The sequence below is a fragment of the Pongo pygmaeus genome, chromosome 10, assembly GCF_028885625.2.
Source record: "Pongo pygmaeus isolate AG05252 chromosome 10, NHGRI_mPonPyg2-v2.0_pri, whole genome shotgun sequence".
Classification (NCBI taxonomy): domain Eukaryota; kingdom Metazoa; phylum Chordata; class Mammalia; order Primates; family Hominidae; genus Pongo; species Pongo pygmaeus.
Genome location: NC_072383.2, coordinates 132,046,615 through 132,172,500, shown reverse-complemented (window position 1 = coordinate 132,172,500; position 125,886 = coordinate 132,046,615). Strand labels below are relative to the sequence as shown.

At 43.5% G+C, this 125,886-nt stretch overlaps 2 protein-coding genes, 1 non-coding gene and 1 pseudogene across 19 annotated transcripts; 2 read left to right on the top strand and 2 right to left on the bottom strand.

Moving 5' to 3' along the window:
* Positions 1-4,432: 4,432 nt before the first annotated feature.
* On the bottom strand, positions 4,433-4,922 carry LOC129010455 (large ribosomal subunit protein uL23-like; annotated as a pseudogene).
* A 44,511-nt stretch (positions 4,923-49,433) lies between these two features.
* On the top strand, positions 49,434-49,536 carry LOC129011030 (U6 spliceosomal RNA). The gene has a single exon (XR_008493166.1). It is a non-coding gene; the product is annotated as a U6 spliceosomal RNA (small nuclear RNA).
* A 2,092-nt stretch (positions 49,537-51,628) lies between these two features.
* On the top strand, positions 51,629-69,549 carry ANHX (anomalous homeobox). Of its 4 annotated transcripts, none has more exons than XM_054443401.2 (10): positions 51,629-52,079; positions 53,407-53,677; positions 56,146-56,273; positions 59,850-59,973; positions 60,645-60,861; positions 61,360-61,528; positions 62,030-62,322; positions 66,501-66,648; positions 68,492-68,576; positions 68,889-69,549. In XM_054443401.2, exons 2-10 carry the CDS (start codon positions 53,429-53,431, stop codon positions 68,973-68,975), a joined length of 1,500 nt encoding a protein of 499 aa, XP_054299376.1. In that variant the 5' UTR covers positions 51,629-52,079; positions 53,407-53,428; the 3' UTR covers positions 68,976-69,549. The 4 variants fall into 4 exon arrangements, with proteins under 4 accessions (XP_054299376.1, XP_054299377.1, XP_054299375.1 ...); XM_054443402.2 differs by having other exon boundaries at positions 51,998-52,079; positions 68,492-68,643; XM_054443400.2 differs by lacking the exon at positions 51,629-52,079 and adding an exon at positions 52,189-52,280.
* Positions 69,550-77,850: 8,301 nt separating this feature from the next.
* ZNF268 (zinc finger protein 268) lies at positions 77,851-104,247 on the bottom strand. 14 transcript variants are annotated; one of them, XR_010122723.1, is made up of 7 exons: positions 103,938-104,226; positions 103,703-103,787; positions 97,812-98,012; positions 94,249-94,375; positions 93,862-93,957; positions 84,707-87,360; positions 77,851-77,870 (listed from the first exon to the last, which is right to left on the bottom strand). XR_010122723.1 is itself a non-coding variant. In XM_054444932.2 (7 exons), the coding sequence occupies exons 2-7, from the start codon at positions 103,733-103,735 to the stop codon at positions 87,342-87,344; spliced, it is 582 nt and encodes a 193-aa protein (XP_054300907.1). In that variant the 5' UTR covers positions 103,736-103,787; positions 104,106-104,245; the 3' UTR covers positions 83,906-87,341. The 14 variants fall into 14 exon arrangements, 13 of the variants coding, with proteins under 13 accessions (XP_054300899.1, XP_054300897.1, XP_054300902.1 ...); XM_054444932.2 differs by lacking the exon at positions 77,851-77,870 and adding an exon at positions 92,310-92,415 and having other exon boundaries at positions 83,906-87,360; positions 104,106-104,245; XM_054444931.2 differs by lacking the exon at positions 77,851-77,870 and adding an exon at positions 92,310-92,415 and having other exon boundaries at positions 83,906-87,360; positions 103,938-104,238.
* Between the last annotated feature and the right edge of the window lie 21,639 nt (positions 104,248-125,886).

Sequence of the window (125,886 nt, the reverse complement as noted above, 5' to 3'; positions counted from 1 at the left end):
ACAGTATAGTGGCGGCACGCCGCCTGCTGGCAGCTGGGGACACTGCCCGGCCCTCTTGCTCCAAGTGTAGTGGCGGCTGGCTCCCCTGCTGGCAGCTGGGGACACTGCCGGGCCCTCTTGCTTGCAGTGTAGTGGGGCACGCTCTCTTCTGGCAGCTGGGGGCACTGCAGGATCCTCTTGCTGACAGTGTAGTGGCAGCACGCCCCCTGCTGGCAAGCAGGGCACTGCAGGGTCCTCTTGCTCATGGTGTGGTGCCCGTGCGCCACCTGCTGGCAGCTAAACACACTGCAGGGCCCTGTTGCTCACAGAGTACTCGTCGTACGCCCCCTGCTGGCAGCTGGGGACACTGCAGGGCCCTCTTGCTGTCAGTGTTGTGACAGCACGCCACCTGTAGGCAGATGGGGACTATGCAGGGCCCTCTTGCTCGTGGTGTGACGGCTGGCGTCCCCTACTGGCCACCTCCTGCACCACTTAAAGTCGGAGCACCAGTTATTAAGCCCCATCAGTTCTGTAAATTTTAACAAGTGACACAAAAGGTTGATATACACAGAAGAAATGACAATGTGGATTTCTTAATATTTAAAGTTTATACTCTGGAAGAGACCTTGTTAAGAGAACAAAAAGACAAGCCACATATTGAAGAAAATATTTGCAAAATACAGTTCTGAGAAAGAATTTGTATTCAAAATATATTTTAAAATTCTTACAACTAAACAATAAGTTAAACAACCCAATTAAAAATGCACACAGATCTGAACAGACACCTCACCAAAGATGTACAGTTGGCAAGTAACCATACAAAAAGGTGCTCAACATACTAGAGAACTGAAAACAAAAATGAGATAGCACAGCTGGTCTATATCTCTTAGAACTGCTAAACTCTTTAAAAAATGACAAATTGCTGGAGGAAAAACAAGAACTCTTTTCATTGCAGGTGGAACACAGTATATAAGACCAAAATATGCCACCCCAAAATATAATGGTAGGAAACCAGAATATGCCGTCCCAAAATATGTCCCTTTGGCTTAAGAATTATTCCAAGCTGATTATTTTGGGAAAAAAAATGATAACAAAGGAAGTTCTGAACACAGAGTAGAAGTTACCCTTTTATAAGGAAAATTTACATCTATAAAGCAAATCCCCATTTAAAAGCTACCTCTCTCGACACCAAGAAGAAAAGGATAACTAAATCACTAAAGAGTCTTATCAATGGGGAATGCATGGACTTAAGTCTGTATAACAAACCTTACCCTTGTCTACTGTGCTTTTGCTGGTTAACTCCCCACTACTGCACCTCAAATCTTCTTTCTTTAAGTTGAAGATAGTATTTATGCTTGAATTGAAAGCCACCTGTTGGAGATTTACTCATTTTTCCCTGAGTATCTCCCATGTATCCATAAGGTATACATGTTTTTAAACTTTTCTTTTTTTCTCATTTTAATTTGTTAGTTTTTACAGAGGGTCCCATCTAACAATTCTGAAAACAGAAAATTATTTTCCCTCCCCTATTACAAGTTGGGCATTTTTTTCCAAAGCTGAACAAGTCTCACCTTACAATCCAAAAATCACATTCCTAAGTATTTTGACAACCCTTTATAGGAAATAAATCTCTCACTGGGTGCGGTGGCTCATGCCTGTAATCCTAGCACTTTGGGAGGCCGAGGCGGTTGGATCACCGGAGGTCAGGAGTTTCAGACCAGCCTGGCCAACATGATGAAACCCTGTCTCTACTAAAAATACAAAAAATTAGCCAGGTGTGGTGGTAGGCATCTGTAATCCCAGCTAATCAGGAGGCTGAGGTAGGAGAATCACTTGAATCCAGGAGGTGGAGGTTGCAGTGAGCCAATATCACGCCATTGCACTCCAGCATGGGCAACAAGAGTGAAACTCTGTCTCAAAAAAAATAAAAATAAACATAAAAATGAAGAAGTGTCTGCTTTCCAAATGTATGAACCTCATCATTCTTCCATTGACAGCATTAAAAGGTTCAAAAAGATCTTTCCATCCTCTCCCACAGAAGCCCTAGAAATTGTCATTTTGTTAATCATTTTGGATGCCTGAGAACTTGTAATCCAATGACTGGAAATGTTGGTACCCCATTTATGGCTGTCAACCTGCCAGTTCTCAGGAGTTTGTATAAGCCTAAATCTGAAAGGATCTCATCCCATTAGGACCCTTGTCTCCTTTTCTGTTGCCTTTTCCCACTGGCTCTGGCAACAGGGGTCTTTCTTTCTCCTTGGCTATCTTTGGATATGGGGGCTCCATCTTCTGTGCCACCTTAGGGAATGCCTTTTGCATGCATGGCTAAGTCATTAAAAAGGCTACAGTTTCAGTAACATTTTGAGTGAGTACTCTCTGAAGCTGGGTTGGAATCTCAGGCTTCTTTGTCTGGAAGGTAACTCTTGGGCTACAAGTTTCTTATCCTAGCTTTGGTTTTGAGACCTCTCTGTTCTCCTCTTAGGTTGGAAGTTATTCCTGGCTTTTTGTTTCAAGATGTCTCTGTGATCTTGATCTTGCTCCTTTCATGGGAACTTCTCAGTCGACTAAATTCTCCCTTCTCAAACCTCTGCTGACTCTGTGTTCCACCAATATGGAACTAATTCTACTTCCTTTCCTGTTTGCATGACTTTACTAAGAATTATTTAGAACTTTAATGGCTCCTTTGAGAAAATTTTTATCTTCCAAATTGCCTCCTTTTAGACCTTTCCTTTCCCAGTTGAGTCTCTCAACTCCCTATAATCACTGAAAGTTTAGGCACCCTGCTCCATGCCTTGGAGGCTTTCAGTGTGCTCAAGAATCTGCAAAAGCAAACACCTGGGGCTGAAAAATAAAATAGAAAAAAATTTATTTCTCAGCCTCCATAAGATTGTATGTCAAAACAAAAGAAAATCTTAAAAATCTCCAAAAATATTGGTGAGAAAAAAGCTTTAGCCCTCATATGAAGAAGAAAAAAACATGTTCCATTTTCCAGATAAACAGTTATAATACAAATATAAAACGGGGCAAAGACAGAAACCAAGTCTTCTATATAAACTAGTGAATTTTGTACTTATTGTAATCACATTAGGGTTCTCCAGAAAGGTAGAATCAATAGGATATATGTAGATGGATATGAGAGAAGATTCATTAGGGGAATTGGTTCACATAATTATGGAGGCTGAGAAGTTCCACAATAGCCTGTCTCCAAGTTGGAGAACCAGGAAAGCTGGTAGCACGGCTCACTCCAGATACAAAGGACTCAGAATCAGGGAAGCCAATGGTGGAACTCTGATTCTGAGGCCAAAGGTCTGAGACCCTGAAGTTCTGATGTCAAGGGCAGGAGAAGAAGGATGTTTCCGTTTCAGACGGAGATAATTCACCTTTCCTCTTCCTTGTTGTTCTTTCTGGGCTCTCAAACAATTGGATGGTGCCTGTATTCATCCATTTTTATACAGCTATGAAGAAATACATGAGTCTGAGCAATTTATAAGGAACAAAGAGGTTTAATGGGCTGGCAGTTCCACATGGCTGGAGGGGCCTCACAATCATGGCAGAAGGGGAAGCAAAGACGTCCTTCTTGTCCTTCTTCACATGGCAGCAACAAGGAGAAGTGCTGAGCCAAATGGGAAAAGCCCCTTATAAAACCATCAGATCATGAGAACTCACTCACTATCATGAGAACAGTATGGCAGTAACCACCACCATGATTCAATCACCTCCCATCAGGTCCGTCCCACGACATGTAGGGATTATAGGAACTACAATTCAAGATGAGATCTGGGTGGGGACACAGCCAAACTATATCAGTGCCCATCCACATTGGGTCAGGGTTATCTCAGTGTCTTCCAGAAACACCCTCACAGATATGCCCAGAAATTTTGTTTTACCAGCTATGTGTGTCTCTTAATCCAATCAAGTGGGTGTCTAAAATTAACAATCAGAATATTTATGCCTGATTCATGGCTGAAATTTCAGGATGAAAGCTATGAAATCTCTATTTGTGTTTGTATGTCTATTAATGTATGTTATGTATATGTGATATTTTCTTAACTACAGATAGCATTGCAAAATTCATTTATAAAATCCTCTAAAAGTGCTCTATTCTAACTTGGCTTGGAAAAAAATAAGCATTTATAAATAAATATTCACCAAACTCCTAGAAATATAGGAATTGATCAAATGTTTTTTAAGTTAACACGATTTGGATAAAACTTAGTTAAATAAGATTAATATAATATTTTTGGTGTAATAAAACAACTATGTCTTCAAAGTTATCACTATTGAATATAAAACAAACAAATTCCTATTCTGCTTGAGTTCTAGTCAAATAAGCTAATATTATACTTACTAGAAACGTAAAATCTTAAAGCTTATAGATTTGATTCTAATTAAGTTGTCATTCTTATGAAAAACATTACTTTTTTATGGTGAAAAGATACACATATATTTAAAGTTAGCCAACTGGACTCAGTTTAGATGATCCTAATTTTGTTGCAACATCCAAAGCATCATAATCAGGAGCCAGTCGAACATATGCCTTCTTGTCTTTATCAGGACAAATCAGGGTGGTGACCTTGGCCACATCACTGTCATAGAGCTTCTTCACAGCCTGTTTGATCTGGTGCTTGTTGGCTTTAACATCCACAATGAACACAAGTGTGTTGTTTTCTTCTATCTTCTTCATGGCCGACTCAGTGGTCAGCAGAAACTTGATGGTAGCATAGTGGTCAAGCTTGTTTCTCCTGGGGGTGCTCTTCTGAGGATATTTGGGCTGCCTCCGGAGTCGCAGTGTCTAGAGCCGCCTGAAGGTGGGTGACATGTGGATCTTCTTTTTGCATGTGGCTGTGGACACCTTTCAACACTGCCTTCTTGGCCTTTAAAGTCTTTGCTTTGGCTTCGGCTTTAGGAGGGGCAGGAGCTTCCTTCTTCACTTTCGGTGACATCTTGTGAAAAGTGAAAAACGTTATTTAAAAAATAATTTGTTTACAGTAAATCTGCCTAATAGTAGTCTCCAAAGTACTTTTGGTAATTTTTAACCTTAAAGTTAAGCTAAGTAAAAGATTTGCATTAAATATCTAGACCATTTATAAATGAGATACAATACTAAAACATTAATTACTGAACATAAATAATTCAAGTTTATATACTTTTGGCTTCCTATTTTTACAGAGAGACTAAAGATATTTTGGCCCGTTAATAAACATATTTTTTTCTGCCACACTGAGAAATTGTATTATGAGGAAACACATCCCTCTAGATGTTGGGAGATGGTATATTCATACATTTTCTAACCTACTATAGAATGCTAATATATGACAGTTTATAACTGTCTACCTCCTAGTTTTCTCTGGAAAATAAAAAATTACTAAGTATTAAAATTATAATCAATATATGTAAATAAAACTACTAGAAATAATAGAATAACTAGAAACAACTCTATGCAAAGCATGCAAGAGAAGTAGAGCATGTTTCACAAGTAAAGTAGGATGTATTTTTCATAAGGAAAACCATGCATAAGATACAAATAAAAAGAGATACCTAACCTTCCCTGTGTTACATTTGTATGGGTAAAATGTTATGTTTTCAGAAATTATATAAAATTCCTGGAAATTTGTCAATGTCCTCCTTATCCATGCTATGTGCCAGTATAGAGTAATGAGTCATAATTCCAATTATTATTTTAAATGTTGTGCCGGGCGCAGTGGCTCACACCTGTAATCCCAGCACTTTGGGAGGCTGAGGCAGGTGGATCACAAGGTCAGGAGATCCAGACCATCCTGGCTAATCCGGTGAATCCACATCTCTACTAAAAATACAAAAAATTAGCCAGGCGTGGTGGCAGGCACCTGTAGTCCCACTCGGGAGGCTGAGGCAGGAGAATGGCATGAACCCGGGAGACGGAGCTTGCAGTGAGCCGAGATCCCACCACTGCACTCCGGCCTCAGCGACAGAGTGAGACTCTGTCTCTAAATAACTAAATAAATGTTGTATGCCACAGAAAAAATTGAATATCCTTGTCAGTTGTGGTATAATGAACTCTCATCAGATCTTTCATCACAGCCATTTCATACTCTCTGTCATTTAGATATTATTTCCCCCGATCCTTTCCTGAAAGCTCCTGCAATCAGCTACAGCTCAGAATGTTTGTCTCCAACACAGGACTCCCTCTGAGACTCACAGAAAAGACTATGACAGGTACTCTGGTTATAGGCTTCTGATGATGTTGCTTAAATTACTTTAAGACCATACACTTGACTCAGTGAAGATCTCCAGAAATCTGGTTGAGAAATTGATGGGTTCATGACACTGCTAACCCAAGATCCAACAAGACTGGAATTGATTACATGGCACTGAATGAACTGATGAAAATTGATTATAATTTTACAGCTTTTTGGAGCATTGCTGGTTCTTTAATGTTCTAGTTTTTGGATTTAAGAAAACTCTTCCTCTTAATCTAACTGTAACTTACAACAATTTAGTAGATTATACTTTTGTAAACAGAAATGAAGCATTTATCTTTTTTCTCTGCCTGATTTTTCCAGAATTTTGAAATCCTTACTGAATACTCTTATTTTCACAATGATATAGTTGTAAGCAAAAGTCCAATAAGAATCTGTTCACCTTATAACAGGACATAATTGGAAATTTTGGTTATATTATCAAGGTTTTCACTGGAATATCATATTTAGGAAGTGTACCTAAGAGCAGTTATGACCAGCAATTTTAAGGAAGTAAGGTTGACTTTTATGGATACAATGCTTACAAAGCACTGTGAGAAATGGGAAAGTTCTTCAAAGATTATAAAAAGTCACAATTTCTTACTAAAAGATTGCTATCCACTATTTATCTGTGTGTGCATGTGTGTGTGTGTGTCTGTTCCAAATCACTTGTCCTAGCTTGCTCCAACATGCCTGGGCAGAACTAGACAAGCCCCAGCCCATACTGCATGCCATTCCTTATTTGGAGATGCTTTCTTAACTATCCCTGGGCAACTTCCTTTTCTTTCTTTATTCTATTTCCCTTACCTAATTAAGAAAGTTTTAAACAAATAGCCAATTGGGTAAAGTGTAAAATGTGAGGTCCTATTCCAGCCAATGGAAACTGGACAGAGCAGTAGGGTAGACACATCAGGTTATAAGTAACTCTGTCTCCTTTGTTTGGTGTGCTCTTGTGTCTGGACAGCTACTGAGTAGTGCCCTTTCTGCAGAAAGTAAAGCTCGCCTTGCTAAGAGATCATTTCTTCCCACATTAATTCTTTCTTTTTTTTTTTGGAACACCAAAAACTTCATTCCCAACAGCACTCTGAGAAAAGCTAGGCTGATACCTAGATTACAGGGTTCACAGCATTACAGGGTTCACAGGCTTACAGGTTAGTAAAGAAGGTCACTTCCTAGTAGGCCCAGGAATTTAGGGATATTTTGGGGGCCTCAAGAAGAGAGGAATTCACACAAAGCTATAAGGACTGCAGCTGAAATCTGATAGTATGTTCTTACCTTGGCTTTTAGCCTGAATAAGGCCTTTAAAAGTCAAATCTGAGATTCTGTATGAAAACTTCCAGCAAAGAAACTTGAAAGCACCTATGTGGTCATCTCCTGTTCTTGCTGCACTTACGTAAATAATCAAGCAAAATCTAACAAAACTAGACTTATTTTTAAAACATGAATAGTCTTACTTTATGATCAAAAATGATGGTTACTACAGAGAGAAATTTTATATTTCAATGGAAAACTATAACATGGCTGGGCATGATGGCACACACCTGTAATTCCAGCACTTTGGGAGGCCAGGAGTTCAAGACCAGCCTGGGCAACATGGTGAAATCCCATCTCTACCAAAAATACAAAAATTAGATGGGCATGATGGCATGTGCCTGTAGTCTTAGCTAATCAGGAGGCTGAGGAGGAAGGATCACTTGCACCCAGGAGGTAGAGTTTGCAGTGAGCTGAGATTGCACCTTTGCAACCCAGCCTGGGGGACAAAGACAGACCCTGTCTCAAAAAAAAATTTTTTTAAGGAAAACTATAGCTATTGTAGGTTATCAGATTCTAGTCTTCTTTCTTGTTTCTGGGCTATTTTTACCTCTTTGTAAACTGGATCCTGCCATCTGCTGAATTTTGTCCCACAATGATACTTGTGGAACAAGAAGCCATGTATTGTCTCTTCTACTAATGTATCTATTGTCAGTTAATTTGAAGGTCTCTAACCCTGGAACAAAGTTAGAAGAGGAAGGTTTTGCTCCCAAAAATGTACAACCAAATTGTGGTACATTCATGTAATGGAATGCTATTTAGTCCTAGAAAGGAACAAGCTATCAACTCACACAAAGACATGAGTGAATCTTGCATGCCCATTACTAAGTGGAAGAAAACAGTCTGAGGAGAATACATACAGTGTGATCTCGTTTAATGAGACACTGGAGAAGGCAAACTACACAGATAGGAAGTCATTGGCTCCATGGGGTGGGGGTTTGAAGCATTCCATATGATACTTTAATAGTGGGATACCTGCTGCAATGCATTTGTCAAAATATGCAGAATTTTACAGCCAAATGGTTAAATCAAACTCTATTCAAATTAAATAAAATTACTCAGGATATGGAGTATCCCAGGACAGAATACGTCATGTGAAAAAGAATTTAACTGTGCTACAAATTACTATGGTTTGGATGCGGTGTGTCCATGCAAAAACTCATGTTGAAATTTGACCCCCAAAGTGGCAGTGTTGGGCGGTGGGGCCTAGTGGAAGGTGTTTGGGTCATGGGGATGGATCCCTCATGAATAGATTAATGTCATCCGTGGGGGTGCGTGAGTTCTGCTCTCACAGGAATGGATTAATTCCTGCAGGAGTAGGTAGTTAAAAAGAGTCTGGCTTCCTTGGCTTCCCTCTTGCTTTCACTTTTGCTATGTGATCTCTGGTGTACCCCTTGCTTCCCTTCCACTGTCCACCATGAGATGAAAAAGACTGAGGCCCCACCAGATTCAACTGCCTAATCTCAGACATTCCAGTCACCAGTATTGTGAGCCAAATGAACCTTTTTTACTTACAAATTACACAGCATCAGGTATTCTGTTACAGAAGCACAAAATGGACTAAGACACAAATGTAGGTAAAAATTCACTAAAGGTATAGGGAAAATGGTGTTTATATAAATCACTTTGAAAATGAATAGAATCTGTAGGCTGAAGGCAAATGAACTATACTTCCTCATTGGATTCCATTTTGTAAAGTTCTTTCCAACATAAAGAAGCAGTTGTTAACAATTGTAAAACCACAGTATCTGTATCTGGAATAAAACAATGACTTACATAAGTCGCAGATGGTAGGAACCAGGTCTCTCACTGTTGAAGTGGGAGGTTACAAATTAGCAAGGTGAGAAGGCTAGAATGATTGATGTGATAATAGATCACAGGTGGAATCAAGGTTTAAGGGATCTAGGGCTGTGCAGGATGTGCCTTGCTAACAAAATGTTTACAAGCAGTATGCTTGCTAAAAGTCATCACCATTCTCTAGTCTCGATAAACCAGGGGCACAATGGAAAATCCTCAGAGATCTCTGCCCTGGAAAGCTGGGTAATGTCCAAGGTTTCTCCCCATGTGATAGTCTGAAATATGGCCTCGTGGGATGAGAAAGACCTGAATGTCCCCCAGCCCGACACTCATAAAGGGTCTGTGCCGACATGGGTTAGCAAAAGAGGAAAGCCTCTTGCAGTTGAGATAGAGGAAGGCCACTGTCTCCTGCCTGCCCCTGGGAACTGAATGTCTTGGTATAAAACCTGATTGTACATTTGTTCAATTCTGAGATAGGGGAGGTGAGACATGTTAGCAACAATGCTGCCTTGTTATTATTTACTCCACTGAGATGTTAGGGCAGAAACACAAATCTGGCCTACATGCACATCCAGGCATAGTACCTCCCCTTGAACTGAATTATGACACAGATTCTTTTGCTCACATGTTTGTTTGCTGACCTTTTCCTTATTATCACCCTGCTCTCCTTCTGCATTCCTCTTGCTGAGATAATGAAACTCTAACCCTAATCCTAATCCTAACCCTAACCCCAACACTAACCCTAACCCTAACCCAAATCCTAACCCGAAACCTAACCCCAACCCCAACCCCAACCCCAAACCTAACCCTAACCCCAACCCCAACCCTAACCCTAACCCCAACCCCAACACCAACCCCAGCCCTAACCCTAACCCCAACTCCAATCCTAACCCCAACACTAACCTTAACCCTAACCCCTAAGCCTAACCCCTAACGCTAACCCTAACCCTAACCCCTAACCCTGACCCAGACCCTAACCCTGACCTGAACCCTAACCCTGGCTCAAACCCCTAACCAGAACCCAAACCCTAACCCGAGCCCTAACCTTGGACCTAGTGTGAAGCCAAACCTGAACCCTAACCCTAACCTCTAACTGCTAATCCTGACCCTATACCCTAACCCTGACCTTGACCCTAAACCCTGATCCTGACCCTAACCCCTAACCCTGACCCTGACCCTGACCCTGAGGGGAGGCATAGAGGAAAGAGATTGAGAGGTTTGCGCATTCAGTGACACAATACATTTTCTTCATTAGTCAATGTTAGCAAGCAAAGAACTTTCTATCTGACCTAAAGAATGATATTCAATGAACTGTATTCAACAATTGATCAACACTTTCTAACAAGATGGAGTGAAAATATAAAGTGTAGGGATTGATACTAGTCCTCATACACTTATCTGTGATTAGGAAGGTTGATTTTTTTCTCTCAAAACTGAAGCAGCACGTGTCTTAGATTACTTTCCAAAATTAGAAAGCGCATGAAAAAGGCAACTCTAAATTGATTTTGTTTGACTAGGACTTATTGGGTTCTCTTGGGATGACCAGTTTAAATTTGTACTAAAAACATTCAGCATTTCCCATCAGAACTATAAACCAAGCATACATTTACAGCATAAATGGTTATACAACATCTCCAGGGCAGGAATGCGGAACATGAGGCATGCAGTGGCTCAAAACCTAACCATATTGTGTACTTCGGAGACACCTGCTCTCCTGTTCAATTTGGTCATTTGTGTAAATCCCTTTCCCTAACAAGTCCAAACAAAGGGTGGTCAGCTGGATCCTAGCACTTGCTCCTAATGCAAAATTTAGTTGTATTTGTTTTAATGGCATTTTCAAAAACACCATAGAATTTTAAACACGTCAAAAGAAATAAACATGACAAATTTATATCTAATTTGTGTAGACAAACAAGAATGGGTGTCTTAGGGAATGAGGTAAAACATTCCAGTTTGACTATGTTTGGAGAAAAAATAATTGCACTTGGTAAATTCAATTTCAAAATTACTAAATATACATCCTTTTTTACAGGTGAAGCTTTTGTTATCTCAAATAATAACTGTAACCAGAAATACATGAGGACTTTATAAATTGAGCCTTTTTGACTAATGCTGGTTATAACTTATAATAAAATTAGGGGCAGGCTCAACTTTTTCTGGACTGATGTCAAGGAATATTATTAATGCCTTTTGGCTCTACTCCAGTTTTCTTCTACATAGTTATATTTTTAATTAAAAAGTAATTTAAAGTGTCAGAGTACTGACGTTACATATTCAGAAAGTTGTTTTACTAGAATTCAGAATAGATCTCATATCATTGTATTACTCTTGACCATTAATATTTTGCATATATATATTGAATTAATGTTTATATGGCATTATTAACATTAACAAATATTACAAATTAATCAAAATGTTTTCAAGTCATAATCACATCTTACTCCATTTTTTGTGTAATTACTAACCGATTTGGGGAAGCCGTTGATTTTCAACTGTCAAGCCAACTAGAATGTTGCCTATAAAGTAATTAAAATGTATGGCCTTTCCTAAATTCATAAGATATAAAAACCTGAAGAAACATACAACATCTAGAGAATTTCTCTAATTATTAAAAAAAAGGAAACCAAAATCAGAGCTGTAAAATTATTTTCCCGGCATGGCAGAATTTACCCTATTCACTTATTTACTTAAACATTCACTGTCACCAACCATCAGAGAATAAGTGAATAGATGAATAAAAGATAAATGAGTTAATAAAAATTAGCTAATTACATGTAGACACTGCGCTAAACATGTTAAAGACAGAGAACAAAGGCAAACCCTCGCCCTCAAGTAATTCACTGTGTGCTGGGGACCAGGTGCGAGGATCCATTCAATGTGTTAAAGTGAGAGGCAATGGAGGCAGACTGCATGGAAATCTATGGAAGTGACACATTGTAGGTGACCTCAGGAGTTGTGAGAGTGCATTATGTGCCAGTGATAATTGCTATTATAGGAGAAACCTCAGCATCTATGAAAACACAGAGCCGGGGTTAAGGAGAAGAAGGAAAGAAGGATTCCTGAGAGATGATGTAAAGCTGACTTTTCAAAGGTGAATAATAATTAACTAGTTAATAGTCAATATCAGCATGGTCCATTGAAGATCAACAGAATCATCTGGAATTAAGCTCCAATTGGGTTTTTCTTCTCACTATTTGTATAACCTTATATATGTAATTAAGCTCCTTCCTCATCTTTAAAATGTAATGATGCCTACTTGCATAGTCACTGTGAGAACTAGAAAGAATAGATGTAAATTTCTTACTCCAGTGCAAGTATCAATAAGCATTCATAGCTATTAATGATTTAAAGATGATGGTGGACAGATACTAATTTAATGCATATTTTCAAATAGGTAGAACACGTTTAATGTTCCCAATATAAAGAAATGATAAATGTTTGAGGTGATTGATATACTACTCACCATCATTTGACCACTACACATCGTATATATGTGTGTGAATGTATGCATATACATATTTTAATATTATACTGTACCCCATAAATATGTATAATTGTTATGTCAATTAAAAATAATACAATAATTTTTAAAGTACAAAAACAGAAAACATGCAAAGTGAAAGAAGCTGGTCACAAAGGAATATGTATTGTACGATTCCATTTTTATGACATAAGCAGAATAGGCAAATCTAGAGGGACAGAAAGTAGACTGGTGGTTACCTAGGCATGGGGGGACTGGGTGGAAATGGGAAGCAAATGCTAATTGGGGTCATGAAAATGTTCTACAATTGATTGTGGTGATAGTTACACAATGCTGTAAATATACCAAAAGTCATTAAATTGTATTCTTACATGGGTGAATTTTATGGTATGTGAATGATATCTCAATAAAGCTGTTTTTTTAAAAAAGATGATGTTGGAAGTGTCTGGGCAGAGAGAATAGCACACACTGAGGGTTGAATTCTAGGAGTGACTGGTCCCGGGAACTGACAGAGTTCAGTGCAGAGAGACTGGTGGGAGGCTGAGTGAGAAGAACGGGGCCAGGTAGCCCTAGGTCAGGACAATGAATTTGGAGTTAATCCTAAAGATGATGACACTTAAGGATTCTAAGCAGAGGTGTGTTAAGATCAGACTTTTACTTTAGGTTTATCTTTTTGGCCAAAGTTGTAAAGGATCAATGAGGGAATGCAGGATTAGAAGAAGAAAACCTGCAGGGAGGTAACATCCAAAGGAGAGATGATGAGGGCTGAACCAGAGAAGTAGTGATAGGGAAATGGGGAAGGGGACAGGCTAGGAAATACTCAGAAATAGAACTGTAGATGCTGGTGACTGATCAGGTGTTGGAGAGGGAGGCCCAGACCCTTAATCCAAACCTCATGGATTAAGTTTGAAGGGCCTGTGGATCATTCAGCTGGGGAAGTCCAGGTAAAGAAGATGATATAGGGGAGCTTAGAGCAGGGCCTGGGCCTCCAGCCTCTTCTGGACAACAGCCATGTAGAGCCAGTGAGCTGAGGGCTGTGAGGAGCAGGGTGGAAAGTAGGGAAGGGTTACATGAAGTTGCATAAGGGTTATTTTCTTTGTAGAATTTTTTTAAGATAGGAAAACATGACAATGTTTATAAATTGGAAGAAAAGTACAAGTTGTGAAAGGGAGAGGTTGAATCCAGAGAGGGGAGGAGTAATTTTGGAGAAGAAAGAGTGCTCAGGTGAAATGAGAGGTGAGTGGAGACAGCTGTGTAGGTGGAGGGGAGTTTGTGGGGAGGGGCAGGAAGGTGAGAAAGCCTCTTTCTTTCTTTGCAAAGCAGGACACTTCTTCAGGTCTCATTTTCAGGTTTGCTTCTTTTAAATTTTTATTCCTATTTTCAAAGCAAGCTGAAACTTCACTCATGAGATTGTTCTTTTCCCATTCATCATGTAGATCAGTATTTGGAAAAGTCTGTTCCGTAGAACAGCTCTTTCTTGAATGAAATACATAGCTCTCCATTGAAATTCCATGAAGGTCATATTCATATTGAAAGCTCTGAGATGTTCTATACTGGTAAAATCTCCTTCACTTTGTTTTAACAAGGGTTTCTCCAATGTGTTTAACCACAGAGCACTTTTTTTCCTTATGATGTTTGCCAACTCCTCAGGAGTAACCTCCCATGTTACACACTGAGGGCAAGGTTGTACTAGACTGTGAGCTCTTTAAGGGTTAGGAGCAGCTCTTTGCTGGATCTTGGATTCCTGGTGCCTCCCACAGTGCTGGCAAGTGGTAGGAACCTAATCAGTGTTTGCTGAGTGGATCTAGTTCAACACCTTTAGATCGTTAGTGAAGAAGGTCCACACAGGTAGCTGGCCAAGGTCACACAGGTCACAAGGGAAAGAATGACAAGAAGTCACTTAAATACCAAGGCAGAGAATAGCCTGATGAGGCCAATAGACAGAGTCCAGCTTTGTCACCAAAATGGAGAATGTGTAAGATGAGGCACAGAAGAGTGGTGGGGCCAGAGAAAACACAGCAGGATGTGGCTGACAGGATCTTAAGAAGACAAAGTTATGAGGTGCTAAGCAGAGACAGGCAGGAAGTAGCTGTGCAATAATTTTACTATCTGTTATTGGCTATTTGTTTAAGTGTACCTGAATTCAACAGAGTAGTCAAATCCATCCCTTTCATCACTAAACACTGAGATTCCTACTGACTTGTACCTACCATAACCAATTTTCCTGGAATTTGTCAAATATTCTTGAAAATCTACTGTAGTCAACATAAATTTGTAGAAAAAAGACGTTATTTTCTAATATACAAAAACTTCATATCTTAAAACGTATTTAAAAACTCCAAATATTTATAAACTCCTGTTCTGGGGTCATTTGTTTTCTATAATAAAAAACAGTGAAAAGAACACTGTGTAAGAGTGAATAAGCCCAGGTTCAAGTCCTGCTGCTATTAATTGGGGTGTTGGATAGAACACAGCTCTCCTTGTATCAGTTTGCTCATTTGTTAAAAAAAAAAAAATTCACAGCAGATGATTTCTAAGGTTCCACCCAACCTTAAAATGTTAAGATTCCAGGAAAAATTTATGTAATAACATTTCTTTACTGGAAAACAAAAATTTTGGCTTGCTCTTTTGACTGGGGATTTGGTTTAGCAAGAATATTATTGCTCATCCTTTGAGAATGTGAAGCTGTCAGGTAAACATCAGGAAAAATTTTAAAACAGAAAATTAATCGGGAAAGAAAATACTTGTCAGGTGTTTTAGAATCAGAGAAACCCTAGTTTACATAATAAAGCATCACATAAACTGGCAGCAAGACTGTTCCACAATCCACAAAGGAGAGAGCTTTAAGGATATAGCCATGAAAATTGCAAGCAAAATAAAAAATGAAACTTAGTTTTCCTGACGATATTCTTTCCAGTATCTCTAAGACAGTTCCTTAACCTCCAATTATGTTTATTAACAGTTACTGAGACTTTAAACTATCTGGCCTAAAGTTATTTGGTGACTTCCATTGATGTTACTGGATGGCCCAAACTTTTCAAGCCAATGGTTCATGGCCCATCATGAGCTTACCACTGTCTATCCTCCATCCTGGCATTGACTTTCCTCTTCTCAGCCTGGTCAAGTGCTTTGCACTTCTACCCAATCATTCCTTAAGTTTCCCTCTGTCTCTGTGCCCTCATACTTGTGACAGAATGCTTTCTCTCTCCTTAAGAAAAACAGCTAAGTGGGGAGAAGAGGGGACCAACACCCCCCTGAGCACACTCTTTAAAACAGGTCAAGTGTTGATTGGCAAGACTATGACAATAAGGTGTTGAAGGAGCTATGGGAAGACAAGATCACTTCTCTAAAATTGTGGCCATGTTGTAGGGGCTTTAATGCTCCACACTGCAGGAGTATTGTAGGTGCTCTTTCCTGTGTCCCCAGTGATGACAGAATCTGCTGGTGCCTCCACACTTCACAATCTCCTGGGGCAGGATATATTATTGGGCATCTTCAAGGGGATTTGGCCTTCATATCATTGGGGAAGGGCCTGGTCTCAACAGAGCTTAATCAATAAGCAACCATATTCTTTCTCAATATGCTATAGTATGCTATAGGTCCAACATTGTATACACATGTGTATGGTTACTTTTTATTTATTTATTTATTTTGAGATGGAGTCTCACTCTGTCACCCAGGCTGGAGTGCAGTGGTGTGATCACAGCTCACTGCAAGCTCTGCCTCCTGGGTTGAAGCAATTCTCCTGCCTCAGCCTCCTAAGTAGCTGGGACTACAGGCACCCACCACCATGCCCAGCTAATTTTCTGTATTTTTAGTAGAGATGGGGTTTCACTGTGTTAGACAGGATGGTCTCAATCTCCTGACCTCGTGATCCACCTGTCTTGGCCTCCAAAAGTGATGGGATTATAGGCATGAGCCACCATGCCAGGCCTGTGTATGGTTACTTTTTAAATAATTTATGAGTCTATAGGAGAAAAAGTATGCATTTATGTATTTTTTTAAATAATTACATAACTATCTTTACTGGTGTGTGTGTGTGTGGTGTGTGTGTATATGTGTATATTCAAATTACTATACAGAATCACTTGATTTCAGCCTGTAGAACTTCCTTTAGTATTTCTTATAAGGTGGGTCTGCAAGTAATAAATTGTCTATTTTTGTTTATCTTGGAAAACCTTTATTTTTTACTTCAGTTTTGAATAATACCTTTGCTAGATATAGGATCCTTAGTTGACAGATTTTTACTTTGAAAATTTTGAATATGCTATCCCATTGTCTTCTGGCCTCCATCTTTTGTTATGTGAAGTCAGCTGTCAATCTTACTAGGATTCCATTATAAGTAATGAGTCATTTTTCTTTGCTGTTTTCATAATTTTCTCCTTATCTTTGGCTTTCAGCGTTTTTACTATGATGCATTTGTTTGTGGATCTGTTTGAGTTTACCTTACTAGGAGTTTATTAAGCTTTTGGAATCTGTTGGTTATTGTTTTTCAATAAATTTGATATTTTTTTCCACCCTTATTTCTTCATATATTTTCTCTGGTCCCTTCTGTCTCTCCTGCCTTACTGGTAATCCTAATAAGCATATATGTGTGCCTGAGGGTGTTCCACATTTCACTGAGGCTCTGTTCATTTTTGTCTTCATTCTTTTCTCCTCTCTATTTTTCAGCTTGCATAACATCTATTAATCTTTTTTCAAGTTTGCTTCTTCTTTTTTTTTCTGCTAGTTCAAACCTGTTGAGTCACTACAATAAGGTTTTCATTTCAGTTGTTGAATTTCTCAAGAATTTCCATTTAGTTCTTTTTTTATAATTAATGTCTTTATTGATATTTTCAATTTGATGCAATATTATTATCATACCTTCATTTACTTCTTTTTTTTTTGAGACAGGATCTTGCTCTGTCATCCAGGCTAGAGTGCAATGGCACAATCATAGCTCACTGCAACCTCCACCTCTTGGGTTCAAACAATTCTCATGCTTGAGCCTCCTGAGTAGCTGGGACTACAGACAGGTACCACACTGGGCTTTTTTTGTATTTTTAGGAGAAATGGGGTTTCTTCATATTGACCAGGCTGGTCTCGAACTCATGGCCTCAAGAGATCCACCTGCTTTGGCATCCCAAAGTGCTGGGATTACAGGCATGAGCCACCGCACTGAGCCCATTTACTTCTTTAATCAAACTTTATGTCTAACTTAGAGTCTTTTTTATCCATTAAATTGTACAACTGGTCACTCTCAATGGCAGTTTCAGCTCACTCCTGCTCAACCCCCGCCCAGTATATGGGACATACTTTCCTGTTATTTGGCACACTTTATAATTATTGTTGTAACTGGACATTTTAGATAATATATTGTAGCAACTCTGTGTACTGATAATCCCCCTTGGAGTTTGTTACTGTTATTTAATTATTTGTTTAGTAATTGGCTGAATTATTTTAGTAAAGTCTATTCACTCCTGTAAGGTAGATGGATGTGCTTTGGTCAAGGAACAGGCTGAGGTGAATATCCAGGCATGCATGACTCAGTGAGTTTGGAACACAGGCGCACACCTCCACTTATTATACAACCTGCCTGTGTAAGTTCATTCTTGGCTCTGAGCCACTATTGTCTGATAAAGGTATAATTGCCCTGCTGACACTGTGTATAGAGCTCAACATGGCTCATGTGCAAACACTCACACCCAAAGAGAGGGGGAGAGCCAAAGCTGTCCATCTTGCAGATGGACAGGAGGGAGCAAGGACACAGCTCAGCTTGCTCATGCCCAGAGACAGAAAGAGTTCAGCTGCTGACCTTGAAGGCAGCAGGTTGGTAGGTTGGTTGGTTGGTTGGTCGGTTGGTTGGTCGGTTGGTTGGTAGGTTGGTTGGTCAGTTGGTTGGTAGGTTGGTTGATTGGTAGGTTGGTAGGCTAGTAATTACTGCTATTACTGTTACATCTGTCATTTTTTTTCTTTCCCTTGGCACACTTGATTTTTAAATGATGCAGACTTTGTGTCTTCCTGCAGCAGTAGACTTCCTGTCTCCTTTAAAACTTTTTCAAAGGGAAAAGGGGGAAGATGGGCTTGTGGCTCCCCAGAGAGAGAAGTCAGCTGTAGATGCTGCCTAATGCCAAACGCCAGCTCTCTTAGACTCAGTCACTGCAGACTCCCCTGCAGCACTTGGCGATGACTATTCCCTCTTTCAGAGTTGCCTCTTTTGGGATCCGGGACCCTGCACTCTCTGTTTTTCCTTCCACTTTCTGGCAATTCTTCTCTTTAAGCATCCTCTGTGGGCTCCTCTTTTTTTCTGTCTGGTCCTCTCTTTTTTTCTGTCTGGTCCTCTTCAATTTCCCTCCTGCCAAGACTTGGTGGTTCACAGCATCCTGCCCTCTGCTGTCTTCTCTTCTCTGCACAGTTCATCAGCCTCTAAGAGCCTCACAGTGCAGGTAAGCACTGAGGATAACATAAGTCATGCAGGTGTGTATGCTTTGTAAGGTATACAGGGGAGTCACATCATGCATGCATTTGACTGTTTATGCACAGCAAAACAAAATCTAAACAATGTGTATGTGCCTAGAAAGAACAAGATGAGAGGTGACATTCGGTCATGTGCCAGGTTATCTCAGGATGTGTTGGGCCCCCAGGAGGTACCATTTTTGACTGAATATAGTCAAGATAGGGGTGTGTCACACAGCCTACCCAAGCCAAACTACTGTTCAACTCATGAAGCAGCAAGCTCATTAGATGTGAGGGGGAAAATTGCCTGCATTGGCATTATTGAAAGAAATCTACCTCTGTGTCATCAGAACTTACAGGTGATATAAGGAACCCCACAGCCTGTAATTTTGGCTCTTTGAGATGACTTGAGACCTTAACCCAGAATAAGATGAAACACCTCCCACCTAGTCCCCTAGATGATCAGAAGTTGTGCTGATTGTACAGGAAAGATGAAAACAGCAAATCTGAAGGTTTGACTAAAAGAGTATGGGGAAGGGATCTTACTCAGAATCGAGGTTTCTTTTAAAAGATAGTCATGAGTTTATTATCCTGAGCTACTTATTCAGATCACTCCTATTTCCAGCCCTCAGGTGGAAATTCCTGTGGGTTTCCCAACATCCTACCCACAACCAAGAGCAACTGTGTTATTTCTGTGAGGTCCAGACATAAATGTACCTCTTCTCTCTGCATTTTTTCTTACCTTTGTGTTTATATTTTTAAGTTTGAAAATGCTCTATTACCTCAGGATGCACTAGGCCAAATTAATAGAACATGCAAGGCTGACAAAAAAAACAAACAAGGCAATCAACGAATGCTAAGTGAACCACAAAGATGGCTTTTCTCCTTAGGGGCATGTTGGCTTGAAAGAAAGTTGTACCACATTCTGGAAACAGGAAAAAATAACTCTTCAAAACTCCCAGACTAGAACTCAGGTGCTGAGAAAGAGGTTTATGCTTCGGGGAGAAACAAGAAACTAAGCTCCAGATATTTATACTAAGTAAGATTAGTGCAATATGGTTTCAAAAAAATACACGGATGGGAATAGAGTATGTCTAATACATTGGTAGTCTTCTGCTGTATGAGATGACTCCTCAAATCACTTTCATACCAGCCTTCAAAAAGGTAGACCAGAATCCCAGAGGTTCAAAAGTTAGTCTGTTTGAAAAAATAAAGGGGAAGGCAAAAGATCTGGGAACCAATAAAGCTGATGGTGTAACTCACAATTTGAAGCCAAAGGTCTGAGATATTGGAGGCCACTGATGTAAGTCCTAGAGTCTGAAAGGCCTAAGAACCCAGAGTCCTGAGGTCCAAGGGCAGAAGATGGTGCCCAGATCAAGGAGAGATAACAAATTTGCCTTTCCTGTGCCTTTTGGTTCTGTCTGGGTCTTGATGAACGGGATGGAGCCATCCACATTGTGGGAGGTTGGATCTTTACTCAGTCACTGATTCAAATGCCAGTCTCTGCCAGAAACATGCTCACAGACACACCCAGAAATAACACCTTACCAGCTATCTGGACATCCCTTAACCCAACCAAGTTGACACCTGAAATTAACTATCACATATAGTTCCACAGGTGAGAAGGGGTGAGAAAATTAAAGGCCAATGTTGTCTTCTTGATTCAAAGAAATGGCAGGCAAATCATAGAAATGAAAGACTGTGGCTAAAATAGAGTTATAGCTTAGTGTTTTTACAAGATTTGAATTTAAATACATTTGGGGTGTGAACCCCAAAAATTTGAGACAGGTCTCAGTTAATTTAGAAAGTTTATTTTGCCAAGGTTGAGAATACACATCAACTGACAGGTACTGACGACATGTGCCCAAGGTGGTCAGAGCACAGTTTGGTTTTACAGATTTTAGGGAGCTATAAGACATCAATCAGCATATGTAAGATGAACACTGGTTTGGTTTGGAAAGGTAGGACAACTTGAAGCAGAGTTGGGGGGACTCGAAGCAGGGAAGGGACTCCCAGGTCATAGGTAGATAAGAGACAAATGGTTGCATTCGCTTGAGTTTCTGATTAGCCTCTCCAAAGGAGGCAATCAGATATGTATTTATCTCAGTAAGCAGAGGGTGACTTTGAATAGAATGGGAGACAGGTTTGCCCTAAGCAGTTCCCAGCTTGACTTTTCCCTTTAGCTTAGTGATTTGGGGGCCCCAATATTTATTTTCCTTTCACAGATGGTAAAAAAACTAATGAAAATTAAATAACTCCTTCACTCCAAATTATCTTCTGTTCATTGTTGAACAATGAGTGCACAGATACAATTACTAATAATACTGTTTTCCTAATTTTTTGCTTAACGTTATCTCATATGGCATTTACACGACTATTATGATTGACTATTTAATTTTTTTTTTTTTCGAGACAGAGTCACTCTGTCACCCAGGATGGAGTGCAATGTTGCAATGTCGGCTCCCAGTAACCTTCGCCTCCTGGGTTCCAGAGATTCTTCTGCCTCAGCCTCTGAGTAGCTGGGATTACAAGTGCCTGCCACCACACCCAGAAAATTTTTGTATTTTCAGTAGAGACAGGGTTTTACCATGTTGGCCAGGCTGGTCTCGACCTCCTGACCTCAAGTGATCTGCCCACCTCAGCCTCCCAAAGTGTTGGAATTATAGGTATGAGCCACCGCGCCCAGCTAACGTTTCTTTAATATTGGACATTGCAGTTTTAATTTTTTCTTTAATAAGTTATACACAACTTTCTTCTGGGATTTTCTTTTATTTTTTTTGTACATGCAATACAGTTCAAATGACATAAACAGTTTTACTTTATATAGTGCTAGACTTCCTCTCAGAAACATTAATGTTACTGAGAATGTACAAACATGCCTCCATGTTTACAAACATGTTATTTTGTCATTCTTACTTACACGTGCTAGTTTAGGGAATAATTGTTTGTAATTTCTAGTTATTCTCATTTCTATTTCTTTATTCCTCCCTGGGAAGGCTGTGAGTCCGAGGTACTAGTTGGGAGTGCATCATTTTCTCCCCTTTGCAGAAAAGCCATTCTCCTGCAACTGGGGAGGCCATTGACCTGGAAGGAGTCCATGGCTTCAAGAATGAGTATGAGCCCATTTCAGCCCCTATCCCAAGTCTCCACACCCTTGTGAGTCTCACTGGTGCTGCTCCTCCATCTGGTGCTATTCCTGGACCAAACTGAGGATCGGGCCACTATTTCTGGTTGCCCAATAATAAGATGCAGATGAACTGTGGAGGAAGTGAGTTTTTATTTCTGTAACCAGTTACATGCAGAAGGCCTGGAAAATACCACCAGACCAACTCAAAATTACAAAGTCTTCCAGAGCTTATATATATTCTAAGCTATATGGCTATGAGTAAATGTGCATTCATCTAAAGACATAAGTGATTAACTACTTTAAATCTATAACTAAAATCCGAGTCTTGAAGACCTCCCCCGGAGCCTCAGTAAATTTACTTAATCTAAATGGATCCAGGTGCTGGGGTGATTACCTTTATTTTGTCTCCTGCCAAATTATGGAGGTTTGGGGAGTTCCTTCACAGGACCTGAACACAGCTCTGTTTGTTTGCTGATACTCACCACTATCCTGGAGACGGACAACAGAAGCACCTGGACGGGCTCTGTTCATTTGGTGATGCTCACTACCATCCAGGAGACTGAGAGCAGCAGAACAAGGACAGACTGGCCAGGGCCTGAGATCTTCCACAACCTGGTTCCCACCTTGTCACAACTTATAGGAGGAAAACAGGCCCCTTACAGCAGCACACTTATGACAGGGTAGACTTTTTACTTTCTGGAATTTTTTGTAAAGTTTCTGGAATAATCAGAGAATGTAGATTTGCCTGTTTCCTGAATTTTTTTTTGTTCTGTGGCACTCATATTATTTAAGGTGAAGAAAGCACAGAGTGGAGGCAAAGATAGGACACAAAAGACGTATTTGTTAGCAATACCCAATGCAGTTGTTTTCAGTTTAAATTCTTAGAGTTTTTAGACAAACTATTATTGAGAAGCCCAATGTATAAGACTTAAGAAAATATAAAAGGGCTGGGACCCTAGAGTCCTGCTACCTCACTCCTCTGAGCCCTGATGGTTTCTCAGGGCAGAGTTTGAAAACCACAATCCTGTTGTTTTCCTCTTTATCTTTCATTTTAAATATAATTGTTCAGAGTTATGTTAACCCATTTTATTTTGGTTGTGAAAAGACGATGAACTAATGACTAATAGTTGACTATCCAGTTCAACTATTTCACAGATAACTTTGCCAAATTCACAGGGTTTGTCAGTGATAAAACTGGACCTGGGACCCAGGTTCCCTGATGTGCAGCCACTTAATATCCCACAATTCCTGATGTCCATTAGCTTTGACTGAAAAAAAAAGCCACACAATTTGTTGGGGAAAAGACCATAGTAAACTCCAGTTTTAGTCATCTGTATTTCAAAATTTGTAATTGTGTCTTCACTGTAGTTATAAATTCATCTTAGTGGTTTGTTGGTTGTATTATACTTTTGTTGTGATATGCTTTTCTGATATTCATTAAGATGATGGCCAGTCATAGATTATTGTTTACAGCCAACACCATGATTGTCTATTTTAATAATGGTAAATAATGAAACCCAGTGCAAACCTGTCAAAGCACAGGCCATTTGACCCAGCCTTGCAACCCCCATTGCTACATTTTCAGTCACATGGACTGACAGGTGGTTACACTTCACACTGAATATACACAAATGCATGACTGACACTTCCCATTTGAGCCTCCCAGGGTGACTTGTTCTGGTTTTCACCTTCCCCACTTGATCTTATGTAGTAAGGAGGCAAGAAATGCCCAAGCAACTCAAATTCTGTTTTACCTGTTTGAAACGTAACTGTTGAGACAGACTGAAGTATTTGAAGGAATGACATAGAAGGTCTATGGATTTTTGGGTGGTGCATGTGATATCATCAAATTAGATTCCTCCCTTGTGTGTCCATAGACCTGTGCTTTAAAAGACCTTTCAAATGGAGGAAAACAAAAACCATGGATGTAGATGCTGAGAAACAGCTCTGCTCAAACAGGCTTCCATCCCTGCTGCACAGCTCTGCCAGCCTCTTCCCTGCTCTGTTCTCAAGGTCTTGGTCCTTGGCTCAACAACTCATTCTTGCAAGAGTCAGCTGAATAATTACCAATGCCCAACAGAGTGAGTCATGGGAGGTAGCTGCTTCTCAGGAATATCTGTGTTCTGACATATATATACGTGTGTATATATATATATATATATATATATATATACACACGTATATATACACACATATATACATGTATATATATATACGTATATATATACACATGTATATATATATACGTATATATATACACATGTATATATATATACGTATATATATACACATATATATACATATATATACACATATATATGTAGTTGAGATGGAGTCTCACTCTGTCACCCAGGCTGGAGTGCAGTGGCATGATCTCAGCTCACTGCAACCTCCGCCTCCCAGGCTCAAGAGATTCTCCAGCCTCAGCCTCCCAGGTAGATGGGATTACAGGTACCCACCACCATGCCTGGCTAATTTTTGTATTTTTAGTAGAGACAGGGTTTCACCATATTGGTCAGGCTGATCTCGAACTCCCGACCTCAGGTGACCCGCCTGCCTTGGTCTGCCACAGTGCTGGGATTACAGGCATGAGCCACCACGCCCAGCCTGATATGTTTTTAAATAGTGATAATACAAAGCTTTTAAATTCCATTATGCACATCTCTAACATGATGACAGGTGTAGAAATTGATATCTCAGTGCAGAGAGCCTCTGAAACATAGTAGTGCTAGCCCAAGTTCACTGCAAGTGAAGGTGGGGAAGTCATAACCCAGTACAGAAGAGTTAGACTATGGGTAATGAGGTTTCTGCAGGACCTCCAAGATAATACAGAGACATTCAGTTAAGAGCATTGGGCATTTACCTGTATACAGGTATATGCTGAGAGAGGTCCCAGTGAGGACAACCTCTCCACCATGGTCTCACACTCCTGAAAGCAAACCCATGAGGTATCATGAGGGAAAGTGGTTTGTTCAAATAAGTCTTTGGTTTGTCAGTTTAAGACTGGTTACCACAGAGTTCAGTGTGGGTCACCTGCTGGAACTTTAGTCTGTCTGTGGATTTTAGGGACTGGCTGAAACTTCACATTTAGAAAGTCAATCCAGATGATACAGTTGAGTCACAGACCACAAGCAGTCATGTCGGGCTGTTTCTCTGCTGACCCTGATCAGCTCTCTGAGTGTGGCTATTGTTCGCAGCCCTGACCACTTGGTTTGCGTAATTTCTTGCACACTCTGGATTAAAAATTCTGAGAATCCATAATTTCATTAAACTCAGGTTTTATCCTATCCAAGATTTGCTCCAAATGACAGCGTGCTGGAGTCATGCTATGACATGCTAGTCAATGCTATGGCTAGAGTGACTCACTGCTGCACTGTACTCCCCTCCTTCCTGTGTTGGGGGCTCCACTTTTACCCCTGTCCTGTTCCCAGATCCCAAACTCCCACCTGGCCCCTAACTGTTCAAGGGATCACAATCGTGGCACGTCTCCCACGTGGCTTCAGATGCAAAAAATTAACCCCCCTCCCCAAGTAAAAGCATACTGACCTCACATTTCATTTTCCAAGAGCTTAGTCTTTTGCTAAATAATTGGAGATCAAGTTTCTGGCTATTAACAAATACAAAGGCATTACTAATGGAAACTCTTAATATACGACCACCTCCTAAACTTCTTTACATTTTGAAAGAAAAATTCCTGGGACAAATGCCTAAGCCCCAAAGAAATAGCTCTCCTGAGTTTCATATTGAGGCACTCAGGCAGAACTGATAGAGGCATCATTGTTAATACAGTAACAACAGATACAAATCCCAGAGTACTAATTACATGTCAGGCCCTATACTAAGTGCTTCTTATGTAATATATCAGGAAATTTTCATGAGAAGCTTATGAGGCAGATATTATTATTCCTGTTTGCACAGATAGAAAAAAAGGTGCCGCACAATGTTAAGTAGACTGCCTGGGTCATACAGCTAACAAATGGCAGAATTGGGCCAAACATTTAACCTCCACATGTTAGTGTCTTTTAGCAAGAGATTTTCTACAGAGAAGTAAAATTACATCACAGGTATTTGCTTCTTGTGCTTAAACAGGCTCTTAGCAGGGCTAGCCTTTGGCTTTTTTCCATGAGAACATTTTACTGAGTTTATTTTGTTATCTTGATCTACAATGCCTAGGAACTCTAAGAACTGAGGTTGGAAAGAAAGTCCACTCCCTGAGATGATTTCTTGTCACTTTTTGGCTACTTCCTGGATCTCAGACCCAGGCCTGCTTTTCCTGGCTATACAAGGCAAATCCAACTGGGAAATTTAAATGTTTGTTTTATGTTTGAGAAACAGGACCTAATATGAATGTTTGTTCTAGTTGTGTTGACTTAATGCTGATAGAGTTAAATTTGAGCTCTCAGGATCTATTTTTGTACTCTTTGTCAAAGGTGTTCCTTCTCCATTGGTCCATGGCTTGCAGTAGTGGTGCTGCTCTGTGTCTATTTCACACCTTACAGCTCCATTTATTAATGCCTTCAGAATCTTCTTTATGTGCCTTCTATTTTCTTTGTGTGATGCATGGGGCAGAGTCAGCTCTGGCTAAAATGTCAAAATGAAGAATCCTTAGTGCAGCTTATGTATCCATGCTGAGTAAATGCCAAGAGTGGCTGTGAACCTTCCCTTGACTCTCCTCCACAGCTGCCACTCAACGAAGACCCCGCATTCTAAGGGTGGTCAGTCTGTTAGTCACATGGAACTAATGCACAAGAAGATTGGATGGATTGATGAGAAGCTAAACTTTCCCAAGAATATTTACATTTTTAAAGAGGGAATGTGTTACAATAAATGAGCTCCTGCCTGATAAACATCCTGCCTAAAACCCTTCCAACCTATTGTTGCTTTGCCTCAAGAATAATACAATGATTGGTGGAGCTTGAGGCAAAGCAACAAAGCTTCAGGAAAGGTTTTAGGCAAGATGTTTATACTTCTCATGTACTTCTCAAGTTAGTTATTGTACTTTTCAACTCTAGAATTTCTATTTCTTAATAATTTCAATTGAGTGATATTTTCTATTTGGTAAGACATTATTCTCATGTTTTCTTTCAGTTCTTTAAGAATTTTTTTAAATTTCTTTGAGTAGATTTGAAATATCTGGTTTAAAGACTTTTGTAAGTTCATCATGTGAGCTTCCACAGGGACACTTTCCATTAATTGCTTTTTTTCTCCTGCGTATGGGCTGTACTTTCTTGTTTCTTTTTGTGTCTTGCAATTTTTTCTTAAAAATTGACATTTTAAATATTATAGTGTAAAAATCCCCAGAATCAGATTTTGCAACCTCCCCAGGGTTTGTTATTGTTGCTGGGGCATTTTTTGGTAGCTTTTATTGTTTGTTTACTGACTTTAAAGGAATAATTCTGCCAAGTCTGTATTCTCTTTTGTATATGAGCACTGAAGTCTCTACTTGGCTAGCTTAAAGGTCAGATAATGAATGGATAGTGATTTCCTTAAGTGCTTGGAACCAATAAGTCTTTCACTATTTGCTGAGGGGTCTGTATGAGTGATGGGGCACACTTCAAACATTAGTAGGTAATGAACAATTCTGCCTTAGCCTTCCCTTGCTGTTTGCTCAACATATTAAGGTCAGCCCAAGATGAGAGTTGAGGCTTTCTCATGTCTTTCTGAGTATGCACATGTTAAAAGAAGAACCTTAGACAAATTTAATTTAACAAAATTTAATTGAGCAAAGAATGATTCATGAATCAGGCAGCCTCCCAAGCCAGAGCAGGCTCAGAGAGACTCCAGCACAGCCATGTGGCAGAAGAAGATTTATGGGCAGAAAACGGAAGGTGACAGACAGAAAACAGAAGTGAAGTACAACAACAGCCAGATTGATTACAGCTTAGAGTTTGCCTTATTTGAACACAATTTGAACAGTTGGCCCACTCCAATTGGCCAAAACTTGGTGATTGGCACAAGAATATGCTAGTCTGTTTATATATCCAGTTAGGTTTCAGTTTACTGTGTATAGAAACCTTAAGGGTGAACTTAAAATATATAAGGAGGCAGCTTTAGGCTAAGCTTACTTTAACAAATTCCCCCTTTTGATCATCCCCTTGATTTTGAGAGATTGACCAAAACATTAGTAATTGATGTCACTGTCATCAATGTAAATGTACTGATTTGGTCTTGAAATCCACTGAATAATAGCAGAACAGAGGGTTTTGTAAGGTAGGTACAAGGACATCAGGGTTTTTTTTTGGTAAGGGTTAGAGCAGAGGGCAGTTCCTTGTGCTGGACTCTCCTGTTTACAGGAGATAAACAAAACCTGGTCAGTTCTAGGACCTATCTCTTTCCTTAAAGTCTTAGTTAAATTATGCAGTTCTAGGACCTATCTCTTTCCTTAAAGTCTTAGTTAAATTATGTCATATGTAGTATGAGTGACTCCATTTTGGTTTGGTCTGGTCTGTTGGGGCCTAGTGTATGAGCTCAGTTCAAAACAATGGCCTCCCATAATTTTGTTTAAGAATTACACTCTTTTTGTCAGGTTCTCACTTAGGTGAGAGTATGACTGGTATGGTTTGGCTCTGTGTCCCCACCCAAATTTCATGTTGAATTATAATTCCCAATGTTAGGGGAAGGACCTGGTGGGAGGTGGGATTGGATCATGAGGATGGATTTTCCCCTCATTTTTCCTGTGATAGTGAGTGAGTTCTCATGAGACCTGATGGTTTAAAAGTGTATGTCACTTCCCCCTTTGCTCTCTCTCTCCTGTTGCCATGTGAAGATGTGTTTGCTTCCCCTTCACCTTGTGCCATGACTGTAAGTTTCCTAAAGCCTCCCCCACCATGCCTCCTGAACAGCCTGCAGAACTGTGAGTCAATTAAACCTCTTGTATTTATTATTTATTTATTTATTTATTATTTGAGACAGAGTCTCACTCTTTCACCCAGGCTGGAGTGCATTGGCACGATCTTGGCTCACTGCAACCTCCATCTCCCAGCTTCAAGCAATTCTCCTGCCTCAGCCTCCCAAGTAGCTGGGACTGTAGGCATGTGCCACCACACCCAACTAATTTTTGTATTTTTAGCAGAGATGGGGTTTTACCATGTTGACCAGGATTGTCTCAATCTCTTGACCTCATGATCTGCCTGCCTTGGCTTCTCAAAGTGCTGGGATTACAGGCATTATCCACTGCACCTGGCCAAACCTCTTTTCTTTATAAACTACCCAGTCTCAGGTAGTTTTTTGGTAGCAATGTGAGAACGGACTAATACAATGACCAAAACTTGAGGCTTTAGTGCCACTCTCAGTTACCATCATTTTGGATTTCTAGTCTCAACACATCATTCATACATCACAGTCCCCTCATGGTCACACATTTATCTGAGCTCTTGTCATCCCAGTGGAAGAGATACCATTTGACATTCTTGAGATGCCTGCATGCCTTTCACATTTTTCTTTTTTTTAATTATCTTTTAAGTTTTAGGGTACATGTGCACAATGTGCAGGTTAGTTACATATTATACATGTGCCATGCTGGTGTGCTGCACCCATTAACTCATCAGTTAACATTAGGTATATCTCCTAAAGCTATCCCTCCCCCTCCCCCAACCCCACAACAGTCCCCAGTGTGTGATGTTCCCCTTCCTGTGTCCATGTGTTCTCATTGTTCAGTTCCCACCTATGAGTGAGAACATGCGGTGTTTGATATTTTATCCTTGTGATAGTTTGCTGAGAATGATGGTTTCCAGCTTCATCCATGTCCCTACAAAGGACATGAACTCATTTATGGCTGCATAGTATTCCATGGTGTATATGTGCCACATTTTCTTAATCCAGTCTATCATTGTTGGACATTTGGGTTGGTTCCAAGTCTTTGCTATTGTGAATAGTGCCGCAATAAACATATGTGTGCATGTGTCTTCATAGCAGCATGATTTATAATCCTTTGGGTATATACCCATTAATGGGATGGCTGGGTCAAATGGTATTTCTAGTTCTAGATCCCTGAGGAATCGCCACACTGATTTCCACAATGGTTGAACTAGTTTACAGTCCCACCAACAGTGTAAAACTGTTCCTATTTCTCCACATCCTCTCCAGCACCTGTTGTTTCCTGACTTTTTAATGATTGCCATTCTAACTGGTGTGAGATGGTATCTCATTGTGGTTTTGATTTGCATTTCTCTGATGGCCAGTGATGGTGAGCATTTTTTCATGTGTCTTTTGGCTGCATAAATGTCTTCTTTTGAGAAGTGTCTGTTCATATCCTTTGCCCACTTTTTGATGGGGTTGTTTGTTTTTTTCTTGTAAATTTGTTTGAGTTCATTGTAGATTCTGGATATCAGCCCTTTGTCAGATGAGTAGATTGCAAAAATTTTCTCCCATTCTGTAGGTTGCCTGTTCACTCTGATGGTAGTTTCTTTTGCTGTGCAGAAGCTCTTTAGTTTAATTAGATCCCATTTGTCAATTTTGGCTTTTGTTGCCATTGCTTTTGGTGTTTTAGACATGAAGTCCTTGCCCATGCCTATGTCCTGAATGGTAATGCCTAGGTTTTCTTCTAGGATTTTTATGGTTTCAGGTCTAACATTTAAGTCTTTAATCCATCTTGAATCAATTTTTGTATAAGGTGTAAGGAAGGGATCCAGTTTCAGCTTTCTACATATGGCTAGCCAGTTTTCCCAGCACCATTTATTAAATAGGGAATCCTTTCCCCATTTCTTGTTTTTGTCAGGTTTGTCAAAGATCAGATGGTTGTAGATAGGTGGCATTACTTCTGAGGGCTCTGTTCTGTTCCATTGGTCTATATCTCTGTTTTGGTTCCAGTACCATGCTGTTTTGGTTACTGTAGCCTTGTAGTATAGTTTGAAGTCAGGTAGCATGATGCCTCCAGCTTTGTTCTTTTGGCTTAGGATTGTCTTGGCAATGCGGGCTCTTTTTTGGTTCCATATGAACTTTAAAGTGGTTTTTTCCAGTTCTATGAAGAAAGTCATTCGTAGCTTGATGGGGATTGCATTGAATCTATAAATTACCTTGGGCAGTATGGACATTTTTATGATACTGATTCTTCCTACCCATGAGCATGGAATGTTCTTCTATTTGTTTGTATCCTCTTTTATTTCATTGAGCAGTGGTTTGTAGTTCCTTGAAGAGGTCCTTCACGTCCCTTGTAAGTTGGATTCCTAGGTATTTTATTCTCTTTGAAGCAATTATGAATGGGAGTTCACTCATGATTTGGCTCTCTGTTTGTCTGTTATTGGTGTATAAGAATGCTTGCGATTTTTGCACATTGATTTTGTATCCTGAGACTTTGCTGAAGTTGCCAATCAGTTTGAGGAGATTTTGGGCTGAGACGATGGGGTTTTCTAGATATACAATCAAGTCATCTGCAAACAGAGGCAATTTTGACTTCCTCTTTTCCTAACTGAATGCTCTTTATTTCCTTCTCCTGCCTGATTGCCCTGGCCAGAACTTCCAACACTATGTTGAATAGGAGTGGTGAGAGAAGGCATCTCTGTCTTGTGCAAGTTTTCAAAGGGAATGCTTCCAGTTTTTGCCCATTCAGTATGATATTGGCTGTGGGTTTGTCATAGATAGCTCTTATTATTTTGAGATACATCCCATCAATACCTAATTTATTGAGAGTTTTTTGCATGAAGGGTTATTGAATGTTGTCAAAGGCCTTTTCTGCATCTATTGAGATAACCATATGGTTTTTGTCATTGGTTCTGTTTATATGCTGGATTACATTTATTGATCTTCGTATGTTGAACCAGCCTTGCATCCCAGGGATGAAGCCCACTTGATCATGGTGGATAAGATTTTTGATGTGCTGCTAGATTTGGTTTGCCAGTATTTTATTGAGGATTTTTGCATCGATGTTCATCAGGGATATTGGTCTAAAATTCTCTTTTTTTTTGTTGTGTCTCTGCCAGGCTTTGGTATCAGGATGATGCTGGCCTCATAAAATGAGTTAGAGAGGAGTCCCTCTTTTTCTATTGATTGGAATATTTTCAGAAGGAATGGTACCAGCTCCTCCTTGTACCTCTGGTAGAATTTGGCTGTGAATCCATCTGGTCCTGGACTTTTTTTGGTTGGTAAGCTATTAATTATTGCCTCAATTTCAGAGCCTGTTATTGGTCTATTCAGAGATTCAACTTCTTCCTGCTTTAGTCTTGGGAGGGTATATGTGTCGAGGAATTTCTCCATTTCTTCTAGATTTTCTAATTTATTTGCATAGAGGTGTTTATAGTATTCTCTGATGGTAGTTTGTATTTCTGTGGGATCGGTGGTGATATCCCCTTTATCATTTTTTATTGCATCTATTTGATTCTTCTCCCTTTTCTTCTTTATTAGTCTTGCTAAGGTCTATCAATTTTGTTGATCTTTTCAAAAAACCATCTCCTGGATCCATTGATTTTTTTAAGGGTTTTTTGTGTCTCTATTTCCTTCAGTTCTGCTCTGATCTTAGTTATTTCTTGCCTTCTGCTAGCTTTTGAATGTGTTTGCTCTTGCTTCCCTAGTTCTTTTAATTGTGATGTTAGGGTGTCAATTTTAGATCTTTCCTGCTTTCTTTTGAGGGCATTTAGTGCTATAAATTTCCATCTACACACTGCTCTTTGTTCTCATTGGTTTCAAAGAACATCTTTATTTCTGCCTTCATTTTGTTATGTACCCAGTAGTCATTCAGGAGCAGGTTGTTTAGTTTCCATGTAGTTGAGTGGTTTTCAGTGAATTTCTTAATCCTGAGTTCTAGTTTGATTGCACTTTGGTCTGAGAGACAGTTTGTTATAATTTCTGTTCTTTTACATTTGCTGAGGAGTTCTTTACTTCCAACTATGTGGTCAATTTTGGAATAAGTGTGGTGTGGTGCTGAGAAGAACGTATATTCTGTTGATTTGTGGTGGAGAGTTCTGTAGATGTCTATTAAGTCCACTTGGTGCAGAGCTGAGTTCAATTCCTGGATATCCTTTTTAACTTTCTGTCTCGTTGATCTGTCTAATGTTGCCAGTGGGGTGTTAAAGTCTCCCATTATTATTGTGTGGGAGTGTAAGTCTCTTTGTAGGTCTCTAAGGACTTGCTTTATGAATCTGGGTGCTCCTGTATTGGCTGCATATATATTTAGGATAGTTAGCTCTTCTTGTTGAATTGATCCCTTTACAATTATGTAATGGCCTTCTTTGTCTCTTTTGATCTTTGTTGGTTTAAAGTCTGTTTTATCAGAGACTAGGATTGCAACCCCTGCCTTTTTTTGTTTTCCATTTGCTTGGTAGATCTTCTTCCATCCCTTTATTTTGAGCCTGTGTGTGTCTCTGCAGGTGAGATGGGTTTCCTGAATACAGCACACTGATGGGTCTTGACTCTTTATCCAATTTGCCAGTCTTTGTCTTTTAATTGGAGCATTTATCCCATTTACATTTAAGGTTCATATTGTTATGTGTGAATTTGATCCTGTCATTATGATGTTAGCTGGTTATTTTGCTCATTAGTTGATGCTGTTTCTTCCTAGCCTTGATGGTCTTTACAATTTGGCATGTTTTTGCAGTGGCTGGTACCGGTTGTCCCTTTCCATGTTTAGTGCTTCCTTCAGGAGCTCTTTTAGGGCAGGCCTGGTGGTGACAAAATCTCCCAGCATTTGCTTCTCTGTAAAGGATTTTATTTCTCCTTCACTTATGAAGGTTAGTTTGGCTGGAAATGAAATTCTGGGTTGAAAATTCTTTTCTTTAAGAATGTTCAGTATTGGCCCCACTCTCTTCTGGCTTGTAGAGTTTCTGCTGAGAGATCAGCTGTTAGTCTGATGGGCTTCCCTTTGTGGGTAACCCAACCTTTCTCTCTGGCTGCCCTTAACATTTTTTCCTTCATTTCAACTTTGGTGAATCTGACAATTATGTGTCTTGGAGTTGCTCTTCTCAAGGAGTATCTTTGTGGCGTTCTCTGTATTTCCTGAATTTGAATGTTGGTCTGCCTTGCTAGATTGGGGAAGTTCTCCTGGATAATATCCTGCAGAGTGTTTTCCAACTTGGTTCCATTCTCCCCATCACTTTCAGGTACACCAATCAGACGTAGATTTGGTCTTAACACATAGTCCCATATTTCTTGGAGGCTTTGTTCATTTCTTTTTATTCTTTTTTCTCTAAACTTCTCGCTTCATTTCATTCATTTGATCTTCCATCACTGATACTCTTTCTTCCAGTTGATCGAATCAGCTACTGAGGCTTGTGCATTCATCACGTAGTTCTCGTGCCTTGGTTTTCAGCTCCATCAGGTCCTTTAAGGACTTCTCTGCATTGGTTATTCTAGTTAGCCATTCGTCTAATTTTTTTTCAAGGTTTTTAACTTCTTTGCCATGGGTTCAAACTTCCTGCTTTAGCTTGGAGTAGTTTGATCATCTGAAGCCACCTTCGCTCAATTTGTCATAGTCATTCTCCATCCAGCTTTGTTCCATTGCTGGTGAGGAGCTGCGTTCCTTTGGAGGAGGAGAGGCACTCTGATTTTTAGAGTTTCCAGTTTTTCTGTTCTGTTTTTTTCCCATCTTTGTGGTTTTATCTACCTTTGGTCTTTGATGATGGTGATGTATAGATGGGGTTTTGGTGTGGATGTCCTTTCTGTTTGTCAGTTTTTCTTCTAACAGTCAGGACCCTCAGCTGCAGGTCTGTTGGAGTTTGCTGGAGGTCCACCCCAGACCCTGTTCGCCTGGGTATCAGCAGTGGAGGCTGCAGAACAGCAAATATTGCTGAACAGAAAATGTTGCTGCCTGCTCGTTCCTCTGGAAGTTTTGTCTCAGAGGGGTACGTTGCTGTGTGAGGTGTCAGTCTGCCCCTACTGGGCAGTGCCTCCCAGTTAGGCTACTCGGGGGTCAGGGACCCACTTGAGGAGGCAGTCTGTACATTCTCAGATCTACAGCTGCATGCTGGGAGAACCACTACTCTCTTCAAAGCTGTCAGACAGGGACATTTAAGTCTGGAGAGGATTCTGCTGCCTTTTGTTTGGCTATTCCCTGCCCCCAGAGGTGGAGTCTACAGAGGCAGGCAGGCCTCCTTGAGCTGTAGTGGGCTCCCCCCAATTTGAGCTTCCCAGCCACTTCGTTTACCTACTGAAGCCTCAGCAATGGTGGGTGCCCCTCCCCCAGCCTCACTGCCCCTTGCAGTTTGATCTCAGACTGCTATGCTAGCAATGAGTGAGGCTCCTTGGGCATAGGACCCTCTGAGCCAGGCACGGGATATAATCTCCTGGTGCACCATTTGCTAAGACCATTGGAAAAGCGCAGTATTAGGGTGGGAGTCATCTGATTTTCCAGGTGCCATCTGTCACGTCTTTCTTTGACTAGGAAAGGGAATTCCCTGACCCCTTGCACTTCCCAGGTGAGGCGATGCCTCACCCTGCTTTGGCTCATGCTGGGTGCACTGCACCCACTGTCCTGCACCCACTTTCTGACACTCCCCAGTGAGATGAGCCTGGTACCTCAGTTGGAAATGCAGAAATCACCCATCTTCTGCCTCACACATGCTGGGAGCTCTAGAGTGGAGCTGTTCCTATTCAGCCATCTTGGCTCCACCCCTCACATTTTTCTTTAAGCTACCTTAAATTCATTTTTGTAAATGGTGTGAAGTTAGGACCCAGTTTTACTTTGCAAATGGATAAACAAATGGTCCTGGTACTATTTATTGAATGGTAAATACTTTCCATAGAAATATGCTATGCTGGCACTTTCATAATACCATTTTTCTATATTTTGAAATAAATCAAATATCTATATATGGCTACCTTTCTTTTTTCTTTTTTTTTTTTTTTGAGACAGAATCTCGCTCTGTCACCCAGGCTGGAGTGCAGTGGTGTGATCTCGGCTCACTGCAACCTCCACCTCTTGGGTTCAAGAAATTCTCCTGCCTCAGGCTTGTGAGTAGCTGGGAGAAAATTTTTGAAATATATCCATCTGACAAAGGTCTAATATCTGGCTTCCATAAGGAACTTAACAAATTTATGAGAAAAAAACAAACAACCCCATAAAAAAATGGGCAGAGGACATGAATAGGCACTTTTCAAAGGAAGACATACATGCAGCCAAAAAGCATAGAAAGGAAAGCTCAACATCACTGATCATTAGAGAAATGCAAATCAAAACCACTGTGAGACACCATCTCACACCAGGCAGGATGGCTATTATTAAAATGTCAAAAATTAACAGGTGCTGGCAAGGTGACAGGGAGATGGAATGCTTGCACACTGTTGGTGGGAGTTGAAATTAGTTCAACCATTGTGGAAAGCAATATGGTAATTCCTCAAAGAACTAAAAACAGATCTACCATTCAACTCTCAATTCCATTACTGAATATATCCCCAGAGGAATAGAAATCATTCTACGATAAAGACACATGCAGTTGAATGTTCATTGCAGCACTATGCACAATAGCAAAGACAGGAAATCAACATAAATGCCCATCAGTGGCAGACTGGATAAAGAAAATGTGGTGCATATAAACCATGGAATACTATGGAGCCATAAAACAAAATGAGGTCATGTCTTTTGTGGGAACGTGGATGGAGATGGAGGCCATTATCCTTAGCAAAACAGAAAACCAAATACCACATGTTCTGACTTATAAGTGGGAGCTAAATGATGAGAACACACAGACACACAGAGGGAAACAACAGACACTTGTGCTTATCAGAGGGTGGATGGTGGGAGGAGGGAGAGAATCAGGAAAAATAACCAATGAGTGCTAGGCTTAATACTTGGGTGATAAAATAATCTGTACAACACACCCTCACAACACAAGTTTACCTATAAAACAAACCTGCACATGTACCCTGGAACCTAAAAGTTAAAAAAAATCCATTTTCTAGGAGGAGAAAAATTAATTAATAAAAGCACAGTTATTAGATGCATGCTTTGTTTTCACTGAGAGCACTGCATGGTTGAAAATATTTGCAGATCCCAGATTTAACCAGCAGCCAGACCATTAAATGTTCTTAAGTATCCAAGTCTGTGGATGTAGAACCTAGGCCTGCACAAGGAGGGACAAGGCTTGGTTCTTCAGCTGTTTCCAGTTTTCACCAAGTGCCTGCCAGAGCCTGGGTCCTGTAGCCCCTAAAATGCTGGGAAAGTGGCAGAGCAACGGTTGTTGTGGACAGCCCACCAGGGTCAAGGGCCATATTTACTCTTCTCCTCCACCCCAGTGAGTATTCCATGTCAATTTCACGGTGAGCCATCATGCTATAGCTTTAGTGTTTTATCAAGATATTAGAACCAAAATATTTACAAATTCAATTCTGGTCACCATGTTTAAAACTCAGATAGTCATGAGTTCTTTTTCTAAAGCAAGATTGGTTGATGGTAATTTCTAAGATATGTTCTAACATGTAGGCATTTACCTGTAGGAAAAGGGCTGTGTTAGATCCCAGCAAATGGGAAAAAAAAAAAAAAAGGCAAACTCAAGGGTTCATTTACAGAGGTGTGGGCAAAGCCAAAAGAAACAATAAAAGCCTGTGAAATGCTCCCAGACTAGCAACAGCAGAAACCCTCTAATACCCTGGGGCCAAAGGGTGAGGACAGAATGGGCTGCTGGATCCTCCCAGGACTCTGGCAAGGCTGTTTCTCCATGGGGTCATTTTGCCTGACACTGTGGGCTCAGGTGGGTGTGCTGCAGGGCTGCTGCTTGACACCCTCCCATGTGCAGGGCAGCCCCAGCACAGAGAATGGTTGAGTAGAAATTCTAGTACAGCTGAAGTTGAGAAACACCAGAGAGAAACCCAGCCTTTGTGAAAACCCACTGCTGGAAGGAAGGAAGCAGAGGAAACCAAGGCCCTCCCCACCTCTGATGGCTGGTGCCTCCCTCTGGCTGAAATCCTGGAACGGGACCTGGGTGATGTTCCCAGAGACCAGCCTCTCAGGACCCAGAGCAGAGCTGGAGAAGTGGGAGGATGACTCAAGAGGCAGGTGGAGAAGACCCACAGCACCCTCCTCCCAGAGCCCAGACCGGGAACTCTTTCTTCATGCACAAATGAGAATGGTAAATCTTTTTAAAAGACAATTTTTTCCCATTGTCTTGCCTCCCCTGCTTGCTGTGGTTTGGATGGGGTTTGTTTGTCCTCCCTGAATCTCATGCTGAAATGTGGTCTGGGCATGGCGGTGTTGACAGGTGGGACCTACTGCGAGGTGTTTGAATCTAGAGTGGAACCTCATCATTAGCTTGCTGCTTTCTCATGGTAGTGAGTTCTTGCTCTGGCAATGCTAGATTAGTACCTGTGAGCATGGCTTGTTGTAAAGCTAGGATGTTCTTTCGTTTGCCTCTGTCTTTGCAGGTGTCCAATCCCCGTGGCCCTTCTCTGCCATGTTTTAACCCAGCACATGGCCCTCACCAGAAACCAAGCAGATGCTATGCCTGCTTCTCCCACTTCCCAGCCTCCAGAACTGTGAGCCAAGTAAATGTATACATCATGCAGTCTCAGGTACTAGGTTATAGCAACCCTTATCATACAAAGACACTGTTCCTCAGCTTCTCCAGTCTATAACCCTGACCCTAACCCAGGTTGCCCAGGTTGGTTTCCATCCTGGGCCCCTCCCAAACCCCACAGGTCTTGCTTGTCCATAGATCTTGGTGCATTGTTGCTGGAGGGTCAGAGAATTGCCCCGGGTGTCGGGTCAATTCACCCAAAAGGAGTAAAAGTGCCTGGGAGTTTACCCCGCAACTCAACCTAAGCCACACACTGTCTGAGGGAGGATAAAATACCCACTGTCTATGCCTGCAGTCAGGAAGAATTCTGATTCTATGCAACACTGAAGCACTATCATCCAAGCTCTGAGCCGCCCAAGCCCAGGCAGGGCTCTAGTGCTTCTCCCAACACCTTGCCCTGCTTGTTCCATCTGTTTTGGTTTCTCTCCTTTATTCAATGGATAATATGCAAATTATAGCTGAATAATAATTTCACCAATATCCTTGTCTCATAATCTGCATCCAGGGACAGCTTGCCAGAGGCCATATCACTTATCTCTGCCCTAATCATGAAAAGTATTAACCTGAACAGTAGTAACCCATGACCTCACCCTAACCCTCACCTTCACACTTACCCTCATTATAATGCAAACTGTAACCCTAACCCTCACCCTCATCCTCACCTTCACCCTAACCCTAACCATCACCCTAAACTTCAACCTCACCCTAATTCAAATTCTAATCTTAACTCTAATCCTCACCCTCACCCTAACCCTAACTCTAACCCCTAACTCCCAACCCTAACCATATCTCTAACCCTCACTTTATTTACAGCAATCTGTGCTCTAACTCAAAATGACATCAGAAAAATTTTAGTGTTGACTACCCTCACCCTAAACCCTGGAACCTACTTGTGGCCACTGGCCAACTGAACCTTGGGCTCTGAGCCCTGGGGCAGGCAAGGGAATCTGGATGACTCCAGCCTGCTGGAGAGAGGCAGCCAAGAGAAGCACATTGTTAGGAACATAATCAAATTAAATTAATGGGCTGACTGGCCCCAGCAGGTCCATCTAACAACACAGAAAAAACAACAGTAAGAAATGGATCATTTCTCCTGGTTTGAATGCTGGAAAACTTGCAGCCACTGAATAGATTTCAAATGAAATTCCCTACACTATTCTTGGAAATAACTGTTGTCTGCACTCAGCCTGGTGGCTACAAGGAAAAAAGTAAATATTGCAAATACACAAGATAATGTAGAGAAACTAAGGGACTATTTGGGAGTTTCCTGGTTCTGAAGGACCGGAGGAGAGAGAAATGCTATCAGGGCCTGGGGGAGCTCCTGGCCATGGCTCTATCTCTCTCTTCACCCTTACAAGGGCTGCAGAGAGACTGCAGCAGCCTGCTACTAGTGTACTTAAAATGAACTTGGAACTGTAAAATTCCTGGTATTTCTGAATTCTCAGGCAGACATCTATTATGCTAAAAGGCACATCTGAAGTTTTAAAACTACATACCTACCAAACATGTGGCCTGATACCTCTGAAAGGAAGTTAGTGTCTCCACAGAGTGGCAGAAGGACCATCATCTACTCCTTCATCTAGAGAATTAAAAGCAATTCAGAGCTTTGAAATGGCTCCTGGATAGAAGAAATAACCTAGTCTCTAGATAAGACATAGTGGCAGCTTTGCCAATGTTCAGATGCAGGAGCTGCTAGTGTGCTGTTAGTCTTCAACTCACTTTTAAAAAGTACAAGCCAGGTCCCTCCCAGTCTAGCCTCAACTCCCTCTTTGCCAGCAGGACAGCACTGCCAGGCCTCCTCTGTGCCCCACCAGGCCATCACCCTTGCTGTTCCTAAGAGAATTTTTTCTTCACTAGGACCCTGATGGTGGATGCTGTGGATTCCTCCAGCCTCTCTCTGCATGCCAGCCTGGAGGCTTCCAACTGCAAACACCTATGACATTTCCTGAAGCCTTTGACTGGCTCCTGGAATCCACCTGATGGTGTGCAGGGTGGGCTTGAGGTCCTGGGAGTAGCCCTTGGACCAGCTGGTGTGTGAGTCCACAGGTGGAGCCTCCAGCAGTCTACCCTTGTTCAGGATACTTTGAAGCCTGCTGTGCACCATCTCCCAAAGTTCCCCAGGAGATTTCAGTCCCATTAACTTAAAAAGAGTTTATCCTATGGGCTTCCTTTCCTTTCATGTCTCGCTGCCCACGGGCCTCCTGGGAACATCTCCCAACAGCATTGCCTGCACTCACTTCTCAGGTCAGCTTCTGGGAAACTCAACCTAAGACAATCCCCACGGATCTTACCATGGTGCTCACTCAGCATTCATTCATTAATGTTTTTCTGCTGTCTTCTAAATGTAGTATCTCATCAACGAGATCATGAACTACTTGAAGGAAGTAGGTTCTATCACCAGCTTTCCCCACAGTTTCTGGAATAGCATAGAGCTTTATATAGCTGGCACAGTGGGACTGAATTTTTCACTTCCAAAAGTTTGTTAACATACTGCAAGTTTTCATTTATGCCACCTACAGTTTAAGAAATAAGGTGTTTGTGAGCTTACTAAGATGCACAGAAATTATGTCAACAGTAAATATTACACCAACATGGAACGGCATCACTGGTGCCCAAACTCCTGGCTTGGGTTATACATAATTTTTCTTTACATATACAACAAAGGAAGTTATTTGGAAGCAAATAGCACATGCTATCAGGAGTCAGTGATTTTTTAATACAAGGCAAAGACCTATTTTTCCTCTCAAACTGAAAGGTGGAGGGGTGCTTGATTATTGCTATTTGGGGCAGTTGATAATATTGTACAGTCAGAGGGACTTTGGGGCCATCTGATAGCCAATGTTCTTCTATACAGTTGATCATTTGCAAGAAGGACAAGATAGTCTTAATATTTTAGTTATGAGAGAGCAAAAGCACCTTGGTGCACTGGAAAAAGAAAAAAAGAAATTAAAAGGCTCTCCGATCAGACACCCTTGCAATTCTCCCTGATCCTCCCTGTGTGAGGTTGTTAAGCTTTAGAGATAGGCTGGCCTGGGTCTTAGCTGTGTCACTAGTCGTTGATTTTAGCCATATCATTCCTTTTTAAAACATATCGTTCTTATCTATAAGTGGGGAAATAATAATGACTCTGACTTCATAGAACTGTTACAATTAAAGTACATGAAACAATGTGTTTAAAGTGCCCAGTACAGTGTTGGGCACCTAATAAACTATTAATAAGTGGTTCCTGCTATCACATCATCATCATCATGAGCATATTCAGAGGCCCTGCAGCATCCCTGCAACACGGTGGAGAGGCCAAGTCCCGGGTGCTGGTTTAACAGCAAATGGGCCCTTTCCACTTGATTCTTCCAGGATCACACACTGATCTGCCATCTGCTACATCACTTTGCTCTTGTCCATTCAGAAAATATGCTAATTCCAGAAATGACTTTTTTTGTCATTTTAGATCCTTAGAGATTTTGACAAAGTTTGGCTGCTGGATTGCTAACCTGTCTTCTCTGTGGGTGATTTTATAAACTTCTTTCATTAGGGTCCATCTCAAGCAAAACTCTAAAATCAGTGACATTTTCTCACCTTGGGGGATTTTTAAACAATTCCCTGGGGTCCCAGCATCAACTTTTTAAAAGCCACTCCAGGATGTCCCAACTGCAGCCAAGGCTGAGAATCACTGGACTTGGTTGTGGCCATAAACTAGGAACCTGGGGAGGGGTGGAGACAGGACTAATGGGATTGAGGGGCTCAGGGAACTGCCAGGCTCTGGGATGGATGTGTTTTGCACAGGGACGTTGAAAGGCAGGGGTCCTGGAGAGGGAAACAGAGATGAGCCAGGCCAGGAGACCTCCAGTGAGCAGGAAGCTGATAGCGTGAAGCTGATAGACGAGGGCAGGTGGAGGAGTCAGAGGGTGAGGACTGAAGGTGTGTCCTACTGAGAACAGGATATTTGAGAGGAGAAGGAAAAGAGCAAGGAGGCACCACCGTCCAGTTGAGGCCCTGTGCTGAGGGGCATTGAGGAGGAAAATGCAGCTACCAGTGTGAGAGAATCTAGAGCATCCTCAAGGGGGTATTTCTGTTTTAATTAGAGCAAGACTTTTTCACTCACTCAACAAGCATACTGAGTGAACAAAGCAGACTGACACCTTTCAACACTCACAGTGGAGAGCTATGAAGGGAACCATGAGGGAAGCTGCTGAGCATGTGGAGGTGCCATTTGTCTGAGCATGTGGAGATGCTATTGCTTTACTCTGAGTTCTGTGGGCTCACATTTTGGTGAGAGCTTGGGTACCAGTCAGATTAGTGTTAGATGGAGGCAAATACAGAGTCAAATCCCTGGTGACCTGTGGATAGTGTTGATAGCATGGCTCTGAAGACTGGTAAATGATTCCCCCTCATCTCTCTGAGCAAGGAAGTGGGTAATAAATTCTAATTGGAGATTCTTTGAGGGATGTGTCAGAAGCACTTGGGGAGAAGGCTGTGTCTTGTCCAGGAAAGAAAAGTTTTACAAGGAACACGTGGAGCTCTGTGAGGCCTCCTCTACATTTTACATTGGCAGGGTCAGGACAGGGAAGGACTGTGCTCCAGACCCAGGGAGAATCCTGGCTCTACCATTTAACTCTGGGACTTTAGGCAAGGCTTTTCTTGGCACCTCCTTTTCTCATCTGGAATAGGGAAATTATAATGATACTTGCTTGAAAGGTTTGTTGTAAATATGAGATGAAAATATTAGGCATAACAGCTGGTACCATTTTGGGGTACACAGGAACCACACTATACATGTTAGTTATTTTTTAAATTATACTTAAGTTCTGGGATACATGTGCAGAACGTGCAGGTTTGTTACATAGGTATACACATACCATGGTGGTTTGCTGCACCCATCAACCCATCATCTACATTAGGTATTTCTCCTAATGCTATCCCTCCCCTAGCCCCCACTCCCTAACAGGCCCCAGTATGTGATGTTCCTCTCCCTGTGTCCATGTGTTCTCATTGTTCAACTCTCACTTATGAGTGAGAACATGTGGTTTTTTGTTACTGTGTTAGTTTGCTGAGAATGATGGTTTCCAGCTTCATTCATGTCCCCACAAAGGACATGAGCGCATCATTTTTTATGGCTGCATAGTACTCCATGGTGTATATGTGCCACGTTTTCTTTATTCAGTCTATCACTGATGGGTATTTGGGTTAGTTCCAAGTCTTTGCTATTGTGAGCAGGGCTGCAGTAAACATATGTGTGCATGTATCTTTATAGTAGAATGATTTATAATCCCTTGGGTATATACCCAGTAATGGGAATTCTGGGTCAAATGGTATTTCTTGTTCTAGATCCTTGAGAAATTGCCACACTGTCTTCTACAATGGTTAAACTAATTTACACTTCCACCAACAGTGTAAAAGCATTCCTATTTTTCCACATCCTCTCCAGCATCTGTTGTTTCCTGACTTTTTAATAATTGCCATTCTGACTGGTGTGAGATGGTATCTCACTGTGGTTTTGATTTACATTTCTCTAATGATCAGTAATGTTGACCTTTTTTTCATGTTTGTTGGCTGCATAAATGTCTTCTTTTGAGAAGGGTCTGCTCATACCCTTTGCCCACCTTTTGTTGGGGTTGCTTGCTGTTGTTTGTAAATTTGTTTAAGTTCCTTGTAAATTCTGGATATTAAACCTTTGTCAGATGGGTAGATTGCAGAATTTCCTCCCATTCTGTATGCTGCCTGTTCACTCTAATGATAGTTTCTTTTGCTGTGCAGAAGCTCCTTAGCTTAATTAGAACCTATTTGTCAATCTTGGCTTTTGTTGCAATTGCTTTTGGCATTTTTGTCATGAAGTCTTTGCCCATGCCTATGTCCTGAATGGTATTGCCTAGGTTTTTTTCTAGGGTTTTTATGGTTTGGGGTTTTACATTTAAGCCTTTAACAAATCTTGAGTTAATTTTTGTATAAGGTGTAAGGAAGGGGTCCAGTCTCAGTTTTCTATATATGGCTAGCCAGTTTTCCCAGTACCATTTATTGAATAGGAGATCCTTCCCCCATTGCTTGTTTTTGTCAGGTTTGTTGAAGATCATATGGTTTTATATGTATGTTGTTATTTCTGAGGTCTCTGTTCTCTTCCATTGGTCTATATGTCTATTTTGGTACCAGTATCATGTTGTTTTGGTTACTGTAGCCTTGTAGCATAGTTTAAAGTCAGGTAGCATGATGTCTCCAGCTTTGCTTAGGATTGTCTTAACTATATGGGGTCTTCTTGGATTTCATATGAAATTTAAAGTAGTTTTTTTTCTAATTCTGTGAAGAATGTCAATGGTAGTTTGATGGGAATAACATTGAATCTATAAATTACTTTGGGCAATAGGCCATTTTCATAATATTGATTCTTCCTATCCATGAGGATGGAATATTTTCCATTTGTTTGTGTCCAGTTCTCCTTGAAGAGGTCTTTCACATCCCTTGCTAGCTGTATTCCTAGGTACTTTATTCTCTTTGTAGCAATTGTGAATGGGAGTTCATTCATGATTTGGCTCTCTGCTTGTGTATTGTTGGTGTAAAGGAATACTTGTAATTTTTGCACATTGATTTTGTATCCTGAGAGTTTGCTGAAGTTGCTTATCAGCTTAAGGAGTTTTGGGGCTGAGATGCTGCAGTTTTCTAAATAGAGAATCATGTCATCTGCAAACAGAGACAATTCAATTTTCTCTCTTCCTATTTGAATATCCTTTATTTCTTTCTCTTGCCTGATTGTCCTGGAGAGAACTTCGAATACTATGTTGAATAGGAGTGGTGAGAGAGGACATCCTTGTCTTGTATTAGTTTTTAAAGGGAATGTTTCCAGCTTTTGCCCATTCAATATGATATTGGCTGTGGATTTGTCAAAAATAGCTCTTACTATTTTGAGATAGTTCATCAATACCTAGTTTATTGAGAGTTTTTAACATGAAGGCTCACACATATCACCTATGGCTGCTTTTGCACTCCAACAGCAGAAAGGAGGGGTTAATGGAGATTGTATGCTTCAGATATCCTAAAATGTTTACTATCTGGCCCTTTGCAACGAATTTTTTCAAAAGCCTTTTCTGCATCCATTGAGGTAATAATGTGGTTTTTGTCTTTGGTTTTGTTTATGTGATGGATTATGTTTATTGATTTGCATACGTTGAACCAGCTTTGCATCTCAGGGATGAAGCCAACTTGATCATGGTGGATAAGTTTCTGGATGTGCTTCTGGATTTGGTTTGCTACTATTTTATTGAGGATTTTCACATTGATGTTCATCAGCTTTACTGGCCTGAAGCTTTCTTTTTTTTGTTGTGTCTCTGCCCAGTTTTGGTATCAGAATGATGCTGGCTTCATAAAATGAGTTAGGGAGGAATCCCTCCTTTTCAGTTGTTTGGAATAGTTTCAGAAGAAACTGCTTGTTCCATCTGTTTTGGTTTCTCTCCTTTATTCAATGGATAATATGCAAATTATAGCTGAATAACAATTTCACCAATATCCTTGTCTCATAATCTGCATCCAAGGACAGCTTACCAGAGGACATATCACTTATCTCTGCCCTAACCATGAAAAGTATTAACCTGAACAGTAGTAACCCATGACCTCACCCTAACCCTCACCTTCACACTTACCCTCATCATAATGCAAACTGTAACCCTAACCCTCACCCTCATCTTCACCCTAACCCTAACCATCACCCTAAACTGCAATGTCACCCTAATCCAAATTCTAATCTTAACCCTAACCCTAACCATAACCATAACCCTTAACCCTTAACCCTAACCCTAACCCCTAACCCCAACACCAACACTAACCCCTAACTCCTACCCTCACCCTAAACCCTAACCCTAAACCCTAACCCTAACCCGGCCTAACCTGTAATTCTTGACTATAACACCTAACTCCTAAACCATAACCTCTACTTCTCTGTAACACCGAACCCTCAACCAAAGCCTCATCCCTAAATTCTCACTCTAACACTAACCCTTTTTAGAAAGAATTATTATAGAAACATGCACATTTTTAAGAATCAGTTGTTTTGACTAATGTCTACTTCCATAGAGAAAATACAGATTTAAAAACCTTCATCATTCTGTCCTTTCACAATGTACTTTTATTTTCTTTGGCTTATACCTCTAAGCCACTGTTCACAGGAAATATTCTGCTAACTTACAATGCTTTGGTTTAATCAAACCACCCCTGTACCATTTCTGCGACTGCAGACCCATGACTCACCTCAGGTCGGCATTTTGTCATGAGGTGGGCAGTTGCCCACCTCAGAGTCATGGGAGCATTTGATGACCTGGCACATATGCTCCAAAAATATTTCTGAACTCTCCAACCCCACTTCCCGTCCTGTACCTGACTTACGAGGGAAAGAAGCAACTATTGCTTCTGTGGAGCTTCAGGTAAAGGAAAACTCAGTAATATACATTGTCTTATCCAAAAGTTTGATATTCTGTTAATCATAGATTCTTTGACATACATTTTGGTTTTTTAAAAACACTACATTGCAATATTATTTATCTTGATTACTGAGTTTTTTGATACTTCACTTGCTTTCATCTATTCTCAGCCTTATTTGGGAGAAAAATCATCTTGGACACCTGGGTGGTGCTTATAGATCCAGAATCCAGGGGGTGTCACGTTCCCCGCCCGCTGGGTCATTTCGCTGAGGGGTGAGATTACAACTCGGGTGATTGGAGCAGCCTGTCCCGGGGAAGGCCTCGACCATGACCCAGAGGAAGGAACTGCAGGGCTGCAGCCAGCCCCTTCTGAGCTTGTGAAATAACAGCCTCTGGTCCTCTGAGCAGGGGAGCCACACCAAAGAAGGGGTCATTCCTAATCCTCTCTGGGTCATATGTTGGGGGGTGCTTTAAATGGATGATCCTGTTTTCCTGCTCTCTGGCCGTGTCCACATCTGCTTTTTAAGGGCTCAAACTCCAAGAAGAAAGGAAAGGCTGAAGAATCACTCTCTGAAGCCCTAGGCTCCCTCTGTCCTTCTAAAAAATTCTACCCAGGACACCAGACACACCCTCCCTTTTCCTGCCCGTGTATCTCCCTTGGTGTTCCCCAGAAGACTGGCTCTCTATAATTCTGTGAGCCTACGTAAGGGGACCGAATGACAGATCCCCAACAGCTATGAGCCCCCTAATAAGCACACAGACGTTGGACAAGTCTCCTAAGAGGTACTCATCCCAGGGCCATCCAGCGGCTTCAAGATGTGGATAGGGCAGGGCTCCCTCAGGAGAGCACCAGTGATACTGGGCGTTCCCGGGATAGAAGACAGCAGCTCAGAATGGAACAGAGGTTCTTACGAGGTTGATCTAAATCATCTTCCAGCCTTCTGTGTTTCAGCTAATTACGATGGAAGAAATGCAAGAATTCCCAGGAAATTTGTTTAAAAGACACATAATGACAGAAAACTTACCAGATTTTGCAGGTGCTAAAGATAGTGTATATAGAAAGCAAAATGATGACAAAAAGAGCACTTACTGAATATTGACTCTAATTATCTCAGTCCCACCAAGGAAGAGGCCCTATTGTTATCCCCATTATGCCAAAGAGGAGAAAAGGTACAGAGAGGGTCAGTAACTTGCTCAAGTTCACACAGCTATTAAGTAACTGAACTGACAGTCTATCCAAGGAAGCATGGATCCAGGAAGGAAGAGAAAATCTAGAAATAGTGGGTAAGTATGCCTTAAAATGTATCATGTGTTACTGACTGCATTTCACATTAAAGAGCATGGAGGGAAAGGGGAGACAGCCTATATTTACAATAGGCATTGGTAACTCAAATTCTGGTACTGCCCTTTATTAAAAGTAATGCTTAAAAAGGGTTCGTTGGCCAGCTGTGGTGGCTCACACCTGTAATCCCAGCACTTTGGGAGGCCAAGGCAGGCGGATCACGAGGTCAGGAGATTGAGACCATCCTGGCTAACACAGTGAAACCCCGTCTCTACTAAAAATACAAAAAATTAGCCGGGCGTGGTGGCGGGCACCTATATTCCCAGCTACTTGGGAGGCTGAGGCAGGAGAATGGCATGAACCCGGGAGGCAGAGCTTGCAGTGAGCCGAGATCACGCCACTGCACTCCAGCCTAGGCGACAGAGCACAACTCTGTCTCAAATAAATACATAAATAAATAATTTTTTTAAAAAAAGGGGGTTCGTTCTCGGCCAGGCACAGTGGCTCATGCCTATAATCCCAGCACTTTGGGAGGCAAAGGCAGGCAGATCACGTGAGGTCGGGAGTTCGAGACAAGCCTAACAAACATGGTAAAACCCTGTCTCTACTGAAAATACAAAATTAGCCGGGCATGGTGGTGCACGCCTGTAATCCCAGATACTCGGGAGGCTGAGGCAGGAGAATCACGTGAACCCAGGAAGCGGAGGTTGCGGTGAGCCGAGATCGTGCCATTGCACTCCAGCCTGGGCAACAAGAGGGAAACTCCATCTCAAAAAAAAAAGTCGGGGGGAGGTTTGTCCTCATTTAGAACACTTGCAATTTAAACACTGAGGTGCTGAAGTTAAGAATGTAGACTTTTTTGGCTAGTCAAGTGAAGCAGTGGGAATAGAGAAAGAAATCCATACGTGGTTGTGATCAGTTAGTTGTAAACACCACTGCACTTGAACTATCCAAGGATGTGGACTTTTGTGCTCACTTTGGCAGCACATGTACTGAAAGTGGAATGACACAGAGGTGAGCATGGTCCCCATGCAAGGAGGACCACAAATTCATGAAGCTCCATATTGTTTTAAAAAAGAAGGTAGAGGCCAGGCGCGGTGGCTCATGCCTGTAATCCCACCACTTTGAGAAGCCGAGGTGGGTGGATCACTTGAGGTCAGGAGTTCTAAACCAGCCTGGCCAACAAGGTGAAACCCTGTCTCTACTAAAAATACAAAAATTAGCCGGGCGTGGTGCTGCGCGCCTGTAATCCCAGCTACGAAGGAGGCTGAGGCAGGAGAATCACTTAAACCTGGGAGGCAGAGGTTGCAGTGAGCCGAGATCGCGCCACTGCACTCCAGCCTGGGTGACAGAGCCAGACTCCATCTCAAAAAAATAATAAAATAAATAAAAAAGAAGGTAGACTTTCGAGTCTGACAATTAAGAGAGGCCAGCCTGGGCAACACAGCAACGTCACATGCCTAAAAAAATAAAAATACATTAAAAATGTGTTGAATTCATTTAAATCTAACAGTGTAGATATTTCGACATTTTAGGCCCCATTGTTTTACATTCTTTGGTGCTTAATGGGTAGCGAGCAATCTTTAGTCCACATGGCAGGAGGTAAAGAGAGGACTATCGCTCTACTCTGTTCTGTATCTCAGACAGCTGCAGTCTGTTCTCCACGCCCCCCGCAGGGGGCTCCAGTCCCAATAGACTCCGTCAGTTAGTACTGCTTCTCCACAACCCTGTTGTCCTGTTCTTTCCACTCCTTAAAAAGAAATTTAAAAATAGAAAACCACAAAATTATTTTATAAAAATTAGAAAATGTGGATAAGTGGCCAGGCGCGGTGGCTCACACCTGTAATCCCAGCACTTTGGGAGGCCGAGGTGGGCAGATCACAAGGTCAGGAGATCAAGACCATCCTGGCTAACACTGTGAAACCCCATCTCTCCTAAAAATACAAAAAAATTAGCCAGGCGTGGTGGCGGGCACCTGTAGTCCCAGCTACTCGGGAGGCTGAGGCAGGAGAATGGTGTGAACCTGGGAGGCGGAGCTTGCAGTGAGCCGAGATCGCGCCACTGCACTCCAGCCTGGGCAAGAGAGCGAGACTCCATCTCAAAAAAAAAAAAAAGAAAAGAAAAGAAAATGTGGATAAGCAAAAAGAAGAAAATTAAAAGCCTACAAAAGATACTGAAACAAAGTGGTAATTGAATCACCCCAGACCCACCAGGGTTTAGGATGTGGCACGCATCATTTTCTCTCTGCTTTCCATGTGGGCTCCTACCTCTGTCTTAGAACCCAGCCTTCTGTTATACAATGTATCGCGATCATCAGCTGGGCCCAAGAGACCTCAGCATCACTACTAATAACCTGCCAGGAACCCATCCCCTGTCTGAACAGTGGTTTATTTCTCAAATCTTCCACCAGAGGCTTGGGCTGTTTTCACATCTTCACTGGAACAAACACTGAAATGTTTATCCTGCATCTTATGCGTGTATTGACTTTTTTCCTTCCAATTAGACCTTGACTACCTTTGAAAACCAACTCAAGGCGTGGCACGGTGGCGCGCACCTGTGGTTCGGGAGGCTGAGGCAGGAGGATCACTTGATCCCAAGAGGTTGAGGCTGGAGTGAGCTCTGATTGCGCCGCCGCACTCCAGCCTGGGCCACAGAGCGAGACCCTGCCGCTAAACAAACAATTCAAGGTCTCCGGGTACCTTCCGAACTCACTATATAAAACACAAAAAAAACAGCAACACACACACACACAAACCCACACAAAAACTATAAACTCCACAAGGGCAGAGGCTGGACTGCACCCGTGCCAGGGCTTGTGGTGTTCAGTCATTTCCCAGCCACCTTTTGACCAGGTCTGCGAGGACCCCACTCCCGCCCCAGGATCGCCCCGTCGTGCCCGGAACGCCGGGGGTCACGGAGGTCAGCCGTGGTCAGGCTGCCCCAGGCTTCCCCTGAGGGAGCCACCCGCAGGGCCCACCTGGGTGGAGCCCCCCCCCCCTCCGCTGAGGCTGAGGTCGGAACTCCGCTTGGACCCAGGCGCGTCCCCTGGGGGTCTGCGTTCCAGAGGCGCCCTCCTTCCCCGCGCTAGGAAAGCGCTGCGCCCCACTGAGCCGCGACCCCAGCTTGACTCTGCTGCGCCTGCGCCGGCGCCACGGCCAGGGCGGGCGGCGCGGGGTCAGCCGTGGGTCACGACTCCCTCGGCTCCGCTGCAGGGCGGGGGTCGCGGCGCCCTCCCCCACCAACCCCGCACCCCGCGCGCGCCCCGCAGAGCCTGCTCCTTCCGGCGCTCGAGTACGCAAAGCTCCAGGCCTTTCTGACCCCGCACTGCACACCCCAGAAACCCCAGGTCCTCCAGGACGCCCGGGACTTTTCGGACCTGCAGATGCCACGGACACCAGATCCCCCACGGACCCCTCGGCTCCCCCGGACTCCGCGGTCGCAGCAGGGGCTGAGGGGCGCCGGCCCCCGGGACGGCTTGTGGGCGGGGCCTCGCGGGGATTGGCTGCGGCCTGGATACTTTGTAGCACCCGCACCTTCTGCGCTGCCCAGCGCCTCCTCGCCAGCCCCGGGTGCGCGCCAAGCACGTGCGCCAGCGCTGAAGCGGGTCCCAGAGGGTGAGGGGCGCGGGGGCGGGGGGTCCTGGAGGGTGGGGGAGGTCCCGGAGGGTGAGGGGCGCTAGGGCAGAAGCCCCTCAGGGTAAGGGGGGCCCCGGAGGGTGAGGGGTGCGGGAGCCGGGGTGGGGCTGAGGGTGGAGCCTCCCGGGCTGGAGCCCAGGCAGGAATTTCGGCCTCCGCAGGGAGCAGCGTGCCAGAAAGGTAGGGGGACTGGGGGCCATGGGCGGGGGTCGCGCCACAGTCAGGAAGCCAAGCAGAGCCACCTCCCGCGACCCTTCCCCTCCATTCAGCTGGAGCCGGGTGACCCTCAGGGCACCGGGCGGACAGGCCAAGGTACCCCACAGGAACCTTTTTCCTTCCTGAAATGGCAGGAACCCCGCCCCTCCCAGAGCTGGTGGGGGTCGGCGTTGCAGGAAACCCAGGCCTGGGAGCCTCCTCTGCCCTCCTACAAGGCCCCTGCAGCCTCTGTTCCCCCAAGGGACCCCAGGTCCAGGGCCTCCTGCCCACTGTGGCGGCTGGAAACTCAGAGCCCGGAGTCAGGACCCGGGTGAGATGGCGCTAGAGCGCGGGAAGTGGTGGAGTAGACGAGGTCGCGTCCCCTTGGCGGGCGCACGGGAGATGATGCAGGCAGAAAGAACCCCTCGCCGGGGAGCGCGCAGCCTACCTGGTTCTTCGCGGCTGTGAGGATTTACAAACCTTTTGGAAAGCAGTTTGGTAACACCTACTACCCTACCCCCACTTGTGTGAATAAAAGTGTATTCCGCAGAAGTAAGATCGATTGGGGAAGGTTTTCTGTTGAGAAAAGCAGTCACTGGCAGCTGCCTAAATGTCCTTAGGTGAGGCCCCGTTAGAACAAGTAAAGGTTCCTCCTGTGTGGATGCAGGACCAAGCGTGTGATTGCAAAGTGTGTCTTTGACACTGTTTGGATTAAGTATTGGCATGAGCAGTTTCTGCTGTTAAAACAAGTGCATGTATGTGGGTTCACATGAGAGGCCTTGGCATCCACTGGTGACCGCTGCACACAAGGTCCCTACCCTACTGAGCCCAGAGCAGTGGAGGAGCTGTTGCAGACAGTACCCAGCCCAGTGCTTGGTGCACAGCCGTGTTCGTTAAGGACTGAAGTATTTGGGGGATTAGAAGGAAATTCTAGAGGGTGTCTGCTATGGTGCTGCCCTCTCTCGGGATGTGTGAGGTCTTATTCCTACTCTACAAGTGTCCATGGCACAAGAGCCATGGCATCATCTGCTTTGCAGAGTGGGTTGGGCGATTGACTGACAGAAAGGACATGGTCAGTGGTGGCCATTCTTGTGACTGTTTGTGTTGGCAGAGTGGCCACGACCCAGCACAGGATGCAGAGCTTCCTGACTCTGCTGAAGGAGCATGAGGACACCTGTGCACCCCCGGCGGAGCTGGTGACCCTTGCGGGCAGACTGTGCCGGGACTTCCAGGATGACCTTGCTCAAGTGCAGCCTTTGGTCACAGCCATTCTGGACAGCCAGCTCCGCCTGCACCTCCTGGACAACGCAGATGTGGCCCTGGCATGCGCCCGTGTCCTGGACCGGCAGGAGCAGCAGCAGGCGGCTTGCCGGCTCCTGGAGGTAGGCCTGGGCTACAGGGGTGGGGTACAGAGAGAGGTAGCAACTTCTTCAGGCAGCCTCCACCCATCCCCAGCACTGCAGCAGTACCCAGGAGTTAGTAGGCACCCACTGGCCGGAGGCCCATCCCCAGGCCTTGGAAAAACCTGGGAGGCAGGTTTTATGTAAGCTTAGTCCGCTCTCACATTACTAAGCTCTAACTGGTTTGGTAATCTGAGTTAAAACTACTTATTCGTCAAATCCCTATTGAGTGGTGATCTGTGACAGGCATGGTGCCAATAAAGTGAGTGAATAAAATGCGGTCCTGGCCTTGGAGAGCCACCATCTTAGCAAGGCATTCAGACAGACCCCTTCTCATTCCCCGGCTGCAAGTCTGCAGTGGAGAACTCTGAAAACAAAAAGTATCTCTCACTCACCTGGTACCTTCAACCTCAACGCATTAGGCATTGAACCTGACCTGTGCTGATGTGAAGCTATTTATAGTGTTTATTGTTCCAACTAATGTGACCACTGTACGTTTTGCTGCCTAAATAAGAGTATGCTTGATGACAGGATGCTGTCCCAAGTCGTGCTGAGTGGTGCATGTCATGTGCTGGATGCCTGCGTTACTTGCTGAAATCTGAAAAATTCTGAATCGCAGAAAACGTGGCCCAAAGGTTTCCAAAAAGGAATTTGAATGCCTATTTTTCCTTTCTTTGACCCTGTAAAACAGTCCATGCATTATTCATTGTGAGTTTACCTTCAAGATACTCGGTTCCTTCCAACCCCTCACCAAGCTAGTGTGGTGTCTTCCTGCCCCCTCCCTCAGCAGCCAGAGGGAGTTTTACAAGGCAAATGGTGTCACAGTGTGCCCCTGAGCTGTGGCTCCCAGAACCGGGGCCTGAGCCTGCTGCTGTCCTCTCACCTCTGGCTCCTCCCAGCCTCCTCTGCAGTGGCCACACCAGTCTCCTTGCCGTTCCAACTCCCGAGGTGTTTCCCTGTCCCAAGGCCTTTGCAGGTGTCTTTCCTCTGTTGAGGTTGGCGCCTAGTTCTCCATGTGGCCGGTGCCTTCCTACCCTTCTGGTTTCTACTTTAAATGTCAGCCCATGGAGGTGGTGCCTCCTTCACTCTCCAGTGTGGCCCCCCCGTTACCCCTTTTCTGTCCCTGCCTCTGTTTGTAACTAGAAGGTGGTTTGTCAATCTGCCTGCGTTACTGCACTGAAGGTCCACGAGGCAGGGACACCACAGCCTTTCTCACTGCAAGATTGGCTGACACACAGCATGACACCTAGAACCTAGCAGGGCTCGAGGTCTTTCAAATCTGTCAAAATAAATGAAGTAAACAAATGAGAGAGTGCAGAGTTAGAGTTGTAACAACTGCCGTGAAGGCAACCGCTGGCATCAGTGAAGAAAACCCCCTGGAGAGGAATTAGAAGCTCAGTCAGTGTGACCCACGAGTACGTCTGAGGAGGTGACTTGTGGCTGAGACCTGGGAGGCATGAAGGGACCACCACGTCAAGAACGGGCAGCAACCCCAGCCTGTGCAGGGTGTTCCTGCCCCCAAGTCAGGGCAGGGGGAGGTTCCCATGCAGATTCCCTGAAGGCCGCGTGCTGAGAGGAGACTGGGGCACTGGGGCACAGAGCCATCGGCTCTGAGGGGTCACTGCCGAGCAAGACTGGGCCTCTCTGATGCCTCAGAGAGAAAGCTGAATGATTCTCAGCAACTCCCTCACCAGGATGGTCCAGGCAACATTGTAGTTAAAGGCCAGCGTGGGGCCATAGGGATCACTCCTGTGGCAGATGATTGGAATTAAGGAAATGGTGGGCGCCACACAGGAATCACGGGAGACCAGCACCAGGCATCCTCCATCATCAGCAAAGTCCAGTTAAGTGGATGGGTGTACTGGCCACAGACAGGGACCCCTTCATCCCCCTCACCTTAGACTGTGCTGAGTACCTGAGGGGCCAGCACTACTTTGTCTTTCTTACATGAAAGACAAAGGTCTTTCATGTAAGACTTGAATCAGACATCAGGCCCTCAATTCGTACTGTGTGGTTATAACCACTGCTCCACCTCCCCTTTGCTGTTGGCCAAAAGAGAGTCATTGGACTTCCCCTTGCCACATGGGCCTTACCTTTGAGGTACAGCTGGGAGCTGTGCTCATCTTGTGTTTTGGGGAGGGTTGAAGGTTTAAAGGCAGGGGCCCATTCAAGACTGATGTGAGTGCATCTGCCCAAGGTCTTTGAGGTGACCTGGCAGGCCTTGGGTCACACCACTGAGCCTGCCGGGAATGGAGCGGGGGCCATCTGACTCATGCCTGCATCGTGTGGCCACACTGGCACTTTGTAAAATCAGTGGATTTGAACCCAGAACCCTGCTATTCCCATCACTGCCTTCCCCAAGGCTGAGTCAGTTTGGGATGGCAGACACAGGTCCCAACAGTGCTCCAGGGTGGGCAGGTAGCCAGGGCTCAGTACACTCTTCTTCGCAGGGGTGCCAGGTGCCGGGAGGCAGCCAGGAGCTAGTGCAGCTCTGGAACGACATCCACTACCGTCTGGTCATGAGGAGGCTGGGCGTGGCTGCGCTCACCCCGGTGCAGAAGTTCCGCTGCAGGAAGAGGTAACCTACAAGCATTTACTTGTGCATATTTCATGGGGATCCCGAGGGATTAGATATACCATGCAAACCCCAGAGGGGCTGAAGCAAAGTAGAGGTGAGGAGATATGGACAGGAAGTGTCCGCTGGAGCAGTAATAGTCACAGTGTAGTCAGCATAAGATGACTTCAGTGTGTGTCACACCTGTGCTGGATGCTGTTCACTGAGCTACACTCTCCACCAGCCACTTCAGTCAGCTGATGGCTGGAAACGGATGGCTGACCACAGGGTGACTGAGGCTAAGGCCAGCAGGTGGGCATCCTCATTATCTCTGCCCAGCATCCACCCAGGGACTGGCCAGAAAGGGGGCTATCGGGCCAGGGACAGTGGAGATGTAGGGCAGGTGGGAGCAGCTCAACATGTGTCCCCAGGTCATCTAATCCCCACAATCTGGGCTCTGGGTGGCCACTGAGGGGTTGCAAGGCCTTTCAAAGAGGTAAGGGTGAGAATGTTGCCAGTGTTAGCATGAGTTACATGTCAGGTGCTCAGAGTAGTGCCAGGCACATGATAGGCACTCAATAAGTGGTAGTCCTTATCATCGCCACCATTATCAGCACTAAATAAATGTTACTAGTAATTTTTATTATCACCGTCATCACCACTTATGGATGAGGAAACGGAGGCACAGAAAGGGTAACCTGAGGTTCCACACGAGAGAGAGGTACAAAGCCAGGACGCTAGCCCAGACACTGAGAAATTGGAGCCTTTAAAAAAAAAATTGAGACAGGGTCTTGCTCTGTCACCCAGACTCGCATGCAGTGGCGCGGTCACGACTCTGCAGCCTCAACTTCCCAGGCTCAAGCAATCCTCCCACCTCAGCCCCCCGGGTAGCTGTGACCACCATGCCCGGCTAATTTTTAATTTTTTGTAGAGACAGGGTCTTGCTATATTTCCCAGGCTGGTCTCAAACTCCGGGAAGCCTTATTCTTCATCTCAGGTGCTCTTCACTGGTCAGGAAAGGGCTGTAGATCTTGCTGTGAACTCCTGACAGCCCAAGTCACGAAAGATTCCTGAGCCACAGGGCCTGGTTGGTAAGAATACTGGTCACTGGAGGAAGAAGACATGGATACCTTTTGGGCTCAGAGAATTTTCCTGCGTGGTACCCATCAAATAGAGTGACAGAGTAAGACAAGTCGTCAGAAGCCCAGCAGTAAATCAGCTGTGGGGTCTTCAGGGGATGTGATTGTAGCCCCCCATGGGCATACTGACACCTGCCAGAGTGCAATGGTGTCATCTTGTCGACATGTTTGTTAAGCGCCCCATGCCTGCTGGGGATGAAGGCCAGGCTCTGCCTCCATGGAACTGACGTTGGGATGTGGACAATAGTCAACAGACAAGGAATTAAAGTAGGTCACATAATTCAGAGAGTGAGAAGTGCTATGCAGAGAATATGTTCAGAAGAGGGCTGTGCAAGGTTGGCTGCTTTAGATGAGGTGGTCAGTGCAGGCTGGTCCTAGTCTTAGAGGAGAGTCTTGAGTGTGGTGATGTGTCCGCCACGTGAGCAGAAGTTTCTGGGAAGGGGCAGCACATTCAAAGACTTGGGATCAGAGAAGCTTGGTGTTCAGGGACAGATAGGAAGTATTTTGAGGTGTATGTGTTCACAGCCCTTGAAAAATGTAAAAACAATTCCTAGCCTGTGGCCATAGAAGCAGGTGGTGGAATGGATTCGCTCACCCTGCCTTAGAAGCTGATGAGCAGCAGGAGGACATTGAGCCTGCAGCCATGGTAGCTGCTGGATTGGGTTATAACCGTGCTGATGGTCCCCAGGGGGTGTCAGGAAGGTATGGCATCTGAATCACAGAAGTTGCAGATACAGGGATCAGGAGTAGATGCTGGAGTTTCTAGGAGGTTCCAGGCATGGCCCAGGGCTGGGATAGTGGCTAGGGAAAGTGGACAGTGCTGTGTCAGGGTAGATTTTGGAGGTGGAGCTGGGGGTTTGCTGATGGGCTGTACACATGGCAGGAGGTAAAGAGAGGGCTAAAGTAGACTCCAGGGCTCTTGGCCTGTGTGGGAACCACCAGGAGCATGAGGGTTCCTTCACTGAGGTACACAGGAGCTGGGGAAAAGTTTGGAGAGGGGGGATGGAGTTCTTTTGGGATTCATGATGTGTGAGCTGCATTTTAGATGTCCAAGTAGGCACTGGGATGACACGCCTTCTACAGACAAGTAATATTGGTGCATATATCATCTTTTTCTTATGAAATATTCAAATCTGCTCAGCACTAGAGAGGAGCATAGCCAGCTGGAACATCCCCAGTGTCCAGCTGCAGCATTGCTCAGACACGCATCCCTTTGTCATCTCTGTGACTGACACTGAAATCCTGGGAGGGCACAGAGAAAGGGGTCCTCTGTGTTCAGGGGACAGACCTCTGGGACTTTGCAGCCCAGAGGAGGATGAGGAAGATTCAGCTGAGACGTGGCCAGTGAGAGGAAGAGGAAATCCAGCAGTGCAGAGTTCAGAAGCCAGTGAGGCTGAGGAGGTACCAGTTAAGAGGAGAGCTGAGAAATGAACTTTGGATTTTGTGAGCTGGCAAGTGCTTTTAGTGGCAAGGTGCAAGGATCCAGGTGTGTCACAGAGACAAGGAGACCGTGGCAGATCCAAGATCATTCTTTGAGAAGTTTAGCTGGAACTGGAGCAGACTCATGGGGTAACCACTGGAGGTGAGAAATTTACAGAGCTTAGCAGCTCATGAGAATGACTTACTAGAAGAAATACTGGTGATGGCAAGCAGGGAATTAGTTCAGGGGAGCGTTCTTAGTGAGGTGGGGGATGAGCAGGTGCCACGGCTGGAGCCTCCCCTCACCAGGGGCCCCACAGGCATTTGGGGAGTGCAGAAGGGCTGGCAGGTTTGGTGGGGGCACAGGTGGTGCTTCTCTTCTGAGAACATCTTGGTGAAATGAGAGCCAGATCACCCAAGCACAATAAGTCTTGGGAGGAGGTGTTGGGGGCGAGGGAAGAAGGGAGAAAGCTGGCGTGGCCATGCAGGGTGGCAGGGGTGTGAGTGCTGCAAGCCTCTGAGGACTCATGCAAGAATGGGGCTGATGCCTGGAAACCAGTGATGAACAGAAAGCACTGAATGGAAAAGCACACAGGGTGGCAGCCGGGTCCTGAGGACAACAGTGTGTGTGTGTGTCCAGGACAGCCATCCACGGGAGCTCCATGGGCTGAGGACACCTGTGTGTGAGTACATCCAGGAAGGCTGTGCACGCGGCCTCCATGGGTGAGGATGTCTACGTGTGAGGATGTCCAGGAGGGCCATCCATCGGGGCTCCATGGGCTGAGATGCACCCAGGAGCACCGCAAGGGCCCAGAGAGGGCTCCTCACAGTGGCCTGTAGATGTTCTGGAACAGTATTTGTCAGGATTTGTGCATGTCTGTGGGAGAGACTCTAGTTTTCACTAACTGGAGGCAGAGAGAGGCATCCCCCAGGAGGAGGCACAGGGAAGGAAGTGTCACCTTCCACAGAGGGCCAGGCCTGGAGAAGGGAACAGATTTGGAGGGGTCCTGTCTGTTACCACCTCCTCACTGTCCTTACCCAGGAACCCCCCGCCCCCCTCCCTCTGCCCGGAGGGGCTGAAGAGCCGGAACTTCCCCAGAGAGGTTCGTGAGAAGCTGCACAATTTCGCTGTGGGGGTGAACACCAACCCCAGCAAGGCTGAGAGGGTAAGAATAGAAGATACCCAGGACCCAGGGGGTCCCTGCCTGGTGCCTCCCCCTCCCCCAAGGGGTACCCCCACACCAGGCTCCTCAGTGGCCTCATCCCCCAGGGTGCTGGTGGTTTCAGCCCCTCCTCTGGACAGGGACCTTGTTGATTGGCAGACCGTCCTGTCTGCCACATGAAGGGTTTCATTTTCTCACGTGGAGTCATAACATCCGTGTATGTGGCCCCACGGCTGCTCACTCAGCACCCACTGTGTGCCAGGCACCGGGACGATGGGTCGAAGCATCTGCCGGCCAACATGCTTTCCACTGCACAGTGGGTTTGTGCCAGGCACAGGCAGTGTGGTTCTGCAGGCCCTGCCCCTCCAGGGGCTTGGGGTAGCCCTGGGCATGTTGTCTGGGTGGACCTAGCAAGGGCCTCACTCAGGGGGACATGCACGTGTGGCTGTGCAGACAGCCTGACCTGGGCCTCACTGCTCAGGGAATGGGGATCAGCCCAGGGAGGTGAGGCCTGCATGTTCTGCTCATGCTCACCACTCTCTGCTGTCCTTGGAGAGGTTAGGCTGGGCTCTCATCCCCTTTTTTGGTGTAAATGAGCTGTCTGAGCCACTTCTACATACCCCCTGTCCTCAGGGAATGGAAGCAGGGCTAGAAGTGTTGTTGTTTGGGGGCAGGAGAACTTGGCATTGGAGACGAGCTTGACCCCTGAGCAGGTGTACAACTGGTTTGCCAATTACCGGCGCCGCCAAAGAGCCTTTCCCCAGCACATGAAGCCAGCCCAGCAGGCCACAGCTGAAGACCCTGGTGCAAGGGAGAGGGGTCCTGACCTCCTGCAGCCCTCAGGCAACCCCCATGTTGACTCTGGGTTTGTGGACAGGCCTCAGTGGTCAGGTGAGTGGCCTGAGGGCCCCAGTCTCCTTGTGGTTGGGGAGCTGATTTCTGACAAGGGCCAGGCCTAGGTAGTCACACTGGTTACAGGGGTAGCCCTCCCCCAATCAGTAGGTTCCAGGTGTCACTCTGTGGGAGCGACATCACAGGGTCGGAGGGTCTGAGGCTCAAGATGCCCAGGCCGGGCTGTGGCTGCCCCTATGCATTTTGAGGTCACTGTGTGGCTGGGCCAGGAGCTGGGCTGGAGAGGAGGGTATCGTGTGGCCAGAGGAGGAGTTGGTGAGTCAATTTGAGAAGTGAACCAAGCACCAGGATTTGGGGTGTCCTGGGTTGGCAATTATGGATTGTTGCTTCACACCAAAGACAGGACAAGAAGCAAAAATATTGGCATGGCCCCATGGCAACAGCCTTTTCCAGCCAGCAGGGCTGCTCATACCTGATGGGAAGGAGGCTGGGAACCAGAGCCTCACTAAGTCTCCCCTCCCATCTCATTACTTTCAGAGGAATGTAAGGAAAAGGGGCCTCCACAGTCCCCACAGACCACCCAAGGACCATGGGAGCCACTGGCCTTAGCCCCAGACTTTCCTGCAGATGAGACAGTCTCAAAGCCACTGGCCTTAGCCCCGGACTTTCCTGCAGATGAGACAGTCTCAAAGCCACTGGATGTCAGGTACTGTCATCTCCATGGCCATGGAATCATCTCACCTATTCAGTTCCCTTTCCTCCTCAGGTGGAGACTAGGGCATGAAGTAGGCATAAGGGTGACAGGACCCCCACACTGGGATCAGGTCAGACCCCAGGGAGAGGGAAGCCACCAGCAAGGAGCCCACGTCAAGGACTGGGGTGGGGGCGGCTTCTTCTGACCCCACACGTGCTCCTGCAGCCTGACTCATCACCTGAGTTCATGTCTGTCTTGGAGAACGGGGGAACAGACTTAGAAGGAAACACATGCAGCCCTGCCACCTAAAGACAAACCCAGCTGTCCCTGTGGTTTGTTTCTAGTACTTTGTCTGTTTTGCTTTTCATTGAGTTAATAACCAGCCAGTATCTCTCCTGAGTTCCTACTGCACACCAGCACTGTTTGAGCACTGTTGTGCACCCTGTGCTCCCTCCTGCCCTGCCCTGAGGGAGGCTCTGCCCACCAAGAGACAGTGTTCTCCATGTCCCTCAGGTCTCTGCCAGGTGGCGAGATGTACCAGGAGGGGCCTGGCCATGATCCTGCCACCCTCCCCCTCTTCTGCCCTGGCCCTGGCCTCTGCCCTCTGGCTGCCGGCAGTGACATGCTGGACCCCTCTCTGGCTGCCCCTGAATCTTGGCTGATGTCTCTTGCACTGGCGTCCTCCAAGGAAGTTTCCTTCCAGACTGGGCAGCTGGTCCACAGTCATGGGCTGGACTTCATGATGGGCCCTGCAGATACCGCTGTGGCTGTGTCCATTGCCACCCTTGGAGATCCCAGCCCTACAGGTGGGTCCACTTCAGACAGACCATGAGTTTCAGCACCAGACACTGTGACTACTCAGGTCCTGTTTGAGGGGATAGAAGTGTGGGTAGGGCCACACGGCTTGAACCTGTGGTATTTGATTAGACCTGGAACCAATGTAGCCAGAACAAAGACTCTTCCCACAAACATCCCAGATTATTTCTCATCTGTTTTATTGTGTGTCTGTGTGTGTGTGTGTGTGTGTGTGTGTGTGTGTGTATGTATGCATATCACTGAAGAGGAAGAGTTGAAAGGAAAGAGCTGCCACCCTGTGCTCTCCACTGCAGTCCACTTGATTTATCTGTTAACACCGGGTGCAGCAGAGAAGGCTGAGCTCCTTAGACTCCCCACTTGTCCACCCCCCTTAGCCTGTAGTAGAGATCCCATGATTTTAGTTTCTAAGTTATCGTTGAAGCTGTAAAATCATTTAAAGAGTATGTATTTAGATGTATGTTTTGCCCATCCAGTACACCAGAATCGTGTGACTTCTCACTTTGTAAGGAGGAAACTGGCGCTATGAATTCACTCAAATTTCTTTCTTTCTTTTTTTTTGAGATGGAGTCTTGCTCTGTCACCCAGGCAGGAGTGCAGTGGCGCGATCTCCGCTCACTGCAAGCTCCTCCTCCCGGGTTCACGCCATTCTCCTGCCTCAGCCTCCCAAGTAGCTGGGACTACAGGTGCCCGCCACCATGCCTGGCTAATTTTTTTGTACTTTTTAGTAGAGACAGGGTTTCACCCTGTTAGCCAGGATGGTCTTGATCTCCTGACCTCGTGATCCACCCGCCTTGGCCTCCCAAAGTGCTGGGATTACAGGTGTGAGCCACCGTGCCCGGCCTTTTTTTTTTTTTTTTTTGAGATGGAGTCTTGGTCTGTCGCCCAGCCTAGAGTACAGTGGCACGATCTCAGCTCACCGCAACCTCTGCCTCCAAGGTTCAAGCGATTCTCCTGCCTCAGCCTCCCAAGTAGGTGGAACTACAGGCACCTGCCACCACGCCCGGCTAAATTTTTGTATTTTCAGTAGAGATGGGGTTTCACCATGTTAGCCAGGCTGGTCTCGAACTCCTGAACTCAAGTGATCCACCTGCCTCAGCCTCCCAAAATGCTGGGATTACAGGCGTGAGCCACCATGCCCAGCCAAATTCACCTATATTTAATATTCTATGGGTATATACATCTTTTCTCTTCAGCTTTTTTTTTCTTCTTGGAGCTTCTCCATGCCTTTCCTTTTTCTTTTTACATTGTCTGCTTTTATCACATTTTTAACATCTTCCAGCATTTGAAGCATCCCATCTGAAAACTCACTGTTAGGGGCCCTCCATTTTCCCTTTCCCCTCCAAGTGACAGCTCCCTAGGCCTGCAGTGAAGCCATTGTCCCCAGTGCTCCCATGCTGCTTCCCTGGGTTTACTCCAGGGTGTCCTGAATTTCAGGTCTGATTCTTTCTTTCTTTGACTCCCTCGTTTTGTTAGCCAACAGCTTCAGTTAACTTTGCAAGAAAGAGTGCCTGCAAGATAAATTATCCAAGTCCTCATTTGTTCTAAAAATGTCTTTAATCTGTCCTCAAGTTTGGTTAACAATTTTGCAAGGACAGAATTCTGAGTTGAAATACTTTTTCCCCCCCTCATAATTTTTTGGAGGTCTTAGATTCTTTTTTTCTTATTTTTTTTGTGGGGGGGTCTTAAAGTTCTGAAATTTCACGCTGAGGGTCTGAGGTTGTGGGTCTTTTTACTTCATCTTGCTGTTAAGACTTTAATCTTAAAGAATAAGGTCTCCTGGCCGGGTGCAGTGACTCACGCCTGTAATCCCAGCACTTTGGGAGGCCGAGGCAGGCGGATCATGAGGTCAAGAGATCAAGACCATCCTGGCCAATATGGTGAAACCCCATCTGTACTAAAAAATATAAAAAAATTAGCTGGGCATGGTGGTGGGTGCCTGTTGTCCCAGCTAGTTGGGAGGCTGAGGCAGGAGAATCACTTGAACCCACGAGGTGGAGGTTGCAGTGAGCTGAGATTGCACCACTGCACTCCAGCCTGGGTGACAGAGTACGGCTCCATCTCAAAAAAAAAAAAAAAAAAGAATAAAGTCTCCTGTAAGCTCTGGGCATTTTTTCCTAATATCCTTTGATAGTATGTTTGATAAGTTCCTGCTTCCATGTTTTCAGCTCTCTCTTCAGAGCACAAATGTTATTTGGATGTTGGAACTCCAGGACCAGTCTCCCAAAGAACTTACCTTTTATCTTATATTTTTTTATTGATGTGCGTTTTGGGTATTTCTTAAATTCTGTCTTCTGATTTTTTGCTTTAACAGTTATATATCTTTTTTTTTTTTTTGAGGCAGAGTTTTGATCTTGTTGCCCAGGCTGGAGTGCAGTGGTGCGATCTCGGCTCACTGAAATGTCTGCCTCCCAGGTTCAAGCGATTCTCCTGCCTCAGCCTCCCAAGTAGTTGGGATTACAGGCATTTTTGCTGGCTAATTTTGTATTTTTAGTTGAGACTGGATTTCACCATGTTGGTCAGGCTGGTCTCGAACTCCTGATCTCAAGTAATCCACCTGCCTCGGCCTCCCAAAGTGCTGGGATTACAGGTGTGAGCCACCGCGCCCTGCCATCAGTTGTGTATCTTAAGAGAATTTCAATCCTTCTTTACTGATCTCTGAACTCTTCTTCCTTCATAGATTATATTACTTTCTATGGATGCAATATCTTACACTTCTCTAAGTTTCCTAATAATAATTTTTTAAAATGTGCTTCATTGTCTGAAGGCAGGACTGTTGGGACTATGGATTCTGGCCCTTCCTTGATGCAGGGCCAGAAAGAGGAAGGGATCTTAGGGCTCGCTCCTCTGGAGAGGACTTGTCAGTTTGATCATGCTGACCTTTCATTTTTTGCTGTCCTTTTCATTTAACTGTTGGACACTCACATTTGCCTGTCTGTACTTACTAACGAGGCTGAAGTGGGGACGGTCACTGGGTGTCTTCACATTGGTACAAGAGGAGCTGGTCTTCAGACCTGGGGCCTGCTCAAGTGAGGGGGGATGTTCTGTGGGAATCAGCGAACTCCTTTGTTCTGTCTATTGAAACCTGTGCCTTTGGGTTCCCTGCTGCTGCCTGGGCACCCAGATGCTCTCCCTCCCGAGCTCCTTGGGAATCTCAGCCCCTGCCCCACACCCCAGCTCCCTGCCAGACACCCCATCACCATGGGCTGCACTTGCATCCTGACTGCACGACTGTGGACATTGTGCTCATGGCTTTCCCTTTCTCTTCGAAAGAGGATGTGTAATTTATTGCTGTACTATGATGGATGGAACTAGAATGTCCAAACTAGTGCTTGAACATTATTTCCTCTCTCCAGAGTGTCTGTAAGGTCTGCATGAAAAAGGAAATAGCAGAAAGCAGGCACATGGTCAGGAAGGTCCCTTCAACCTAAGAAGGCCCTGGGCAGCTGGGCACCAGGTTAGGTGGTCACTCTGCTGTACAGGAAGGAGGACCACATGAGCCTCACCCCCAGGCCGCTTGTTCCGTGTCTTGAGATCAGGGCCATCTTAATGCTTGTTTTACAACCTAATAGACTCAGGGCAGGAAAAAAACCTGCCTTTTCAGGCCACAGCTCTCCTAAATGTCCACCCAGAATTGACCAAAACCACAGTAGCTTGTCTAAGAGTGAGAGATGTTCTGAGATACGCTCTGGAAAGTCAAAGGGAGGGGAAACTAGTGACAGCTTATACCTCAGTGACATCTTGGTAACCTTAGTAAGAGGTAAAAGTGGAAACCACCAAGGGCTGGTGGCCGAGCACTCCGTGAACCAGCCACAAGAGGAGACTGAGGGCTCCTGGCACATCCTTCCACACCAGCAGGACGGAGCAAGCTGCAGACTCTGACTGGCACTGAGGGCACATGAGGTCTGCAATGACAGCAGCATTTAAAGTCAGCAGAAGCAACCATGTCTTGGTCTCTGGAAGCCTGGAAAGCTGTTGAGATCAATGGTTGTGACAGTTCCTTCCTCAGAGAGTGAGACTGAGGCCCAGGGACCGTGAGTCTGGTTCACGTGGTGAGGGCTGGCTGGCCCGGAGGCTGCATCCGCCTCCCTGCTTTGAGGTCTTGGTTGTGTCACACATGGGCTCTGCTCCTTTCTCCTGCCAGTGTGCCATGGAATCTCATTACATGCAGGGTTTGCTGGCCCCCACAGCGGCCATCCCCAGAGCGTGCAGTTGGAGGAGGGTCTGGGCACAAGCAGTGGACGGACAGAGCTACGGGTGGGCAGCTTCCTGGTGACACAGCCTCCACTGCAAGCTCCTGAATTCATCCTCACCCAGAGGTAAGCCCTGAAGAGCCACAGGCCTGGACAATACTTTCCACAGGCCACAAGGTAGAGTAATGCCCAGTTTATAGACTCACCATCCCAGACTGTGCAGATAGGGCCCTCTCCTTTGGATTGCTGAAAACTGTAACAGTCCCCCCAAGCCTACACCTACGAAAAAAAGGGTAGTTTTTCTCTCAGGAGAGCCCAAAACATCAGAGCAGATGTGGGCATCCCATGCATTGGACGTGATCAGGGTTCACCCTTACCCCCAAATCACCCTGGACCCCAGCAGCCTTTCTTTTCCCTGAACAAACACTGTCAGTTTCTGGCAGAATCAAGATCCTGATTTTATATTCTGAATTGTAGTTTTCAAGGGACTTGGGGTCTTGAGCAGCCTCCGTGAGCACTTGCTGTTGATAGTGTCAGTGCTGTAGAAACAGAAGATGACCAGGGCCTTTGGGGCCAGCCCAGCAGGTGGGATCCTGCAGAGACAGGAGGGATGGAGGAGTGTGGCAGGGTGGCCTGGGGTCCTCTGGTGGGGAGGCCATCACCCCCGCCACTCCTGTTCTAGCAGACGCCCTATCCTCTCTACACTAGGGCCACCAGGAGCAGAGCAGATCCCCAGGGTGTGGGGTCTCCCTCATCAGGGAGCTGAAACCAGGTTGACTCAAGGCTCATGCTAGTGAGGGCAGAATTACAGAGGAACATAGGAGAAAAGGTGGAGCAGCCCCTAAATCACATGGTCTGCTTGCTCAAACAGCCTGATTGTGAGAAAATGTACACCACACAGATGGACTCACTTTTCCATTCATGGCTGGGAGCTGAGACCAGGCAGAGGCTGCCATGGCCATGGTGTCCCCTTGTGTGTCTCGCCTGACCTCTCCACATGGCCATCTCGACCCCTTCTCTTGCTCCCCCAACTCCCATGCCTCCCTGCTCCGATCTGAAGGCCATGCTTCAACCTGAGAACATCAGTTCCTTCGTTAAAAGTGGTTTCATTGAGGTGTAATTGGCTGTACATGTGTAGACGGAGCACCTGAATTTTCTCAGTGTGACTTTCACATCCACACGAGGCCACCACCATGATGAAGGTCTTCAGTGTACCCTCCTCCTGCCTTTCGCCTCTCCCTGGCCACCCAGGACCATGGATCTGCTTCTGTCACTAAGGATTAGCTGCATTTTATAGAATTTCATGTAAATACGGTATATTTTCGGGTCTTTGTTTTGCTCTGGTCTGGCGTCCTTCGCTCTGCATGAACAGTTCATTTCTCTCTCTGGGGAGCCACATGCCATTGCATGGATGTGCCACAGCTTCTTCACCCTTGTCCTATGGATGGGGATTTGGGGGTATCACAGATAAAGCTGCTGTGAACGTCCTGTATGTGTGTAGTCTGCACACCTGCCTTCATTTCTCATGGTGCATGCCCAGGAGTGCCGTGGCTATGTCACATGCTAGGTATGCATTGACCTTGCTGAAGAACCACTGCCCCTTGTCCTGAGTGACTGTGCTGTGCATCCCTGCTCTCCCTCCTGCTCCCCACAATCTTGTCTCCACACCCCAGGCCTCTTCCTCCTTTGAGGTCTCTGTTTCCTCCACATTTCTGCTCACTGGCTCTTCCATGACCCTGCTCTGAGCCCTCTGTGCAGTTGCCCCTGTGACCCACCGGGTGACCCTGCTCTCTGTGTAACACGTTCCCCTCCTAACACCCTACATACATGACAGCCCTGCAGGAAGAGTCTGTCCTGATGAGTGTCAAGTATTAGAATGTCTCCTGATGAGGAAGAAAGCACAGCTGGGTGGATTTTGTCACCCCGTGTCCCCTTGAGATAGGGCCTATTCTTACTGTCTCTTTTCCAGCCCTCCAGAGCTGGCCCCAGCCCCGTCTGCCTTCCCCGGCCCTGTGTCTGCCACGGAGCTGAGCCAGGCCCTGCCCTCCAGCCAGGTGAGGCTTCCCTATGAGCACGAAGGATTCCCTCTTTACTCCTGGATCTGCAGCTCATGGTGCTGAGGTGGGTTCAGCTAGTGCCACTGGAGTGAATACACCCGGCAAAGATAAACAAGGGGCAAGGATGATTTGTGGCTGGACATTACTGGACTGGGAGCTGGGATGAGGGATGCTGTGGGGCAACGTTCCCTCCTGAGTCCAGACTGGTTGGCGGGGGGGTCTTCCCAAGGTCAGGAGGTGCCCAGGTGGGAGGGCAGGTCTTGAGCCTGGAAAGGAAGCCTCTGTGTTTAACACTGTGTTGTCTTCCAGGTGCAGTGTTCTGATAGCCAGGCCTCTGGTGATGCCTTCTGGGGAGCCAGGATGCTCCTTGAGTTTTCAGGGAGCAGCCTGGGCTGAGCTATCCTCAGGAGCCAAACAGCACCCCAGGAGGAGCGGGTGTGGATGGTCTGCCTGGTCAACACAAGGAGTTACAGAGCTTTATCCTGAATACAAAATGAAAGTCCCCAGAGTTCCCCTGGGGGCTCTGCTGAAAAGCAGAGATTCTTTCCCACTGCCATGTTTGAATAGTTTGGTTAGCAATTCCCTGTAGTAGAGAAAGCATTTGAGAAATGTTCGTGAGATCAGAAGTCAAAGGTGGGTCTGTCCCACTCACGCAGCACTGGATCAGTCGGGCTCCAGGGCACTCATGTGCAGAGAAGGCCATTCTAGAGAGGGGAGTGATCTGCTGCTGGCTGCCTTGCCGTCTGCCCGTGCACACGGCCAGACTTTTCCACCAAGTTAACTGAGTGAGGTATGAGGAGTGTTCTGAGATTTCTGTGTGTAGGGGCTTCTCCCTTGAGTACTGGGAGGCAAACCTGTCTGCGAATGGCCCAGGCAGGGCACAGTAGGGTGGGTTTTCCATCCAAGTTGTAATTCACTGTGTCTATGACACAAATGTTGTAGTCAATTAAAGTTTAATGTTTTGAACTCCCCCCCTTGTATTCACTTAACCATGTATCCTGGGCATCTGTCCATGTCAAAGTACAGAGATGAACATCAGCCTTTCCACCCGGGGCCAGTGTTTCATGATGTGGGTATACATTAATCATGCAGCAGTGCCCGACAGATGGACATCTGGACAGTTTCTAGTGTGTCTGTTTTATATGCAGCATTAGGGTGGGCAACCCTGTCCTCTGCTCTTTGCCCTTCACCTGGCTATTATTAGGATAAATTCCTGGAAGCTGAATTTCTGGGTCGGTTATGGTAGCCCTAGGTGTGGACTGTGGATTTTGGAGTGTCTGTGACCTTGTGCTCACCTGGCCACGTGCCCATCTCAGGGGACAGCCACATGTGATCTGGGCTGAGATCAGTAGCCCTTAACCCAGAGAAGTCAGACTCTGGCCCTGCTCTCAGGAGCTCCCAAGCTGCTCTGTGAGAGACAAAGGCACAAATACCAACCTTCCTGTGGGGTCATAGGTGGAACAGGAGGAGGAGCCATGGCTGGGAGACCTGACGGTGGGGGTCGGGAGAACAGGAGAATCTTGACGGAGGTTGCAGAAGGGCATTGTGATAGGAAGGGAATGGGGTAGTGTGGCAAAGAGAACAGGAGCCTTGGTGTCTGGCAACCATTGCATTGCTCACCTGTGGCCCCATGCATCCCTGGCAATCCCCAGGCCTGGAGGAGAAGCAGGAGGGCACTGGGACCAGCTTCCCAGCAATCGAGCTTGAAGGATGTGCTGCCAGCAGGGTGGTGTGGAGTGGAGGGCACAGCTGCTTGCCTCCCTGTCGCAGGAGAACCAGCCCCCATGTTCCCCACATGCCGGCTCCCCCAGACTCAGGGCAGAAGCAGCAGCAGTGACTACTGTGCCTCGGGCTGCTATAGGAGGCACCACCCTTTGGCCCTCCCAGGAAACACGCAGAGCCTGGGCCCATCGCATCCCTGGGCTGAGGCCTTTCCTGCAACCAGCAGGGCCCAGAGACCCAGCAAAGAGGCACTGGGTGCTAGCTGGTCACAGCCAAAGGCCCAGGCTGCACAAGGATCTCCATGGCATGTTATTCCCTCCTGTCCTCAGCAGGGCTCAGTCCTGAACATTCTAGAGTCCTGACTCAGACAGCTGTATCATCCATTCTGGAGAAAATGGACTAAAGTCTCTGGAGCTGGCCCTTGGCTAGGACTGGACCTCCCAAAAGGGGACCTCTAGCAGTGGTTGCAGGTCCTGCCAGGATGGAGGCTGGAGGCTCCTCACCTTCTCTGTTCAGCACCTGTGAGGAGGAGCTGCTGCCCACAGGCCCTTCCTTCCCCTGTCTCCTTTCTGGCTTTATCCCTGGCCTCTCTGACAATGGGTTGTGGCCCCACAGCCTGTTCTGCCCTCATCCCATTAAAGGACCAGCCTGAGTCCAGTGGACACAGGTAAGGCACCATGACCAAGTGGTGTGACCCCTTTCTGTGCCTTCCTGAGGCACCTGTCTAGAAAATGAAGGGACATAATGGCTGTTCCAGTGGATTGGTGGCTGGGATGAGGGGCCAAGAGAGGTATGAGGGGTGAGGTTTGGCCAGCCCTGGGCTTTCTGGACTCCAGAGACAGCGAGGTGGGGGCTCAGGGCAGCTCCAGTGACAGCAAGGTAGAAACTCAGGACAGCCCCAGCGACAGAGGGGTGGAGGCTCAGGTGCAGCCCCAGGGACAGCAAGGTGGAGGCTAAAACAGCTCCAGGAGACTGAGAACTGAGACCAGGACTTCCAGAGTGGAAATGACCACCCAGTAGCAGTGGTGGCCCATGAAGAGCCCTACTTCCCTGACTTACCCTCTCGGGTGGGCTTGGGAGGCAGCTGTGGTCTGGAAAGAGTGGTGGATGGAGCATGCCTGTGTTCCTTTCCTAGGGCTGCTGTAACAAAGCACCACAAACTGAGAGGCTTAGAGCAACGGAGATTTGTTGTCTCCAAGTTGGGAAATCCAGGAGACTGAGTCATGCTCTCTCTGAAGAGTGGGAAGGATTGCTCCCAGGCCTCTCCCCAGTTCTGCTTGTTTCTTGGCTTGTGACATCGAAGCTTCAGTCTTCAGTAGCCTTCCTCCCTGTATGCATGTCTGTGTCCAAATTCCCCCTTTTTATAAGGACAGAATCATAGTGGATTACGGCTGGCTCTAATTACTTCATCTCACATTTATCATCTGCAAAGATCCTATTTCCATATAAGGCCACATTCACAGCTACTGGGGGTCAGTACTTGAACATATGAATTTGGGGGATATAATTCCATCACGGCAGTGTCTCTGTCTCTGCTGGTGATCATCATATCCCTGCTGGTGCCAGGTAACCATGGCCCCTCCCAGGGTGCCCCATCCTTGTACCTGGTGCTCCAGGCAGTTCACGGGAGGGCCTAACTGCTGGGTTTGGGGCTGGCATTGGGATCCCTTGCCCAGTAAGGGCTGGATCCAGACTGTTCTGGGGTTGAGGTGCTGGTGTTTTGAAGGCAGGAAAAACCAGAGGCTGGTTCTTCTCTGGATGGTGAACCACAGCAAGGGACCTCTCATGGGGGCTCCCATGCCTCCTGTGGCCTGGGCAGAAAGTCGTACAGTCCTAGGCCCCCAAAGGCTAAAGCCCCTTCTGACTCAGATAACATCCCTCCCACTCTGCTTGCCTGCAGAGCCACTGAGGTTTTCTGGGGGGCTTCAGTGGAGCTGAATCATCAGGGTTGAGGCAGGCCCTAGGATTGATCTTTAGCAACCAGAGAGTGGAAGCAGTGTAGATGGCAGCGAGTTGCAGGTGGCCTCAGTTCTAACTAAATATTACAATACTAGCATGATTCCACTTCCTGGAGCTGGCCTCTGGAGAGCCCCAGGCTGGTGTATTTACGATAGGGTCTGTGTGGCTCATGAGGCTTCACATGGGACTTGGGCCATCTCATGACCAGACATGTGCCCCCACAGCTGGGTTACCTCTTCTTTGTGGCCTGGACACAGGTTCATGTGACTCACAAACTTTGAGTGGCACCTGGAGACCGGGTTCTGGGCTGGAACCTGACTGTGAAGTCACTTGGAGGCTGTGTGATTGCAGGTGAATCATTCAATCACCTGAGCCTGGCCCTCCCCTCTGCACAAGGAACTAGCCATACCTAGCAGATTGCTGTGAGTCACCTGAGCAAGATACCTGCATGGTGGTAGTCAGAAAACACTGATTTCTCCTTATTGAAATGGGACAACCCTTGGATACCACGTGCTGAGGTATGAATTATAGCAACGCAAGTTTCAGAAGATCCTGTGTGCCCTAAGGAGGCATTGCTGATCACTTAGTGTCTGTGAAGGCATCAGAAGGTGACCTGGACCTGGAATGATGAAACGGCCATGGGTTTAGGAGCTGGCAGATGGTGTGGCTGGAGCACATGTCTGGAATGTGGTTGGCCAGGCCCAGGCAGCACTGAGCTATGGAGGGACTTAAATGCGAGGCTAAGAGGGCTCACCCTGGTGAGGGAATGCTTTGGACTAGATTTTTTTATTGAGGTAAAATTTACACAATATAAAATTAACTTTTAAAAATGTACATTTCTGTGACATTTAGTCCATGCACAACATTGTGCAGCCATCACCTCTTAGTTCCAAAATAGTTTCATCACCCCAGAGGAAATCCTCCATCCATTAAGCAGCTGTCACACATTCCATCCTCTCTCCAACCCTTGACAACCACCAATATGCTCTCTTTGGATTTACCCATTCTGGGTATTTCATCTAAATGGTATCATACAGTATGTGACCTTTTTGTGTCCAGCTTCTTTCTGCACATTGCTTTTATTTTTATCTTTGTAGAGATGGAGTCTTGCTATGCTGCCCAGACTGGACTTGAACTCCCAGGCTCAAGCGACCCTCCCACCTCAGCCTCCCGAGTAGCTGGGATTACAGGTGTGTGGCCTTGTGCTGGGTTCTCAGCACAATGTTTCTGAGGTTCCTCCACGTTGTAGCAAGGGTCAGCCATAGCAGCTTTACCATTTTACAGCGGTGTTCACATTTCTCCACTTCTTTGTCAACACTTGTTTCTGGTTTGTTTTTAAAATAATAGACATTCTGATGGGTATGGAGTGTTATCTCATTGTATTTTTGATTTATATTTCCATGATGGCTAGTGATGTTGAGTATCGTTTCATATGCTATTTGCTTATCTTCTTTACAGAAAAGTCTCTTCAAGTCCTCTGCCCATTTTGATATTGGGTTGTCTTTTTGTTGTTGGGTTGTAAGAATTCTTTATATGTTCTGGATACTAGACCCTTATCAGGTATATTATTTTACAGTGTCTTTTCTCCCATATTCACTTTTTTTTTTTTTTGAGACAGAGTCTCGCTCTGTCGCCCAGGCTGGAGTGCAGTGGTGAGATCTGGGCTCACTGGTTCCAGGTTCACGCCATTCTCCTGCCTCAGCCTCCCGAGTAGCTGGGACTACAGGCGCCCACCACCACGCCTGGCTAATTTTTTGTATTTTTTTGTAGAGACAGGGTTTCACCCTGTTAGCCAGGATGGTCTCAATCTCCTGACCTCGTGATCCACCTGCCTCGGCCTCCCAAAGTGCTAGGATTACAGGCGTGAGCCACCACACCTGGCCTTTTTTTTTTGAGATGGAATTTTGCTTTCTTGCTCTGTCACCTGGGCTGGAGTGCAGTAGCATGATCTCGACTCACTGCAACCTCCACCTCGCAGCTTCAAGTGATCCTCCTGCCTCAGCTTCCTGAGTTGCTGGGATTACGGGCACATGCCACCACACCCGGCTTTTTTTTTTTCCTTTTTTTGTATTTTTAGTAGAGACGGGGTTTCACCAAGTTAACCAGGCTGGTCTTGCACTCCTGACCTCAAGTGATCCTCCCACCTTGGCCTCCCAAAGTGCTGGAATTACAGGTGTGAGCCACCACACGCAGCCCCTTTTCACTTTCTTGATAGTGTCCATTGATGCCGAAAGTTTTCAATTTTGGTGAAGTCCAATTTATCTATTTTTTCTTTTGTTTCCCATGCTTCTGGTGTCATATCCAATAAATCATTGCCAAATCCAGTGCCAAGAAGTACATGAAAAGATTTTCAACATCACTAGCCATTAGGTAAATGAAAATCAAAACCACAATGAGACACCATTTCATACATGTTAGAGTGGCTATTATAAAAAATATGGAGGCCAAGTGCAGTGGTTCAAGCCTGTAATCCCGGCACTTTGGGAGGCCAAGGTAAGTGGATCACTTGAGGACAGGAGTTTGAGACTAGCCTGGCCTGGCCAACATGGTGAAACCCTGTCTCTACTGAAAATACAAAAAATAGCCGGACATGGTGGCACATGCCTGTAATCCCAGCTACTCAGGAGGCCGAGGAAGGAGAATCACTTAAATCTAGGAGGCGGAGGTTGCAGTGAGCTGAGATGGTGCCACTGCACTCCAGCCTGGGTGACGGTGAAAATCCATTTCAAAAAAACCAAAAAACTATCTGGGTGTAGTGGCACCTGTAGTTCCAGCTACCCAGGAGGCTGAGGTGGAAGGATCCCTTGAGCCCAGGAGGTTGGGGCTGCAGTGAGTCATGATCATGCCTATGAAATGAGAGAGAAACAAACTAATTAATATTGGCAAGTATGTGGAGAAATTGGAAGCCTTGTGCACTGCTGGTGGAATGTAAAATGATAGTTGCACAATAATGGAAATGTACTTCATGCCACTGAAGTGTACACTTAAAAATAGTTAAAATGGTAAATTTTCTTATTATATATATGTGTATATATATGTGTATATATATGTGTGTATATATGTGTGTGTGTGTATATATGTGTGTGTGTGTGTGTGTGTATATATATATATATAAAATCACACACGAAAGTCTCCCTTGGAACTGATCCTGAAATAATTTCATGTGTGATGAAAGAACACCCTGCTCTCCTGGAGTGATAAGTGGCCTTTTTGTTCATGATGGCATTATACATCCCAGGCTCTTCCACACACACCCAGCGTAATTTCACCAAGCAAAGGGAGTACACTCTCCAAAGGCCCATTTGTGCCTGTTTCTATCATTATATCCTCCTATTTAACTCACTCCCTGCCCTCTACAAACCATCATCAATCACAGATATGTTTGCTACCCCTGTAGTTTCTGCTTTTCCATAACATCATAGAAATAGGATCATACAGCCTTTTCACACTGGCCTGTTTCACTTAGCAATATGCCTATCAGATTCATCCATGTCCTGCATGGCCTCAGAGCTTGCTCTTGCTGAACAGGACTCTATTGCATGGATGTACCCCAGCCTAGTTATTCATTCACCTATTGAAGGTTATCCTGATTCCTTAAAGAATTTTTCTGTTATGAAAAGAGCTGCTGTACGTGAGTACATGCTGGGTTTTGTTTAGATCAAACTCATGTTTTCAAAGCAGTTATCTAAATACCTAGGAGTGTGACTGTTGGCTCATATTGTGAAGCTTTGTTTAGCTTTGGGGAAAAGTCAAAGTATCTTCCAAAGTGGCTATACTATTATGCATTGCACCAGCAATGAATGAGAGTTCCTGTTGCAATTGCAAATTTACTTATTTTTAGATTGTATTCACTTTAATAGATGTGCAGTGCTATCTCATTGTTGTTTTAATTTGCTTTTCCCTCATGACAAGTGTCACTGAGCATTATTTGGTATGCTTATTTGCCATCTGTATATCTTCTTTTTTTTTTTTTTTTTTTGAGACGGAGTTTCGCTCTTGTTGCCCAGGCTGGAGTGCAATGGCGCAATCTCGGCTCACAGCAACCTCCGCCTCCTGGGTTCAAGCCATTCTCCTGCCTCAGCCTCCAGAGTAGCTGGGATTACAGGCATGCATCACCACGCCCGGCTAATTTTGTATTTTTAGTAGAGACGGGGTTTATCCATGTTGGTCAGGCTGGTCTCAAACTCCGGACCTCAGGTGATCTGCCCGCCTCGGCCTCCCAAAGTGCTGGGATTACAGGCGTGAGCCACCGCGCCTGGCCACCATCTGTATATCTTCTTTGGAAAGTATGTATTTGGATCTGTCCCCATTTTTAATTGGGTTGCCTTCTTGTTCAATTTTAGTTTTTTTGGTATATTTTGCATACAAACACTTTTTCAGATTTTTTGAATGATTTTTTTCATTACAAATTCCTATTATTCCTATACATTATTTCTAATATATAGGAAATCACTTGACTTTTGTCTATTGGCCATCTACTTTGCCTTTTATTATCTCTATCCATTCCAATTAAGGCATGGAATGGTGGACTCTATTTCAGTTTCATTTTCCAAAATTATGGCATGGAAAATCATAAGACTGAATTTCAGGGGTTCACTGGGACTGCAAGAGGGGGCACATGGCCATCACAAAACAGGAAGCACTGACCATCCGACACTGTGCCCAGGTAGTAAGGAAGGGGTGCAAACACACACCTTGTCTAGCCTGCTTGCAGTACCTGCATTCTGCTCACAGACCTCTGGGCTGAATCCACAGAGGACCAGGCCTTCCTTCTACTCAGGACCTGGGGATCACTAGAGGCTGCATCACAGTAAAGACCAGAGCTGCCTTCTCCTCAGGACTGACCTGGGGACCCTTGGCGGGGGGAATCCACAGTGACAAACAGAACTTCCTTCTCCTCAGGACCCGGAGACCCCCGAGGGGCACTTCACAGTGATGACCAGAATTTACCTCATCTCAGGACCAACCTGGGGGGTGCATCACACTGAGAACCAGAGCTTCCTTCTCCACTGGCCAACCTGAGGACCACTGTGGGGCACAACCACAGTGAAGACTGGAGCTTGTTTCTCTTCAGGACTGACCTAGGGACCCTCGTGGGGCACATCCAAAGGTTCTGAGCTTCCTTCTTCTCAGGACCAACTTGGGGACCCCTGGGAGGTAGATCACAGTGATGACCAGAGTATCCTCCTCAGGACTGACCCAGAGACCCCTGGGGTGGGGGCGTCCACAGTGAGGTTCTGAGCTTCCTTCTCTTCAGGACCTGGGGACCCCTGGATGGGGGTACATCACACTGAGCACCAGAACTTCCTTCTCCTCAGGACCAACCTGAGGACCACTGGTGGGGGATGCAACCACAGTGAGGACTAAAGCTTCCTTTTCCTCACAACCTGGGGACCCCCTGGGGGGTGCATCACAGTGAGATCCAGAGCTTCCATATCTGAAGACTCCTGTAGGGTACACCCACAGTAACGACCAGTGCATTTTCCAGACCAATCTGGGGAGATGTCACCTCACCTTTGGGATATGTGGAGGCCACAGGAGGAAAAGATGAGGAAAAGTGGGGCCTGCACCCTGAGTGCTGAGGCGGGAGCTTTGCTGTTTTACTTTGCCCTGTAATATATAAACAAGATTTATTTTAGGAAATCATACCTCTATTGAGGTTTCCACTAGTCATCTTTATAGCAAGCCCAACTACTTTTTATACATATGGGTTTGTTTCTGGGGAGAAATCCCAGTACAAAAAAGGGAGAAACAGCTACCAATGACTTTCTTCACAGAATTGGAAAAAACTGCTTTAAAGTTCATATGGAACCAAAACAGAGCCCACATCACCAAGTCAATCGTAAGCCAAAAGAACAAAGCTGGAGGCATCACGCTACCTGACTTAAACTATGCTACAAGGCTACAGTAACCAAAACAGCATGGTACTGGTACCAAAACAGAGATATAGATCAATGGAACAGAACAGAGCCCTCAGAAATAACGCCGCTTATCTACAACTATCTGATCTTTGACAAACCTGACAAAAACAAGCAATGGGGAAAGGATTCCCTATTTAATAAATGGTGCTGGGAAAACTGGCTAGCCATATGTAGAAAGCTGAAACTGGATCCCTTCCTTACACCTTATACAAAAATTAATTCAAGATGGATTAAAGACTTAAACGTTAGACCTAAAACCATAAAAACCCTAGAAGAAAACCTAGGCATTACCATTCAGGACATAGGCATGGGCAAGGACTTCATGTTTAAAACACCAAAGGCAATGGAAACAAAAGCCAAAATTGACAAATGGGATCTAATTAAACTAAAGAGCTTCTGCACAGCAAAATAAACTACCATCAGAGTGAACAGGCAACCTACAAAATGGGAGAAAATTTTCGCAACCTACTCATCTGACAAAGGGCTAATATCCAGAATCTACAATAACTCGAACAAATTTACAAGAAAAAAACAAACAACCCCATCAAAAAGTGGGCAAAGGATATGAACAGACACTTCTCAAAAGAAGACATTTATGCAGCCAAAAGACACATGAAAAAATGCTCACCATCACCGGCCATCAGAGAAATGCAAATCAAAACCACAATGAGATACCATCTCACACCAGTTAGAATGGCAATCATTAAAAAGTCAGGAAACAACAGGTGCTGGAGAGGATGTGGAGAAATAGGAACAGTTTTACACTGTTGGTGGGACTGTAAACTAGTTCAACCATCGTGGAAGTCAGTGTGGCGATTCCTCAGGGATCTAGAACTAGAAATACCATTTGACCCAGCCATCCCATTAATGGGTATATACCCAAAGGACTATAAATCATGCTGCTATAAAGACACATGCACACATATGTTTATTGCGGCACTATTCACAATAGCAAAGACTTGGAACCAACCCAAATGTCCAACAATGATAGACTGGATTAAGAAAATGTGGCACATATACACCATGGAATACTATGGAGCCATAAAAAATGATGAGTTCATGTCCTTTGTAGGGACATGGATGAAATTGGAAATCATCATTCTCAGTAAACTATCGCAAGGACAAATAACCAAATACCGCATGTTCTCACTCATAGGTGGGAATTGAACAATGAGAACACATGGACACAGGAAGGGGAACATCACGCTCTGGGGACTGTTGTGGGGTGGGGGGAGGGGGGAGGGATAGCATTAGGAGATATACCTAATGCTAGATGACGAGTTGGTGGGTGCAGCGCACCAGCATGGCACATGTATACATATGTAACTAACCTGCACATTGTGCACATGTACCCTAAAACTTAAAAGTATAATAAAAAAATAAATAAATAAAAAATAAAAATAAACTCCCTCTTCACAAAAGCTAAAAAAAAAAAAAGGGAGAAACACTGAGACAAAACACTGGAACAGTCCAGGTCAAAGTTTGGGATGAACAGCACCTGTGGGGTCACCCTGGATCCCAAGAGGGAAGGGCAAATGTGCACCCTATGTGCTTGCTTTTATTAATTTTTTTTGAAGGAGTCTCACTCTGCTGCCCAGGCTGGAGTGCAATGGCACAATCTCAGCTCACTGCAACCTCCACCTCTCCAGTTCAAGCAATTCTCCTGAGTAGCTTGGATTATAGGTGCATGCCACCACAGCTGGCCAATTTTTGTATTTTTAGTAGAGACAGGGTTTCACTATATTAGCCAGGCTGGTCTTGAACTCCTGACCTCAAGTCATCCACCTGCCTCAGCCTCACAAAGTGCTGAGATTACAGGCATGAGCCACCATGCCCAGCCTTTTTATTGTTTTAATGGCCTGTGTTTCTAACAAGTAGTTGAAACAATATTGAAAATTAAAGAGTGACATGTTAAAACTTGCAACTTTATTTAAATTTAAATATACCATTTATACCAAAATCAGAATTTATTTAAGATTTATGGCTGGGTGCAGTGGCTCGCGCCTGTAATCCTAGCACTTTGGGAGGCCAAGGCAGGTGGACTGCTCGAGCCCAGGAGTTTGAAACCAGACTGGATAACATGGTAAAACCCCATCTCTACAAGAAATAAATAAATAACTCTACCTGGCCCTTTAGCAAAGAATTAAGAAAAATAAATACAGGCCAGTGGCTCACACCTGTAATCCCAGCACTTTGGGAGGCTGAGGAGGGTGTATCACGAGGTCAGGAGTTCAAGACCAGCCTGGCCAACATGGTGAAACGCCATCTCTACTAAAAATACAAAAATTAGCTGGGCGTGGTGGCATGTGCCTGTAATCCCAGCTACTAGGGAGGCTGAGGCAGGAGAATAGCTTGAACCCAGGAGACAGAGGTTGCAGGGAGCCAAGACCACACCACTGCACTCCAGCCTGGCAATACAGCGAGACTCCATCTCAAAAAAAAAAAAAAAATGCAAATACTATGCCATATAAGGAGCTTGAGCATCCCACAGGGAGTATCTGTGGTTGGGGGGTGGGTCCTCCATGGATACTGACTGACAACTGCATACTTGCTATTCTACTGGCAGTTCTAAACATTTGTTTGTGGTTTATTTTGGGTTTCCTCATTACATAATCACATCTCCAATTCATGGCAGTTTTGTTTCTGCACCCATCCCTAATTCCTCACATTCCTTGTTTTCACACATTGGCTAGATGTTACTCATTTCATAAAAGTGATGCACATTCTTGTAATTTTGCTTTTACAGACAGGGTCTCACTTTGTTGCCCAGGATGGAGTGCAGGGGCATGATCATAGCTCAGTGTAGCCTTGAACTACTGGACTCAAGCTAACCTTCTGCCTCAGCCTCCTCAGTAACTGGGACTGCAGGCACATGCCACTACACCTGGCTAATCTTTTTTTTGAGATGGAGTCTTGTTCTGTCACCCAGCCTGGAGTGCAGTGGTGCAATCTTGGCTCACTGCAACTTCCACCTCCTAGGTTCAAGCAATTCTCCTGCCTCAGCCTCCCGAGTAGATGGGATTACAGGCACGTGCCACCACACCTGACTTTTGTATTTTTAGTAGAGATGGGGTTTCACCATGTTAGCCACACTGGTCTTGAAATCCTGACCTCAAGTGATCTGCCCACCTTGGCCTCCCAAAGTGCTGGGATTACAAGCATGAGCCACAGCGCCTGACCACACTTGGCTAATATTTTTAAAAAGTTTTTGTACAGACAGGGTCTCCCTATGTTGGTCAGGCTGGTCTCGAACTCCTGGGTTCCAGCAATCCTCCAGCCTCAGCCTCCCCAAGGGCTGGGATTACATGGATGAGCCACTGCACCTGGCTAATTTTACTTTAAAGGAATCTTTCTACTATTTTATCATTAAGTATGACATTTGTGTTTTCAGAACATATATTCCCCACCAAGTTACAGGAGTTAATTTTAATTCCCAACTTAATAGTATTTTAGTGTCATCTATGGGTATTAAATTCCATCAAGTGATTTATCAGCATATACTGAGATAATCCCTATGAGTTTTATCTGGTAGCTAATTAAAATATTTTCTAATATTAAATCTTCCAAACATACTCTTTTGTTTTTTAAGACAGGGTCTCGCTCTGTCACCCAGGGTGAAGTACAGTGGTACGATCTCAGCTCACTGCAACATCCGCCTCCTAGATTCAAGTGATTCTCCCGCCCCAGCCTCCCAAGTAGCTGGGATTATAGGTGTCGGTTACCATGCCCTGCTATTTTTTTGCAGTTTTAGTAGAGGGGTTTCACCATGTTGGCCAGGCTGGTCTCAAACTCCTGACCTCAGGTGATCCACCATCTCAGCCTCCCGAAGTGCTGGGATTATAGGTGTGAGCCACCGTGCCTGGCCCCATATATCTTTTTAAGTGGGCACACTGCAATTATAAATAGTGATTCTGCTGGTAATGAACAAAGGATGCTGGATGCACTAATAGTCTGTTAAACCTAATATCATGACTTTCTTGTTGTTAGCTATACATTGGTTTGCTATAATTCCATTTAGAATTTTTAAACCTATGTTCACAAATATGGTTTGCAAGTCATTTTTTCTCCTAAATTTCTATTTGATGGGGAAGTTGTAAAATATTGGGGTTATCTTTCCTTGGATTTTCCTTATAACTATTCCTCAAAATCTCTGGAATGTCTTTCTTTTCTGGGGCTGGGGTAGAAGGACCAGGTAGATTTACAAACCAGTAACTCAATTTCTGTTTTGTAAAATTTTCATTTCATTAAACAATATTAAGTCCTAATCAAGTATTATTCTTTCCCACAGTATCTGAGTGCTGTCCTCAATACTGTCAACATTTCTGGCTTCTACCAGGCAAGGCTGCATGTAGATTTGCATCTGAAAGAACAACAAACTAAAATACAACCCTAGGTAGTAGTAAACTGAATATAAACTTTCTCTTATGAATTTATTCTGTCTTCTTTGGTACATCAATAATAATATACACCTTTGCAGTATTTCCCAGATTGGGGGATACACTTTAGCAAATATCTGCAATTATTTGTTTATGTAAGATTTCTCTTCCCTTCTGTGAATCATCATTCTTCACCCCAAGTATCTTGAGACTGGATTCTGTATAAGCAGAACACAAGAGTTAGGCGTTCAGAAATCATTAAATTCGTCCACTTCAAGGATGAAAATTTCTTTGGGTATCTAATAGAGTACAAAGTGGAAGGTGTTTCAGAAATATCTGCAGTGTTGAATCCTCATATTCCTCCAAGATAGCCCTAATCTGACTGCCAGGGTCCCACTCTTCCCAGATTAATGCCCACTCACGTAACAAACCTGATGAGGTAGTGAAGAAAACTAATTTTGTGAGTAAGCAACTGGCAGAATTTTTCACCACTCTGACTCTATAGCTACATGTAACTAAGTATTATCACTGATGACACATAATCTTAAATTGAAGTTTTAAGATCATTATTCTCCATGTTATACATGGGTATCAAAAGCAGTCTCCTCTTGACCACACTCCAGAATTCTGTCTAAAATTTTTCAATGACAACTTATCCATTTCCCCGGAGCCTCAGTGGGCACATGATGCCAACAATTCATTTCATGACTTCATAGCATGGGCCAAGTTTCTGCCGTGGAATATAAATGGAGACTTGAAAGACTTCCATCCTGTCTTGGGAAACAACCATTTCCAAATATCCACATATGCTTGCAAGTTTCTGCCTACTCCTCTACCACCCATTTCTGAAGCCATCTGATTTAGTAACCTGTATGCAATAGATACACAATGGCTAATGCAATCAAACAAGGAATGTATTAAAAGCACACCCAATAGCTCAAAATAAAAGACAAGTGAACAAAGTTAAGAAAATGACAGTAACAAAAGCTGTTCTGGGAACCTCCATTGAAATAGCTACTTATTATATCAAGATGCTACCATAGAACAAAAGCTCACGTTGCTTTTCTGAACTTGAAAAACCCATTAACAATGTAAAGTTCTGAGCCTCAGCTGACCATAGTGCTCATACCAAGTCCTGGGCAGGGCATCTTGAATGGTGGTTCCATCGTGACTACATACACCGTGAGGGAATGTTTCTCTAAGAGGAAATCAAGATGTTCTAACCTGTGAAGGTAGACTAGATTCCAGGCTACACAAACACATGAAGTGTGCCTTATATTGATTACTATAACTAAAGAGGTTGCTGCCAAGACTGCTTCCAAAGGGCAAAAGATAGCCCTAGAAAATGTTTGCAGTGTGGAAATGCATTTTTAATGTCATATTCTAGTAACAAGTTGCATTTGGTAAGACACAAAGAAACAATGTTGGTATGCAGAGTAGAAACCTCTGGAAGATGATATTTACTTTTGTTTCACATATGGCGTTCACAAGTAAAATGCCAAACTGCAAAATTCATATTATGTAGTACACATAGGAAGATATCTAAATATCCCTGTAGGCTCTGGGATGTTATTTCTTATTCTTAACCTCCTTACTAGATTCTCTTGTACACTGAAATAATCTGTATCTTATTATTTATAATTGAGAATTTTCTCAAATCTTTTCCTGAAATTTTGGAACACCTGGAATAAAATTTCTCTTAAAATGATTCCTAAAGGAAATAATTCTTCAAAATTAATATTAATTCAGATTTAATAATAGGTTGGTTTTTGTTTTTTTTTCTTTAGAATGAAGCTTCTAACGTGAGGTTAACAGTCCAGCTGTGGCTTATCTGGTACATTCATAGATGTTCGTATTTTTTCCTAGGGGTTTCTCATTTCTAGATTTATATTTTTTCCCTACAGATTTCTCATTTCTAGATTTAAACTTTCCCTTATAGCATTGTTCCTCCAAGGTATATGCTTCCGATACATAAAATGTTTGTAATTTTGTTAATTCTGCCATTCATTAGCTCAATAATTTCTCTCATTAAAATTCTGTAAACTATGAATTTCAAAGAAGTCTATTCTATATTCATCTGGTTCATGAAGTTTCCTCTTTGTGAATCTTACATTAGTAAAATGACTTTACGTTTAACATGATTCCTCACCTGTATTAACTTTTTTAAAAAAGGTATGACGCTGCTGAAAATTTTCAGAGTGGTTACTAAATTCAGTTTTCCTGTGTATTGTCTACTATCTTTTCGCATGTAAAGAACAGCTTTCTGTGGATGCCTTTCCATATGCTGTGTATTCATAGTTTCTATTCAGTATGAGTCTTCTGGAAGATGACAAGATGATTCCACTTACAGAGTTTCTCTTTATATGATTCTGTTTCTATCTCTTGTGAATCCACTTTTCAGAGTTTCATAAAATTATCAATGTTTGTCATCTACATGAGTTCTCTGATGCATAATGAGCTGTGACTTCCAACAAAAGGCTTTCCCACATTCAGTGCACTTACAAGGCTTCTCTCCTGTATGTGTTCTCTGATGTGCACTGAGAATTGATTTTTGAGAGAAGGTTTTCCCACATTCATTGCACCCATAGGGTTTCTCTCCTGAATGAGTTCTTTGATGTACAATGAGTTGAGAATTCCTAATGAAGGCTTTTCCACACTCATTGCATTCATATGGTTTCTCTCTTGTGTGCATTCTCTGGTGTACGAGAAGGCGTAATTTCCCACTGAAGGTTTTCTCACATTGACTGCACTTATAAGGGTTGACCCCTGCATGAGTTCGCTCATGTACAATGAGTAGTGATTTCCAAATGAAGGCTTTCCCACATTCATTACATTCATATGGTTTCTCACCTGAATGAGTTCTCATGTGTATAATTAGGTATGACTTGCTGCTAAAAGCTTTCCCACATTCACTGCACCCATAAGGCTTTTCCCCCGCATGAGTTCGCTGATGTGAAATGAGCTGGTCTTTCCTATTAAAGGCTTTCCCACATTCGCTGCATTCATAGGGATTTTCTCCTGTGTGAATTCTCTGATGCACAATGAGCTGTGAATTGAAACTAAAGGATTTCCCGCATTCCCTGCACTCATGTGGTTTCTCTCCTGTATGAGTTCTCATATGTATAATAAGGTATGACTTGCTCCTGAAGGCTTTCCCACACTCACTGCATCCATATGGTTTTACTCCTGTGTGACTTCTCTGATGTACAATGAGCTGGGACTTCAAACTAAAGGTTTTTTCACATTGACTGCATCCATAGGGTTTTACTCCAGTGTGCACTCCTTGATGTACAATGAGCTGTGATTTGAACGTAAAGGCTTTTCCACATTCATTACAACTATAGGGTTTCTCTCCTGTATGAGTTCTCTGATGTACAATCAGGTTTGACTTTGTATTAAAGGCTTTCTGACACTCACTACATTCAAATGGTTTCTCCCCTGTATGAGTTCTCTGGTGTATAATAAGCTGTGACTTTAAACCAAAAGCTTTTCCACAGTTGGTGCATTCATAAGGCTTCTCTCCTGCGTGAGTCCTCTGGTGTGACATAAGCTGGTATTTCCGACTGAAGGCTTTCCCACATTCATGGCATTCATAGGGGTTCTCTCCTGTATGAATCCTCTGATGTATAATGAGCTGTGATTTAAAACTGAAGGCTTTCCCACAATCGTTGCATTCATGGAGTTTTTCTCCTGTATGAGTCCTTGTATGTATAATAAGGTATGACTTGCTCCTGAAGGCTTTGCCACATTCACTGCATACGTAAGGTTTCATTCCTGTGTGACTTCTCTGATGTACAATGAGCTGTGACTTCAAACTGAATCCTTTACCACACTGAATACACCCATAGGGCTTTACTCCTGTGTGAATCCCCTGATGTACAATGAGCTGTGACTTGAATGTAAAGGCTTTTCCACAATCACTACAAATATAAGGTTTCTCCCCTGTATGGGTTCTCTGATGTACCATAAGGTTTGACTTTGTATTAAAGGCTTTCTGACATTCATTGCATTCATATGGTCTCTCTCCTGTATGAATTCTTTCATGTATAATGAGCTGTGATTTTAAACCAAAAGCTTTCCCACATTCATTACACACATATGGTTTCTGTCCTGAATGAGTTTTCTGGTGTGAAACAAGCTGGTCTTTCCTACTGAAGACTTTCCCACATTCACAGCACTCATAGGGATTCTCACCTGTGTGAATTCTCTGATGTATAACAAGCTGTGAATGGAAACTGAATGTTTTCCTGCATTCACTGCATTCATGTAGTTTCTCTCCTGTATGAATTCTCTGATGTACAATGAGGTATGATTTACTACTGAAGTCTTTCCCACATTCATTACACCCGTAGGGTTTCTCTTCGGCATGAGTTTGCTGATGCACTACAAGGTATGACTTGCTGCTGAAGGCTTTCTCACAATAGCTGCATCCAAAGGGTTTTTTGCCCATATACATTTGTTGGCACATAAGTTGCGATTTCTTATTGACAGTTTTTCCAGATTCATTACTTTCACAGTATTTTATTCCAATAACAGTTTGCTCATGTTTAGAATGGAAGAATGATTTTCCACGTACCTGAAACCCATTAGGATTCTTTCTAGCATAATTACTAGTGAAATCTATATATTTCAAACTCTTTCCATGCGTGCCACATTTATGAGGTTTTTGTCTTGAAAGATACTTTGTACTAAGACGACATAGTTTTCCAAATGTAGTGCATTCAAAGCTTTTTGCCGTACTTCCCAGCTTGGCTTTATTTTCCTGATGCCAATCCATAAGATCATCAATTTTCCAGACTGTGTCTAGAAATGAGAACAATTGGTCACATGTTATAAATCACATGATTGTGGTACACTAGAAAGTTCCCTATGAAATGCCATATCATGAGGTTTTTAGTTTCAGATATCAGATCTGAATATAAATAAATTCTCAGGTATAAAAACACTCAAACTACTGGGTACTGAGAAAAAGAAAAACCAAACTGAAGATAGGCATAGTAAACTGATAAGAAGTTTAAAAGTTTTGCATATTGGATAAAGAAGGCAAAATAGGCAAAAGGAACAATGAAGATAATATAAAGATGTCATTAGGGATCTATGAACATTAGATTTATTAAAAAAGTAATTATTAAATACCTACTATGTGCCAAACACTATGCTAACTTCTAGAGAAATGGCAGAGAACAATGCAGATTACTTCCCAGTCCTCCTGGGAATAACATCTCAATACCTAGTAAATGGATAAAAATAAACTGAGAGGGAACATTATTCCTTAACAGGACAAGCAGCAGTTCTTAAAACCATTCAGAGAAATCAAAACTGAAACAAAAACAAAGCTTTCTACAATGTAACAAAAATTAGAATGCCATCAGACTTCTCATTAGGAAAACTAGAGGACAGAAAATAGAGCAATGAGGAATAAAGTCAAAACATTTTCAGATGCACCAGTCTCAATGTTTGTATCACCCTTTTCCAGGAAGCTACTCTTGAGTTGCTCCAAGAAAAGAAATGACAGAGGATATAGAAAATAAAATCAAAAAGGAGATCCCAGGATAAAAATTGCACAGCAGGCCTTAAAAAAACTAAGCTACTCTGAAGCAAGTCAGAAAAACTTAGCAGTCAATATCACTAGGAAGAAAAAAGGAATACAATTAATAATTTGGCTGAAAGTATCAGCCAAGAATATTCAGATACTGAAAGGAGAGTCTGGAATTGAATATATGATGACTACATTAATGATAAAATTAAATAAGCAAAAAATTAACTACAGAAAAAATACAAATTTAGAAACGAAAATAAATCACTGTACACCTGCATGATTTACCTATAAACAGGAATTACAGTCATACCAACATAAAAACTGAAGACAGATTTAACCAAAATTATGAAATAACTATCAGAATGATGGAGGCATGGAAACATGAGAAGAGACATGTCTCCATCATGAGTGTGTATACAGTGGGAAGGTATGGAGGGAGGAGAGTGAAAGAGAAGTAAATCACCTTTCTATACTGAGCAATCATTAGGGGAGAAAGCCAAGGTGTAGCAGAATAAGCTGGTTATTTAGAAATATGGAGGCAACTACCACAAGAGTTAAAAAGAGACTGAAGATGTTTTCTCTAGCAGGCATGGCTAAGAATGGGCACAGGGTAGGCAAACAGCTGTGTGAACACAAAAACAAAAAGGGAAAGATAGAAAATAGATAGGAAATAAGACTAAGGATCAAATCCTTTGTCACAACAGGAAATATCTGGAGGTTGAGTAGAAAATAGATAGATGCCCCAAAACAACATACTAACCAGGGTAATGAAAGAAAAGGATATTAAAAGAAAGCAGAGCAGATCAGGGGTTCTTAACACCTCACTCCAGGCTTACTGTGAAAAACTGCAGGTAGTTTTCCTATTAAATCTGATCCCTCTTATTCATTTTGTATACAACCATCAAATTCTATCTCCCCAAACATCAATTCCCCACTGGGGCATTATCTTCCGTTAATGCACTGACAAATAAATATGAGCACTTTTGGTTTTCACAATGGCTTGAGAAGGAGTGATATTATTAAATGGTCCTATAGTAAAAACTGTCCCCAACAAAATGAAAATAGGCCAGTGAATAATTACTCTGTGCCCTAGAATCAGATTTGCTCCTGTGTTTGACTGTCACTATTTTTTTGGTAGACTTTCATAGTTCATGGATACTGAAGCCATCCTAACTATCAAACCCTGTACTTTATCCTTCCATTCCTTCTGGTGCTGGTAACACCCATCCTTATCTTTGCTCGGTGCCTGTATCTCTGCTTTCGTCATCTGAAATCTAATGTGTCTTCTCTACAGCATGTTCTCTGTAACAATAATGGCAAAAACAGGATTATACTTGACACCTCAAGGTAGAGTTCAAAGAATTCAAAAAATCAGGGAATACCAAACCCAGTAACTAAAAGACAGGCTTTTTTTTTTTTTTTTTTTTAGATGGAGTTTCACTCTGTCGCCAGGCTGGAGTGCAGTGGTGTGATCTCGGCTCACTACAATCTCCGCCCCCCCAGGTTCAAGCAATTCTCCTGCCTCAGCCTCCCGAGTAGCTGGGATTACAGGCATGCATCACCATGCCCAGCTAATTTTTGTATTTTTAGTAGAGATGGGGTTTCACCATGTTGGCCAGGATAGTCTTGATCTCTTGACCTCGTGTTCTGCCCACCTCAGCATCCCAAAGTGCTGGGATTACAGGCATGAGCCACCACGCCTGGCCTTTTTTTTTTTTTTTAAAGAGACAGGGTTGGCCGGGCATGGTGGCTCATGCCTGTAATCCCAGCACCTTGGGAGGCTGAGGCGGGATCACCTGAGGTCAGGAGTTCGAGACCAGCCTGACCAACATAGTGAAACCCTGTCTAAAAATACAAAAATTAGCCAGGTGTGGTGGCACGTACCTGCAATCCCAGCTACTTGGAAGGGGGAGGCAGGAGAATCGCTTGAACCTGGGAGGTGGAGGTTGCAGTGAGCCGAGATTGCACCACTGCACTCCAGCCTAGGCAACAGAGCGAAACTCCATCTCAAAAAAAAAAACACAAAAACAAAAAGAGACAGGATCCCTCTCTGTCACCCAGATTCAAGTGCAGTAGTGCAACCATTGCTCACTGCATCTTCAACCTCCCAGACTCAACTGATCCTCCAACCTCAGCATCCCAAGTACCTGGGACTGCTGGCAACAGCCATCATGACCACCTAATTTTTAAAAATTTTTGGTAAAGCTGGGGTCTCACTATGTTGCCCAACCTGGTCTTAAGCTCCTGGCCTCAAGTGATCCTCCCACGTTGGCCTCCCAAACTGCTGGGATCACAGACATGTGCCACTGCACCTGGCACATGGTTCCTGTAAAAAATTTAGCCTGTTGAACATGATCAAGCATTCTTAAGCTTGAAGATTATTTAAACATGATTCAAGACCATATTAAATATGGTTCCTGGCTATGGTCCAAAGGCAATCACTGGGAACCCAAATACACACCAAGAGAATTGAGATTCTGAAGCTACAGAAAAGCCGTTTCCCCAATGACCATCTCGAGTTTAATCACAGATGATGATGGAAAAGGAAATTATGCTTGGAAAGCAGAAAAAAAGGTTCACCAGGTAACTTATTTCACTGCCACAGAAAGAAATTCTGACAAAGCCAACAGTGTAAACCAGTGGCTACCATGTGGTGTTCACTGCTGCTGCCCTCCTGGAACTGGGGGACCCTAGACTTGTCTCTATCCCTCTACATTTGGATGGCTGGATGTGTTTAATTTATCTTTAATTATAAGTCTATAGACCATAAAGAACTACTCCCCACTCTGAATGGGAACAGGATCCTAGACTTGTATTAATGTAGTACAAGAACCAACATATGGGTTGCAGCAAATATCTGAAGATGGATGGCTGGGAAGAAGGGTGTGACAGGTGCTGCCTGGCCAAGGAAGGTGAAGGCAGATAGTGCTGCTTACCCAGTGGTTCTTCTGCCCTGCTCCTGGCTGGCAGTAACCTGATTTTTTTTCCACCCCTATCTAGGTGATGTGCTTCAGTCAGGGAAGTGAGGACCCATTTCTATCCCCAGTCCCACTCCCAAAAGGTAAAGCATAATTTATCTGAGCCAACAGAGATAGCCCCATTTCCCTTTCCAGAGCCTTCATCAGACAGGGGCATGTGACAAAAATTTAGCCTGTTGAACATGATCAGTCTGCTTGGGACTTCCTGGGATGAGTTTTCCTGTCTGACAGACTCATGTGTGAAGAAACAGCCCTTTTTATTTCATTGGCCACTGGTATATCCACAGGCATCAACTAGAACTGCAAGAGCCATCTGAGGGCCATTAAAGAAGATAACCTAAGGAAAATGCCAACATACCTAGATGGGCCCTTGGTGATTGAGTGAGTCAATCACTTAGTTGATCCTGGAGCTGCCCCACTTCAGGACCTTTTGTGATGTGTAATAATAAATCACTTCTGCTTAAACTAGTTGGTCTGGGATTGACCAACAACTGCAGCTGAAACAATCCTAGTAATGCAAGGACTAACTGTTGATTTATGCTGTCATGCTAGTGATAGAATAAATGGGGTGTTCAGGGAAATATATCTGACAGTAACATCGAAGATGAATTAGTATAAAAAGAGTACAATGAATAAATTTAGCTAAATACAACAATCCAGACATGATAATACTGGCCTCATTTTGAGTGGGAATTGAGACGATGAGGGTTTTAAAAGACCTCTTTTTAAAGAAACAAAATGCTAACACGCTGTACCAAAATCAGTAAGGGAGCCCTGCACAGAAAGGAAATTCAAGCTGACTTCCCCAGTGTTAGGAAAAAAAACTTAGAATTTAAAAAACAGGATAAACAAAGAGAAGAAAGATGAAAAGAAGGTGGTATGTAGGTGGCTATGGAGCAGTGTGAGAGACGATTCCAGTTTCTGAAAACGAGGCCAGGGAGTGGTACAAGGAAGATGCCAGTCAATCAATCAAAACAAGGACCAAAGGGCAGATAAAAGATCAACTTGGCTATCAATTACCAGTAGAGGAAAAGAACTTAAATCTTCCAAATGGAAGTTGTTAAGGTTTGAATGTGTCCCCTCTAAAACTCATGTTGAAACTTAATCTCCATTGTGGTGGTATTAAGAGAAGATTAAGTTGTGTCCTCATGAATGGATTAGTGGTTTCTAAAAGGGCTTGAGGGAACGATCTAAGGCCTTTTTTGCCCCTCTTTCTGTCCCACAGTGTTCCTCACCTCCAGAGGATGCAGCAACAAGGCGTCATCTTGGAAGCACAGAGCAGGCCCTCACCAGACACCAAACCTGCCAGCACCTTGGCTTTGGACTTTCCAGCCTTCAAAACTGTGAGAAATAAATTTCTGTGCTTTATAAAATTACCTAGTCTATAGTATTTTATTATAGCAACACAAATGGACTCAGACAGATGTCTTCTTTTTTTGAGATGAGACCTCACTATCACCCAGGCCAGAGTCTAGTGGCACAACCATAGTTCACTGCAGCATCAAATTCGTGGGCTCAAGTAATCCTCCTACCTCAGCCTCCCAAGTTGCTGGGACAACAGGTGCACACCACCATGCTCAGCTAACACATAAGTCTTTTAAAAGTTACACTATATGAGGGAAATGAAGAATAAAGACCCCTTGGATTCAGAAGAGCAAGAGAAGCCCAGTAGAACATGAAGGTAAAAAGTGCTTGGTCATGCAGCAGAAGAGCAGGATCAACAGGTGTCACTGCAGGATCATGGACACTATCAAATGACAAAGGAATGTGCTCAGAAGGTACAAAGTGATAATGTTAAAGCCATTAGCAAGGTCAGGTGCGGTGCCTGATGCCTGTAATCCTAGCACTTTGGGAGGCCGAGGTGGGCGGATCACAAAGTCAGGAGATCGAGACCATCCTGGCTAACATGGTGAAACCCTGTCTCTACAAAAAATACGAGAAATTAGCCAGGCGTGGTGGCAGGCGCCTGTAGTCCCAGCTACTTGGAAGTCTGAAGCAGGAGAATGGCATAAACCTGGGAGGCGGAGCTTGCAGTGAGCCGAGATTGCACCACTGCACTCCAGCCTGGGTGACAGAGCGAGACTCCATCTCAAAAAAAAAAAAGCCATTAGCATAGAGAAGCACAAAAGGGGTAGAATCTACTAACAGGTTTCAAAAAGAAGGAAGATGGGACTGTGGTGGTTGAATTTATGTGTAAGGGATTTAAATGTAATTTTCAAAATATAGAAAGGAAAGAGAAGGAGCATGAGAGTCACATCAAGTGAAGGAAAGAGGAAAGGCTTGCTAAAATGCATAATGAAATGAGTCTATCACCAAGATAGAGTAAGGAGGGAAATAAGGATGCCAACGAGAAGATTAAGAGTGGATGGTAAGGCCGGGCATGGTGGCTCATGCCTGTAATCCTAGCACTTTAGGAGACTAAGGCGGGCGGATCACCTGAGGTCAGGAGTTCGAGACTAGACTGGCTAACATGGCAAAACCCCATCTCTACTAAAAATATAAAAATTAGCTGGGAGTGGTGGCGCACAACTGTAATCCCAGCTACTCAGGAGGCTGACACGGAAGAATTGCTTAAACCCAGGAGGCAGAGGATGCAGCGAGCCGAGATCACGCCACTGCACTCCAGCCTGGGCAACAAAGTGAAATTCTGTCTCAAATTAAAAAAAAAAAAAAAAAAAAAAAAGCGCATGGTAATACACAAGGCAAAGTACAAACAAGAGGAGCACATCACATTGGAATTCATGCTAATTCTAAATAAAAAGGAAAAGATTTGTCTCCATCACTCACTTGGACAGGACTGATTTGGAACTTGGGCCTGCACCATACACAGCTCTTCTCCTTGTTCCAGCTTGAAGATGATATCAGGTTTGGTGTGTTGATACCCTTTAAATAGAAAATCATAGACAACCTGGAACAAACAGCTTGAGATTCAGAGATTCCGAAGAATGGGAAAGATTTGGTTTGGAGGTAGCATGATGAAGCTGCCTTTTTGCAATTTGGCAAAGTAAAGACCATTCCACTGGCATACTCTGCTGCCAATAGGGAACTAAGAAAATCTGGCCTTAAAATCTAAGTCCAAAATCACTAAGTATTTCACAGAAGGCCTCCAGTTTTCAGCAACCAAGAAGAAGCCTGGAGATCGAGGACACTCCTCCTCAGGGAGGCAGCACTTACCTAGGGACACCAGGTTGCTATAGTTCTCCAACATCACACTCCTGTACAGGCACTTCTGTGCTGGGTCTAGCAGCTGCCACTCCTCCCAGGTAAAATCCACAAACACATCCATGAATGACAAAGGTCCCTGAAATACAATATTCTCATCCAATTTCAAGTTATTTTACTAGGTTTGTGGAAAACTAGCTGTTTAGAGTGTCCTTTATGTTTAGCTTTGTGAGAACAAAAATTATATTGAAAACATGCATCAGTGTGCATTAAATCAGTCATCTTTCTTTTTCTTTTTCTTTTTTTTTTTTTTTTGTTGAGATGGAGTCTCACTCTGTTGCCCAGGCTGGAGTGCAGTGGTGTGATCTTGGCTCACTGCAAGGTGCGCCTCCCGGGTTCACGCCATTCTCCTGCCTCAGCCTCCCGAGTAGCTGGGACTACAGGTGCCCACCACCACGCCCAGCTGAATTTTTTGTATTTTTAGTAGAGACGGGGTTTCACCGTGTTAGCCAGGATGGTCTCCATCTCCTGACCTTGTGATCCGCCCGTCTTGGACTCCCAAAGTGCTAGGATTACAGGCATGAGCCACCACGCCCGACCTCTTTAAAGTTTTAAGCTATCCTAGAAACCATCTATACAAGGGTGCTCAGATATGGGACCTTCAGTACTAAAGGCAGGACAGTCAGGCAAACAAGTTCGACTGATCACTCCTACTTCTGCAATACAGTTACCGACCTCTATGTCCAGGAATATAAACATGAATGAAATACAGTCCTGATGCCAAGAAGCTTTCAGCACTGCAGAAGGAAGAAAAGTTACATATGCAAATGCAACTGAAAGTCCAAGAAGCTAAGAAAAAAGAACACAAATTACAACGTGGGCACAAAGGAAGAAGGAAGCAATGCTATTTGACAGTGTCAGGTGGAATCTGTGAAAGGGTACTATTGGTACCCAGAAGAGAAGACACATTAAAACTTTATGGACTAAAAAGGTAACTGCTGTAAGTAGCAGCCACTCTGTGGGATAAAAGATCTAAACATGAAAATATACAGATGGTAAATGAGCATACAAAGCATGCTCAATACCATATGTCATTAGGGAATTGCAAATCCAGACAAAAGTAAGACACCACTACACACCTATTAGAATGGATAAAATCCAAAAAACTGACCACCAAATGCTGGAGAGGATGTGGAGCAATAGGAACTCTTATTCATTGCTGGTGGGAATGAAAAGTGGTAGAATCACTTTGGAAGCCAGTTTGGCAACTTCTTACAAATCTAAACAGTCTTACCATATAATCCAGCAACTACACCCCAGGTATTTATACAAATGAAAACTTACGTCGAAGCAAAAATAGAAGACACACATGACAAGCATCAGATATGAAAAGAAGTTATCATTACTGAACTCACAGACATGAAAAGACTTAACTGCTCTATGCACATAAATTTGGTTAAGTTAGTTGAAAAGGACATATTCTTTGGAAGACGCAAATTACCAAACTTACTCAAAAACAGATACACTTGGGTCAGGCACCGTGGCTCACGCCTGTAACCCCAGCACTTTGGGAGGCCGCGGTGGGCAGATCACAAAGTCAGGAGAACGAGACCATCCTGGCTAACATGGTGAAACCCCGTCTCTACTAAAAATACAAAAAAATTAGCCGGGCATGGTGGCACATGCCTATAGTCCTAGCTACTCAGGAGGCTGAGGTAGGAGACTCGCTTGAACCCAGGAAGCAGAGGTTACGGTGAGCCGAGATCGTGCCACTGCACTCCAGCCTAGGCGACAGAGCGAGACTCCGTCTCAAAAAAAACAAACAGATAAGCTTAATTGATAATTATGTATCTATTAAAGAAATAAAACTTGTAGTTAACAGCATACAGGTTGGAAAGAAACAAAACTGTCCTTTTTTACAGAAAGAGTAAGGAAACTGAGGATGCCAACGAAAAGATGAAGATGACACGACTGTTTATGAAGAAAATACCAAAAAATCTAAGAAAGTTCCTAGAACTAACTAGTGAATGTAGCAAGGTCACAGGATACATGGTCAATACATAAAAGTTGGCTATATGCCTATATAACAGCAATAAATCATTTGATTTTGAAATTAAGAAACTAGCTGGGTGCTGTGGCTCACACGTGTATTCCCAGCATTTTAGGAGGCCGAGGCAGGTGGATCACTTGAGGTCAGGAGTTTGAAACCAGCCTGGCCAACATGGTGAGACCCTGTCTCTACTAAAAATACAAAAATTAGCCGGGTGTGGTAGTGCGCACCTCTAGTCCCAGCTACTCGGGAGGCTGATGTAGGAGAACTGCTTGAACCCAGGAGGCGGAGGCTGCAGTGAGGTGAGCCCAGATTGTGCCACTGCACTCCAGCCTGAGTGACAGAGCAAGACTCCACCTCAAAAAAAAAAAAAAAAAGAGAAATTAAGACGCTGATACTGTTTACAACAGCAACAACAAAACAGAAAGAACTTACATATAAATCTAAAATATCTGTGTAGGATCTGTATGCTCAAAACTACAAACATTGACTTTTAAAAATCAAAGATCTAAATAATGGGGGGACCCTGTCCTGTGTTCATGGATTTGAACTCAATCCCAAAGGTATTGTAAATCGAAAAGTGAAAGGTAAAGTAATAAAGTAACAAAGAAAAAGATCTTTATGAGCTCAGGATAAGAAAACAATAGGACACAAAAATCATTAGCAATAAAATAAAAAAATTTGCAATCCAGACTCAGTAAAAGTTAGAAATACCTGTTCATCAAAAGTAAGCATTAAGAGAGTAAAAAAGCAAGCCAATATTGGAAGTAAAATAAGCACCTGAGGAAAAAATTTGAATATAGGCTTCATAGTAAGTTTGTTTTAAACTTTAATGTGCATGAATCACTGAATGTTATTAAAATGATGAGTCTGACATTAACACCATTGAGGTGAACTCTGATATTCAGCATTTCTAACAAGCTTCCAGAACAATACGTATTATGTAAACACACATTTTTTTAAAAAAAGGATACACATAAAACACAAAATAACTTTTTGGGGATGGGGAAGGAGATGAAAATTGAGTATAAGGAAATAAGAGAATATATAAATAAAGGTAGATAAGGACCTTACATGAACCAATGATGATAAAAGGGCCATGGGCCAGGCACAGCGGCTCATGACTGTCATCCCAGCACCTCAGGAGGCTGAGGCAGGAGGACTGCTTGAGCTTAGGAGTTGATGACCAGCCTGAGCCACATAGGGAGACCTCCTCTCTACTAAACATAAAAAACATCAGCCAGGCATGGTGGCACTTGCCTGCTGTCCCAGCTACTCAAGAGGCTGAGGCTGGAGGATCACTTGAGCCTGGAGTTTGAGGCTGCAGTGAGTTATGATTGCACCACTGCGCTCCAGTCTGGGCAACCGACCAAGACCCTGTCTCAAAAAAAAAAAGCGGGGGGGTTTTGAACTGAACTGAGGAGTGATTAACTTAACCCTCTGACCTAAGGATCTCCATCCCTCTCCGCACCAAAAAAAAAAGGTAATAAAGAAAACACTAGGAATAAACAAATGAGAAGCTCACCCAGGACTTGGTGATTTTTGGCTGCTCTTGGGAAACAAATAGCCACTCTAGGACTTTCTCTGTTCTGCGACTCTTCTGCTTCTGCCTGGGTGCTCCAGGGAGAGGTTGCAGACCAGGAGTCCCTTGGCCCAAGATGGATTCCTGACCTTGGAGCTTTCTGATCCCATCCCATGAACTGTTTCGTTCTTGGAGAGGTGGGACCTGTGGACTCAAGAGCAAATTTACTTTAGCGAGCATTATTTCCTTTTGGGAAAAGGAAATAGGGGTCACATCACATAAATGTGAGAGAAACACATTAGAAAACAAGGCAGGTTTAACTTCAGGAAATGCAGGGTTAGAGGCAGAAAAGAAATGGCTTCCTGACAAGGCTTAGCACCAAGAGTTCAAGTCAAGTTTTGAGCCCTTCATGATAAAAATAGAGGCAGACCCTCAAACAGCAAAGCTAGAGAAAAATGTCCTGGCTCATCCTAGCCTCCAAACAGGGACTTCCTGCCACAAACCAAATGGCGTCTTAATAGGCTGGTTTGGGAGGGCAGCGGGAATACCCATACAACATTATTATGAGGGAATAAGGAACCAAAGGAGGCTCTGACAGACAATAAAAACATAACCAAAATATCTGACCACATAAAAATTGTAACATAATATTTCAAAATGAAGTAAAAGAAATCAGAAAAACGAAACTTTGAAAGGACAGACATACAAAAAATAAAAGAGCCTAGAAAGTAGATGCTTAGACATCTGGAAAATGTGAAATGAGAAATATCAGAATAAATACATAAATTAGGAAAAAAAATTCAGAAATGAAGATTAAATTTAGGAGCAACACAAAAAAGCGCCAACAACCTAGAAGGCGGCACAGGTGAAAAGTGGGGAAAGCCTAAAAAAAAGGAATAAAAAATTAGAAAAAGAAACAATGAATGAAACGACATAAAAAGGCTGTTCACTGAGGCATTTTTATAACCCAAATATCTGTAACTACATAACTGGTTGAAAACACTATGGGCCATCTATACAGCCAGTAAAAGGGGACAGAGATAGGTAAGAGGGAGCGAACAACCTCTATGTACCAGTATTGGTATAATACAATGATCAATATATACTCTTAGTGATAATGACAAGGGGAAGAATAGTACATACAGAAAGCTAGCTTTTGTGTTACAAAAAAGAAGTGGGATTGCAAGTATATGTGTATGCATGCGTGTGCCATATAAATGGGATCATATAATATCTAGTCTTTTGTGTCTGGCTTCTTTCACTTCGCATAATGCTTTCGAGGTTTATGCTTGTCATAGCACATATCAACAGTTTGTTCCTTTTGTTGCTGAATAGTATTCCATCACGTTTTATCATTCACCATTAATGGACATTAAGATTATTCCCTGGAGGCCGGGCGTGGTGGCTCATGCCTGTAATCCAGAACTTTGAGAGGTCGAGGTGGGTGAGTCGCCTGAACTCAGGAGTTCAAGACCAGCCTGGGCAACACAGTAAAACCCCGTCTCTACTAAAATACAAAAAAAAAATTAGCCAGGCGTGGCAGCGTACACCTGTAGTCCCAGCTACTCGGGAGGCTGAGGCAGGAGAATTGCTTGAACCTGGGAAGCAGAGGTTGCAGTGAGTGCCACTGTACTCCAGCCTGGGCGACAGTGCCAGACTCCACCTCCAAAAAAAAAGAAAGAAGGTTATGTCTCAGAGCCTTCTCTGTGGACACTGGGCACGGTCTACCCAACTCTACATTTCACTCTACATTTCAGGGTCTAGGATCCTAGAATCTCTGCCTCAAGAAATCCTCAACCTACATCCAGAGACTAAATAGAGTACACAGGCCAGAAAAATGCACATAGGGCCAGAATATCTGGGTTCAAGTCCTGGCTCTACATTGACCAGGGGTGCCACCTGGTCTCCAACTAGCCCTTTCTGGACCTCAGTACCCTTACCCATCAAAGGAGAATAACAGTATTCACCACCTGGGGCTAGGGCTACTGTGAGGTTTTAAGGTGATAATACCTATTAAAAGATTTAGCACAGAACCTCATACGTAGTAGACACTGACCATTAACATTTGGTTGAAATGGCAAAAAAAAACAAAACAAAACATAAAACCAGGAATACTTAATGAAAATAAACCACACTACAGAATGACAATCAACAAGATAAAAAGCATATGCTGGTTCTTAGAAAAGAGGACTCCACCTTCAAACATCCCCCAACTCTGACCAGTGTCTCCATTTCCACCACACTACACAAAATCCCTGCTACCTGTGTGAACCACTGTAGGCACCTCATCAGTCTCTTGCTTCCCCCTCTTTCTGTGTCTACACTTGCCACCTACAACCTGTTCTCCACTCAGCACTCAGAAGGGTCTTTGGAAATCCTAAGCAGATCATGTTGCTCCCTTTCTTAGCACCACACCCTCTCCTGGACCCCATGGTTTCCTAGCCTGATCTGGCCTCTGGCCACCTGTGTTCATCTGCTCTCCTCTCTCTTACTCCCTACTCCCAGCCACAACGTCCTTCCTTCCAGGTTACAAAGGCATCAAACTTCTCCTGCCTCACAGCCTTGGCCCTGGCTGTTCCCATCCTGGATGCTCTTCTACCTGCTCTTCCCAAGGCTGGCTTGCTATTGTAACTCAGACTTAGCTTAGACGTCACTTCTTCAGTGGGGGCCTTCCCTGAGCACCCAAGCTAAAGTAGCCACCACGCATTCTTTCTGGTTTTTTTTTTTGAGACAGAGTCTCACTCTGTCGCCAGATTGGAGTGCAGTGGCATGATCTCCGCTCACTGCAACCTCCTACTCCTGGGGTTCAAGCGATTTTTCTGCCTCAGCCTCCCGTGTAGCTGGGATTACAGGTGCCCACCACCACGCCCAGCTAATTTTCATATTTTTAGTAGAGACGGGGTTTCGCCATGTTGGCCAGGCTGGTCTTGAACTCCTGACCTCAGGTGATCTGCCCACCTCGGCCTCCCAAAGTGCTGGGATTACAGGCGTGACCCACCACACACAGCCCATCACCACTAAATTCCATTTAGGTTTCTATGACTGCTATGGTTTGAATGATTGCATCCCTCCAAAATTCATGTTGAAACTTAACCCCCATTGTGATGGTATTAAGAGGTGGGGCCAATTAGCTGGACGTGGTGGTGTGCACCTGTAATCCCAGCTACTCAGGAGGCTGAGGCAAGAGAATCACTTGAACTCGGGAAGCAGAGGTTGTGGTGAGCAGAGATCGCCACTGCACTCCAGCCTGGGAGACAGAACGAGACTCAGTCTCAAATAAATAAATAAATAAATAAATAAAGAGGTGGGGCCTTTTAATAGTGATTAAGTCATGAGGGCTCTCCTTCAGGAATGAGATTAATACCCTCTTAAAAGAGGTTTCAGAGAGCCACCTGGCCCTTCCATCTCTTTGGCCATGTGAGGACACAGCATTCTTCCCTTTTTGCCCCCTTCCACCATGTAAGGATGTAGCAAGAAAGTGCCATCTTGAAAGCAGAGAGCAGAGCCGGGCGCAGTGGCTCATGCCTGTAATCCCAGCACTTTGAGAGGCTGAGACAGGTGGATCATGAGGTTAGGAGATCGAGGTCATTGTGGCCAACATGATGAAACCCCATCTCTACTAAAAATACAAAAAAAAAATTAGCTGGGCGTGGTGGCACATGCCTGTAGTCCTATTTGGGAGGCTGAGGCAGAAGAATCACTTGAACCCAGGAGGCAGAGGTTGCAGTGAGCCAAGATCGCACCACTGCACTCCAGCCTGGGGACAGAGAGAGACTGTCTCCAAAAAAAAAGAAAACAGAGAGCAGGCCTCATCAGATACCAAATTCACCAGCACCTTGATCTCCAACTTCTCAGCCTCCAGAATTGTGAGAAAGTAGTATCCGTTATAAGTTCCTCAGTCTGTGATATTTTGTTACAACAGCACAAACAGACTAAGACAATGATCTAATATTACTTGATCTCCCTCATACATGTCACTTGACAAGCATTTTTGAGGTTTCCTTTTCTTTAAGTGTGAATTACATGTCTCTATTTTATCTCACTTTTCTTGGGTTCCATCTCAGTCTCCAACACCTCTTCCCCTGCTTTCTCTTGTCATTTCCCTAACCACTGTCCTCAGTTTTCTTCTTAGGGAACACGTTCTCCCTGAGCTACTTTGGCCAACTTAATTTGCAACCTCTACCTAGAGGAGCCAATTCATATAAAACTGAAATCTTCCCCATCTACCAATCACAATTCTGACAGTCTTCCCTTACTCAGCAAATGGTGACACTCCCAACCAGGCCCACAGAGTAGAATTCCAGTTGTCATCCCTGGCTTTTCTGCCTCTCTTAGCACTGCACCCAACTAGTTATGAAATCTAATTTCTTCTGCCTCTTTACCTCTTTACCTCCTCTCCTTTTTTTTTTTTTTTTTTTTTTTTGAGACAGAGTCTTGCTCTGTCACCCAGGCTGGAGTGCAGTGGCGTGATCTCGGCTGACTGCAACCTCTGCCTCCTGGGTTCAAGCGATTCTCCTGTCTCAGCCTCCCGAGTAACAGGGATTACAGGTGGGAGCCACTGCACCCAGCCACCTCCTCTCCTTTCTCAAAACCACTAATTTACTTAAACCCTTATATTCTCTTACCTGCTGCAGACTAGACTGTTCTACCTTCAAATTCGTTGTGAAAACACTTCAATAAGTAAACTCCTTCCCCTATATCAACAGTACCAAACCAGGGACCGGTTTTGTGGAGGACAATTTTTCCATGGACGGGCAGTCGGGTGCGGCGATGGCTTCTGGATGAAACTGTTCCACTTCAGATCATCAGGCATTAGAGTCCCATAAGAAGTGCGCAACCTAGATCTTTTGCACGCGCAGTTCACAATAGGGTTTGTGCTATGAGAAGCTAATGCAGCCTCTGATAGGAGGCGGGGCTCCGGCAGTCATGCTCACTAACCCGCCACTCGCCTCCTGCCATGCACCCCAGTTCCTAACAGGCCACAGACTGGTACCAGTCTGAAGCGTGGGGGCTGAGGACCGCCTGCCCTATATGATAAAATCCAAGTTTTTAATGGGGTCCTCAAAGCCCTCTATGATCTTAGGCCTACGGCTCTAGCCTCATTTTTTAATATACCTCTACTATCACCATTAAACTCTACATTTCAGCAACCCTAAAGTGCCCAAAGTTCACCATGAGGTCATTTCAAGCCTCTCAAATTTGCACGTTACTTCTTTTTCCTAGGCTGGTTTTAATCCTTTGTCTACTTTAGGTTTGTCATCTTTCAAACCTAAGTTTAAGAATCTCTTAATCATTGAAGCATTTGGGAGTAAGGGGTTAGGGGGTGTCCTTACTTCCAAAACTGACCCATTCCTGCATGTCTCCGTGTATTTCCACAGCCTGCTCCCAGAGCACTCATTAACCTGTCATTGTGTCTTTCTTATCCACCATTCCTAGACCACTGTTCTTCAAGACAGGGATGATGAGCAACCCATCTTTGCATTTTTAGCACCTGCCCCAGGGTCCAGCAAACAAAATACAATAAACAAAAGTGTTGAACAAGTGAATAAAAAAGTTTGTAATTTCCAAAATAAGGTTCAAAGATCCCAGATACATAAGACTCTCAGTAAATAAAGGCTGAAAAAACTGAAAGATGGGTGAGTATCCCTTGTTTAACTCCAAAGTTCAGCGTACAAAGTTGTTAGAAAACAGATTGATGAAAAGAGGAAAAAAGGAAGTCGGATGACAAGAAGCATTTCTGGAAAGTCTAACACGCTCTAAACGACGATCCAGTTGCCTAAAAGAGCGGTGGGAGGAGAAAGCTCCTGGCAAATTCAGACTCTGGAATAGATGGAGTGCGCACACGTGGGCATTCAGGGAGAGTTTTTCAAGAATGATAGAAAACCCCTACTCACCCAAATAGAAGCTGTCCGGACCCTGGTGGCCATCCCTACGGTCAGTTTTGTGTGCCTCGCTGGAGGTGACAGGACGCGAGGGATGCTAGAAGAGAGAACACAGTGAAGAAAGAGGTCTCCCAGCAGTCCCCAAACCCACAGGAGGAAGGTCCGAGGCACCAGGGCTGCCTGCCATTCTCAGAGCTGAGGCTCCTTCCCTCCCACAGCACGGGATTCACCATCTCCACACCCTCACCAACACACAGGTTAGGGTCAGGCAACCGCCCCGGGTCTGCAGCAGGAGAGAGTTAAGGCAGATTAGTTCTATCCCGTCCCGCCGCCTTGAAACCGGAGGAATTCCGCGCCTCCGGCTCCTCCAAACCCTGAAGGGGCAGCAGGATAGAGTCCGAGGTACTGCCTCCACCTCCAGATCTGCAGCCAGAAGGGTTCGCAACCACTCCAGACTCGGCTGGCCAGTTGACCACGACGGGCGACGAACGCTATCTGCGGAACAAGGCTCGCGCCATCGGCGCGGAACAATGGCGGCCGTTACGTATGTCGCACAGGAATTGCGTCTTGAGAGGCAAAGGCAAAAAACTACAACTCCCAGAGGCCTCTGCGAGGAGTTACTCCCGCGCCAGAGGGCTCCGGCCAAGGGCCACCGGCAGAGAGCGTGCTAAGGTGACCCGGAAGCTCAGGCCTTCCTGGCCCGGTCCCTGAGCTCCCGCGCTTGCAGATTTTAAATTATAAAGAGAATTAAAATACTTGACACCAATGGCTCAACGGTTGGAGGGATGTAAGTTAGGTTACAAGTGTTCTAGTCCCTGCTTTACTGAAATGGCAAAAGTCTTATTTTGCTTTACACTTTAATAACACATTCGTAAAATTCCCGTTACATGTTAATATAAATAATATTTTAATGAAAATTACATATATTTTACAAAAGAAAAAAATTTAGTAAGGAGTGGCTTCGCTTTTTGTTTAAGTCTTCTGACTTACTAGAAAGCTGGATTCTCATATCTGCTTCTATGTTTAATCTGTTGCGTATGTTGTTTTTGTTAAAGTATATAAACATACAAGTCGAACAAGGGATAGTTTTGTTAGTGTACAATCTGAAACCATGTAGATGACCTTTTTGTACTCTATTACATAAAATCCGTTGGTCTGCATTGCACTTTGAATGGATTCTTTTATCACGCATGATTTCGTAACATCATGCATTGGCCAGTTGGAAAATATCGGTTTACTTTAATGGGAAAAGCCACAATTACTTACTTTTGCACCAACCGAAAATATCCACTAATCATTATTGATCTTAAGTATTGGGAAGAGGTGACATTCACAGGGGCAGATACAAGTTTTCTAAAATTCTTTTGTTTTTGGGTTTTAAAAACTTTTATAAATTTATGAGGTACAAGTGTAATTTTGTTACATGCATCAATTGTGTAGTGGTGATGTCAAGGCTTTTAAGGTATCCACGCCCTATTGTACGTTATATGCATTGTACCAGTCAGGTAATTTATCATTATCCCTGAAAACCCCCCACACCTTTTGAGTCTTCATTGTCTATCATCCCACACTCTACATCCATGTGTACATATCCTTTTAGCTCATACTTAAAGTGAAAACATGTATTTTTCTTTCTGTGCCTGAGTTGTTTCACCGAAGATAGTAGCCACTAGTTCCATCCATGATGCTGCAAAAGACAATTTCATTCTTTCTTATGGCTGAATAGTATTCCATTGTGTATATATAACACGTTTTCTTTATTCATCCATTCATGGACATTTAGGTTAATTCCATACCTGTGATATTGTGAATGGTGCTGTGATAAACATATGAGTGCAGGTATTTTTTTTTATATAATGATTTCCTTTGGGTAGATAGTAACAGGATTGCTTTATCAAATGGTAATTCTATTTTTAGTTCTTTGAGAATTCTCCACACTGTTTTCCACAGGTTATACTAATTTTACTTTCTCACCAACAGTGTACAGGAGTTTCCTTTTCTCCACATCCTCACCAACATCTTCTTTGTCTTTTTATTTTTATTATTTTATTTTATTTTTTGAGACGGAGTTTTGCTCTTGTTACCCAGGCTGGAGTGCAGTGGCCCGATCTCGGCTCACCGCAACCTCCACCCAGGTTCAAGCAATTCTCCTGCCTCAGCCTCCTGAGTAGCTGGGATTACAGGCATGCACCACCACACCCGGCTAATTTTGTATTTTTAGTAGACACAGGTTTCTCCATGTTGGTCAGGCTGGTCGCAAACTCCCGACCTTAGGTGATCTGGTCACCTCAGCTTCCCAAAGTGCTGGGATTACAGGCATGAGCCACCGAGCTTGGCCTGTCTTTTTTTGTTTGTTTGTTTTTGAGACGGACTCTTGCTCTGTCGCCCAGGCTGGAGTGCAGTGGCGCGATCTGGGCTCACTGCAAGCTCCGCCTCCCGGGTTCACGCCATTCTTCTGCCTCAGCCTCCTGAGTAGCTGGGACTACAGGTGCCCGACACCACGCCTGGCTACTTTTTTGTATTTTTTTTGGTAGAGACGGGGTTTCACCGTGTTAGCCAGGATGGTCTCGATCTCCTGACCTCGTGATCCACCCGCCTCGGCCTCCCAAAGTGCTGGGATTACAGGCGTGGACCACCACGCCCGGCCTGGCCTGTCTTTTTAATAACAGCTACTGTGACTGATGTAAGATAATATCTCTTTTTTTTTTTTCCCCGCGACCTCGCTTTGTCGCCCAGGCTAGAGTGCAGTGGCTTGATCTCGGTTCACTGCAACCTCTGCCTCCCAGGTTCAAGCAATTCTCCCCGCCTCAGCCTCCCGAGTAGCTGGGCTTACAGGTGCCCGCCACCATGCCCGGCTAATTTTTGTATTTTTTATGAGAGACGGGGTTTCGCCATGTTAGCCAGACTGGTCTTGAACTCCTGATCTCAGTTGATCCGCTCACCTCGGCCTCCCAAACTGCTGGGATTACAGGCGTGAGCCACAGCGCCCGGCCTCATTGTGGTTTAAATTCGCATTTCTCTGATGTTTAGTGATGATGTTGAGCATATTTTCATATGCCTGTTGGCCATTTGTATGTCTTCTTTTGGAAAGTGTTATTTGTGTTCTTTGCCTGCTTCTTAATGGGATTATTTGGGTTTCATTGTTGTTGTTGATCTGTTTGAGTTCCCTGTAAACTCTGGATATTAGTCTCCTGTTGTATGCAAAGCTTGCAAAAATTTTCTCCCATTCTGCAAGTGTCTCTTCACTCTGCTTACTGTTTATTTCACTATGAAGAAGCTTTTTAGTTTAACTAAGTCCCATTTCTCTCTTTTTCTGTTTGTTGCATGTGCTTTTGAGGTCTTAGTCATGAATTATTTACCTAGACCAATGTCCAGAGGAGTTTTCTTTAGGTTTTCTTCTAGTATTTTTATAGTTTCAGGTATTCCATTTAAGTCTTTAATACAACTTGAGTTGATTTTTGTATATGGCGAGAGATAAGGATCAAGTTTCATTCTTCTGCATATGGCAATCCAATTTTCCCAGCACCATTTATTGAAGAGGTTGTATTTTCCCCGTGCTTGTTCTTGTCGACTTTGTCAAAGATCAGTTGGCTGTAGATATGTGGCTTTATTTCTGGGATCTGTATCTGTTCCATTGACCTATGTGTCTGTTTTTATACCAGTACTATGCTGTTTGGGTTATTATAGCCTTATAGTATAATTTGAAGTCAGGTAAAGTTATGCCTCCAGCTTTGTTCTTTTTGTTCAGGATTGCTTTGGCTGTTTGAGCTCTTTCTAGGTTGCATATGAATTTTAGGATTTTTTTTTCTTTTTTTTTTTTTTTTTTTTACACAGTCTCACTCTGTCACCTAGGCTGGAGTGCAGTGTCATGATCTCGGCTTACTGCAACCTCTGCCTCCCAGGTTCAAGCAATTCTCCTGCCTCAGCCTCCTGAGTAGCTGGGATTACACGTGTGCACCACCACACCCGGCTAATTTTTGTATTTTTAGTAGAGATGGGTTTTCACCATGTTGGCCAGGGTGGTCTCAAACTCCTGACCTCGTGATCTGCCCACCTCGGCCTCCCAAAGTGCTGGGATTACAGCTGTGAGCCACCGCACCCGGCCTAGGATTTTTTTTCTAAATCTATGGAGAATGACATTGATATTTTGATAGGGAATGCATTGAATCTGTAGATGGCTTTGGATAGTATGATAATTGTAACATTATTAATTCCTCTGAACAGCATGGGATATTTTTCCATTTGTTTATATCATCTATAACTTCTATCATCAGTATTTTGTAACTTTCCTTGTAGAGATTTTTCACCTCTTTGGTTAAATATATTCTGAGGTGAGCTTTTTGTAGCTATTATAAGTAGAATTGTCTTCTTGATTTTGTTCTTAGCTAGATGTTGTTACGGTACAGAAATGCTACTGATTTTTTGTTTTGATTTTGAATACTGAAGCTTTCCTGAATTCATTTATCAAATCTAATACTTTTTCAGTGGCATCTTTAGGTTTTTCTAGATATAAGATTATATCATTTGCAAACAGGGACAATTTGACTTCCTGTTTTCCAATTCAGATGCCTTTTATTTCTCTTGCCTGATTGCTTTGGCTAGAACTTGCAGTACTATGTTAAATAGCAGTAGTGTAAGTGGGCATTCTTGTCTTGTTCCAGTTCTTGGAATGTTTTCAACTTTTCTGTCATCAGTATGATGTTGGCTGTGAGTTTGTCATATGTGGCCTTTATTATTTTTTAGTATGTTCCTTCTATGCCTAGTTTGTTGAGGATTTTTATCATGAAGGGATGCTGAATTTTATTAAATGTTTTTTCTGCATCTATTGAGATGATCATGTGGGTTTTGTCCTTAATTAGGTTTATGCAGTGCATCACATTTGCTGATTTGTGTATGTTGAACTTTCCCTGCATCCCTAGTGTAACACTCACTTGATCATGTGTATTATCATTTTCATGTGCTGTTAAATTCAGCTTGCTAGTATATTGTTAAGGATTTTTGCATCTCTGTTCTCGAGGAATATTGGTCTGTAGTTTTCTTTTTTTATTTTGTCCTTGGTTTAGGAATCAGGGTAACATAGGCCTTATAGAATGAGGTAGGGAGAATTCCCTCCTCCTCAATTTTTTGAAACAGCTTTAGGGGAATTGGTATTTGTTCTTTGTACATTTGGTAGAATTCGGCTGTGAATCCATTTCACCCTAGGCTTTTTTGGTGGGGGAGATATTTTATTATTGATTCAATCTTGCTCCTTATTATTGATCTGTTCAGGGTTTTTCTTTATTCATGTTTCAATCTTGGGAGGTTGTATTTTCCAGGAATTTATCTTTATAATCTAGGTTTTATAGTTTGTTAGTATATAATTGTTCATAATAGTCTCTAATGATCTTTTGTATTTTGTGGTATCAGTTGTAATGTCTTCTTTTTCATTTCTGATTTTGTGTGTTTGGATATTCTATCCTTTTCTTGGTTAGTCTACCTAGTAGTTGTCAGTTTTAGGGTTTTTTCCTTTCAAAGAACCAATGTTTGGTTTTATTGGTCCATTATATTGTATCCATTTTTGTCTCTATTTCATTTAGTTTTACTTTGACCTTTGTTATTTATTTTCTTCTGGTAACTCTGGGTTTGGTTTGTTCTTATTTTTCTAGTTCCTTGAGATGTAATGTTAGGTTGTTAATTTGTAATCTTTCTGCTTTTTTGATATGGGCATTTAATGCTATCCACTTCCCTCTTAGCACTGCTTTTGCTGAATCCTATAGGTTTTGATATGTTGTATTTCCATTTTCATTTGTTTCAAAAAACTTTTAAATTATAATCTTAATTTTTTCACTGACCCAGTGATCATTCAGGAGCATATGGTTAATTTCCACATATTTGTATGATTTCCAAAGTTCCTCTTGTTGTGATTTCTACTTTATTCCCCTGCAGTCTGAGAAGATAATTGATATGATTTTGATTTTTAAAAATTTGTTGAGACTTGCGTCATGGCCTAACATATGGTCTATCTTGGAGAATGTTCCATGTGCTCATGGGAAAAGTGTATATTCTGCAGTTGTTGAGTAGAATATTCTATAAATATATGTTACGTTTGCTTGGTTTGAAGTCCAATTTAAGTCCAATGTTTCCTTGTTGATTTTCTGTCTTGATGATGTGTCTACTGCTCTGAGTGGGTGTTGAGGTCCCCCACTACTATTGTATTGCTGTCTATCTCTTTCCTTAGAACTAGAAATATTTGTTTTAGGAATATGGGTGCTCTGGTGTTGGGTGCATATACATTTAGAATTATTATATCCTCTTGCTGATTTGATCCTGTTATCATATATTGATTTTCTTTTTCTTTTTCTTTACTGATGACTTAAAGTCTGTTTTATCTGATGTATATCTATTTCTGCTCGCTTTTGATCTCCATTTGTGTGTAGTATCTTTATCCACCCCTTTTCTTTTAGTCCATATGTGTCTTTACAGGTAAAGTGAGTTTCTTGTAAGCAGCATATAGTTTTATTATCTTTTAAAATTCATTCTGCAAATCTATAGCTTTTAGGTGGAGTATTTATTCCATTTACATTCAAAGCTAATATTGATATGTGAGGTTTTGTTCTTGTCATATTGTTGTTTTCTAGTTGTGTTATAAGTTTTTTATTTCTTTCTCTTTCTCTGTCTCTTTGTGCTTTGGTGGAATTCGGTTGTGTTGCCATTTGATTTATTTGTCTTCCTCCTCTGTGTAATTATTTTATAAGACCTGTGAGTTTTATACATTCATGTATTTTTATGATGGTGAATATTAGCCTTTCATTCCCATAGTTAGGACTCTTGAGCATTTCTTGTAGAACCAGTGTAGTGGTGACAAATTCCTTCAGTGTTTGCTTGTCTGGGAGGGGCTTTATTTCTACTTCATTTATGAAGCTTAATGTTGCTGGATATAAAATTCTTGGCTAAGTTTTTTTCTTTTAGCACTTTGAAAATGCCACCCCATTCTGTTCTGTCCTGTAAGGTTTCTGCTGAGAAGTTCACTGTTAGTCTGATGGGGTTTTCTTTGTAAGTGACTGGGCGCTTTTCTCTTGCGATTTTAAAATTAGTTCCTTCTACTTTGATTTTAAGCAGTCTGAAATTGTATGCTGTGTTGAAATCTTTTTTGCAATAAATTTTCTGAGGATTGCTGGACCTCCAGTATCTGAATGTCCAAATCTCTTGTTAAACTTTGTAAGTTTTCGTTGATTATTTATTTCAATAAATTTTCTACACTTTTTTATTTTTCTTTCCCCTCAGAATGACAATAATTCATAAGTTCAGTCATTTTATGTAGTCCTAAATGTCTTGAGGGTTTTGTTCATTCTTTTATTTATTTTTAAATTTTTGTCTGACTGGATTATTTCAAAAGAATTATCTTCTTTCTTCTGCTTAATCTAGTCTATTGTTGAAGCTTTCAAATGTATTTTGTAATTCCTTCAATGAAATTTTCAGATCAATAATTTGTTAGGTTTTTTTTCCAAAGGTATTTTATCTTCTTGGTAAATTTCACATTTATATCCTAAACTGATTTTCTGATTTCTTTGCATACGTTTTCAGATTTCTCTTGCATCTTATTGACCATCTTTAAAATCAATATTTTGAATACTATATCTGGCATTTCAAGACTTTCTTTTTGGTTAAGATGTATTGCTGGAGAATTATTATGTTCCTTTCAGGGTATCATAATATCTTGCTTTTTCATGTCTCCTATACCTTTACACCGATTTCTGCACATATGAAGCAATAGTTGCTTCTTCTTACTTTTGAATTTACTTTTGTTGGGGGGACACTTTTTTCTTAATGATGTGACTATGATGTTGGTCGGGTAGGGCCATTTTGCTTTGATTCTAGGTATTTACAGTGGCAAAGTCTGTATTATTTCATTGGCTACAAATACCCTCGGTGTAGGGCCTTTCTCAAATGATGGTTGTAGTAGCAGCACACCAGGCAGGTGAATGGGCTCACAATCTCCTGGGAAACTGGGGTGGCATGGGCAATGGGAGTAAGACTGCTCTGACAAGTTATTGTATTAGTCCGTTCTCACATTGCTATAAAGAAATACCTGGCCGGGCCGGTGGCTCAAGCCTGTAATCCCAGCACTTTGGGAGGCCAAGGCGGGCAATCACGAGGTCAGGAGATCAAGACCATCCTGACTAACATGGTGAAACCCCATCTCTACTAAAGCCACAAAATATTAACCACACGTGGTGCCACATGCCTGTAGTCCCGGCTACTTAGGAGGCTGAGGCAGGAGAATTGATTGAACCCAGGAGGCAGAGGTTGCAGTGAGCCAAGATCGCGGCACTGCACTCCAGCCTGGGTGACAGAGCGAGACTCCATCTCAAAATAAATAAAGAAATAAAGTAGTACCCGAGACTGGGTAATTTATGAAGAAAAGAGGTTTGATTGGCTCACAGTTCCACAGACTGTACAGGAAGCATGATGCTAGCATCACTTCGCTTCTGGAGAAGCCTCAGGAAACTTACATTCATAGCAGAAAGTAAAAGGGGAGGTGGCATTTCACAAGGCCAGAACAAGAGCAAGGCAGAGTGAGGGGGGAGGTGCTACACACTTTTAAGTAGCCAGATATCATGGGAAACCACTTACTACCTCAAGGACAGCACCAAGGGGATGGTGTCAAGCCATTCATGAGAAATCTTCCCCCATGATCCAGTCACCTCCCACCAAGCCCCATCTCCAACATTGGGGATTACAAAGTAACACAATATTTGGTGGGGACACAGATCTAAACCATACCAGTTATTCTCGTTCCTAAGTGCTGTGCTCTTGTAGTAGGAGTTGTTTCAGTGGGCTGTATGGGCCAGCATCCAGGCCAGTAGGTGGTACTTGTAGGTATGAGCTAGCTGCAGTAGTAGCAGTGGGATTTATGCCCAACCTCTGTTCCTTAGAAGAAGTACTTGGGTGTCCCAGGTGGTGGATTGGGCCATGAAACCCCCAGAGGTCAGGATCCCACACGCCCTCTCAGAGGGATGGTAAGGCCGAATAGAGCTGGACCAAGCAAGACTGCACTGAGATCACCGATGACAGGTGCATGCACTAACACTGACAGGGCTGGTGGGGCCGTCCTCAGGCCCCTAGTGAAATGCCCAGCTTAGGGGCAAGTGCTCCTGTGTCAGGGGCTCAGCATGGAGAGAGTAGGGCAGTCTCAGCACTGCAGCCTTGGCAGGCAGGAGTGGGGCCTGCTTCCCTCTCACATCCCAGTCCCAGTAAGGCTCACTCCCTAACCCAGACTGTGTCCGCCAATCTGCATATTTATTCCGTCACTGCAGTTTCCTTCTACTCTGCAATGCAACCCCAGGCAATAGGAGTCATTGCCTGGCTCAGTACCTCCCCAGAAGTTCTCCCCCGCTCCAGTCAGAAGGTGGGGACAGCCCAGTTCAAGTGCCAGCAGCTGGAGCACACACCAGACTTGATTCTCCATTCTGGCTGTAGGAGTCCCTCACCAACTTGAGCCCCAGTTCCCTGAGTCCCAGCATGAGTCTCTAACACAGTGGACTGATGCCACTGCTAGCTCCCTGGACTCAGTACAGCTTTATAAGAGCTAGGATTGAGAATAACATCCTATTATTGTAGACGCACAGGTCTGGGGGAGTTCATGGGATACTTCCCAAAGCAGTTCCTCCTCACAGTCTACTGACTGCTCCCAAGTTAGATCCAGGGCTCAGGAGGATCAAGGTGCTCTCCTGTGGCCTGGATTGCACAATTCCCTAGAGGGAAAGTGGACCACAGAAAGGCCTTCAGTTTACCCTCTCCCATATCAGGGATTCACTCCCAGTTTTTGGCCAATTGCAGCCATGCAGGCTGCCTGCCCTCCTTCTCTTCCCCAGATTCTGGAGTTTCCCTTTGCCTTTCTTTTGAACTCCTATGTTCCCTCTTGGATAATATGTTTGAAGTGTGATTGCCCAGACACTATTTTGGTTCATAGAAGTGGACAAGGTGAACTGAAAAAGCCTCTAGTCAGCCATCTTGGGGAAAAAAAAAACCAAAATTGTATTTTTCTCTTGAAAATTCTACTTTTATATTGACCAATAAATAAATAAATAATAAAACCTTGTCATTTGCCTTCCTTTAAGTGACAAGTTTACTTGGTTGATTTTTGAGAGAATATCTGCAAAGGTTTCTCAGTCCTTCTTTAATGCAAAGTTCAGCTCCCAATGTAAAGTTCAGCTCTCAATGTAAATAATCACACAAATGCTTTTTCTTGAGACAACTATGGAACTTCAGTATACAGCACAGAACGTTCATTGCACAGATATTAAAAAGAGATGTATTTAGGCCAGGCGTGGTGGCTCACGCCTGTAATCCCAGCACCTAAGAAGGCCAAGGCAGGCGGATCATGAGGTCAGGAGATTGAGACCATCCTGGCTAACACAGTGAAACCCCATCTCTACTAAAAATACAAAAAAATTAGCTGCGCATGGTGGCAGGCGCCTGTAGTCCCAGCTACTCAGGAGGCTGAGGCAGGAGAATGGCGTGAACCCGGGAGGCAGAGCTTGCAGTGAGCCGAGATCGCGCCACTGCACGCCAGCCTGGGTGACAGAACGAAACTCCGTCTCAAAAAAAAAAAAAAAAGAGATGTATTTAAGAGTTGATATTTAATAAAATGACTCTTCACTGCTTTATCAAAGACATCCTAAAGTTAAATTGACTTCCTTTAAAAAATACAAATCTGGGTGGAGCGGCTCATCTCTGTAATCCCAGCTACTTGGGAGGCTGAGGTGGGAGGATCACGTGAGACCAGCAGTATGAGACCAGCCTGGATAACACAGCGAGACCCCATCTCTAAATAAAATAAAATTACCCGGGTACGGTGGTGAACACCTATAGTTCTAGCTACTCAGGAGACTGAGGCAGGAAGACTGCTTGAGCCCAGGAGTTTGAGGCGGCAGTGAGCTATGATCATGCTACTGCACTCCAACCTAGGCAACAGAGCTAGACCCTGTCTCAAACAAACAAACAAAACTATGAACGTGTAGTGATGAAGAATACAATGGCTACTAATAAATATCTTTTTTTGCTATTACCTTGATTGATGCTGAAGTGCCAGCAGTTTTACCCACCATCGTTTTGTACCATCAGTGCAAATTTCAACACAGTAGATAACTGCTTAAAATTGGAAATATCAGTGTTTACTGTAAAATTATTTAAACTCTTCAGTAAGTTTGAAATTTTTCATAAGAAAATATTAGGGGAAAAGTCATTATGGAAAAGATAAACTTCAATAAACTGTATAGGAACAACAAGGTAGCTATATAATAATATAAATAAAGATGGCTGTCTCACAATATATTTAAAATAAATCTCAGGTAGATTAAGTATGTCAACTAGGCTGGGTGTGGTGGCTAATGCCACCACAGCACTTTGGACAATTTGAGAAGACCTCATCTCTAAAAAAAATTTGTTTAAATTAGCTGGGGTGGGGGGTGCATACCCGTAGTCCCAGCTACTCAGGAGGCTGAGGCAGGAGGATCCTTTGAGCCAAGAGTTTGAGGCTGCAGTGAGCCATGATCATGCCACAGTACTCCAGCTTGGGTGTCTCTTTAAAAAAAAAGTATGTCAGGCTTTAAAAAAAAATCAGGCTTTAAAAAATTTTATATATTTTATTTTATTTTTATTTTTAGGAACATGATCTTGCTCTGTTGCCCCAGATGAAGTGCAGTGGTATAATCATAGCTCAAGGTAACCTCAAACTCCTGGGCTCAAGTGATCCTCTCACCTCAGCCTCCCAAGTAACTAAGACTACAGGTATGCACCACCATGCCTGACTTTTTTTTTTTTTTTTTTTTGGAGAGATACGGTCTCACCATGTTGCCAAGGATGGTCTCAAACTCCTGGCCTCAAGTGATCCTCCAGCCTCAGCCTCCCAAAGTGCTCTTTAGCAAAGCTCATTACCCAAGATAAAGGAAAAGATATCCAGGTATGGTGACATTCCTGTAGTCCCAGCTACTTGGGTGGCTGAGGTGGCGGAGGATTGCTTGAGCCCAGGAGTTCGAGGTTTCAGCGAGCTATGATTACACCATTGCACTCCAGCATGAGCGACAGAGGGAAGACCTCCATCTCTTAAAAAAAAAAAAAAGGAAATGTTCACACAAAGACATGTACATAAATGTTACCAGAAGCATTATTCATAATAGCCAAAAAGTGGAAACAACCCAAATATTCAACAACTAATGTTTGAAAAACAAAATGAGACATATCTATACAATGTAACAGTATTAAGCAAAAAAGGACTTAAGTACTGGTACATGCCTGAGCAAATAAACCTCAAAACATTATACTGAATGGAAGAAGCAAGTCTTATAAGACCACATATTGCATGATACTATTTACGTGAAATGTTCTCAGAAGGCAAATCTGTAGAAACAGTAGATTATTGGTTGCCTAGGTCTGATTACTAGTGGATATGAAGTTTGGGGGAGGAGGTATATGAAAATGTTCTAAAAATTAATTTTTTTTTGGAAACAGAGTCTCACTCTGTCACCTAGGCTGGGCTGCAGTGGTGCTATCTCAGCTCCTGCCTCAGCCTCCTGAGTAGCTGAGATTACAGGTGTGCCACCATGCCCTACTATATGTGTGTGTGTGTGTGTGTGTGTGTGTGTATTTTTAGTAGAGACGGGGTTTCACCATGTTGGCCAGGCTGGTCTCGAACTCCTGACCCCAGGTGATCCACCCATCTTGGCCTCCCAAAGTGCTGGGATTACAGGTGTGAGCCACCACGGCAGGCCCTAACATTAAATTATAGAGATGGTTGCACAATTCTGTAAAAATAATTTTTTTCTTTTTTTTTCTTTTTTTGAGATGGAGTCTCGCTCTGTTGCCCGGGTTAGAGTGCAGTGGCAAGATCTCGGCTCACTGCTAGCTCCACCTCCTGGGTTCATGCCATTCTTCTGCCTCAGCCTCCTGAGTAGCTGGGATTACAGGCGCCCGCCACCATGCCCAGCAAATTTTTTGTTATTTTTTTTTAGTAGAGACGGGGTTTCACTGTGTTAGCCAGGATGATCTCGATATCCTGACCTTGTGATCCGCCTGCCTCAGCCTCCTAAAGTGCTGGGATTACAGGCGTGAGCCACTGTGCCCGGCCTGTAAAAATAGTTTTAAAATGAAATTATACACATTAAATGGTTACATTTTATGATATGTACTTTATACCTTATATTTTCACATATCATAGTGCAATGAGGGTTGGGGGAGTCTCTGCTAAAGTCAATCATTCAGAGACCCATGTTTACAGAGTCTGTTGCTTTCAGTATATGATTCTGATAGATTTCTTACATTGAAATCCAGCTTGCAAATGGTGGATGGGAGAGATAGTGGAAGTTATACAGGGTGTTTAAGAAACTTTCACAAGATTTTTTTTAAAAATATAAAATCAGCTGGGCACGGTGGCTCATGTCTGTAATACTAGAACTTTGAGAGGCCAAGGTGGGGGGATTGCTTGAATCCAGGAGTTTGAGACCAGCCTTGACAACATAGTGTGACCCTCTGTCTCTACAAAAAAATACAAAAAAAAAAAAATTAGCCAGGCATGGTGGTGTGCCACCCATAGTCCCAGCTATTCAGGAGGCTGAGGTAAGAGGATCACCTGAGCCTGGGAGGTCAACACTGCAGTGAACCGTGATCACGACACTGCACTCCAGCCTGGGTGACAAAGTGAGATCCTGTTTCAAAAAAAAAAAAAAAAGATAAAGTCATGACTGTCATACAAACACAAAATAAACATGTGCCAAATATTTTAATTACCTTCTTATTTAATGAGTGTACCAGTAAGCTGTTGTAAATAGTCCAAAGAAGAATTAAAAGAACCACAGATAAATAGGTAAGAAATACGAGGCTGAATTTACAAAAAGATGCAAAACTAAAGAATTGCATTCAACTAGACATATTTGCATTTCTATAGAGAATAATAACTTATGAGTTTTCGATAAAGTACAGGGTTGTAAAATATCTCAAAGACAATGAAAAGCAGATATAATATGGAAGAGTGCTTTAAATAATGCCTAGATTTACACTAAAAATACAAAGTAATATTTTTATTCATGTCTAATTCTTTTTCAAGTTTCCCTGACAGTCTTTCCCACTTTGTGTAATAATCTAAAGAACGTTCATTCTTCATCACATGGGACAGGACTGAAAGCAGTATACCCCATTTTAGCCCATATTCCATGGCCAGAACTTGGTCACTTGACTCCATGTAACTCAAGGTGTGTTTGGAAAGAGTTGCTAATGAGGAAAAAGCAAACAGTTTTGATGAGCACTGGCAGATCCTCTACTACAGAAAGTTGTCACAGTAATCAGGGTGGAATATGCTTATGTCTCAAGCTATTTATTTAAGATATTTAGATTTTCCTGTTGAGTTTGCCATTTATTCGTATAAAATTTTCCTCTCTATCTCTCATGATATTTCTTGCCATAGTCTGGTGTTAACATAGCCATGCAAGCTTTTTTTTTTTTTTGGTTACTGTATGCATGGTATATATTTTTTCCTCTCCTTACATTTCACCTCTATTTACCCTTATATTTAGAAGGTCTTTCTTACATCTGTTCTTTTAAAAATAAATTTAAGAGACAGGGTCTCACTCTATCATGCAGGATGGAGTTCAGTGGCATGACCATAGCTCACTGTAACCTCAAATTCCTGGGTTCAAGTGATCCTCGTATCTCAGCCTCCTAAGTAGCTAGGAATACAGGTGTGCACCTGTATAATATATATTATATAATGTATGATACATTATATAATATATATAACATATATACCTGGCTAATTTTTTAATTTTTTTGTAGAAATGGTGTCTCCCTATGTTGCCCAGGCTGGTCTCAAACTCCTGGCTTCAAGCGATCCTCCCACCTTAGCCTCCCAAAGCCCTAGGATTACAGGCATGAGCCACCACAACCAGTTCTCTTTAAAAATGTTTTTCATAAATCACATTAGCGTAAAAATTTCTTGTCATCTATCACTATCAATAAATATATACTAAAGGCCTGAAAACACCCCCAAACACACACACACACACACACACACAAAATAATTGTGAGGGGAAATTAGCCTATGCTTGAAATGCAAAATTTAATATGATGTTAAAATTGGCTAATTCTAACATTTTTAAATTGCTCTCTTTAAATTTTTAAAATGTCTTTTTATCTCATTGTGGATATATATACATAATGAAAACTTCCATTTTAACTATCGCTAAGCATACAATTCAGTGACATTAATTAGATTCACAATGTTGTGTAACCATCACCACTATTTCCAAAACTTTTCCATCACTCCAAACAGAAACTCTGGTACTCATTTAGCAATAACTCCCCATTCCCCCTATTTGCCTGGAAACCTCTGATCTACTTTCTGTCTCCATGAATTTGCCTATTTGACCTGGGTCATATAAGTGGAATCATACAATATTTGTCCCTTTGTGTCTGGTTTATCTCACTTGGCATAATGTTTTTCAGGTTCACCTATGTTGTTGCATGTACCAGAGCTTTGGTTCTGTTTTATGACTGATATCCTGTTGTATACTCCATTTTGTTTATCCATTTATCTGTTGATGGACCTTTGGGTTGATCCACCTTTGGGCTATTATGAATAATTCTGCAAGGAATATTGGCATAAAAGTATCTGTTTGACTCCCTATTTTCAATGCGTTGGGGTATATACACAGTAGCGGTATTATTGGGTTATAGGGCAATTCTGTCCTTTCCAAGAAACCACCAAAATGTTTCTCACAGTGGCTGAACCGTTTTACATTCCCACCAGCAATGTACAAGGGCTCCAGTTTCTTCACATCCTTACCAAACACTTGTAGGAAAACAGTCTGTTGCCAGTCAAGAGTAAGGCCATCTTGAAATGAAACTGACATAATGACTATGTTTGAATCATGCATACCAAGACATTGCTATGGTAAGGTCAAAAAACAATGCCCGTGCCATAGACAATCCCTCATAGAGATGCTTCTCTAAATTCCTATTGGTCATGAGTTTTGCAAGAGAGTCTGAAACATGGCCAGCTGAACATGTCTTAACAAAAAAGCTTGTGATATAAAGAATTCTTTCTGGAGGGTGAGTGCAGTAATCCGCAGGCTCATGGTTGCCCAAGACATCACTTCTGTTTATAAGTCCCTATTGAATGTTCCTGAGAAACTGGATTTGTTAGCTTCTTTCTTTGGCTTCTCAGTTCCCTTGGCCTGTAGGGGTAGGTTTGAATATACCTGTTCACTGGGGAATAAGACTTAATACTTCCTGCTTTAAAAAAAAAATTACACCTATCCTACAAGGTGTGGAGTGGTATCTCATTGTGGTTTGGTTAGCATTTCCCATATGACTAATAACTTTGACCATCTTTTCACATGTTTAGTGGCCATTAGCACATCCTCTTTGGAGAAATGCCTATTCATGTCTCTACTCATTTTTCAGTGGGGTTGTTTTTTGAGTTGTAGGAGTTCTTTAAATGTTCCTGATATTAAACTCTTACATGATTTGCAAATATTTTCTCTATTTCTGTAGGTTATTGTTTCACTTTCATGATAATGTCCTTTGATGCACAAAATTTCAAAATTTTGATGAAGTCCAGTTTATCTATTCTTTTGTGTTATTGCTTGTGCTTTTGGTGTCATAATTAAGAATCTATTGCCAAATCTAAGGTTGTGAATATTTTTTCTTTTTTTTTTAATAGAGATGGGATCTCACTAGGTTGCCCAGGTGGGTCTCCAACTCTCAAGCTCAAGTGAGCCTCCTGCCTCAGCCTTGCAAAGTTCTGGCATTACAGGTGTGAGTCACCATGACAGGCCCTATGGTCATGAGGATTTTTCCTTTATGTTTTATTCTAACAGTTTTACAGTTTTAGTTTTTAAGTCATTGGTCTAGTTTGAATTAATTTTTGTATGTAGTGTGAGATGGAGGCCAACTTCATTCTTCTGCATGTGGAAATCCAGTCATCCGGTGCCATTTGTTAAAGAGATTATTTTTCCTTAGTTAATATACTTGGCACCCTTGTAAAAAATCAACTGGACATAGATGTATAGGTTTATTTTTGGACTCTAAATTCTATTCCATTGATCTAAATGTTCATAGTTACGCAAGTACCACATTGTTTTGATGACTGCAGCTTTGTAGTAAGTTCTGAAAGCAGAAACTGCCTCCGACTTTATTCTTCTTTTTCAAGATTGCTTTGGCTATTCACAGCCCTCTGGACTTCCAAATAAATTTGAGGCCAATATAGTCTGAATTGATACAAAGTTAACTTCAATAGCATGCAAAAACTCTGCTCTTATATAGTTCCGTTTCCTGCTTCCCTTTATGTTATTGTCCCAAGTTACATCATTATATATTGTGTGTCTGATAACATAAATTTATAGTTTGTTTTTTTTTTGAGACAGAGTCTCACACTCTCGCCCAGGCTGGAGTGCAGTGGTGCGATCTCAGCTCACTGCAAGCTCCGCCTCCCGGGTTCACGCCATTCTTCTGCCTCAGCCTCCCAAGTAGCTGGGACTACAGGCGCCAGCCACCACGCCTGGCCAATTTTTTGTATTTTTAGTAGAGACGGGGTTTCACCATGTTAGCCAGGATGGTCTCGATCTCCTGACCTTGTGATCCACCTGCCTCAGCCTCCCAAAGCGCTGGGATTACAGGCATGAGCCACTGTGCCCGGCCGTTTATAGTTATTTTTATGTATTTTCTTTTACACTGACACTAGCTTCTATAAGTGCCCATGTAGTCTTTTCTTACTGAAAATCTTTCTTACTCTCTATATACCATCAAGTTACTGTCTAATGTCCTTTCATTTTGACCTGAAGGATTCACTTTAGAATTTCATGTAGGACAGTAACAAATTCCGACTGCTTTTGTTTGTCTCATTTACCATTCTGAAAATCCTAGAGCCCTTAAGAATTATGCTAAACCTATTTTGCTGTGCACTATAAACGGAACAACAAAGCCTGGGTGACAGCACATCTGTTTATAACATGGTTTACTGAATATTTTAAGCCCACTGTTGAGACCTACTACTCAGTAAGAAAAGATTTCTTTCTAAATAGTACTGCGTATTGGCAATGCACCTAGTCACCCAAGAGCTCTGGTGGAAATAAATGCCGTTTTCACACCTGCTAACACAATATCCATTCTGTAGCCCATGGATAAAGGAGTAATTTTGACTTTCAAGTCTTATTTCAAAAATATATTTTGTAAGGCTACAGCTGCCATAGCTAGTGATTACTCTGATGGATCTGGGCAATGTAAATGGAAAAAACTCTAGAAAGGATTCACCATTTTAGGTGCCATTAAGGACATTTGTGATTCATAGGAGGGAGTCAAAATATCAACATTAATAAGGCTTTAAAATAAGTTGATCCCAATGCTCATAAATGATTTTGAGGAACTCAAAATTTCCATGGAGGAAGTAAATCCAGATGTGGTGGAAATAGCAAGGAAACTAGAAGTGGAGACTGAAGATTTTAGTCCTTTTCTTCCTTATTTGTGTGTTTGCTCTACCAGTAGTAGGCTTTATATTTTCATATGTTTTCATGATGGTAGATATTGCTCTTTTGCTTCCAGGTGTAGGACTCCCATACGAATTTCTTGTATAGCCAGCCAGTCTACTGGTGATGAATTCCCTAAGTTTTTATTTGCCTGGGAAAGACTTTCTTTCTTCTTCATTTATGACTTCATTTAACTTTTCTGGATATAGCATCCTTGTTTGCTGGAGAGTTACTGTGTTCCTTTGGAGGTATCATTTTTTCCTTATTTTTTTTTCATGTTTCTTGTGTTCTCAACATTGATATATACACATCTGGCGAAAAAGTCACTTCTTCCATTTTTTTGAATTTGCTTTTGTAGAGGAAGACTTTTTCCTAAAGATGTATCTATGGTGACTGCAACTATGTGTCTATGGCTGACTGCAACCTTTACCTCCTGGGCTTAAGCAATCCTCCTACCTCAGCCTCCCAAGTAGCTGGGACCACAGGCATACACCACCTGGCTAAGTTTTGTATTTTTTGTAGAGACTGGGTTTCACCATGTTTCCCAGGTTGGTCTCAAACACCAGAGCTCAAGTAATCTCCCTGCCTTGGCCTCCTGAAGTGCTAGGATTACAGGCATGAACCACTGCACCTGGCCAGGTAGGGCACTTTTTAATTTAATTTAATTTAATTTAATTTTTAAATTTTATTTTTTGAGACAGAATCTCACTCTGTTACCCAGGGTAGAGTGCACTGGTGGGATCTGGGCTGACTGCAACCTCTGCCACCCGGGCTCAAGCAATTTCCCTGCCTCAGCCCCCTGAGTAGCTGGGATTACAGGTACCCACCACCACGCTTGGCTAATTTTTGTATTTTTAGTAGAGATGGTGTTTCACCATGTTGGCCAGGCTGGTCTTGAACTCCTGACCTCAGGTGATCCGCCCACCTCCCAAAGTGCTGGGATTACAGGCATGAGCCACTGCGCCTGGCCTGGGGTAGGGCACTTTAGGTTTTATTTTGGGTCCATGCAGCAGTGTAGTCTCCATATAAATTCTTCAGCTGTAAGCAGTTTCAGTGGTACCTGTGATTTCCTCAGTGGCTTAGAGCACCATCGTTGGTGTAGACTGTAGTCGTTTTGCTGGAGATAGGAATTCCAGGTGGGCCAGCCCTTGCGCCCCAGGGCCCAAGGGAGTGGGAGTGGTGGGCCAAGCATGCTTGTCAACAGGGCTCCTGGGATGCAGATACGCAGGAACTATTGAGCCCCGGTGCAGGGTGAAGTGTGGTAGGGTCTGGGCTCTCAAAATGGCACTGTGCTGAAGCAACTTAGGACTCAGGGTGTGTTTAAGACCCAGTGTATGCCCCATCTCTGTAGCAATGCCATCATGTGGTCTCCAGGCAGCTACTATGTTGGTCTTAGGGCCCATGAAGGTTGAGGAAATTTCCCATGCTAGGATTGCAAGAGACCATGGTGGAAATGTGGAAATGTGGACTGCTAGGGAATCTCTCACATACCCTTTCCTCACATTGGGGTGTTTCTCTGGGTTCTCAGCCAATCTCCAGTGGCTGAGCAGGCTACCTCGCTTCCCTCTGCTTCCTTGCCTTAGGTGTTTTCTATCACTTCTCTGTTGAATTATATGTCCTCTCTTAGATGATCTACTCAAAGTGTGATTATATACTTGCCATTTTTGGTTCTTCTTTGTGAATGAGGTGAGTACCAAATGCCTTTAGTCAGTCATCTTGAAGCCCACCCTCTAAACACAGGTTTTATATTCACTGGGAAACCAAAAATGTTGTGTGACTTCCTTATGATGATTGATTGCTTTGTTGTGATGGTGTAGAATGAAGCCTGCAGTATCTCCAAGGAATGCCTGTAATCTGTTCACTTTTTAAAATTTACTTTCTGCTCCTCACACTATATAATTCCAATTGTTTTATCTCCAAGTTTGCTGATTTACCTTCTGTCTGCTCAAATATGCTGTTAAACCTCTATACTGAATTTTTCATTTCAGTTATACTTTTCATCTCCATAATTTCTCTTCAGTTCTTTTTAATAATTTCTATCTGTTTATTGATATCACCATTTTGTCTAATAAGTTCAATGTCTAGGCAGTGAGGACTGATTCAGGAACACTCATGTGAAAAGCTTCTGTTTCCCAAACATATCATCACAGCATTCTCCAGCACTTTTTAACTGAAAAACCCTTCAGATCAGTATATGACAAAATTCATTGGAATTTTTAAAAATTGGCCAGATGCAGTGGCTCACGCCTGTAATCCCAGTACTTTGGGAGGCCGAGGTGGGCAGATCATGAGGTCAGGAGATCGAGACCATCCTGGCTAACACAGTGAAACCCCGTCTCTACTAAAAATACAAAAAATTAGCCAGGCGTGGTGGCGGGTGCCTGTAGTCCCACCTACAGGCAGAAGAATGGTGTGAACCTGGGAGGCAGAAGTTGCAGTGAGCAGAGATCGCACCACTGCACTCCAGCCTGGGTGACAGAGCAACACTCCATCTCAAAAAAAAAAAAAGAATTAAAAAAATCATTTTATTGCCTTGATGTGAGATACAATTTCTATATTTGATATTTGTTAAATATGAAGATAGCTTTCAAATCCCAGATTGGACACATAGTTAGTTTCAAAAGATTAACCATGAAAGATTTAAAAATAGCATGATTTGTGAACTAGTTGGGTGTGCAGGGTATGTGTGTTCATATTTTGATTTGGAGATGAGATCTACTTTTAAATGTACATTGATATTTATTAGTAGATATGATATTTATCAGATGTGTTCTAACTGATATTCTCATAAAGCTTATAATGGTAATATAAATTGGCACCACCTTTTTGGGAGGCAAGTTGGCAATTTCTGTCAAGATTTAAAATATTCATAGCCTTTCATATGACCAGACCACTGTTTTTCAGTCCTGGAAATTGCATTTTTATTTATGAAAAATATACAAAATTGTGATTTTTAGAAAAATATATTTAAACAAGCTCAAACCTACAGAACAGTTGCACATACAATACAAAGAAATATTTTTCTGCACCATTCAAGAAGACAAAGATAACATGATACCTTTTACTTCTTTTTTCTTTTTCTTTTTCTTTTCTTTCTTTTTTTTTTTTTTTTGAGATGGAGTCTCTCTCTGTTCCCCAGGCTGGAGTGCAGTGGTGCGATCTCAGCTCACTGCAACCTCCGCCTCTTGGGTTCAAGTAATTCTCCTGCCTCAGCTTCCCAAGTAGCTGGGATTACAGATGCCTGCCACCACACCCGGCTAATTTTTGTATTTTTAGTAGAGACAGGATTTCACTATGTTGGCCAGGCTGGTCTCGAACTCCTGACCCCAGGTGATCCACCTGCCTTGGCCTCCCAAAGTGCTGGGATTAAAGGCATGAGCCACCGCAACCAGCCACCCTTTCAGTTCTTAATATGTCCTTCAAACAAGATCATTCTCTTGTATCTTTATCAGTCAGGAAATTAAGATGGTAGCATTATTAGCATCAATATTCAACTCTATTCAAGTTCTCACAAATAATGTCCCTTATGGGAAAGGATCTAACCCAGAATCTGGCATCGTCTTAGTCCATTTGTATTGCTATAAAGAAATACCTGCGGTTGGGAAATTTATAAAGACGGGATATATTTGGCTCACGGTTCTGCAAGCTGTACAAGAGGCATGTTGCCAGACAATTATAACTACATTTCTATTCAGAGAC

Bases quoted from the DNA above. Each gene is read 5' to 3' on its own strand.
- ANHX (XM_054443401.2), top strand. From the start codon at position 53,429: ATGCAGAGCTTCCTGACTCTGCTGAAGGAGCATGAGGACACCTGTGCA. The intron at 60,862-61,359 runs GTGAGTGGCCTG...CATTACTTTCAG, and splicing joins GGACAGGCCTCAGTGGTCAG to AGGAATGTAAGGAAAAGGGG. The intron at 61,529-62,029 runs GTACTGTCATCT...CATGTCCCTCAG, and splicing joins TCAAAGCCACTGGATGTCAG to GTCTCTGCCAGGTGGCGAGA.
- ZNF268 (XM_054444924.2), bottom strand. From the start codon at position 103,735: ATGGCCACCAGGGTCCGGACAGCTTCTATTTGG. The intron at 94,376-97,811 runs GTGAGCTTCTCA...ATTGTATTTCAG, and splicing joins CAAAAATCACCAAGTCCTGG to GGACCTTTGTCATTCATGGA. The intron at 93,958-94,248 runs GTAAGTGCTGCC...TTCTATTTAAAG, and splicing joins TAGCAACCTGGTGTCCCTAG to GGTATCAACACACCAAACCT.